Raw genomic sequence first — 136998 nt, 5'->3', positions numbered from 1 at the left:
GAAAATCTGATTTAAGGTCCGTAGAAAAACTGGCAAACACCTCAGTTTTTGAAAACCCTGCCTATCTCATTTTAAGAGCTGGATTTCTGGTGTAAAATGCAATCTTTAAAGAAATGGATTCATCCTCCTGGCCAAACGATCTTAGATGAACCAATTACGGTGTTTCATCGTTTTCTTGCCCAAGGATCAAGAGAGAATCTCGCTGAGCCTTTGGAAATGGAACGTATGGAAATGAAACCGAATGATAAAACTACAATATCCAACTCTTCCCATTCTATGTGTGTCTCTCTCTCTACTCTTATTTTTACTCCCAGTCCCAATCCAGTTCCTCTCCCACTTCCTACTCAGGCTTTTCTTCCACTTTAAAATACAAATCATGCTCTTTCGCATCGTTGGAAACCTATGATGAAAAAGGACAAAGAAGACGAGGATAAACTTTTTTTTGGAAACGGTTTGGTGCTATGGGGTGGACTATTAGATCACCAATCCCTAAGAAGCTCATCCCTTATTTTGAGTTCCTGTATGGTTGATAAAATACAATCAGCAGTCTGTTATATTAAAACTGGTTTATCCCTTAAAGTATAATCTTTTGAATAAAAAGAATTAAGTTGAATTGGATTAGAGCTGTAAGTTGTCTTTAATTTACTTTTATGGCCCTCGTGAAGAAATTCCCTTTATGGCCCTCGAGAAGAAGTTCCCTTTACTTTACTTTTATGGCCCTCGTGAAGAAATTCCCTTTATGGCCCTCGAGAAGAAATTCCCTTTACTTTACTTTTATGGCCCTCGAGAAGAAATTCCCTTTATGGCCCTCGAGAAGAAATTCCCTTTATGGCCCTCGAGAAGAAATTCCCTTTATGACCCTCGAGAAGAAATTCCCTTTACTCTACTTTTATGGCCCTCGTGAAGAAATTCCCTTTATGGCCCTCGAGAAGAAATTCCCTTTATGGCCCTCGAGAAGAAATTCCCTTTACTTTACTTTTATGGCCCTCGTGAAGAAATTCCCTTATCTTGAAGTTATCTAAGGAGGGTTACAATTTGCTAAGTGAAAACGCGTTCTTAAGTGGTTTTCGTTAATTTTTTCTTCAGGCTAGAAGTTATATCGCACAAGGCTTTCTGGAGAAGAACTTGCCAAACTCGTCTAACAGATACGTTGAGATTGAGAGATGTTTTAAATTTTTTGGCCGTCATAAATACGTTTTCTTTTGACTAAGTGACATGTCTTCTGTTGTGATATTGCGAAACTCTAGGTCTTCTTGCTCATGCACTATATTCACCGCCTAGGAAATCACGGATACTGTGACGATTTATCTGTCTTGGGACTGTTGCTTTTCATACAACTAAACGATTAGCAATTGTTCTAGCTGACAGTTCGTCAACGTGTAAATGTATTATATTTTGGCTAAAAGCTTGACGATTGAGTTTGGAACAAGTAGGTAGTAAGGAGCGGTTCAAATTCACTCTGTATCTATAGTATCGACGCCATTTTTTTTCTCGGCGGTATTTCGATGATATCAGCGCCATTTTTTAAACGGAAATTTTGTGGGAAATTTCAATTAGATAAGCGATATACCTTCCAAAGTCCATTGAGACATGACATTTAGTAATCCCGGGCTTGAAATATTTGATTATAAGAAATCTACCATCCAAACTTTAGAAAGATAGGCCACTTTTGTAATATTTTTGAAATCAAGGGTTTTATATACTATGTATTTATGGGATGGCGACAGACGGCTTACGCTCGGATTGAAATCTTAATATTAATTAAGGTGTACTTATAATATTTAAAGAGGTTAGTGGAAATTTTGGAAGAGTTTAAAGTAACTCTCAGGTGGACACTTTATCTGATCCTTAAACTTGTCCAGTAATTCTAAAGGGCAACAAGAAATCAGATGATGAGGTGTAGAAAGCAATTTAATCTCTCTTGGCAATGAACGGCTGAAGTTTTGGGAATTAGTGTAAGGACATTGTTTAGACGCCGCCAAATCATGGATAACCTTCAAAGGGAAGAAATATCTAACGACAAACTAGATCAAAACGTATTGTGGTTTTTAAGTGATACATACAACGTGGATGAAACTAATTACTTCTCCTAGTGACGTATGTCACGGTGAGGTTCTAATTTCGACGTGTCTGTCTGTTGTTACACCCCAGGTAACCTCGTTCGCTGTTTGTAAATCGGAGCAAACGTGTTGTCAATTTCCGCACCGCATTCACAGTTCCCGAAAATGTCGAAAATTGTATTTCACTGGCCATTATTCCATTGTCTAACAACACAGACAGATCCTCTGTTTTGACTGGCTTCTAAACTATACCATCTCATGGTCTTTCTTCATCCCTCCTGGCTGGGCTGACCGTGTCCCGCTTCCATCACCTGCACAAGGGGCGTTGTCGGGCCCGCTGGCCGAACCCTTGTGCCTTGACGTCCGTTTCGCAGATAAAATTGGAAAAATGATGGACGACAACTGGGGGGGGGGGTTGGTAAGCCCCCCAGCTAGGTGCAGTGTCTAATCAAATATTCTGACATCCCTCTTGGAAACCAGTCCTTACTGGCTTCAAAACACATTCATCTTCTAGTCTTTGTCCATCCCACTTGGACACCAAGTGAGCAATTACTGGCTTCTAGACACCACCATCATCTGTTCTTCGGCCACTACACATGCGCACTAGTCTGTTCATACTGCCTTCTTCTCAATCATCGTCGTTAAGGTCTAGATATACGTGGCAATCGGCTAGGGTTATAAAAAACATACAGCCTCCCAATGGAGGGGCATCCATCAAGGTTCACGCAATTGCACTGTTCTTATCCATAGTTGCGATTCGAAACCTTTATTTACTACCGATTTAAGAAAGGTAAAACAACAGGCGTATGCTTTATTTCAAAGTTCATTTTTAGTCTAGTCTCTTGAAGGTTGTACTATTACTTTTTAAAACGATCTAAGGACCAACAAGGTGATTAACCGTTGCCTACGTTAATTAAGGCCTGTGCGCGGTGGCTTCGAAGGGGGGACTTTCAAGAAACGCGACTTCTTATTTTCTCCCTATTTTAGCGCGAGATTTCATTGATAGCTGGGCCGAAACGCGCGAAAATGAGTATTTAAAATTCTAAGCGCGAGAAAATGAACATTTCAAATTCCAAGCGCGAGAAATTGAACATTTCAAATCATTTAGGTCCAGATATTAACGCCTCCGGTCCAGCTAATAGCGCCTCAGGTGAGAGAATTTGGCAACTTAAATTGCCAAAATAAAAATAAAAATTGGCGCCGCGCACAGGCCTTGATTAACGTAGGCAACGGATTAACTAACGAAGAAAATATATAATATTAATTATATTAACTCAAAATTAATGAAGAAAGGGTAACATAGTCGTCTAGGGGGTGCTTGGGTGTGTGCGTCCGTTGTTACACTAGTAGTAGCCTAATCTTCCTATATATATTTACATGCCTAGACCTTCTAGAGGACGTGAAGTATATATTATTCATTAAAGAGCAGACACTAGTTACATAATTCTGTTTGTCCCAATAGATCGAACTGGTTGTTGGTATTATTTTCCGAAAAACATAAAATATAATATTAAAGCTCGCAGCACGACAGCTGACGCTGGTATACGCGCAATTCTGGATTCACGTTATACTGAAAAGGAGTTAAGTGAACGATCAGCGGAAGGTAGCAATAATGCCAAGACATAATTATTATCGACGCTATTACTGGTAGGCTATTGAATAGTCGTAAGCAGCATGTTTATGACCGTTTCATTACCTACTTAGAGACACATGCGAAGAGGGACACGCCGGTCATTAGAGGTTTCGTGGGTTTTGCATGAGACAAATATACATGTATTATGACGTTACATTACATCCTGTTGGGCTAGGGCTCGGCGATATTGAGCAATTAACCAATAAATCTGCGATTCTTTGTGGATAATCCGAATAATTAATTAACTTTAGTCGTGTTTTGTTCGTTTAATTTCTCTCACAAATTACAATTATTTACGAATAATTATATAACGCAAAGGCTTTGATGAATAACCAAAAGATTCTTATCCAAACAGCAGGTTAACGATTTCAATAGCTGTTTTCATGTTTTCTAGTTAATTATGTGGAAGATGCGTCGTCTTGCAATTAAATATTATTGCAAGCCAAGTATGAAATAATATTTTATGAAATTATTAGACCTCTAGAAAGAATTGGCACTATTTAGATCATCGGTTTGAAAACTTTATTCAAACTTGAATAATATATGTTTAGAAAGGTTCAACTTCAAGATGTTTTTGATTTCATTGTATTTGTATCCTGATCTCTCCACCAACATTTTAGACACATCATAGCGGATATAGTTTCAGCTTGTAGACTTACTCTCTTTGGTGTAGTTAAATCTGACCCCGCAGAAAATATTCTCTCTGCAGGGACGGAAGTTGCCGGTATCGCAAGATAATCTCTAGCCATTTTTGAGACAGACGGGTAATTTAATTCAATTGCCTGCAAATGAATTGAGAATAATATAGCGAATGGTACGCAACTTTATTTATATTAGGTCTCTCGCAAATTTGGGACCCATAGTTGCAAAACTGGTTTTCAATTAAGAATCCACAGACACGACCAGCTTAATTCAGACAGCTTTGCATACTGACCTTCCACCATTGTAGAATATCTGTTTTTGGGTGGCAGTAGATCATCTTTAAAATATTTAAGAAGTTCCGAGCCACGAGCCAATCTAGCTGGTCGTTTAGGGTAGAATGCGTAAATCCCCTCATTATCAGAAGCATGTGAAGCAACAATTTGACTGCTTTCGTAAAATGTATTGAATACGTTTAATATCATAGACTTAATGGATTTGCCCATGGCTTTGCTGTAGTTCTTTTGAATGAAATCCATTTTCAAAGTTGGGTCCAGAGCTGAGCACAAATTAAAAATAAATGAATGGCTGTTAACCAAAATATAAACAACACTTGAGGCCATGTATGTTTATAGGCATATTTATGATGAGCTTGATTATTAGTACCATTGCCTCTTTAAAGGTCTGGTGCAAGTAGATGAGTCCCCTTTACAATTTTAATTGAAACCTACTAATCTAGCCTTCAGATAAAGATAATTATAAGGCTATCACTAAAGTGTTCTTACCTATTGCTATCCAAAATGCGTCGATATTCGAAGCCGCCTGGTAACTTTGCAACTTGTCTCTTGCAACTCCACAAGCATCATGAAAAACCGAGTCTTGGGACTCTTTATTCAACTTATCTAAGAGCCAGTGATACGCAGGCATAACCATTGATATGGTTGGATATTTTGCGGATGAAATTAGATTTGTGGCCACATCAAACTCCTGAAATGTTTAACAATGTTAACAACGTAATGGAATTATAATGAACTGAAACTTAAAAGTAAAACGGATGATAGGTAAAGGAATCAAGCAAAGAAACTATGTCCATAAGTAAAAAGTGAGAAGGCGCACGTTCTATATTTGAGTGCTTTCAAACCAGTAAAATAGGTGTATACCTAGAGGTTTTGTAAGGTTAACTGTTTTCGTCGGATATAAACACCTTTAGAACGTTTAATAATCCTGTCAAAGTTTCCCATTCAGCTTCAGTAAGGGCAATTTTCCGCAAATCTTTGTCAGTCTGTACCATAGCTTCTAACGACTTCAAATGACATTGGATATAATAAACGTTACAAGGAGGCTGCTCCAAGATATGTCTCTTTTGCCGAACCTGTTTCAAATATAATGCTCGGGAAAGCATAGCGTACGTCGAATTCCAATGAGTTTTGACGTCCAGGATCGCTTTGCAATCCGCGAGGCCGAATGAGACATTAAGTTCAGAGAGTTGATGTTCTCGAATGACTGATTGACGTATTTTCGTGACTATCGTCCTGATCTGACATAAGAAATGCAACAAATTAAACCAATCGTCTATAGACATACAAGTACCTTCAAACAAACCTAAGACACATCTTACGGCAAACCAAAGAAGCACCTTAAGGCAAGGGAAAAATTATGTTTATTAACAACAACCTTGGCAACTGCATTGCCGACATGGCTATCACCACTGGTATATGTCTCTTCGTCGATGTCTATGTCTCCTCGGCGTCATGTTTTGGTTGGGACTGTAACCATTTCAGTAAGTCTTGTACTGCTAGATTTAATACATTAGCAAAACATAGGATTCGCGTTTGCGAACTATATCGTACTCCAATATCTTGACTACATTTTTCTAGTTTTTGGCTAAAGGTTTCGTTGTTTTATGCATTGTCCATGGTTATTGCCAGAACCTCAATTGAATTAGTTCTACATTAAACGCAATATTTTAACAAAGGTAGACATGGTATAGAACACCAATAAATAAACATTAACCGAACATCCAACAATAATGGACTCGACGATGGACATACAATGGGAAATTCAGACCTTTAAATCAAACTTCTTTGCAAGAGTAGTAAACGCTTCACATATATGTTTTCCAGAGTGCCGTACGGGGAAATGAATAAATCCCAACAGACACGATCTTAATGTCTAGTTGTGATCAATCCAGTGTCCCGTAATGCCCAAGAATGGTATGCGATTATTTGAAGTCAATGGTAAATGACACTTGCCCCAGGATCGTCTAAACATTTATCACAGATTACGAATGGATATTATACATTATATTTCTAAAGCCGTTTGTAACGTTCGTACCATACATAATTCGACTATCTTTTGGGTCTCATTTTCGAAAGATGCCATTAGGTTTGATTTTAGCACTTTGGCAGACTGTGGTAAATTTTCAGCTATTACAGTGTTATATGGATTCATGGACTTTAAAAGTTCTTTGAATTTAGGATGTTCCACAACCGTAAAGGGTTGATCGGTTTCCGCGACCCATCGCGAAAGACAATCATTTGCATGGTCTACGGCCGATTTACTTTCCTAATGGCCTAGTCTATTTGCTATATAGGCGCGAATAGGATGAAATTGGTAAAATCAGAAACATTCCTTCGACGTAACTACACGAGTAAGCTGCACTTCTGGATGTATCTTATCGAGATGATACTTAAGGTGACTACTTCCCTGAAGTTTAGGGTTCTCCACTAAATACCAGTGAATTTTATAATGTCTGACATAAATTAAGGGGCATGTTCTTTAGACCCAACTGAAAACTGAGTAAAAACCATTCTATGATCCATGGTCCTACGTTGCTTCGTTATACAGTTACAGGCCCAAAACTAGGAAATAATCTTAAATGGAAAACAATTCTTGTGTCTTCGAACACATTTTTTTCCGATTGCATTATCAACTGCGTAAGACACGAAACAATAATAAATAGGCTTTATAAACAAGCATAAGCTCATAACTGAACATCGATAACGGACAATTAGTTTAAAATGTAAGCATAATAGTTAGAAATGTAAGTTTGCCCTGAAGTACTGGATATCAAGGTGTCTTTAGTGACGTGGAATCTTGGGTCAGTCTAATAAATGACTGCCCTACCCGTTCAATGATTCGTAGATTTTCGTGAATGGTTTCTTCATATCTCGTCCACATCTCGCACTTCATTTTGGAGAACTTCGTCTTTAAGGTGTCCCTATAGAGAACGAAATCGCAAGTATTTAAGTCCGGAAATCGTGCTGGCCATACAACCGGATCGCCTCAACCTATCCACCTCAAAGTGTACGTTAAAATCAGATGGGTTCTGACCGGGAGAGTAAAATGCGGTTGCGCACCATATTGCACACAGTACATCACTTGTCTCAATATCCATCTGGATTAACGTGTCCCTTGAGGCGGATAGGTCGTGACGGTCCGCTTGCACGGCCAGCGAGATTCCCGAACGTAACATAGAGTCCAACGCCGCCGATAGTACGCCGGCACGCCGCCACATTTCTAGTTTTTACCTCTCCGAGTGACGTATGTCACGGAGAGGTATTACACCGGCCGTGTCTGTGTGTCTGTCTGTGTATCTGTCTGTCAGACCCCACGTGACCGCGTTCGCAGTTTGCGTATCGGAGCAAACAAATACCAGATTTCCGGAACGCGTTCGCGGTTCACGGAAATTTGGCCATTCATCTACCAACACCAGTCTTTACTAACTGGCTTCTAAGGACCACAATCTGCTAGTCTTTGTCCATCCCACATGGACACTAGTCTGTACTTAAAGGCTCCCAAGTACAACCATCTTCTGTTCTTCGTCAATTTCACCTTGACACCAGATTCTATGCACCAGCATCTTCTGTTCTTCGTCAATTCCACATTGACACCAGCTTCTATGCACCACCATCTTCAGGTCTTTGTCCATTCCACATGGACGCCAGTCAGTCCCTTCTGGCTTCTTTTCTTTCGTCATCGTTTGGTTTCAAGATATACGCGGCGATCGGCTAGGGTTACGAGAAACGTCTAGCCTCCCAATGGCAGGGCTTCCACCATCGGTTCACGCGAATGCGTTTTTATCTATTACTGGTTTCAAGATATACGCGGCGATCGGCTAGGGTTACGAGAAACGTCTAGCCTCCCAATGGCAGGGCTTCCACCATCGGTTCACGCGAATGCGTTTTTATCTATTATTATAATGGAAACGAATCGTATATATACCCCAAAATTTGAAGAAAGCGGGCAAGAAGGGTACCCTTCACTTTAAACGTCAATATTAGGAAAGTTTCGAAAGATAATAGGAACAACTTTATTTTAAACGATTTAACTATTTTTAAAGTTATTTACTGGCGATTAAAATAATTAATATCATTTATATTTAATTAATTATTTAAGATAAACTTATTTCTTTGAAGTGACACAAGTGAGAGTTTATATAGAACGAGTAATGAAGATTGCATCTGAATCGAAACACTACACGCATATCAAAGTTAATATAAAAACGATAATATACAAAACGATAACATTTCCTTTTTGCAGAATATTAAATAGAAATATTTTAAATAATTTTCGGCATTACGATTCTTATAGTAGTTGTGTGGCTATAGAGCTCTGTTTCATCTCAGTATTCCAAGAACAGCCTTTACAAATGGTCTTCGCGATATCCCGCCAATTTGAGCTACGTATTTCCGGTTTTCTCATTGGCTGGTGGACCCATGGGCGAAGTAATACTGATTAACCAATGGCAGCCCATTACTGCCCCCAATACTAAGCGACAAAACAACCAATGTAAAGCTTACAGCTCCAAAATGGAGGGGGTTATGATAATGCGGAGTCAAATTTCGGAAAACGCTAGCGCCATCTAGACAAAATAAGAGGTTAGCTGCTTCCCTCGTTAGAACGTTGATTCCCCCACTATCCGGTTTGCTACTATCTGCCGCTAGAAGGCGAATCAACAAGTATTTTTCAACTTTCTCCATCTGCCATCCGTCCTTCAGTATTAGTTCGTCCATGGTGGACCTGTGTTTCGAAAGTAAATTCGTGTCGACTCGGAGAGGTTTATTTTGGTTTCCCAACTTGTTACCTCTCCGAGTGACGATGACGTCACGGGGGGGGGGGTATTGCACTGGACGTGTATGTGTGTCTGTCTGTCACACCCCACGTGACCGCGTTCGCAGTTTGCGTATCGGAGCAAACGTGTTCCCAATTTCCGGACTGCATTGACAGTTCACGGAAATTTGGAAAATTGTGATTCTCTCCGCTGGCTATTCTACTTGAGTTCCCACACCACCAGTTTTGGTTTTCGTCCACTCCACATGGACGCTAGTTTGTGTATACCACATACACACTAATCTATCCTCATTGGCGTCTAACAACCACCATCTACTGGTCTTTCGTCTATACCACATAGACACCAATCTGCAACATTGGCTTCTAACACCACCATCTACTGGTCTTTCGTCTATACCACATAGACACCAATCTGTAACATTGGCTTCTACTCCATCGTCGTCGTTAGGCTTAAGATGTACGCGGCGATCGGCTAGGGTTACGAGAAACGTCGAGCCTCCCAATGGCAGGACTTCCACCATCGGTTCACGCGAATGCGTTTTTATCTATTATTATAGCCCGTCCACACCAAAAATTCGCGTTAGCGCTGTTCGCTTCGCAAGGTTTGCAATGGTCGCAAGCGCCTACGCGTCTCGGCCACACATGCAAAAACCGCCTATTTTACCTCTTGCCGAGAGATGCTTGCACTAGTATGCGAAGAGGCGCGAACCACGCGTTCGTATTGTTCAGCCAATCAAGGCGCGATAAAGTACCACGTGATTCTTCCTTTTTTTACGTTTCAACAGACGACACACAGGATATGGAGAGATTGACCATGTTGATGCCAAGGCCTAAATAGATTAGATTGATTTATTTGTGAAACATTTGGAATATGGGGGATACAAATAATGTAAATGAAATAAATGACGAGGCTTTGATAAATGAAGTAAGGGAATTTCCAGAACTTTGGAACAAAACTTGTAAAGGTTACCGGAACAACAGAAAAAAAGATGCCGCATTATTATTGAAACTTAAAATATTCTTCTGTTTGGAACACACAGGTGCCATGTTTAATTCCTACAGGAAAGTAGCAACCTCGATGACGAAATCATTTATGACGTCAAAATATAAGCGTATGTTATTGGTTGATACTTTGCGAACAACGCAAAACTTGCAAAAATCTTTGGCACGCCAAAGAATTTTGCTCTCTTCGCAAGCCTAGCTTAGTAGACGTTTTTTCTGGTGTGAACGAAATGCGACGGATGAAAGCGAACAATGCGAATGCGGCGAACGTGGCGAAAGACGCGAAAACGGTTGGTGTGGACGGGCTATCATAATGGAAACGAATCGCATATATACCCCAAAATTTGAAAAAAGCGGGCAGGAGGGGTACTCTTCACTTTAAACGTCAATATTAGCAAAGTTTCGAAGGATAATAGGAACAACTTTATTTTAAACGATTTAACTATTTTTAAAGTTATTTACTGGCGATTAAAATATCATTTATATTTAATTAATTATTTAAGATAAATTTATTTCTATGTACTGACACAAGTGAGAGTTAATATAGAACGAGTAATGAAGATTGCACCTGAATCGAAACACTACACGCATATCAAAGTTAATATAAAGCGACTAGGATGAAAAGATCTCTTACAAAATGATAACATTTTCTTTATGCAGAATATTAAATGGAAATACTTAAATATTTTTCGGCATTACGATACTTTTAGTAGTTGTGTAGCTATAAAGCTCTGTTTCATCTCAATATTCCAAGAATATCTTTTGATATTAACATTTAAAATTTGATTTTTACTTTTTTAGTCATCTTTACTACATTTATATATAGTGTTAACGTAACTTTTAGCTTCAATAAATAATAAGGATGTTAATACTTCATCTCTCCATACGTGTTGAAACGACTGGGTCTAGATTTTAACCAGAATTGACCTTGTTTCATGTCCTCTTATAGGAGGTCTTAACGGTTCAGAGTGAGCCGAAAGTTAAATACACATTTAAGTGTTAGATATTAGGTCCTCATTAGAATTATTGGGGATACGCAGGAAATTATTAAACGCTTTACACTTTACAAATGATCATGGCAATATCTCGCCGATTAGAACTATGTATTTCCGGTTTGTATCATTGGCTGGCGGACCTGTGTTTGGAAAGTAAATTCGTCTCGGCTCGGAGAGGTTTATTTTGGTTTCCCAACTTGTTAACCCCGCTACCACCGTTCGTACTTTTAAACAGCGCGCCGCCCCGCCGCGACGCCGAAATATCACCGGCGTACGCCGGCGTGCCAACCCCTTCTTGCCGACAGCCGACTTGTTAACTCTCAAGCCTAGGTCTTCTCCTCTCGTCTATCTACAATCACATGCTCCATGGTTTAAACTGCGATTGCTTTCAGGCTTTGAGCCTGGAATAAAACTATACTTTTGTTCCGTACTGAGCACTCCAGGAGTTTCGTCTTCCGCCCAACGCGCTGGATCAGACTATGAAGCAGACGATTCTAGTTACTAGTTTTAGTTTGTGTGTACACTGTACAGACGCGTTGACCAGCGTTGAATGGAAATTAGGAAATCATAATACGGATTGTTTTGTTAAAGAACTTGAAAATGGACATAAATTTAGAATTTCCCTTAATAGCAAAAGGAACACCTCGAATTGTAGTCAGGCGTGGTTTTATTTTGGTGAACTTCAACGTGACAATAACAATGTTTTTGAAAGTGTTGATGCCAATAACGTGTACTGTATGAAGTGTCTCAGCGAAAGCAAGATTACAAAGTTTTAACTTTATTTTTGATATGAGTTTTAATGTATACTGTGAAAAGCACGAAATGTTTAATCTAAACATTGAAAAAATTTCTGTACTTTTTAATTATCTTAGATATGGAAATAGCAGTACTGGAAATCTTATAAGGCACCTCAAGGACAATCACAATATTGAAATAGCCATGGTTAACGAAAATAAGAAATTCGATAAAATAACTGCCTTTTTCGGGGAGTCCACACAGTCATCTCAATTTCAGTGCAAGTCTAAGTCGAACAAAAAATTTGAATTAATTCGACAGATCACCACATGGTTTTCAAGGGATTTAATTCCCTTCAATAAAGTATCAACTGACGCGATGCAGGAGTTCTGTAGATTTTAGGGCATTATACAACAGGATGAAAGCATGCCAAGTGACAGAACTTTGGCCCAATCTGGTTGGAATGACATGTACGAGTATACTATGAACATTGTAAAGAATATCCTTAAGCATACTGCAGACGTCCTGGCAATTACATTTGATTGCTGGACAGACAATTACAAAAGGATCTCCTATATTACCTATACACTTCATTGGATTGATTAGCAAACTTGGAAAAACAAGTCTATCTCTTTAGGGACCTCGCATTTTCGCCATCCTTACACAGGAGAGGAGATTAAGAAAAACGTTCAGTGACTTGTAAAGTTTTATGATCTTGATAACAAGACATTGATTGCAGTAACAGATTGCGGAAGCAACGTTGTTAAAGCGGTTCGACTTCTACAACTAACGAGGCTCCCCTGTTTGGCTCACGGGCTCCATAACTTAGTCACGGTGGATTTACTGCAGTCGAGGGACCCAAAAAAAGAAAAAGGTCCTGAATTTGCTCAATTAAGAAACAAAATAAATTATCTTTTGAAGAAAATGAGAGATACTCATGAATGAATGAATATTTATTGTCTTTTCACATACAGTGAATCCCTTTTGGAACAGGGAGGAGCAGTTAGGCTGCTCGCAAGTTTAGTTTTGTAATTATTAGAACAGTTTATTAATTAATTTATTAAATGGTTTAAGGCTTAAGGCGCGGTTATTGTTGTTGTGATGGTGGCAGGAATTAGTCTAGTATTGTTCCAAGCTTTTAGGAGGGCTTTTGTTAATTGCACATCCTTGGCTTTGTCTTTACCCGTAAAACCTAGTCTACGGAGCAAGGTGTTTTCAGCATTTGATGGTCCTGCCTCAGTTTCGCGATATTGACTAAATGAGGGACACTCCAGAACCGCATCTCGGGCACACTGGGTCTTCCCCAAAAATTTCTGCTCTTCGAGCCGCTGTTGGTAATGCTCCAGTTCTTGCCAAAAAGAGGAGCTCGCTATCCTTTCCATTGGAGTAAAACAATTCCACCGATGGAGACGTTTTGGTGCTGTAAACTGACAGGCTTTGGTGGCGTTCTATTTCGGCCCTCCACTTCTGTTCGGCGAGATCTTGAACAGACTTATCTACGATCTTGTTCCAGTCTGTAGTGTTAGTGGCTCCTACTCTGCTCGAACCGCATCCATACGTTCCATCGAGGAAAGAGAGCCGATTAATCCAACGGGTTCTAAGTCCCGTAGCTCGTAGGTAGCGGTAAATTTTTTTGGCGATCCGGGTTTCCTCCATGAATATAAGGCGACCAAGGTACCTTAATTTACTTTTAGCCTCTCGGGAAACAAAGGTAGACCATGCCATTTCGCCACTTATAGCTGTCATAAAATTTCCGCCAACAGCGGCTTTGCCAGCAGCGAATTGGGCACGTTCACACGCTTTCGTAGTATAGTCCCTAAAGCATAGCACTTCATTGCCATAGGTTAGGGCCGGTACAGCTACACTCTTCCACAGTGAACGAATGACACGGTATTTGTTGTAAGAGTGGCAACCTTTGTGTTTATTAGCTCCGAGAAGTCGATTTGCTTTACTAGCGAGATGTTTTTCGAAGGTTGCCAGGTACTCGTCACGCGGGGTAAATGATATTCCCAGGTAATTCGCCTCTTCTACGATCCGTAGTTCGCTTCCTTGGAGAGTTATGGTGATATCCGGTAACTTGTTGCTTCCAAAGTGCAAGACTTGACATTTATTCGGGCAAAATAGTAAACCGAAGTCATTCGCGTAGTCGCCACAAATTTTTAAGAGATCATTTAGTGTGACTTCGGTTTCAGCCATGACGCAAATATCGTCCGCGAAAAAAACGCCGGGTATCATAAAATCGAGTGTCGCGTACGATGGGTGTTTAAAATGGTAACCTTTGTGAGATGCCAGTAAGTTCTTTCCCAACGGTTCTAGGTACAGCGCGAAGAGAATAGGAGATAACGGACAACCTTGCTTAAGACCAACTGTACTCTCTATAAAGTCCGTCTTCGTATCTCCAAGCCAATAGCGATAGTGGGTATCGTTGTAAAGTTGGGATATATGGTTAACAAGTGTTGCTGGTATACCCAGTTCGGCCATAGTGCTCCATAGTTTTTGACGGTTAACACTGTCATAGGCTTTCTTGAGGTCCAAAAACCCCAAGTATACCTCTCTATTTTCTAATTTAGCCATTTCAATCGTCTGGGTTACGATGAACAGATTGTCTGAGCCACGTCTATCTCGTCTAAAGCCATTTTGTAGTTCTCCAATAATCTTATTATTCTCAACAAATTTTTCGAGGCGGTCCTTCAGGATAGACAGGTACAACTTTGAAATGCATTGCGATAGAGCTATAGGTCTGTAGGACGAGAGGTCTTCTTCGTCTTTATTGCCTTCTTTGTATATCAGCCTTATTTCTGTGCGGCTCCACGAGGTCAAACAAGACCACCTTAAGGCTGAATCTCAAGCTGCCATCAGTGTCAAAATCCTTGATCTGCTTGAAAAACATGAAAACATAGGTGATCTCTATTTAATAAATAATAAATAAATCTACATTTAATTTAACAAAATTAAACGAACTGGGTTTTTAACTGAACAAAAGAGGAGCTGAATGCGGAGTTAATGACATTTTCTAGTGGAAATGGAAACAATACCGAAAATGAGTTAGTTCAACTTCAACGCCTCCGGCTGCTGAGTGTAATTCTACGGAATTTCACTCTTTAAAACGAGATGTCAGTACGCGATGGAATTCAATATTAACTATGGTAGCTAGTTTTATGGAAAATGCTTGTGCAAATTTGACATATCCAAAATGTTTGCTATTTCAATTAATATATTAAAATTATAATGTTTCTCTTAAGACATTTTCAAAAGATTTCTTGAAAAAGAAGAAAGATACGACTTGATAATGAATGGCGAAAATTTGCAAATGGCGAAAGAATTGCTAAAGTTGTTAGAACTTTTTCGAAAGGCTACAGAGATTTTGAGTGGTAGTAAATACCCTACCCTAAATATGGTACTGCTTTTCAAAAGTGAAATTAAAACCAAGTAAAATGCCTCAATATTTGATATTCTCTCATTCTGAAAAACCGAAAAGGCACATTTATTTCAGGTTAATTCAATACGAGGAAGACATGGCCTCCTCACCTTTGGTCATACAAGCTAGCAAAAACTTTACTTAAATGTTTAGAAAAGAGAATTCCATTGAGTGATGAGAATATTTGCGCTCGTTTGTTGGACCCAGGATTGATAAACTTGTCACAGATTTCTAAAAATACTAGAAGACAATGAAGAAACGAAAGCTCAATTTTTAAAAAGATTGCTGTTGAAGTACAAGTGCATATGTAGCACTTCAGAATTAGAACCAGATACATCGAGGGAAAGAGGACTAATGCTAAACACACCGCTCATCAGTTTAACAGAAGTAATTTTTGTTTTAATTCATTAAAACGTATTTATATTCTTGAATTGTTTTAAATAAACTTAAAGGGTCAAGCTGGCGCTTCTTTCACCGCAAAGAAAGAGCAAGACGTTTCATGGAAAAGAACTCGAAGTGGCCTCATTAAAAAACACATCCAGCTTAGAGCAGTTAACAATATTGACAATGAAATTAAAAAATATTTGGACGTTGAAGACCCAAACGAATGGTGGAAAGAACATATGGTTATATTTCCCACCTTGGCAAAACTAGCTCGGTATTTACTTTGCATTCCAGCTACCAGTGCACCCTCAGAGAGAGATTTTTCTCAGGCAGGGTGTTTAGTCAATGCCAAAAGGAGCAATATTAATCCATCAAAAGCTCATAAAATTCTTTTTATCCACGATAACTACAATGAGATTAAAGAGTTTTCAAAAGAGCAATGAGCACTACCACGAAGATTGTGATAATTTGCGATAATAATTTTGGCAAGTCATTTTTGGAAAGAGCGGAAATTACTGGTTAATAAAGTTATTTTTTTTAAAAATATTATATATATTCGGAAATATTTAAAATTTTGTATATGGGGCTAAAAGACACTAATATGAAATTCTTATAGGCCGAAAACTTACAGACTTAAGCTTGAAATCTAAATATCGAACACGGTTGTGAACATGGACTGATCTTGTGAACACCACCACTTCACAATTGAGAAGTACATACGACATTAATCACTTGTTCTGAACTTACACGCCTCTAACGCCGCCGCCAATAAAATTGTATTCAACGCCGCCGCCGGTTAATAGAACGGCGCGCCGCCGCCAAAATGTCTAAACTGTACAAACGCCGCCGCCGACAACTTTTTCGCGGCGTCGGACTCTAACGTAACACCCTTGCGAAGTTTTTCTCTGAGGAGACCTTAAAGACGTAGTTTATCGAAGAGAACTGCGCGACTTGGGCACGTATATACTTCAAATATACATTTCTTACTGGTGTGATTACAGTATTAGTGTTCAGTTATGAGCTTATGCTTGTTGGTAAAGTTTACCTTTTTTTCAAGTCCTGTCTTATGCAATTAATCATACAATCGAAAAACAATTTGGTCAAAAACCGAATAACAGTTACCCATTTACGATTACTTCCTTGCTTTGGGACTGGTACTTTTTGAGGACATGTAAATATGAGACTAAGCAATTCAAGACAATGGATCATACGACGGTTTTTACTCAATGTTTTATAACTATCCCACTGTCTACTAACCGTGATATAGAACACGTATCTGAAACAAAAAGTACGATAAATTTCGAAAAATTAGGCGCTGATGTGCAACTAGAAAAATGGACTGACGTACTATTTGAAAATGACTGTAATCGTGCATCTGAAAATTTCCTTACAACCTTACAAAAGTATCTTAAAGCTGCCACAAACAGAATATCGAGTACGCCATTCTCACAAAAATCAAAAATTAAAGCCTTGGATTACAACATCGTTAATTGTTTCAATAAGGAAAAGAGACGCCTTGGCCAAACGAGTAAAGAGTGAGCCATTTAATGGGAATCTGAAGAATTTTGCTAAATTATACAGAAATAAGCTACATTCAATAATTAGAACGGCGAAATATAGTTATTTCAAAAATATGGTGTCTGAAGCTGCTAGCGATCCAAAGTCTATTTGGCGAATAATAAGTGAAACAACTAAAAAGACAAAAAAACTAGACCTGATCAAGGAAATAATACACGACGATGAAATTTTAACTCTAAAAAATAACTCTAAAGAAATGGTGAATGTGTTTAATAAGTTTTTTGCTTCGGTAAGCCCAAATCTGGCCAGAAATATACTGACTAATTCTGACAGAAAACCTAGTGACAATACACCAAATAATGATAAAAGCCTGTTTTTTCCCCAATCTCACCGAATGACGTCGAAGTTGTAATTAGCGAATTAAAAAACTTGAGCTCGAGTGGACACGATAAAATCAGCGTAAAAACTTTAAAGATACTTCGAAAAGACATTTCCTTGCCATTAGCGCATATAATTAACCAATCACTATCCACAGGAACTTTTCCCACAATCTTTAAAAGATCTATAATCATACCTATCTATAAATCCGGAGATAAAAAACCCAGGAAATTATAGACCTATATCACTTTTAAGTAATATTTCCAAAATAATTGAGAAAATAGTAAAAATTCAATTGGTAGGGTTTTTAGAGAAATGTAATTTCTTTTCACCAAATCAATACGGCTTTAGAATGGGAATACAAATGATGCCATATTGGAATTAACGAAAGAATTATATACTACTCTTAATAAAAACAAAAGGGCTTTGGCGGTCTTCTTAGATCTTAAAAAGGCATTTGACACAGTATCACATGAAAAATTAACTATTAAACTAGAAAGAGCGGGAGTTAGAGGAACACCACTTAATTGGTTCAAAAGCTATTTAATGGATCGATACACCCTCGTTAAAATCAATAATATATATAGTGACCCAGAGATGATAACGTTTGGTATCCCCCAAGGTACTGTACTCGGACCAGTGTTGTTCCTAATTTACATCAATGAATTATGTGAATTGGATATAAATGGTAAAGTGGTGTCGTTTGCTGATGACACTACTTTACTTTTTTGTGGAAACACTTGGGAAGAAACTTACAGGACAGCGCAGGATAGTCTGACGAGGGTGTGTGAAACATTGAATAGTATTCTTCTGACGCTAAACATATCAAAAACAAAATATTTGTGCTTCTCGGTTAGAGATACGCCTGAGATTAATCTTAACTTAATAATCCATAAAACTGGAGACTGTCGGAATTGTAATACAAATTGTATAGCACTTGAAAGAGTATATGAAATTAAACATTTAGGGATTATTGTGGATGATAAACTTAAATGGAATAACCATATACAGAGCTTAGTAAAAAAATTAAGAATATGTCTCCCTAGATTTTATGAACTAAGAAATTTTTTAACAACGCAGTGGTTGAGGAATGTATATTTTGCCATTGTGCAATCTGTGATTACTTACGCTTATATCCCATTGGATAGAATCCGTTGGGCAGAATTTCATTCGACAGAAATCCCATTCGGCCGAAAATCCCATTCGACAGAAATCCCATTCGGCCGAAAATCCCATTCGACAGAACTCCCATTCGACAGAAATCCCATTCGACAGAAATCCCATTCGGTCGGAAATCCCATTCGACAGAAATCCCATTCGGTCGGAAATCCCATTCGACAGAAATCCCATTCGGTCGAAAGTCCCATTCGACAGTAATCCCATTCGGTCGGAAATCCCATTCGACAGAATGGTCATGTGAATGAATTCATTAAGTACAAGAAGAGAATCCAACCGTACATGGGGCAAGCAGCCATTCTCGTTCTGCCAAGAGCCAACGCTAGAGGTAAAGAACGATGACTAGCGTCGCTTTTTGGCCCAAGCTTGAAGCTGCTGTTAACGACAATTCCGGCTTATTTATGGAATAAATGAATTCGTCTATATCCGATTCCACACACCGAACCTAACCAAACCAAACCTAACCAAACCTAACCAAACCAAACCAAACCAAACCTAACCAAACCAAACCAAACCAAACCAAACCTAACCAAACATAACCTAACCTAACCTAACCTAACCTAACCTAACCTAACCTAACCTAACCTAACCTAACCTAACCTAACCTAACCAAACATAACCAAACCTAACCTAACATAACCAAACCTAACCTAACCTAACCTAACCTAACCTAACCTAACCTAACCTAACCAAACATAACCTAACCTAACCTAACCTAACCTAACCTAACCTAACCTAACCAAACCTACCCTAACCTAACCTAACGTAACCTAACCTAACCTAACCTAACCAAACCTAACCTAACCTAACCTAGCCTAACCTAGCCTAGCCTAGCCTAACCTAACCTAACCAAACCTAACCTAACCTAACCTAACCTAACCTAACCTAACCTAACCTAACCAAACATAACCAAACCTAACCTAACATAACCAAACCTAACCTAACCTAACCTAACCTAACCTAACCTAACCTAACCTAACCTAACCTAACCTAACCAAACCTAACCAAACCTAACCTAACCTAACCTAACCAAACCTAACCTAACCTAACCAAACCTAACCTAACCTAACCTAACCTAACCTAACCAAACCTAACCTAACCTAACCTAACGTAACCTAACGTAACCTAACCTAACCTAACCTAACCTAACCTAACCTAACCTAACCTAACCTAACCTAACCTAACCTAACCTAGCCTAACCTAGCCTAACCTAGCCTAGCCTAGCCTAACCTAACCTAACCTAACCTAACGTAACCTAACCTAACGTAACGTAAAGTAACGTAACCTAACCTAAACAAACCTAACCAAACCTAACCTAACGTAACCTAACCTAACCTAACGTAACCTAACCTAACCTAACCTAACCTAAGCTAACCTAACCTAACCTAAACTAACCAAACCTAACCAAACCAAACCTAACCAAACCTAACCTAACCCTAGGCCAACCTAGAAAATAAGAATATTTTGGAAAAGGCCCATGTTTATTTTTCAACGACCTTAATAAATATAGCATTATAAAATGCGAAATCGCACCAATGGGAAATTCGCTCCAACGAGACTTCTGTCCAACAGGAATGGGAAGTCTGCTCAATGGGAATACGATAAAATGTGAAATCGCGCCAATGGGAAATTCGCTCCAACGAGACTTCTGTCCAACAGGAATGGGAAGTCTGCTCAATGGGAATTAGGTCCATTGGGAACAGCCGACTAGCTTCGATCAATTAGAACAACTTATTTTTTATTTCGGTCCAATGGAATTTCGTTCCAATGGAATTCTGTTCAATGGTTATATACCATTACTTACGGCATAATAGGATGGGGTGGAACCTATAATACGTACATTAATAAATTGGAAATAATGCAAAGAAACATTTTAAGAATATGCCTTAAAAGAGATCGTATGGAGTCACGGATTGTACTATATAAGGATTTTAAAGTATTCTCAGTAACGCAAATATATGCAAAAGCAATTCTATTATATACTTATTCAATAAAAAGTTCTATCCTACCCCCAAATACCATGTACAATACCAGACACGTTGAAAACTCGAATGTATTAGGAGATAGAGCACTGAAAACCATAGGCCAAAAGCATGCCACATACTTAGGACCAAAACTATTTAATAAAATAGACATTAATATAAAAAAATCCACAACTTATAAAATGTTCAAGCAACTAATAACTAAGTGGTTAATTAATACGGAACTAGTAACTTTGCGAAATTTAATGTAAAATAAAACACTAATTATAATTATAACTTAACACAAAAAACAGCATTTATAAAAAAAAAAAATATATATATATATATCTATATATATATATATATATATATATATATATATATATATATATATATTTTGTATGTATATTGATTAATAGAAGCAAATTGAAAAACTCCCAGCCACGCACGAGCAGCATTGCTCATGTGGCTTTTATGGGAGGGTGATTATTTTTGTGTAAACTTGCTAAACCATCAATAAACCATCAATAAATTTAAAAAAAAAAAAAAAAAACAGACAAGCCGTTTCTGTTGGTAACTTCATTGTTACGTTTTTTATTTATTTTTTTGAGATTAATAGTAGCAGTTTTTACAGTTATAATATATTACTAGTTTTACAAGAACTGGTAGTAAAATGATATGAGTAGATGCACTTAAAACCGAGAGATTGAAGATTGGCCTATACTTTCAGACAACGCCCCTTATAAATATTGGAGTCACAAAATTTAACCAAATAGTTGGTCATTTGATTTTGCCTTTGTAGTTTTTACATGTTATGCAACGTTGCATAACGTACTAAAAGTTATCTTACATATTTTTTGAGTTTGAAACCATATCTCGAGCTATCTTTAAGAAAAATTCCACTTAAATTCATCAAAATTGAAGATTTTAGTGATGGGTTTTATAAGCACAATAAAACACGTGGTGTTTTGGTGTCTAACCCTAAGAACAGTTAAAATTTTGTTCAAGAGGCAACAACCATAAAAAATAGCTATGTGGCAACATTCTATTGCTAAATAATAATTTATTTTTAGCCTTGTATTACAGACACCATTCTCATTGTTATTTTAATCCTTAACAATGACAAATGCAACATTTTTTGGCAAATATTACTTAGAAAAATTAAGTGTACTACTGTAATAATTACTTGCCCGAGACTGAACAATTACAAGGATTAACGTTAGTATTTGTTTCAATGTGTATCATTGTATTCACGAACATCAAGTAGGAAATAGCAGCCATTATAACGCTTCCAAGAAAAGAACTATTTATCGAGAAACATTTCAAAAACTTCCATTCCAAAGGGGTGCTATTAATCTTCATTAACAAGTGCAATTCGTTCGCTTGTGTATTGCCAGAAGACTGGGATATTTTAGAAGCTTTGACGTGATAAGATGCAATTAGTGTGTCACGACTATTGCTTAGTGAGGAAATGGAAGAGAATAGCAAAAAACAACTAATCAAGTCACTCAACTTACTTAACTAATCAATGGTTCAAGAAAAATTAAGTCAAAAGTTTTGTCACTTTTCATGTCAGAACTCAGGACCAAAGTGTTAAATCTACATCAGAAATGAAGTGAAACGTCGATTATGCAAAAGCAAATCATTTCTTTGAATTTTCTATCGATTTCGTACACTTTTTCGAGTAACTTCGTGTGCTGAAGCCATATCATTTTAGTATTACACTCCGAGTTGAATATTTCATTTGCTAACTCATGCACATCAGCGCGTAAATTCTCAACCACGAAAGCTAAGGCAAATTGAGTTAGCGAGTAGAGTATCATGGTAAACTGAACCCTAATTATAACTGCTATTAACAATGCAATCATGAAAGGGGCGTGATCATTAAAATATTCAGAGTTGAATAGCATAAACGATGCTTGTTTTTAGGCAGTAAAAATCGTTTCCAGCACATTACAATCGAAGATATAATATTAAACGGTACGATGGTCGATGCCAACATTGTGAATATTTTACAAGGTTTACCATGAATAACTAATAAAGATTCAAGGGATCGTAAGAGAACGTTGGTTAAATCTTTAGAGAATAGCGTGTAGCTTACTGCGTATGATATTGTAAAATACCGGAAGATAAAATATGAAAACAGCAAAATTCTTTCGGTAAGTGGCCAGTTTTTAAGTAATTTGAAAGTACTTGCTCACAGGGCTAAATTATAGATGGAATACGTGTAAACGAAAATGGCGGTGATGTATTTGCCAACGTGGTTTATGTTACCGTGAAATAGTCCAAATATGTTCATTAATTTAAACATAAAGTTGAAAGATCGGCTGTAATTTACTTTTATGCTCCTGAAATTGTTCGTTTGTCTTTGAGATGAACGTGGTCTACGAAACATGCGAATTGATCTTCGCAACATATTTGAATACGACAAGAGCAAGATTGTAAGAAAAATATTTTAAAACCACAGGTTCATAAAACAAATGTTCCAAAACACAAATTTATAAGGAAAATATTTCAAAATCAAAGTTTTCCAAGGAAAATATTTTAAAACTAAACCAAAATTTTGGAAAAAAAATATTTACAAGTCAAAAATTGAAAGCAAAGATTTCAAGGAAAATATTTTTAAAGCAAATATTCGATGGAAAATATTTAAAATACAAAGTTTTTTAAGAAAAGTATTTCAAAAACAAAGATTTCATGGAAATTTATTTCAAAACCAAAGTTTTTTAAGGAAAAAATTTAAAACCAAGATTTCAAGGAAAAATTTTTAAAACCGAAATTTTCTTGGGAAAATATTTTCAAACCAAAGTTTTCTATAAATACTAATGTTCTTAATTATTTTTATTCGTTTCCTTACTATTATTAATATATTATTCTATCTGTTTATTTAGAATTCTTGATGAAATATAATTCACATAATATACAATTTTCCAAAGAAGAGAACACCAGTTTTCCCGTCACGATGAATTTCTACATCGTGAAAATACCGAGTTAATTTTTAATTATCTGGAAACAAAATACTTGAGAAAAATCTATATTTAATTCCAAACTGTTCTTCTTAACATGTATTATTGAAGATAGTAAAACAATTTCAAATGCTGATAAACCGATACCACACTGTTGAGCGAATTTAATACAAGCCAAACATACGGATCAACTTGATATGAGCGCACCGCAATTGGTTTTTTTAAGGGCATCGATTACGTTCTAGAACTTCGGAAAAACAATAATGACTTTACACGGTGCTAGATCTAGCAGAAAAAGCGGATAGACACGCAAGTTCTCGTGTTATATGTAATTGGAATAATGGTGCATAACGGGCTGAACAGTTCGAAGTCAACCAGTCAATTGTACTTCGCAGTAAGACGGTGCTTGGTCCTTGGCTCTAACGTTACTTATATTTTATTAATCACACACATGTTCAGCCGCAGTTTATTAACACCACTTACTTTCCAATGACATTTAACATTCCATATTCGTCCGCCTCAGCTTTTCGTATATTATCAAGTGTGCTTGAACCAAACGATAGCTTTTACTTATCCAAATGAACTATGTACAGGGAGAGGTTTTGCACTTGCCGTATCTATCTGTTGTTCACCGAGTGTGCAAAAATGGCTCAAAATTTGTGAGGAATATAATTAATATTAATTACATCATAAGTTCATATGATATGTTCCATAAGTATGACACTTCCTAGGCTTCGTAATACTAGAGACTTACAGCTAGAGCTCGAGATCGACGCAAGAATTGACAACACTCGGTTTTGCAGTCCATCTTCATATTAAGTCTGTACTAAGCCATTTATAGCGCCTCACCAAGCGTCGATTTACGGGAATCTATGACGTTTCACTTACATCACTTCTTGACAAGCTTTCAGTAACCATTGACAAATTTATGGAACATTCCTTATCGTTTTCCATCTCAAAGATAATATGGATCGAGTAATAAAGGTGTTGCTTTCTATCAAAATCAATGTAACCTAAACCAGGAAACCACGAATAAATAAAGCCGAGTTGGAAAAATTATTTAACTTTTTTGGAGTTTGAAAGATATCACAAAATATTTATTCTAAATAGAAACCGTAACCCACGTGACAAAGAGGAACCAACGTAACCTTTTTCAGCGCCCCCTTACTACCACAGTGAGAGGTTAGGCTCGAGGTGTAGGATATTAGTTCACCCCACAATATATCTCCTTTCCTACTGCTCCCTGATATGGTATGGGCACTTTAATGGTAAATTTAAGAATCCAACTTTGGGAAAATTTAAATTACCGTTCATTCAAAACTATAGTAATTCAAGTTGAGTGAAAATAGAAGCTTGAAGTCTCAATAGCAAAAAGGAAAATATATTTATGGCTAGTACAGTAACAGTTTAAGGCCTTTTCAAACGAAACAAATTTTAAATCAACTATATGGGTCAAAAAATTGAGTCCGCTAAAATTGGTAAACGATCCATTTCTAATTTGGTGATTCAACTTTGTTGATTCATTTAAATCAGTTCAAAAAAGTTGAATAGTCTAAAAAGGCCTTTACTCCTATAGCTTTTGAATCTAAGAACCAAAAAATAGGGTTATTCACCGGCAAGTTAAAATGGTAAAATTAAGGTAAAGGATATCTTATAGCAGTGATTGATAACTTACCGTTAATTTCAGGATTCACATCTCTGGGCGTTACGGCAAACATGACCTATATTTCTGATCACTTAGGGTCCGATTATGTCAGGTCAGGTTACGCTAGATTAGGCTTAGGTTCTGTTTACGGTCATCTTGCCTGCAGGATTTCAAATAGGTATAGCACAAGAAGAGGTATAATAATTGTTTTCCCAACTATTTGTTACAGGCATTATTAATGATATTTTGATATGAGGCGACTTATTTTATTCTATATATTTGCTTACTTATCCGAGTGACGTATGTCACGGAGAGGTTCTAATATCGACGTGTCTTTCTGTCTGTATTAACACCCCAGGATTTTTTAAAAATTTAAGTATGTTGTTAAGCTTAGTCAGCTGTTCAAAAGTGTCCGTGGGCGTTTTTCTCTAGCTACCATAGTTTGATCAGTAATTGAAGTTGAAGTTGGACAATTACTTAGTGTAGTCTTTTACAGGCTATAACATTATTTTCGCTAACCTTTATTTTGCTAAGATGAACAACATTCTCTGTGTGAGTATAGGTGTGTAGATAGAACGTTTGCCTGGTGATATTTTTACCTCGGTTCGAATCCAGACCATCCCACGATTTTTTTTCACGATACTATCTGCAATGACAGTGACAACTCAAGTAGATAGCATAACAGTATTTATTTATTAAACTATGATTAATTCATTACTAGAGGACTAAGACATAGAGAGTCTGAAAGTTGAACAAGATAAAATTAATCAAAAATGTCTTGATTAGAATCAAGACCTTAAAAGTATCGATAAGACTGAGGTTATCAATTGTCTGAAGGATCAGATATTATTTTTTCTTTTTAATTGAAACTTAAATGCATGCTTAAGAAAAAACAACGTTCCATTACCGTTTTCCGTTGAAATAAATTATTTTACTGGTAATCAATTTCAAAAATTTACTTATCTCGGCTTTTCGACCACAATTCCATTCCCCGAAAACATTTTATCATTACATTAATTACTTTTGGGAGAGTACGTGTATGGTTTTCGTTTTAAAAGGTTCCTAAAGACGTTACATCCCCATTCGTGACCGGCACGCTTCGCAGTGGAACATTTTAATTATTCTAAAACCAATGGCGCCAAATTCAATAGGGACAGTAACATTTTTACTCGCGGTTTTGCAAAATGATGTAATATCAAGTGTACTTTAGTGAACCGTCGTATTGTTCTTTTTCATAGTTCAGGGCATGATCAGTGTTACTGACCAATTTCTCTATCTAGTTTCTAACAATGGTTAGAGCCTATTTGATAGGGCACGGCACAACGTTATATACATTTGTAAATTCTAAGTAGCACAAAAGGAAAAAGAATCCATTTTTTTATATTTTGGTTTCAAATAAATAAACTCATGATAGTAGTTATAACGAACAGAAAGTCAAGGGAATGGCACCGGTAATGAGCAGCAAAAAGAGAGGAAAGTTTGCTTCAAGGTAGCAGAGGGACATGGTAGTGAAAAAAGTAATCTAGAATTTTGTTCGTTCAAACCTTAATATATCATGAAAAATTCAAGTGAGGAGGCGGCAATACCTAGAAAGATTGATTTTGGCAGATAACAGCGAAAAAATTATGTTCTACACACACTAGGACTATGGGAGAGTTTCTGGGCCGCAGGTCGCACATGATGAAATTTCAACTCCAGTTTACATCAATTCTCCCTGGTCGTACTAGTAGCTGGTTAAGCTATAGTTTGCTCAGGTTCTGTTAGTCTCGAAAGGGTTATATAGTCCTTGTAACTCTTAAAAGGTTGTTGTCATGGCTAAACAGACCGCTATTACAGTTTTTATTGTTTTATGGGTTATTTTGACACGTTATCTCCCAAAAGTAATTAATGTAATGATAAAATGTTTTCGGGGAATGGAATTGTGGTCGAAAAGCCGAGATAAGTAAATTTTTGAAATTGATTACCAGTAAAATAATTTATTTCAACGGAAAACGGTAATGGAACGTTGTTTTTTCTTAAGCATGCATTTAAGTTTCAATTAAAAAGAAAAAATAATATCTGATCCTTCAGACAATTGATAACCTCAGTTTTATCGATACTTTTAAGGTCTTGATTCTAATCAAGACATTTTTGATTAATATCTGTTCCTTCAGTCTTCATTTTAATTAAGAATGTTAAGAAACTGTTTTACATTTTCAAAATCTGCACTAAGCAGAAACATATATAAAGGGGACCATAACTTTAGCTCAAACAGACGTTTATTTATAATGATACTTCAAAAAAAACTTAAATCAATAAAAGTTTGTATTCTTATTGTAATTAACCTAATTCAATTTCGTATATCCTAAAAACTTCACAAAGACGATCCGAAATTGTCAATTTCAACTTTTTTGTAGCATAAACTAACGTCTGTTTGATATTAAGCTTAAAACCTTAAACAAAAATGGTCGGGGCTACCCTAAAAGTTCACAAAGATGATCCAAGATTGTTAATATGCCTAAAAAGTGCCATCTTCAAAATATGTAGTCGGGGAAAAGAGAGCGCGATCGAGTGGGCTATGCAAGTGGTTGGAAGTCGCGGGGTTTGGGACAGGGATAAGGGAGTTGAAATGGATTGGAAATGATGATGGGCGACCTGCGGCACCGTATCTCTCCCAATGTACCTCGCGCACGCCCCTACCCTTCGGTAGGCGATTGCTAAGTGCTGCCGCGTACCGCCATTTTATATGTATGAGAACTAGCTTCTATTTTGAAGAAAGAGGGAGCGCCCTTTACAATTTCGTCCAGTACGACCCTACCTAACCGCTGAGGATGCTGGGAGGACTAGGTTGCCGTAGGTGGGGGTACACAGACAACGCTATAGGTTTCCACTCCATTCCTCTCTCCTTCAAGGTTGGGACTCCAGGCATAGCCAACTCCATCACGCACTCGACAACGCAAAGCAACTCGCACCAGCGTATGAAATAAGGCGGTGACGCAGGGCAAATGACCAGTTTAAAAATTGCCTGGTCCAGTTCAAAAATTAAATCGGAGGGGGGGGGTCAGTGGTCCACGAGAAAACTAAGAAAGTTCAAGGGTAATCAGACTCCACACATTAAAATTCTAATATTTTAATTATCCACTTCTTTAGTTTAGCAGACGACGTGCTCTGGTCAATGGTCACGGACCAGTTTATTTATACCAAGTCAGGAAATTCGCTGGCCTAATGTCCAGTTTAAAAAATGCTTATTTGGTCACGGACCAGAAAACTTACGTAAACGCGACGCGAATGACGAAAACTACGTATTTTCCGACTGAGGAGAGGCGAAATAGCCCGGCCTCCTTTTACGTCCCCCCTTGTACTTTGAAAGTAGGACTGGGACTATGGCGCGCGAATACTTAGGCATCTTATACCTTCTCCCTAGTAAACTAGATATCGCTTCTTGGTAAAACTTTATATAACTAAAACCATGAGTTTAAAACATATGTTCCATAAAAAGCTTCATACAACTTTTGGAAAACAAATTTCAGCACCCACAAGTATCTACAAGCACCCACAAGTACCTACAAGTACCTACAAGTACCCACAAGTACCAACAAGCAACCACAAGTACCCACAAGAACCCACAAGTACCCACAAGAACCCACAAGTACCTACAAGCACCCACAAGCAACCACAAGTACCCACAAGAACTCACAAGTACCCACAAGAACCCACAAGTACCCACAAGAACCCACAAGTACCTACAAGCACCCACAAGTACCCGGGACAAGCACCCGGGGCAAGTACCCACAAGTACCCACAAGCACCCACAAGCACCTACAAGTACCCGGGACAAGAAACGGGGGCAAGTACCCAAAAGCACCCACAAGCACCCAAAAGCACCCACAAGTACCCACAAGCACCCACAAGCACCTACAAGTACCCACAAGTACCCACAAGTACCTAAAAGCACCCACAAGTACCTACAAGTACCCACAAGTACCTAAAAGTACCCACAAGTACCTAAAAGCACCCACAAGTACCTAAAAGCACCCACAAGTACCTACAAGCACCCACAAGTACCTACAAGCACCCACAAGTACCTACAAGCACCCACAAGTACCTACAAGCACCCACAAGTACCTACAAGCACCCACAAGTACCTACAAGCACCCACAAGTACCTAAAAGTACCCACAAGTACCTACAAGCACCCACAAGTACCTAAAAGTACCCACAAGTACCCACAAGTACCTACAAGCACCCACAAGTACCTACAAGTACCCATAAGTACCTATACCTACAAGTACCCATAAGTACCTACAAGCACCCACAAGTACCTACAAGCACCCACAAGTACCTACAAGCACCCACAAGTACCTACAAGCACCCACAAGTACCTACAAGCACCCACAAGTACCTACAAGTACCTAAAAGTACCCATAAGTACCTACAAGCACCCACAAGTACCTACAAGCACCCACAAGTACCTACAAGCACCCACAAGCACCCACAAGCACCCACAAGTACCTAAAAGTACCCACAAGTACCTACAAGCAACCACAAGTACCTACAAGCACCCACAAGTACCCACAAGTACCTACAAGCACCCACAAGTACCCACAAGTACCTACAAGCACCCACAAGCACCTACAAGTATCCACAAGCACCTACAAGCACCCACAAGTACCCACAGGCACCCACAAGTACCCACAAGAACCCACAAGTACCTACAAGCACCCACAAGTACCTACAAGCACCCACAAGTACCCACAAGTACCTACAAGCACCCACAAGTACCCACAAGTACCTACAAGCACCCACAAGCACCTACAAGTATCCACAAGCACCACAAGTATCCACAAGCACCTACAAGCACCCACAAGTACCCACAAGAACCCACAAGTACCTACAAGCTCTCACAAGTACCCACAAGAACCCACAAGTACCCACAAGAACCCACAAGAGCCCACAAGTACCTACAAGTACCTAAAAGTACCCACAAGTACCTACAAGTACCCACAAGAACTCACAAGTACCCACAAGAACCCACAAGTACCCACAAAAGCCCACAAGTACCTACAAGCACCCACAAGTACCTACAAGCACCCACAAGTACCTACAAGCACCCACAAGTACCCACAAGCACCCACAAGTACCCACAAGAACCCACAAGTACCCACAAGAACCCACAAGTACCCACAAGTACCCACAAGTACCCACAAGAACCCTGGCAAAGCACCTACAAGCACCCAGGCAAAGCACCTACATGAGCTCAAACGCCATGTTTTTCTTGCTTAATATCCCTCTAACGGCGTGAATCACGACAAAAACGCCGTAAGTCCAATATAAAATTAGGGCTAAAATGCGTGTCTCTAACAGTGGTAAAACGCCGTAATTCCAATACCCAAAACAACGTAAGTCAAAGTATGTGTTAATAATGATAAAAATCAATACTTAAATTTAATTGATCTTAATGAAACTAAGAAAAGGCACATCTATGGACTGTTATCTTTCATTTAAGATGGTTCCCAAACGTAACGAATGAATAGTTTTCTTTATACACGATCCCAATTAAGGTCATTTTTCAAAAAAATCTCATGTTATCTCTATGGAAGAATATTGTATCTTTCACCAAATGTCGGATTAATTTTATGGATTCTAAAACCACCCTTAACAACATTTTTCTTTATAGAATTAACTATTAGTTGGATCTCTATGAAATTTCAACCACATAATTAGGGCCCAAATTTTAGTTCACTGGCAAAATTTCAAAGCTGCAAACACAATACGAAAAAAGTTACGGCCAATCAAAGAACCCTCCTTTAGCATTAGAGGCAGTATCACAAAATATTTATTCTAAATAGAAACCGTAACCCACGTGACAAAGAGGAACCAACGTAACCTTTTTCAGCGCCCCCTTACTACCACAGTGAGAGGTTAGGCTCGAGGTGTAGGATATTAGTTCACCCCACAATATATCTCCTTTCCTACTGCTCCCTGATATGGTATGGGCACTTTAATGGTAAATTTAAGAATCCAACTTTGGGAAAATTTAAATTACCGTTCATTCAAAACTATAGTAATTCAAGTTGAGTGAAAATAGAAGCTTGAAGTCTCAATAGCAAAAAGGAAAATATATTTATGGCTAGTACAGTAACAGTTTAAGGCCTTTTCAAACGAAACAAATTTTAAATCAACTATATGGGTCAAAAAATTGAGTCCGCTAAAATTGGTAAACGATCCATTTCTAATTTGGTGATTCAACTTTGTTGATTCATTTAAATCAGTTCAAAAAAGTTGAATAGTCTAAAAAGGCCTTTACTCCTATAGCTTTTGAATCTAAGAACCAAAAAATAGGGTTATTCACCGGCAAGTTAAAATGGTAAAATTAAGGTAAAGGATATCTTATAGCAGTGATTGATAACTTACCGTTAATTTCAGGATTCACATCTCTAGGCGTTACGGCAAACATGACCTATATTTCTGATCACTTAGGGTCCGATTATGTCAGGTCAGGTTACGCTAGATTAGGCTTAGGTTCTGTTTACGGTCATCTTGCCTGCAGGATTTCAAATAGGTATAGCACAAGAAGAGGTATAATAATTGTTTTCCCAACTATTTGTTACACTGTTAAAAAAAAAGGTATTTTGAAGGTACTAGAAAATACCCCCGGGACCTTTTTAGTACCCATGAACGTATTTTATTAGTTGTCTCACAGTGCGGGTATTAAATGATTTCGAAAAAGGTATTTCGGGAAAATAAGGTATGTAATGAAACCTTTTAGAGTTTCAGCGCTTCTGGCGGTATTTTATCGTACCGTGGATGTAGAAAAGGACTTAACAGATCCCTTTAGAGGGATTTTTTAGCTCCGGTCTGCTGATTATTTCTAACACTACTAGAGTAAAGTATAATACATGATATAATACTTCTAGTCCAAATTCTCTAACACTGCTCACTTCACCATTAGCACTAGTAATGACAGCGCAGAAGGAATCGCTGTTGGAATATTATATATAAGCATAAAGAAAAGTTTCGGTTAGGTTTAGTTTTAGGTCTTCCACCTAATAGGGTAGTGGTTTTCTACCCGAGATTTAAATTTCAATCGCAAGCATCCTTGCTAGTGGTTTTTCTTAAATATTTAAATAGATATAATTAATATTAATTATTTTCTTCTACAGTTATGTACATTAGCATACGTTACATCATTTAAATTTCGTACAATTAAAATATAAGGTATACATAATTAATATGAAGATTTGAATCCGAGCGTACGCCTTCAGTCGCCATTCAGAAAATATCCATGTATATGTGACCCTCAATTACTATTTTGATGTAACAGTGCCACACCTTCCTTAACAAGGGGTAAGCAAAACTTGGGCAAATCTATAGCGGTTGATCCCTTGCTTACTTTCATGATCCTGTAAGCCTACAGCACAGACACTAAAAGGCGAGATGGATGACAAAAATTTACACTCGTGCTGCGAGCCTACAGACACTAAAAGGCGAGAAGGAAGGGAAAATTTTACCCTCGCGTCTTTCCGTCTCAGTAACATAGAAGTGGTCTATTGCTTACCTTGTCTAAGAATGATTCAAGCCCGTGGTAATTAAGGAAAAGCTTACCAGTTTCAAATGTGCCGCCTATATTTCTGATGGCGCGAAAATATAATTTAGTTCTGTTTGTGGGTTTTATTTGACACCTAATTCGGTATCTCAAAATACCTTTAAAAGTATATTTTCGAACCTTTCTGAGTATTAACAGGTACCCCTTTCGGTAATAAGGAGTACCTTTCAAAATTTTAAAGTATTATTCTGACCTTTGTTGCCTTGTTCGGGTTTAAATGATACCTATTTCGGTATCACAAAATACCTTGATAAAGAGGTATTTTAGAGTACCTTTACACAACGGTATTTTGTAGTACCTTAATAGGTACGTCTGGAGATGCATCGAAAAATTCCTTTAAAGGTTCTAGACAGTACGGTTATTTTTTACAGTGTACAGGCATTATTAATGATATTTTGATATGAGGCGACTTATTTTATTCTATATATTTGCTTACTTATCCGAGTGACGTATGTCACGGAGAGGTTCTAATATCGACGTGTCTTTCTGTCTGTATTAACACCCCAGGATTTTTTAAAAATTTAAGTATGTTGTTAAGCTTAGTCAGCTGATCAAAAGTGTCCGTGGGCGTTTTTCTCTAGCTACCATAGTTTGATCAGTAATTGAAGTTGAAGTTGGACAATTACTTAGTGTAGTCTTTTACAGGCTATAACATTATTTTCGCTAACCTTTATTTTGCTAAGATGAACAACATTCTCTGTGTGAGTATAGGTGTGTAGATAGAACGTTTGCCTGGTGATATTTTTACCTCGGTTCGAATCCAGACCATCCCACGATTTTTTTTCACGATACTATCTGCAATGACAGTGACAACTCAAGTAGATAGCATAACAGTATTTATTTATTAAACTATGATTAATTCATTACTAGAGGACTAAGACATAGAGAGTCTGAAAGTTGAACAAGATAAAATTAATCAAAAATGTCTTGATTAGAATCAAGACCTTAAAAGTATCGATAAGACTGAGGTTATCAATTGTCTGAAGGATCAGATATTATTTTTTCTTTTTAATTGAAACTTAAATGCATGCTTAAGAAAAAACAACGTTCCATTACCGTTTTCCGTTGAAATAAATTATTTTACTGGTAATCAATTTCAAAAATTTACTTATCTCGGCTTTTCGACCACAATTCCATTCCCCGAAAACATTTTATCATTACATTAATTACTTTTGGGAGAGTACGTGTATGGTTTTCGTTTTAAAAGGTTCCTAAAGACGTTACATCCCCATTCGTGACCGGCACGCTTCGCAGTGGAACATTTTAATTATTCTAAAACCAATGGCGCCAAATTCAATAGGGACAGTAACATTTTTACTCGCGGTTTTGCAAAATGATGTAATATCAAGTGTACTTTAGTGAACCGTCGTATTGTTCTTTTTCATAGTTCAGGGCATGATCAGTGTTACTGACCAATTTCTCTATCTAGTTTCTAACAATGGTTAGAGCCTATTTGATAGGGCACGGCACAACGTTATATACATTTGTAAATTCTAAGTAGCACAAAAGGAAAAAGAATCCATTTTTTTATATTTTGGTTTCAAATAAATAAACTCATGATAGTAGTTATAACGAACAGAAAGTCAAGGGAATGGCACCGGTAATGAGCAGCAAAAAGAGAGGAAAGTTTGCTTCAAGGTAGCAGAGGGACATGGTAGTGAAAAAAGTAATCTAGAATTTTGTTCGTTCAAACCTTAATATATCATGAAAAATTCAAGTGAGGAGGCGGCAATACCTAGAAAGATTGATTTTGGCAGATAACAGCGAAAAAATTATGTTCTACACACACTAGGACTATGGGAGAGTTTCTGGGCCGCAGGTCGCACATGATGAAATTTCAACTCCAGTTTACATCAATTCTCCCTGGTCGTACTAGTAGCTGGTTAAGCTATAGTTTGCTCAGGTTCTGTTAGTCTCGAAAGGGTTATATAGTCCTTGTAACTCTTAAAAGGTTGTTGTCATGGCTAAACAGACCGCTATTACAGTTTTTATTGTTTTATGGGTTATTTTGACACGTTATCTCCCAAAAGTAATTAATGTAATGATAAAATGTTTTCGGGGAATGGAATTGTGGTCGAAAAGCCGAGATAAGTAAATTTTTGAAATTGATTACCAGTAAAATAATTTATTTCAACGGAAAACGGTAATGGAACGTTGTTTTTTCTTAAGCATGCATTTAAGTTTCAATTAAAAAGAAAAAATAATATCTGATCCTTCAGACAATTGATAACCTCAGTCTTATCGATACTTTTAAGGTCTTGATTCTAATCAAGACATTTTTGATTAATATCTGTTCCTTCAGTCTTCATTTTAATTAAGAATGTTAAGAAACTGTTTTACATTTTCAAAATCTGCACTAAGCAGAAACATATATAAAGGGGACCATAACTTTAGCTCAAACAGACGTTTATTTATAATGATACTTCAAAAAAAACTTAAATCAATAAAAGTTTGTATTCTTATTGTAATTAACCTAATTCAATTTCGTATATCCTAAAAACTTCACAAAGACGATCCGAAATTGTCAATTTCAACTTTTTTGTAGCATAAACTAACGTCTGTTTGATATTAAGCTTAAAACCTTAAACAAAAATGGTCGGGGCTACCCTAAAAGTTCACAAAGATGATCCAAGATTGTTAATATGCCTAAAAAGTGCCATCTTCAAAATATGTAGTCGGGGAAAAGAGAGCGCGATCGAGTGGGCTATGCAAGTGGTTGGAAGTCGCGGGGTTTGGGACAGGGATAAGGGAGTTGAAATGGATTGGAAATGATGATGGGCGACCTGCGGCACCGTATCTCTCCCAATGTACCTCGCGCACGCCCCTACCCTTCGGTAGGCGATTGCTAAGTGCTGCCGCGTACCGCCATTTTATATGTATGAGAACTAGCTTCTATTTTGAAGAAAGAGGGAGCGCCCTTTACAATTTCGTCCAGTACGACCCTACCTAACCGCTGAGGATGCTGGGAGGACTAGGTTGCCGTAGGTGGGGGTACACAGACAACGCTATAGGTTTCCACTCCATTCCTCTCTCCTTCAAGGTTGGGACTCCAGGCATAGCCAACTCCATCACGCACTCGACAACGCAAAGCAACTCGCATTAGCGTATGAAATAAGGCGGTGACGCAGGGCAAATGACCAGTTTAAAAATTGCCTGGTCCAGTTCAAAAATTAAATCGGAGGGGGGGGGGTCAGTGGTCCACGAGAAAACTAAGAAAGTTCAAGGGTAATCAGACTCCACACATTAAAATTCTAATATTTTAATTATCCACTTCTTTAGTTTAGCAGACGACGTGCTCTGGTCAATGGTCACGGACCAGTTTATTTATACCAAGTCAGGAAATTCGCTGGCCTAATGTCCAGTTTAAAAAATGCTTATTTGGTCACGGACCAGAAAACTTACGTAAACGCGACGCGAATGACGAAAACTACGTATTTTCCGACTGAGGAGAGGCGAAATAGCCCGGCCTCCTTTTACGTCCCCCCTTGTACTTTGAAAGTAGGACTGGGACTATGGCGCGCGAATACTTAGGCATCTTATACCTTCTCCCTAGTAAACTAGATATCGCTTCTTGGTAAAACTTTATATAACTAAAACCATGAGTTTAAAACATATGTTCCATAAAAAGCTTCATACAACTTTTGGAAAACAAATTTCAGCACCCACAAGTATCTACAAGCACCCACAAGTACCTACAAGTACCTACAAGTACCCACAAGTACCAACAAGCAACCACAAGTACCCACAAGAACCCACAAGTACCCACAAGAACCCACAAGTACCTACAAGCACCCACAAGCAACCACAAGTACCCACAAGAACCCACAAGTACCCACAAGAACCCACAAGTACCCACAAGAACCCACAAGTACCTACAAGCACCCACAAGTACCCGGGACAAGCACCCGGGGCAAGTACCCACAAGTACCCACAAGTACCCACAAGCACCCACAAGCACCTACAAGTACCCGGGACAAGAAACGGGGGCAAGTACCCAAAAGCACCCACAAGTACCCACAAGCACCCAAAAGCACCCACAAGTACCCACAAGCACCCACAAGCACCTACAAGTACCCACAAGTACCCACAAGTACCTAAAAGCACCCACAAGTACCTACAAGTACCCACAAGTACCTAAAAGCACCCACAAGTACCTAAAAGTACCCACAAGTACCTAAAAGCACCCACAAGTACCTACAAGCACCCACAAGTACCTACAAGCACCCACAAGTACCTACAAGCACCCACAAGTACCTACAAGCACCCACAAGTACCTACAAGCACCCACAAGTACCTACAAGCACCCACAAGTACCTACAAGCACCCACAAGTACCTACAAGCACCCACAAGTACCTAAAAGTACCCACAAGTACCTACAAGCACCCACAAGTACCTAAAAGTACCCACAAGTACCCACAAGTACCTACAAGCACCCACAAGTACCTACAAGTACCCATAAGTACCTATACCTACAAGTACCCATAAGTACCTACAAGCACCCACAAGTACCTACAAGCACCCACAAGTACCTACAAGCACCCACAAGTACCTACAAGCACCCACAAGTACCTACAAGTACCTAAAAGTACCCATAAGTACCTACAAGCACCCACAAGTACCTACAAGCACCCACAAGTACCTACAAGCACCCACAAGCACCCACAAGCACCCACAAGTACCTAAAAGTACCCACAAGTACCTACAAGCAACCACAAGTACCTACAAGCACCCACAAGTACCCACAAGTACCTACAAGCACCCACAAGTACCCACAAGTACCTACAAGCACCCACAAGCACCTACAAGTATCCACAAGCACCTACAAGCACCCACAAGTACCCACAGGCACCCACAAGTACCCACAAGAACCCACAAGTACCTACAAGCACCCACAAGTACCTACAAGCACCCACAAGTACCCACAAGTACCTACAAGCACCCACAAGTACCCACAAGTACCTACAAGCACCCACAAGCACCTACAAGTATCCACAAGCACCACAAGTATCCACAAGCACCTACAAGCACCCACAAGTACCCACAAGAACCCACAAGTACCTACAAGCTCTCACAAGTACCCACAAGAACCCACAAGTACCCACAAGAACCCACAAGAGCCCACAAGTACCTACAAGTACCTAAAAGTACCCACAAGTACCTACAAGTACCCACAAGAACTCACAAGTACCCACAAGAACCCACAAGTACCCACAAAAGCCCACAAGTACCTACAAGCACCCACAAGTACCTACAAGCACCCACAAGTACCTACAAGCACCCACAAGTACCCACAAGCACCCACAAGTACCCACAAGAACCCACAAGTACCCACAAGAACCCACAAGTACCCACAAGTACCTACAAGCACCCACAAGTACCCACAAGAACCCTGGCAAAGCACCTACAAGCACCCAGGCAAAGCACCTACATGAGCTCAAACGCCATGTTTTTCTTGCTTAATATCCCTCTAACGGCGTGAATCACGACAAAAACGCCGTAAGTCCAATATAAAATTAGGGCTAAAATGCGTGTCTCTAACAGTGGTAAAACGCCGTAATTCCAATACCCAAAACAACGTAAGTCAAAGTATGTGTTAATAATGATAAAAATCAATACTTAAATTTAATTGATCTTAATGAAACTAAGAAAAGGCACATCTATGGACTGTTATCTTTCATTTAAGATGGTTCCCAAACGTAACGAATGAATAGTTTTCTTTATACACGATCCCAATTAAGGTCATTTTTCAAAAAAATCTCATGTTATCTCTATGGAAGAATATTGTATCTTTCACCAAATGTCGGATTAATTTTATGGATTCTAAAACCACCCTTAACAACATTTTTCTTTATAGAATTAACTATTAGTTGGATCTCTATGAAATTTTAACCACATAATTAGGGCCCAAATTTTAGTTCACTGGCAAAATTTCAAAGCTGCAAACACAATACGAAAAAAGTTACGGCCAATCAAAGAACCCTCCTTTAGCATTAGAGGCAGTATCAAGTCTTATCTAAGAGAGCGACCGCTCTCCTAGAATATACATAATGCGAGTAGGCCAAAAAACTATACCACTTAAAGTTCTTTGTTTGTAACATGCAGTTTAACCCGGTTAGATCTATTAGGCTATTGGCGAATACAGCAGTAATGGTGAACTTGCTCATGCTTACACTATGCCTGAATGGAATTGTCGCGCTAAACCGCTATCGCTCCGTGTTCATCCCTATTGGCAGCGTCAAGCACTGCTCTTAATAGATTGTCCGTGGGATATTTCACAGTTTCTTGGTGGCGGGCATATCCAAAATACCATAGAACACTTGCAACGTGGGCGCAGACTCCCAGTGTGCGAGCACCTGCTTTGCAAGTGCAATAAGTTTGGAGGATTGGTTCTGGTTGCGGACCTTCTATTAGTTGCGGCTGTTGTTGTTCAGTGTAGGATATATATAATGTATGCTTCACAGCTTGTGTGAAACGTGAATATATTTTTCCGCGTATCAATCCAGCTTCAAACTCTTGTGTTTCTAAATGAAACTCGTTGGCGATATCTCGCTGAGTACGATCCTGAATATATGAAGGAGCTAGTTTTACCTGGTATGTGCCAAATGTTTTATCTCGAATGTATTCCAAGGGTAAAACCGGAAATCCCTCTAACTGATTTTCATCCATTGGAATCCAACGACCGTTCCCCTGTCGCAAATGGAGTCTTTCGTTTATCACCCGTTCTTGTAACGTATTTGGTCGCTGTGCTAGTTCAAGCATTCTACGCGCTAGGTCGTCATCGGCACCTTGCATGAGTATTGGTGGATGAAATCTGTTAATTATAGCGCAAGCAATCCTTAAGAAATCACCAAGACGTTCGCAGTGCTGCATTGGAATCATGTCCCGAAACATTTTGAAAATGCTCTTTAGGTGTCCGTTCCGACTCTCCACAATCCAACGGGTTTTGGTAATTTTTCTCGATTGATTTGCCTCTAATGTCGTTAACTGCCGTTGACCCCTTGGCAACAAAGCTGGCATTTCATGGTTTAATCCCAACTCATCCAGGAAATGGAGAGCATCTCTATACCCTCTGTCAACAACAAAAATGTCGTTTTCACGGAGCCATTCACGAATAGCACCCCTATCCCTTTCTATATCAGGGTTCATGTCATGCATTAGGATCGCTGCATCGTTGTGTCTGGCGTCTGAAAAATATGGACCATGTACATCCAAGATGTAGCCATCGGGGGCTACAACGAGTCCGCCCTTGAGCAACGTGTATTTTTTATGCATAGAGTATGATTGCCTTGCTACTCGGAAATGGGAACTCTTCGGAGCTTTAAGGTAGGTACAATCAGGGTACAGAATTGCCACCCGTTCTTCGGGGTTTGGATTGTACAAGCGGTTAGCAAAATCGGTGACATGTGCTTGAATAAATGCGTCACGGTTTCTAGCTTCCATAGAATCGACACCAAGGTTCTGCGGCACAAATATTTCCATCAAGCTCGTCCGAATAATTGACACAGCTAAACTTACTGCCTGACGAGACGAATAAGTCATTTCGGCTTTTAGAAAATCATCAGAAAGCCCTTGCCGTAGTTTCATGAAAAACATCAAGTCTTTTATGGTTGGCAAACGTCTGTTACCATACATTTCAACCGGTCCGCAAGATCTGAATACTACCCCGAACTGATCTTTGGTTAATGATGTTAATGCCTTAAAATAGTTTTCTGAGAAGTTATCTTCGTCGTTGTATTTGTCCCTCTGAGAACGCATTGTCGCTTCTCTGAGTGCTTCAAACCAATCAGAAACCTCCCTGCCCAACAGTTTAACGCCACGTTTCACATAATTATGATTTTCCACAAACTGTAGCTGCAGGCAACCTAGATTCGTTAAATGCTGAGCACAGCATCTAGAACCAGTAGGAATAAATATGTCGGTCTTTACGTAAAAATCGCACCTCATCAGCAGAGAGGATCTAGTGCCACAGATTTCATGGCATACAAAACATAGGCGTATAGACCTTTGAACTAAACTTTAAGTATTATTGCCGAAGGGTCATTTTCATCAGCCATAATTGTGACAATTCTCCTATCACAGTTAATACAAAGGCGGTCATCGTCATTGGGATCTCGTACGTTGTGCAAACGTGCATCACGACGATCTCTGGCCAGCTCGAATCGACGCTGAACAATATTTTCGTCGGCGTTTATACCATTAACTCGGCGGTTAGCGTTTCTGAGATTGCATACAAAGCAATTAACCATTTTGTCTGTTGCCATGTAGAAACTTAAACAAAAGTTATGAATAAAGGTACTTCGTTACTGCAATATAAGATTTTGAAAGGGAATGATATATTTTGCTACAACATAAAAAACTAACTTTATGGCGATAAAATTATTGACCTATTCCATACCTATAAACTAACGCGTAAATAAAAAATAATGTTCTTTAGCATACAATAACTAAATATAAATAGATGTATGTAGTAAACTATAAGCACTCTCGTTCCGCTAATCCTACAGACAAGTAATGGTCATATTTCTTTAACTGTATAAAATATCACGTCCAATGTAAACGCGAAGCACTACTTCTAGAACTTATAAAGTAATAATAAAGTTAATTGTTAGAGTATACAAACTTTAATTCTTTAACCTCTACGTGAACACATCAGGCCTAAAAATCTAGATTAACAAGTCTTAGATCTCAAAATCGGGTATTCAAGGCATAAATCGGAATTCTTTATATATTTAAAATGACAGAGCAAACAATTCATGTGTATATAATTATGAAATCTAAATCTAAGCTCTGACCTCTGCTTGCTCATGTTAATGAAGATGACATTATCATTATCCGAATAGTTAACTATATACACATGAATTGTTTGCTCTGTCATTTTAAATATATAAAGAATTCCGATTTATGCCTTGAATACCTTATTTTGAGATCTAAGACTTGTTAATCTAGATTTTTAGGCCCTTTCAACATCTTATATTGCAGTAACGAAGCACCTTTATTCATAACTTTTGTTTAAGTTTCTACTTGGCAACAGACAAAATGGTTAATTGCTTTGTATGCAATCTCAGAAACGCTAACCGCCGAGTTAATGGTATAAACGCCGACGAAAATATTGTTCAGCGTCGATTCGAGCTGGCCAGAGATCATCGTGATGCACGTTTGCACAACGTACGAGATCCCAATGACGATGACCGCCTTTGTATTAACTGTGATAGGAGAATTGTCACAATTATGGCTGATGAAAATGACCCTTCGGCAATAATACTTAAAGTGTTAGTTCAAAGGTCTACACGCCTATGTTTTGTATGCCATGAAATCTGTGGCACTAGATCCTCTCTGCTGATGAGGTGCGATTTTTACAAAAGACCGACATATTTATTCCTACTGGTTCTAGATGCTGTGCTCAGCATTTAACGAATCTAGGTTGCCTGCAGCTACAGTTTGTGGAAAATCATAATTATGTGAAACGTGGCGTTAAACTGTTGGGCAGGGAGGTTTCTGATTGGTTTGAAGCACTCAGAGAAGCGACAATGCGTTCTCAGAGGGACAAATACAACGACGAAGATAACTTCTCAGAAAATTATTTTAAGGCATTAACATCATTAACCAAAGATCAGTTCGGGGTAGTATTCAGATCTTGCGGACCGGTTGAAATGTATGGTAACAGACGTTTGCCAACCATAAAAGACTTGATGATGTTTTTCATGAAACTACGGCAAGGGCTTTCTGATGATTTTCTAAAAGCCGAAATGACTTATTCGTTTCGTCAGGCAGTAAGTTTAGCTGTGTCAATTATTCGGACGAGCTTGATGGAAATATTTGTGCCGCAGAACCTTGGTGTCGATTCTATGGAAGCTAGAAACCGTGACGCATTTATTCAAGCACATGTCACCGATTTTGCTAACCGCTTGTACAATCCAAACCCCGAAGACCGGGTGGCAATTCTGTACCCTGATTGTACCTACCTTAAAGCTCCGAAGAGTTCCCATTTCCGAGTAGCAAGGCAATCATACTCTATGCATAAAAAATACACGTTGCTCAAGGGCGGACTCGTTGTAGCCCCCGATGGCTACATCTTGGATGTACATGGTCCATATTTTTCAGACGCCAGACACAACGATGCAGCGATCCTAATGCATGACATGAACCCTGATATAGAAAGGGATAGGGGTGCTATTCGTGAATGGCTCCGTGAAAACGACATTTTTGTTGTTGACAGAGGGTATAGAGATGCTCTCCATTTCCTGGATGAGTTGGGATTAAACCATGAAATGCCAGCTTTGTTGCCAAGGGGTCAACGGCAGTTAACGACATTAGAGGCAAATCAATCGAGAAAAATTACCAAAACCCGTTGGATTGTGGAGAGTCGGAACGGACACCTAAAGAGCATTTTCAAAATGTTTCGGGACATGATTCCAATGCAGCACTGCGAACGTCTTGGTGATTTCTTAAGGATTGCTTGCGCTATAATTAACAGATTTCATCCACCAATACTCATGCAAGGTGCCGATGACGACCTAGCGCGTAGAATGCTTGAACTAGCACAGCGACCAAATACGTTACAAGAACGGGTGATAAACGAAAGACTCCATTTGCGACAGGGGAACGGTCGTTGGATTCCAATGGATGAAAATCAGTTAGAGGGATTTCCGGTTTTACCCTTGGAATACATTCGAGATAAAACATTTGGCACATACCAGGTAAAACTAGCTCCTTCATATATTCAGGATCGTACTCAGCGAGATATCGCCAACGAGTTTCATTTAGAAACACAAGAGTTTGAAGCTGGATTGATACGCGGAAAAATATATTCACGTTTCACACAAGCTGTGAAGCATACATTATATATATCCTACACTGAACAACAACAGCCGCAACTAATAGAAGGTCCGCAACCAGAACCAATCCTCCAAACTTATTGCACTTGCAAAGCAGGTACTCGCACACTGGGAGTCTGCGCCCACGTTGCAAGTGTTCTATGGTATTTTGGATATGCCCGCCACCAAGAAACTGTGAAATATCCCACGGACAATCTATTAAGAGCAGTGCTTGACGCTGCCAATAGGGATGAACACGGAGCGATAGCGGTTTAGCGCGACAATTCCATTCAGGCATAGTGTAAGCATGAGCAAGTTCACCATTACTGCTGTATTCGCCAATAGCCTAATAGATCTAACCGGGTTAAACTGCATGTTACAAACAAAGAACTTTAAGTGGTATAGTTTTTTGGCCTACTCGCATTATGTATATTTTATCTTGTTCAACTTTCAGACTCTCTATGTCTTAGTCCTCTAGTAATGAATTAATCATAGTTTAATAAATAAATACTGTTATGCTATCTACTTGAGTTGTCACTGTCATTGCAGATAGTATCGTGAAAAAAATCGTGGGATGATCTGGATTCGAACCGAGGTAAAAATATCACCAGGCAAACGTTCTATCTACACACCTATACTCACACAGAGAATGTTGTTCATCTTAGCAAAATAAAGGTTAGCGAAAATAATGTTATAGCCTGTAAAAGACTACACTAAGTAATTGTCCAACTTCAACTTCAATTACTGATCAAACTATGGTAGCTAGAGAAAAACGCCCACGGACACTTTTGATCAGCTGACTAAGCTTAACAACATACTTAAATTTTTAAAAAATCCTGGGGTGTTAATACAGACAGAAAGACACGTCGATATTAGAAGAGCAGTGCTTGACGCTGCCAATAGGGATGAACACGGAGCGATAGCGGTTTAGCGCGACAATTCCATTCAGGCATAGTGTAAGCATGAGCAAGTTCACCATTACTGCTGTATTCGCCAATAGCCTAATACTATGGTAGCTAGGGAAAAACGCCCACGGACACTTTTGATCAGCTGACTAAGCTTAACAACATACTTAAATTTTAAAAAAATCCGTAGAAAGCCATTTTCCATAGAAAAAGTGCGATGTCCTTTAGATTCTTCTCACACTAGCTACTACTACTCCATTGTCTCTCTATTACCACCATCATCTGGCCTTTTGTCTATCAAACATGGACACAAGTCTGTACTTACTGGCTTCTCAACACCATCATCCGTTCTTTTGTCCATCCCACATGGACACCAGTCTATACTTACTGGCTTTTAAACACCACCATTAACTGGTCTTTTGTCCTACCCACACGGACATCAGTCTGAACTAAGTGGCGTCTATAGACCACCATCATCTGGTCTTTTGTCCATCCCACATGGACACCAGTCTGTACCTACTAGCTTCTATCTCCTACTTCACCGTTAATGTTAAGATTTACGCGGAGATTGGTTAGGGTTACGAGAATCGTCTAGCCTCCCAATTGCGGGGCTTCCACCAATGGTTCACGCAATTTCACTGTTCTTATTCATAGCTAAGATTTGAAACCTTTATATACTACCGATTTGAGTAGGACGATACAACAGGTGTATTCTTCATTTCAAACGTCAATATTAGTCAAGTCTTCAGCAATTGCTCATCAAAAAAAGGGAGAAATAACTCCATATCTGGGTAAATAAGTTTGTTAGTAGATCTCTTGACTCGAAGAGGTAATATTTTGGTTTTCCAAACTTGTTTTAGCTGTAGAATAGCGAGGTTGCAGTGATTCATAATTAGTTGTTACGCATGTACATAGGCGCCTTCCCAAGAGCATTTCAGCGGGAGATGGTAATGAGCCGCGAGGTGTTGAATTCTAGGAGAGCGATAGCTCTCTTAGATAAGACTTCATACTGCTCTTAATGTAGAAGGAGGGTTTTTTGTTTGGATGTAACGTTTTTCGTATTGTATTAATTGATTCGAAAAATTTCCACAGAACTACAATTCGGGCCCTCAATATGTGGTTAAAATTTCAAAAAGATCCATCCATTAGTTTATTTTATAAAGATAAAGTTGCTAAGGGTGGTTTTCATTTTCATAAAATTAATCAGCCCTTTTTGTGAAAAAGTTAAATTTTCCCATAGAAATAACATGCAGTTTTTCTCAAATTTAGCCATTTTGTGGCCACCCTTTTGAAATGAAATATTCGTTTGTTACGTTTGGGAACGGTTTTATATCAAAATATAAACCTTTTTCTAAGACCATTTTTAAGGTTTTTGCGAAAAATTAAGTTTAAATGCTAAATTTCATGTTTTTTAATCATGCTTTGACTTACGTTGTTGCACCCTATATGTCATACTGTTGGACTTACGGCGTTTAACCGTGGATAAAGCCGAGGAGAAAGCCACTCTTGCACATACGCTGTTTTACCGCGGACTTTTATTTGATTTTACTCTCGTTGCAAAAACTGAATGATTTTAGGTAATTTAGCTAGACTAACGATTACAGGTAATTAAGCTAGATTAACGATTACAAGTAATTAAGCTAGATTAACGATTACAGGTAATTAAGCTAGACTAGCGATTACAGCTAATTAAGCTAGATTAGCGATTACAGCTAATTAAGCTAGATTAGCGATTACAGCTAATTAAGCTAGATTAACGATTACAGCTAATTAAGCAAGATTAACGATTACAGCTAATTAAGCTAGATTAACGATTACAGCTAATTAAGCTAGATTAACGATTACAGCTAATTAAGCTAGATTAGCGATTACAGCTAGCTAGATTAGCAATTACAGCTAATTAAGCTAGATTAGCGATAGTACTAAGGACTATACAAATACGCATGGATCCAAGATGGCCGCCACCCCAAACCGCGTGGGCACCCGCTCCTAGGTTTTTATTATATAGACTCGCTTATTTTTAGTACAAAGGGAATACCAGGTATGATATGTGTCCGAGGGCATTAAAAATGAGTCATTCCTCCCTTAAGTGCCTGCTGGAAGGCTGGATAAGGTAAGATTTTTTATATAGGGTGTCAAACATATCTGGGGTGGATGATGTAGTGGCGGCCATCTTGGATCCATGCGTATTTTTGGGGTGGCGGCCATCTTGGATCCATGCGTATTTGTATAGTCCTTACTACTAGCGATTACAGCTAATTAAGCCAGATTAGCGATTACAACTAATTAAGCTAGATTAGCGATTACAGCTAATTATGCTAGATTAGCGATTACAGCTAATTAAGCTAGATTAGCGGTTACAGCTAATTAAGCTAGATTAGCTATTACAGCTAATTAAGCTAGATTAGCGATGGCGGGTAATTAAGCTAGATTAGCTATTACAGCTAATTAAGCTAGATTAGCGATGGCGGGTAATTAAGCTAGATTACCGGTGGCGGGTAATTAAGCTAGATTACCGGTGGCGGGTAATTAAGCTAGATTACCGGTGGCGGTTAATTAAGCTAGATTACCTGTGGCGGGTAATTAAGCTAGATTACCGATGGTGGGTAATTAAGCTAGATTACCGATGGTGGGTAATTAAGCTAGATTACCGATGGCGGGTAATTAAGCTAGATTACCGATGGCGGGTAATTAAGCTAGATTACCGGTGGCGGGTAATTAAGCTAGATTACCGGTGGCGGGTAATTAAGCTAGATTACCGATGGCGGGTAATTAAGCTAGCTTACCGATGGCGGGTAATTAAGCTAGCTTACCGATGGCGGGTAATTAAGCTACCTTACCGATGGCGGGTAATTAGGCTAGCTTACCGATGGCGGGTAATTAGGCTAGCTTACCGGTGGCGGTTAATTAAGCTAGATTACCGATGTCTGGTAATTAGGCTAGATTACCGATGGCGGGTAATTAGGCTAGATAACCGATGTCGGGTAATTAAGCTAGATTACCGATGTCTGGTAATTAGGCTAGATTACCGATGTCTGGTAATTAAGCTAGATTACCTGTGGCGGGTAATTAAGCTAGATTACCGATGGCGGGTAATTAAGCTAGATTAACGATGGCGGGTAATTAAGCTTGATTAACGATGGCGGGTAATTAAGCTAGATTACCGATGGCGGGTAATTAAGCTAGCTTACCGATGGCGGGTAATTAGGCTAGCTTACCGGTGGCGGTTAATTAAGCTAGATTACCGATGTCTGGTAATTAGGCTAGATTACCGATGTCGGGTAATTAAGCTAGATTACCGATGTCTGGTAATTAAGCTAGATTACCTGTGGCGGGTAATTAAGCTAGATTACCTGTGGCGGGTAATTAAGCTAGATTACCGGTGGCGGGTAACTAAGCTAGATTGCCGATAAGCATATGACTTGGTGCACAATTCTATGTCTTGTGTTGTTGCACAATTCTATGGCATCTGTTGGTGCTCAGATCTATGGAATCTTTTTATGCTAAGGCCTACTTAATTTTTTGTGGTATAACTACCGCTTGCTCTGTAATTTGCTTGTGCAAATGAAGGGAAAGCAATTTGAGTTTGACTGGACGTTGATTGTCAAGTCAAGTAGTGAGGATTGAAGTTACGTAATAGATGCTTGGTCAGTTCAAAAGCTTTAACTAATAAAAGTGCAACGCCCTAAAACGTTTTCTCTCCTAAGGTTTCTAAACTATTTTAATTAATATAAAGACTGAAGTAACAGATATTAATAAAAACTGTCTTTGTAGATAAAGTCGGGAAAAAGTAAGAGATAAGTGTAGAAAATTAAATGCCTGAAGTTACAGATATTCAATTTTCACTTTTGAACACATGATTATAAAACATCAATTGTTTTAAAAAATTCTTATCTTAGTTTTTTTTCACCAAAATTTCATATGCGAAAAGTATTTATCAACATTATTTCCCCTTGTATTTGGTATCGTTCCTTTCAACCGAATTCCCAATGGACCGAAATCCCATTCGACCGAATATCCCGAAATCCCATTCGACCGAATATCCCGCAATGATTTTAGATTTCCAGCCCAATGGCTATATTCCCGATGGACCGAAATCCCAATCGTCCGAATATGCCCCTAAAAAATACATGAATATAACTTGAAACACTGTAGCCGTCAGCGATTCGGTGGTTTAGTGGATACGATGTTGGACTGCGAAGCGATAGGTTGTTGGTTCGAATCTCCGAAAGGTATGTTAATAATATTAAAAGTAAATGTTTCGTGATACTAATAAAAACGCTCACTTTCATTCCATTCAAGGCAAGAGATATATAGAACTAATAATCAAATTGTGCTTAAAATGAAGTACAGTCTTAATGGTAGTTCCATCAATGTCTTTAAATTAAAATTTTAATATTTTGGTTTCGGGTGGGTTAGGTTAGGTTTGCTTAGGTTAGGTTAGCTTAGGTTAGGTTAGGTTAGCTTAGGTTAGGTTAGGTTAGGTTAGGTTAGGTTAGCTTAGGTTAGGTTAGGTTAGGTTAGGTTAGGTTAGCTTAGGTTAGCTTAGGTTAGCTTAGGTTAGGTTAGGTTAGCTTAGGTTAGGTTAGCTTAGCTTAGCTTAGGTTAGGTTAGGTTAGCTTAGGTTAGTTTAGCTTAGGTTAGGTTAGGTTAGCTTAGGTTAGGTTAGGTTAGGTTAGGTTAGGTTTGGTTTGGTTCCAATAATTCGTTGACCCCTTTTCCAAAATATGCTCCTTTTAATTAGCTACCACCTTTTCCAAAATATTCTCCCTTTAAATAGCTACCACCTTTTCCAAAACATTCTCCTATTAATTAGCTCCCACCTTTTCCAAAAGATTTTCCTATTAATTAGCTGCCACCTTTTTCAAAATATTCTCATATTAATTTGCTGCAACCTTTTCCAAAACATTCTCCTACTAATTAGCTACCACCTTTTCCAAAACATTCTCCCATTAATTAGCTGCAACCTTTTCCAAAACATTCTCCTACTAATAAGCTGCCACATTTTCCAAAATATTCTCCTTTTAATAAGCTACCACCTTTTCTAAAATATTCTCCTATTAATTAGCTGCCACCTTTTCCAAAAGATTTTCCTATTAATTAGCTGCCACCTTTTCCAAAATATTCTCCTATTAATTAGCTGCAACCTTTTCCAAAATATTCTCCAATTAATTATTTGACATCTTTTCCAAAAGATTTTCCTATTAATTAGCTGCCACCTTTTCCAAAATATTCTCCAATTAATTAGCTGCAACCTTTTCCAAAATATTCTCCAATTAATTATTTGACATCTTTTCCAAAATATTTCTATTATTGCTGATAAATTGTTCGTGGTAAGAGGCGGGCTTTTAATACTCATATATATAATCTTTTTACCTCCAAACAAGGTTGGGTTGGGTTAGGTTAGGTTAGGTTACGTTGGGTTAGGTTAGGTTAGGTTAGGTTAGGTGAGGTGAGGTTCGCCGTAATTAAAACATAGTTAAAATAAGTGCAGTAATACATTTTCAACTCACATTTATTTTAACAATAATAAGTTGTGAAATTAAAAATATATTTAATGCAAAACCACACAGTATGTCTTCTTCCAGTTCAATAGAATTTCGGTCCAATGGGACTATAATAAAATCGCACCTTTGGCTACGTTCGGTCGAATGGGACCCCAAAAAAAACCCCTTCTGTCGAATGGGAATTCGGTTCAATGGGACCAAAGCTTGTATTTAGCTTCCAATATTAGCTCTAGAAAAAGGCTTCTTCAAGAATTTTTTAAGGGATACTAGCTTGACACTACGTTTTACCAGGGAGGAGAGACTTGAGACTGAAGTCTCTCCTCCCTGGTTTTACTTTCGACTGACATGGCTTTTAAGAAGGTTCAAATACTTGCATATCTGAAAAATTGAGATTTATGAGTTTAATTTTTATATTTTTAAATGAGAAATATTGCGATGCGGAAAGTAACAAAGGCAGTTTGATTTTGATGTTGATATTAGTGTCGAAAAGATCTGTAGATTGACCGTGATCTTTAGAGAGCTATACATTAGGTCAATTTTTGAAACTTCGAATTAACGAACACTTCTTGTTTTGATACGGTTTATACTTTATCATAGGTTTTTCTGTCCATTTTATTCCCCTTGTAGGGCTCAACCTAATTGTAAATATTTGAGAGAAAAAATGGAAAACGCGTATTATTTTTAAAATGATATATAAGTGTCATATTAAAATATTTTTACTAAAGTAATTTTTGTGAAAAAACTAAGATAAGAATTTTTTCAAATAATTGATGTTTTATAATCATGTGTTCAAAAGTGAAAATTGAATATCTGTTATTTCAGGCAATTAATATTCTACACTTATCTCTTACTTTTTCCCGTCTTTGTCTACAAAGACAGTTTTTATTAATTATGAGTCAGGATAACATATTGCAAGTCCTTATTAGCCGGTTTTGTCTTGATTTTTGAATTTTTTATTGTTTGAACCATTCTCTCAGCAAACCCATTTGATTGAGGATAGCGTGGTGATGAAGTTATGTGAATGGTTCCCCATTGCTCCAAAAAGTGTTTAAATTGAGCCGAATTATAAGATGGACCGTTATCGGACACAAGCCGTTGGGGTGCACCATGTCGTACGAATACTTGATTTAGAAAGTTGATAACGTGGTTGGATGTACTTTGAGTTCATTCCTTTACCTCCACAAATTTAGAATAATAATCGGCGAGTAGGATGTATGTACTGAAATTGACATGAAATAAGTCTGTTGCAACCATTTCCCAGGGTAGTGACGGAATAGGGTACGGTGTCATAGGCATGGCGCGATTGGTTGCACTTTTAGTACCGCAAACATCGCAAGCTTGTATATAAAGGGTGTATCTGAAATGGACGTAGGAGAGAAAGTATTTGGGTTCCTGGGGCCAATATAAGGCGAAACTGTGGTATGACATTTTTTCGTACGCCAACCCATTTGGAAGTTACTTGAACCTAACACTTGCTAGTTTGCATAAATCAAACATGTTGACAATTATCTCAAACAGTAGGAATTAAGTTCAAGATAGGATGGTTATTGCAAATTAGTGGTTGCCAGCTAAAACAAAAATGCCTCATAGCCATAGAGTCAATTTTTAAGGAGTAGAAAGTTGTACAGTTGGTGACTCATAACGAACATCATTGTAAAACAACATGTTACGATTAGTTTGTTGAAACAACTGACCGATACTAACGGGAAACTGACAGCGATAAGAAGCGGAAACTAATAAGGAACACCGACATTTTGCATCATTCGTCAAACAAGAAAGGTTGCAAAAGCGTTCATTTTGGTTTGTGTACAAGACTACATACCGGCGACGTCTTGTTTCCATTAAATTAGGAAATTTTTTACATGCTTTAAAACACTTTGAACCTTTAAAAGAAGTACCTTTTTTACCATTTTTATTGGCAATTTTCATAGAATAATTCTAAGGAGTAAGAATGTACATTTCCTTATGGGTACATTACATTGCATCTCGCATTGCACGTAGGTCTCCTGTCGTTCTCAACGCTGGCAGATTGCTACCAGTTAGTAAACGTCATAAGTCTAAAGTTTTAGGGTGGTCTGCAAATTTACTAAGGTTTAATCGTTTATTAATTTATTTCCGAAGTTTTTTCTTAGTTTTAAGTTAACCCTCCACTTTTGGTTTTTTCTCAAATTTACTTTAGTTTTATTTGCGGTCATCGGTTCGGTTCCGAGGTGAAGAACGAAAATTTCTTCTTAAAATTTTTTCTCTGCTATTACTACTGGTGGTACCTCGTAATCAGTGTAGGCCAATCACGAGCCTTTCAACCCTTTCTTGAACAAGTTAGTAGTGTGTGACCTTGAGAAGGAATGCTAGGTTTCATGAAGCCCACTCCTAAGTACGCTATTCAACATAGCGTACCTAATTTGTTACGGGTGAAGTTTCGGGCGAGGCCCCAAGAAAAACGCCATTACTCCCTCACTGCAATTTTTTGGAGAAAGGAATGTTCCCTTTTTTGGTCACTTTGAACCATAACAAATTTTATTCCATTTTCAACATTTAGGTTTTCTTGATTTTTATAAGGACTAAATTTTACTAATTAATTTGTAAAATTTAATCCTTAACAGGCGTTGCCCAACATCCCTTCGCAAACATTCGCCCACTAACATTTATTCACGAATACTGATTTCGATAAGTTGCAACATTAAACTAATCTTTAAGGTAAATGCAACCATTCGATTGTTTGAAGAACGAAGCAGAATGTCGGTGTTCCTTTTTAGTTTGCGCTACTTATCACTGTCCGTTTCCCGTTAGTATCGGTCATTGTTTCAACACACTAAATCGTAACATGTTGTTTTACATTGATGTTCTTTATGAGTCACCAACTGTACAACTTTCTACTCCTTAAAAATTGACTATAAACTCTAAGGCTTTTTTTGTTTTAGCTGGCAACCACTAATTTGCAATAATCATCCTATCTTGAACTTAATTCCTACTGTTTTAGAAAAAGTCAACATGCTGTGATTTATGCAAACTAGCAAGTTTTAGGTTCAAGTAACATTCCAAATGGGTTGGCGTACGACAAAATGTCATACCACAGTTTCGCCTTATATTGGCCCCGGGAACCCAAACACTCCCGCTCCTACGTCCATTTCAGATACACCCTGTATATATAGAGCCCACATTATATATTGTTCTTGTTCTGAATTTTAAGAATTTAGGCTAGAATTTTTAATAAAAGTATTATAATGACTTGACAATTAATTTACAAAAAAATTTGTTTAGTTTTTTAAACAGTATGATGAAAAGACATTTCAATATATTGTGTACAACAACAAAACGGTTTCCCGTTATTCACAATATTGGCTCACGCAATATTCGTACATTTTGTCAAATATTCCAAACGTGACGTGAGTTGAATTTCTAAATAAAATCATGGTTCTTAAGTGTTAGTTTATAGTACGAGATGAGGTACAGAAATATGTGGAAATGTACAGTGATCTCAATAATCAAGCTACATTTCATACAAAGCTATTAAAATTTAACAAGGAAAAATTGTGATTATGTAATGAACACTTAACTTCAAGCAAAGGGATTTAGAACAGTTCCAAAATTAAGCCTGAGAAATAAAGTGGCTGATATTTTACTTTATTTAGCCCAATTTTTGTCATGTAATTCTATTCAAAGTACCATCGAAAAGTCAAACAAATAAAATAATTTTTGACTGATAGCGCCCGTAAAAGTGGTTAATATTTGTTATAAGTGCGTTTCATCAAGAATACTTAAGAGGAAGTTGGAGACCGTCCATAAAGTACGTCACACTCTTGTGGGGGACGGGTCTCTAAGTTTGTGACGGTCCGTGGCAAGGCGGAGGGAGGGGTTCTTCGATGCGTGACGTTACATTTAACATTAATTTTGTTATGAAGTTAGTAAAAGGACAATTGGTTCTCTTTTGTTATAGAAGAAAAAACACAACATACCAAAGTCCACCGTGGAAACGACCTTAACAATAATTTACCAAAATGTTTATTCCATCATCGCTTAATTAATAGAAAAATTTAGCAATGATCTCCTACTTACGCGTACGTGTATCAAATTTGAACAGCGAATTTAAAATAAACAGACTGCAGAACTTAGGTACCTAGACGTACGCCTTTAAGGATTGCTAAATACAGAGTACGCGTAGTGTCAGCTTAAACTCTGTAATTTCACCTTTTATTCGCCACTAGCATTAGCGAAGATAAATCGGATCCCTTTGATTAAAATGGTTTCGTTTCTCTCGCACATTTTTGAAATCGGAATCCCACGCTTCATTAGACTTTTCGAGTAACCATATCGATATCTTGAGTGTCAATTTAACTAAGCTATATGGAATTTTTAAAGCTTACAAAAAAGTTCATCCAGGCATTAAAGTTCTAAAGCTCAATCAGAGGCTAACGATATTTGAAAAAACTTAAAACGGAAAACAACTTTTAATTTCAAGCCGAGCAAAATATTTCTAAGAGGAAAGCTATATCACTCAAGAAACAAGTTGGGAAACCAAAATAAACCTCTCCGAGCCGAGACGAATTTACTTTCTAAACACAGGTCTACCAGCCAACGAGAAAAACCGGAAATACATAGCTCAAATTGGCGAAATATTGCCAAGGTCTTTAGCAAAGGCTTAAGCGTTTAACAATTTCCTTTGTATCCTCAATAATTCTAATGAGGACCTAAAATGTATCACTGAAGGGTGTATTTAACTTTCGGCTCACTCTGAACCGTTAACACCTCCTATAAGAGGAGACGAAGAAGAATTAACATCTATATTATCTAATGAATATGAAAAAATGCGTTTACACTATATATAAATGTAGGGTCATTCCATGTGATATGAGTCAAGTCGTTAACCATGGGTCGACGGATTTTGATGAAATTTGGCACAAATGATCCTGTGGCTATTAGAAAAGAGAAACCGGAATAGTTTTATTTATTTAGCGGTTTAATTTTTACGTCAAAATTTGTATCACCCCAGAAAAACGGTGTTTCTCAAAAGTCATTTTGGCACCTTTTAGAAAATCTGCAATAACTTTCTAGTTTTCTGCGCGAATTCAATCAAATTTGCATACAATACGTAATATAACCCAGGAAAGTGATTAAGCGACTAAAGATTAGCGCATCTAATTTCGTTCACGAGTTACAGAAGCATTTTTGAGAAAAAATAAATTTTTGGGGGTCTCGTTTTTGGGCCTATGGAGAAAAACGTCCAACTCGAAAAATCTTATAAGATATCCTGAATTATAGAGCTCGAAGAGACCTTTCTAACGGTGTATTCATATATTAGAGTATTTTGTTCCTTATAGCCTAAATATTTAATTTAAATAAACACAAATTTTTCTTCAAAATATAAAATATTTATTTGCTTTAATGGTAAATTACGTTTTGATAAGAGCATGAAACATTTTTTGAACTTGCTTAGGGCAATCATCATCTAGTTTATAGTATCTTCTAGAATTGCTAGAAGCCTGTGGCTCGAGTAATTCGCGTATAACATTATTAAGTGGGACAAGTTAAAGCGCTCGTCAGTTTTCTTAGGCCATGTCGACAAATTCGTCTGTGAGTCCCTCACCATAAATTTCAGCATGAAATCGCTTTCATCCTTAAAGGAGGCCAGCACAAGGGCAACGTACAACTCTTAATCGTAAATAGCAGCAACATATTGTCCCACTGATATATCCAAATAAGCAATAGTGTTTTTATCGTCATTTATCCCAATAAAAACTTTTGTGCTGCAAGTATCTGATGATACGCGGTACATTTCAATTTGAAGTTGAATTTCTTCTTTAGAAACCCAAAAAAAATCTAATCCGTTTTATATTTTCTTTCGACCACCCAAAACATTTATTCGACGTGGCTATTTGTTCTGTAATGGCAATTGCAGAGAAGCTCTGGCCACAATGCGTTTTGCCGTACCTCCTATGCCGTCGCAAGCACTCTTGCCATGGCTGGTAGCTAAAAAGTTCCATTCTGCTGTTATTCCGAAATCAATTTCGTGGTGACATAAATTAATATAATTTATCCGATTTTTATACTGTGAGCTTGCATCGTCGCTAAGGTAATTAACACCATTGCTTATTTGGATATATCAGTGGGACAATATGTTGCTGCTATTTACGATTAAGAGTTGTACGTTGCCCTTGTGCTGGCCTCCTTTAAGGATGAAAGCGATTTCATGCTGAAATTTATGGTGAGGGACTCACAGACGAATTTGCTCACATGGCCTAAGAAAACTGACGAGCGCTTTAAATTGTCCCACTTAATAATGTTATACGCGAATTACCCGAGCCACAGGCTTCTAGCAATTCTAGAAGATACTATAAACTAGATGATGATTGCCCTAAGCAAGTTCAAAAAATGTTTCATGCTCTTATCAAAACGTAATTTACCATTAAAGCAAATAAATATTTTATATTTTGAAGAAAAATTTGTGTTTATTTAAATTAAATATTTAGGCTATAAGGAACAAAATACTCTAATATATGAATACACCGTTAGAAAGGTCTCTTCGAGCTCTATAATTCAGGATATCTTATAAGATTTTCGAGTTGGACGTTTTTCTCCATAGGCCCAAAAACGAGACCCCCGAAAATTAATTTTTTCTCAAAAATGCTTCTGCAACTCGTGAACGAAACTAGATACGCTAAGTTTTAGTCGCTTAATCAATTTTCTGGGTTATATTACGTATTGTATGCAAATTTGATTGAATTCGCACAGAAAACTAGAAAGTTATTGCAGATTTTCTAAAAGGTGCCAAAATGACTTTTGAGAAACACCGTTTTTCTGGGGTGATACAAATTTTGACGTAAAAATTAAACCGCTAAATATTTTTAAAATCTATTCCGGTTTCTCTTTTCTAATAGCCACAGGATCATTTGTGCCAAATTTCATCAAAATCCGCCGACCCATGGTTAACGACTTGACTCATATCACATGGAATGACCCTGTAGTAAAGCTGAATTAAAAACATAAACACCAAATTTGAAATGATAATATCAAAAGATGTTCTTGGAATATTAAGATGAAACAGAGCTTTATAGCTACACAACTACTTAAAGAATCGTAATGCCGAAAAATATTTAAAATATTTCCATTTAATATTCTGCAAAAAGGAAATGTTATCGTTTTGTAAGAGATCTTATCATCCTACTCGCTTTATATTAACTTTGATGTGCGTGTAGTGCTTCGATTCGGATGCAATCTTCATTACTCGTTCTATATAAACTCACTTGTGTCATTACATAGAAATAAGTTTATCTTAAATAATTAATTAAATATAAATGATATTAATTATTTTAATCGCCAGTAAATAACTTTAAAAATAAATAAATCGTTTAAAATAAAGTTGTTCCTATTATCTTTCGAAACTTTGCTAATATTGACGTTTTAAGTGAAGGGTAGCCCTCTTGCCCGCTTTCTTCAAATTTTAGGGTTCGTTTCCATTATAATAACAGATAAAAACGCATTCGCGTGAACCGATGGTGGAAGCCCTGCCATTGGGAGGCTAGACGTTTTTCGTAACCCTAGCCGATCGCCGCGTATATCTTAAAACCAAACGATAACGACGGAGAAGAAGCCGGAATGGACAAAGACCTAAAGATGGTGGTGCATAGAAACTGGTGTCAATGTGGGATTGACGAAGAACAGAAGATGGTGGTGCATAGAAGCTGGAGTCAATGTGGGATTGACGAAGAACAGAATAAGGTGGTGCTTACGAGCCAGCAAGTACAGGCTAGTGTCCATGTGGGATGGACAAAGACTAGCAGATTGTGGTCCTTAGAAGCCAGTCAGTAAAGACTGGTGTTGGCAGATGAATGTCCAAATTTCTGTGAACCGCGAACGCGTTCCGGAAATCGGGTGGGTATTTGTTTGCTCCGATTTGTAAACTGCGAACGCGGTCACGTGGGGTCTGACAGACACACAGACAGACAGACAGACACGGCCGGTGTAATACCTCTCCGTGACATACGTCACTCGGAAAGGTAAAAAGGTGTCTTTCCAAATTAATAAAATAATTTTTTTTTAATTAAAACAAATCATAGTGCGACTTGGTTTTTAGGGGAAGGGTCTGAGAAAACGTGACAAAGTGTAATCTGGAGGACGGGGGGTCAGAAAATAATTATTATTATTTTGAGTGACGTAGTTTATGGACGGTTTACTTAAGGGGATCATTTACTAATTGGTGGAATTCAGAATTTTCCATGGTGTAGATTACGGATGCAGAGGCCTCTCAAGTGCATTGAAACAGGCCATACATATTTTATTACAAGTTTTGATTGTGAATCCGACTAGTATAGACCAAATGACCAATATACCAATTAATATTCTTTCGGGCTTATCTTGTAGTATTTAAACGCCTTTGGTTCCCTGATTGAAACAGTGATAATTCATTTGTATTAGAAAAGTTATTCAGAGCTGATAAATTATTATAAAGTCCTTTATTTAATGGCGAACCGTTTTCTTAAAATTTCGTCCATTAACGTAATGAGTTTCACACTTACTGTAGTTGGGGTATTTACACAAATAATTAATTTCCTGTTTCAGCCTAGAACTATTGAGGTTTAGCAAGGTGAAATCGATTCTCTCCAAAGACTATGGAATAGAAAGAAGGAATCCCGTAGACATTTTAAGAAATGCCGTACGATATGGGGTAAGATTTTTCTATTCTTATATGGCTGTATCAAGTATAAATACAAATTTTCAATAATACATGAGGAAGTGGTATTGAAATCAGCTACCATATACAAAAATGAGACTTTTAAACTTAAATAAATATGCCCAACATTGCCGTTTTATATTTAATATTTTGCTTAAATATAAAAATCTGAATTTCCCAGTATAACTCGCTTGGCCCATCTCGAAAAATTAATTCGAAGGACCACTTCGATATCAAAACATATTTAGTGTCAGAAATATACCAAATGGTCGCCCCTGCCGTACTGGTATTTGGAGGAATCACATCCTCAACAGTAGTGGGATAAGACCACTGGATCATCTAGGTTTCCGTTTGCGGAAAGTGGGATAAGATCATAGTTGTCCACCCCTTGTCGTTCTTAAAGGATCTCTTTACAGAAATAGTTACTCGAATAAATTTTGCCGCTGAGTAAGTTTTATTTTTGTGCTGAATTTATGCTGCTGGCCCATTGGACCGAATACCGTTGGACAAATTAAAGGCAAAATGAGTTCTTTTATGGTCATAAAATTTTCAACGCTATTTAACGATAGATATATATTTTAAAATCGTTTTTACAAACGGAATTAAAAAATGCGCCTTTTGTTTTATGGCTAACGTCTATCAATACACTTCGCTATATAAATACTGATACTGCAATTGTCGCAAGTTTAATAACAAGACTCTATTATAACCGATTCGAGAATGACCTGTGTAACCATCAATATTTTGGAAAAGGCAGATATTTATTCTTCATGGACCTTTATAAATAAAGCATTTGTTGAAAAAGGTCCGCATTTATTATGCTAGAACCGTAATGAAAATAAAAATATTTTGGAACAACAGAACCTACCTATAACCAAAACCCTAACCATAACCAAACCTAACGAACCTAACCTAAGCTAACCTAGCCAAACCTAACCTAACTTAAGTTAACCTAGCCTCACCTGAGCTAACCTAACCCTTACATAAATAAAACTTGTCTAACCTTACCAAACGTAACATAACTAAACTCAAATTGACCTAACCTCATTCCACTACAGTAATTTAAAAAAATTCAGTCAAAATGTTTCAAATACTTAAAGGTCTTCATTGCAAATAGGTGTATATTTTCATTACTTTGTAGTTCCCCACACTGTCCAACGTAGCTGCAATTAAGTTAAAATGAATTTAATAATCAATCTCATGACACTAACAGTAAACAATTTACTATTCCTTTCGAGGATTGTATCCGTTTACCGTCACACAATAGTCCGATACTCTTCCACGAGACGAAAGCACCTATAGCTAAATTAATTTTTGACGAAGTAATATATAGCATTTTAAGTAATATTAAGAAACCGCTCAAACGGAGGGATTTAAAATCATATTCAGATAAATTGGTTCGAATGGGATTCTATCTAATAATACCCGCCACGTTAATTAGGGATAAACCCAATCACACAACTACCTACCTTTACTTACGAGACAAGTGGTGGAGGCGGAGTGCGACGACTTTTCTGTATACCACTTATAACTGATCCAGATACCAATTACCGCCCGGTATTATTTTTCCCGTCTGGTCACCTTTCAAACACAGCCCCGCCGTTGAATCTGAGCTTCGGAAAATGGAAGATTATCCCGTCGGCACCATAATCTTATAAGCAGGAATTTTCGAGTCTTCGTCATGTTGCAGAGAGAGCTATTTCCGCTCCTAGATCTGAAATCACTACCTATGAAGCTAATATGGCTGCTACTATTGAGCAAATTGCGCTTTTATGCAAGGTCCTTAATGGCAAGTCTATCAATTGATTTTCATCGAAAATTCGACTTGGTTGAAATGAGAAGACGAGCTGGTAGTGTAATTTGGCCCAAATTTTGTGCTACCGAGTCCACCATTTTTAAGGGCCTACGCTTCCTGCAACAAAAAACAACTACAGAGACAGTAGCGATTTTTAACTCGATGGACGTCTTTTTTGGGTCACCTGATATGTGTCCATAGACCGTACTCCACAGAACTAAATGTTTGCATGATAAGAAACGACCATTTACCACGCCTAACCATCAAATTTACTTAACCCAGACGGCCAGTTCACCACCCGGTATCATTGTAGTCGAACGACCAAAATCTAAATCATTAGCCTCGGTAACGCCAAATTTGAGTCATCTGGAAATAAACCCGGCTGACAAACAGTGAAAAAGAGAAAGGTTAAAACTTAAAAGCAAGCGACTTGAACTATTTCCTAATCATTAAACTATTTCATTATCTTTAATGATGCCTCATTATTCGACCTGAAAACAATGTTTACAGAAGTCAAAAGCAATAGGCAATCTCCTGATAACTTGACTCGAACAAGTGCAAAGAGGAACTCAATGTGATGGCTAACGCTCAAAAAAGATGATGGCTGTCCACGAGATGTTCTACAATGAAATAATCAAAAATGTCTTGATTAGAATCAAGACCTAAAAAGTATCGATAAGACTGAGGTTATCACTTGTCTGAAGGATCAGATATTAATTTTTCTTTTTAATTGAAACTTAAATGCATGCTTAAGAAAAAACAACGTTCCATTACCGTTTTCCGTTGAAATAAATTATTTACTGGTAATCAATTTCAAAAATTTACTTATCTCGGCTTTTCGGCCACAATTCCATTCCCCGAAAACATTTTATCATTACATTAATTACTTTTGTGTGAGCACGTGTATGGTTTTGCGTTTTAAAAGGTTCCTAAAGACGTTACATTCACATTCGTGACCGGCACGCTTCGCAGTGGAACATTTTAATTATTCTAAAACCAATGGCACCAAATTCAATAGGGACAGCAAGATTTTTACTCGCGGTTTTGCAAAATGATGTACGGGGCACGTACCAACAAGCACCCAAAAGTACCCACAAGTACCTACAAGCACCCACAATTACCTACAAGCATCCACAAGTACCTAAAAACACCCACAAGCACCCACAAGTACCCACAAGAACCCTCAAGTACTCACAAAAACCTACAAGCACCCACAAGTACCTAAAAACACCCACAAGAACCCACAAGTACCTACAAGCACCCACAAGTACCTACAAGCACCCACAAGTACCCACAAGCACCTACAAGTACCCACAAGCACCTACAAGTACCCACAAGCAGTTACAAGCACCCACAAGCACCTACAAGTTTTCGAATCACGTCCGGGTCAAACAAATAATAAAACTTAGTTTTTACGTTGTTTATAGAAATTCTACCAATTTAACCTTCGTTCAGGGGGCTCGGTGGCGCAATGGTAGCGCGTCTGACTCCAGATCAGAGGGCTGCGTGTTCGAATCACGTCTGGGTCAAAGAAATAATAAAACTTCGTTTTTAAGTTGTTTATAGAATTCTACCAATTAAACTTCGTAAAGGGGGCTCGGTGTCGCAATGGTAGTGCGTCTGACTCCAGATCAGAAGGCTGCGTGTTGGAATCACGTCCGGGTCAAAAAATTAATAAAAATTAGGTTTTAAATTGTTTATAAAATTCTACCAATTAAACCTTCGTTCAGGGGGCTTGGTGGCGCAATGGTAGCGCGTCTGACTCCAGATCAGGAGGCTGTGTTTTCGAATCACGTCCGGGTCAAACAAATAATAAAATTTAGTTTTTACGTTGTTTATAGAAATTCTACCAATTTAACCTTCGTTCAGGGGGCTCGGTGGCACAATGGTAGCGCGTCTGACTCCAGATCAGGAGGCTGCGTTTTCGAATCACGTCCGGGTCAATTAAATAATAAAATTTAGTTTTTACGTTGTTTATAGAAATTCTACCAATTTAACTTGCGTTCAGGGGGCTCGGTGGCGCAACGGTAGCGCGTCTGACTCCAGATCAGAAGGCTGCGTGTTCGAATCACGTCCGGGTCATAGAAATAATAAAGATTAGGTTTTAAATTGTTTATAAAATTCTACCAATTAAACCTTCGTAACGGGAGCGGTGGAGCAATGGTAGCGCGTTTGACTCCAGATCAGAAGGCTGCGTGTTCGAATCACGTCCGGCTCAAAGAAATAATAAAAATCAGTATTTAAGTGGTTTTTAGAATTCTACCAATTAAACCTTCGTTCAGGGGGCTCGGTGGCGCAATGGTAGCGCGTCTGACTCCAGATCAGGAGGCTGCGTTTTCGAATCACGTCCGGGTCAAACAAATAATAAAATTTAGTTTTTACGTTGTTTATAGAAATTCTACCAATTTAACCTTCGTTCAGGGGGCTCGGTGGCACAATGGTAGCGCGTCTGACTCTAGATCAGGAGGCTGCGTGTTCGAATCACGTCCGGGTCAATTAAATAATAGAATTTAGTTTTTACGTTGTTTATAGAAATTCTACCAATTTAACTTGCGTTCAGGGGGCTCGGTGGCGCAATAGTAGCGCGTCTGACTCCTGATCAGAAGGCTGCGTGTTCGAATCACGTCCGGGTCATAGAAATAATAAAAATTAGGTTTTAAATTGTTTATAAAATTCTACCAATTAAACCTTCGTAAAAGGAGCGGGGGAGCAATGGTAGCGCGTCTGACTCCAGATCAGAAGGCTGCGTGTTCGAATCACGTACGGGTCAAAGAATTAATAAAAATCAGTTTTTAAGTTGTTTTTAGAATTCTACCAATTAAATCTTCGTAAAGGGGGCTCGGTGGCGCAATGGTAGCGCGTCTGACTCCAGATCAGGAGGCTGCGTTTTCGAATCACGTCCGGGTCAAACAAATAATAAAATTTAGTTTTTACGTTGTTTATAGAAATTCTACCAATTTAACCTTCGTTCAGGGGGCTCGGTGGCGCAATGGTAGCGCGTCTGACTCCAGATCAGAAAGCTGCGTGTTCGAATCACGTCCGGGTCAAAGAAATAATAAAAATTAGGTTTTAAATTGTTTATAGAAATTCTACCAATTTAACTTGCGTTCAAGGGGCTCGGTGGCGCAACGGTAGCGCGTCTGACTCCAGATCAGAAGGCTGCGTGTTCGAATCACGTCCGGGTCATAGAAATAATAAAGATTAGGTTTTAAATTGTTTATAAAATTCAACCAATTAAACCTTCGTAACGGGAGAGGTGGAGCAATGGTAGCGCGTCTGACTCCAGATCAGAAGGCTGCGTGTTCGAATCACGTCCGGGTCATAGAAATAATAAAGATTAGGTTTTAAATTGTTTATAAAATTCTACCAATTAAACCTTCGTAACGGGAGCGGTGGAGCAATGGTAGCGCGTCTGACTCCAGATCAGAAGGCTGCGTCTTCGAATCACGTCCGGCTCAAAGAAATAATAAAAATTAGGTTTTAAATTGTTTATAGAAATTCTACCAATTTAACTTGCGTTCAGGGGGCTCGGTGGCGCAACGGTAGCGCGTCTGACTCCAGGTTAGAAGGCTGGGTGTTCGAATCACGTCCGGGTCACAGAAATAATAAAAATTGGGTTTTAAATTGTTTATAAAATTCTACCAATTAAACCTTCGTAAAGCGAGCGGTGGTGCAATGGTAGCGCGTCTGACTCCAGATCAGAAGGCTGCGTGTTCGAATCACGTCCGGGTCAAAGAAATAATAAAAATCAGTATTTAAGTGGTTTTTAGAATTCTACCAATTAAACCTTCGTTCAGGGGGCTCGGTGGCGCAATGGTAGCGCGTCTGACTCCAGATCAGGAGGCTGCGTTTTCGAATCACGTCCGGGTCAAACAAATAATAAAATTTAGTTTTTACGTTGTTTATAGAAATTCTACCAATTTAACCTTCGTTCAGGGGGCTCGGTGGCACAATGGTAGCGCGTCTGACTCCAGATCAGGAGGCTGCGTGTTCGAATCACGTCCGGGTCAATTAAATAATAGAATTTAGTTTTTACGTTGTTCATAGAAATTCTACCAATTTAACTTGCGTTCAGGGGGCTCGGTGGCGCAATAGTAGCGCGTCTGACTCCTGATCAGAAGGCTGCGTTTTCGAATCACGTCCGGGTCAAACAAATAATAAAATTTAGTTTTTACGTTGTTTATAGAAATTCTACCAATTTAACCTTCGTTCAGGGGGCTCGGTGGCACAATGGTAGCGCGTCTGACTCCAGATCAGGAGGCTGCGTGTTCGAATCACGTCCGGGTCAATTAAATAATAGAATTTAGTTTTTACGTTGTTCATAGAAATTCTACCAATTTAACTTGCGTTCAGGGGAATCGGTGACGCAATGGTAGCGCTTCTGACTCCAGAACAGAAAGCTGCGTGTTCGAATCACGTCCGGGTCATAGAAATAATAAAACTTCATTTTTAAGTTGTTTATAGAATTCTACCAATTAAACTTCGTAAAGGGGGCTCGGTGGCGCAATGGTAGTGCGTCTGACTCCATATCAGAAGGCTGCGTGTTCGAATCACGTCCGGGTCAAAGAATTAATTAAAATCAGTTTTTAAGTTGTTTTTAGAATTCTACCAATTAAATCTTCGTAAAGGGGGCTCGGTGGCGCAATGGTAGCGCGTCTGACTCCAGATCAGGAAGCTGCGTGTTCGAATCACGTCCGGGTCAATTAAATAATAGAATTTAGTTTTTACGTTGTTTATAGAAATTCTACCAATTTAACTTGCGCTCAGGGGGCTTGGTGGCGCAATAGTAGCGCGTCTGACTCCAGATCAGAAGGCTGCGTGTTCGAATCACGTCCGGGTCAAAGAAATAATAAAAATTAGGTTTTAAATTGTTATAAAATTCTACCAATTAAACCTTCGTAAAGGGAGCGGTGGAGCAATGGTAGCGCGTCTGACTCCAGATCAGAAGGCTGCGTGTTCGAATCACGTCCGGGTCAAAGAAATAATAAAAATCAGTTTTTAAGTTGTTTTTAGAATTCTACCAATTAAATCTTCGTAAAGGGGGCTCGGTGGCGCAATGGTAGCGCGTCTGACTCCAGATCAGGAGGCTGCGTGTTCGAATCACGTCCGGGTCAATTAAATAATAGAATTTAGTTTTTACGTTGTTTATAGAAATTCTACCAATTTAACTTGCGCTCAGGGGGCTTGGTGGCGCAATAGTAGCGCGTCTGACTCCAGATCAGAAGGCTGCGTGTTCGAATCACGTCCGGGTCAAAGAAATAATAAAAATTAGGTTTTAAATTGTTATAAAATTCTACCAATTAAACCTTCGTAAAGGGAGCGGTGGAGCAATGGTAGCGCGTCTGACTCCAGATCAGAAGGCTGCGTGTTCGAATCACGTCCGGGTCAAAGAATTAATAAAAATCAGTTTTTAAGTTGTTTTTAGAATTCTACCAATTAAATCTTCGTAAAGGGGGCTCGGTGGCGCAATGGTAGCGCGTCTGACTCCAGATCAGGAGGCTGGGTGTTCGAATCACGTCCGGGTCAATTAGATAATAGAATTTAGTTTTTACGTTGTTCATAGAAATTCTACCTATTTAACTTGCGTTCAGGGGGCTCGGTGGCGCAATAGTAGCGCGTCTGACTCCTGATCAGAAGGCTGCGTGTTCGAATCACGTTCGGGTCATAGAAATAATAAAAATTAGGTTTTAAATTGTTTATAAAATTCTACCGATTAAACTTCGTAAAGGGGGCTCGGTGGCGCAATGGTAGCGCGTCTGACTCCAGATCAGAAAGCTGCGTGTTCGAATCACGTCCGGGTCAATTAGATAATAGAATTTAGTTTTTACGTTGTTCATAGAAATTCTACCAATTTAACTTGCGTTCAGGGGGCTGGGTGGCGCAATAGTAGCGCGTCTGACTCCTGATCAGAAGGCTGCGTGTTCGAATCACGTTCGGGTCATAGAAATAATAAAAATTAGGTTTTAAATTGTTTATAAAATTCTACCGATTAAACTTCGTAAAGGGGGCTCGGTGGCGCAATGGTAGCGCGTCTGACTCCAGATCAGAAGGCTGCGTGTTCGAATCACGTCCGGGTCATAGAAATAATAAAGATTAGGTTTTAAATTGTTTATAAAATTCTACCAATTAAACCTTCGTAACGGGAGAGGTGGAGCAATGGTAGCGCGTCTGACTCCAGATCAGAAGGCTGCGTGTTCGAATCACGTCCGGGTCATAGAAATTATAAAGATTAGGTTTTAAATTGTTTATAAAATTCTACCAATTAAACCTTCGTAACGGGAGCGGTGGAGCAATGGTAGCGCGTCTGACTCCAGATCAGAAGGCTGCGTCTTCGAATCACGTCCGGCTCAAAGAAATAATAAAAATTAGGTTTTAAATTGTTTATAGAAATTCTACCAATTTAACTTGCGTTCAGGGGGCTCGGTGGCGCAACGGTAGCGCGTCTGACTCCAGGTTAGAAGGCTGGGTGTTCGAATCACGTCCGGGTCATAGAAATAATAAAAATTGGGTTTTAAATTGTTTATAAAATTCTACCAATTAAACCTTCGTAAAGCGAGCGGTGGAGCAATGGTAGCGCGTCTGACTCCAGATCAGAAGGCTGCGTGTTCGAATCACGTCCGGGTCAAAGAAATAATAAAAATCAGTATTTAAGTGGTTTTTAGAATTCTACCAATTAAACCTTCGTTCAGGGGGCTCGGTGGCGCAATGGTAGCGCGTCTGACTCCAGATCAGGAGGCTGCGTTTTCGAATCACGTCCGGGTCAAACAAATAATAAAATTTAGTTTTTACGTTGTTTATAGAAATTCTACCAATTTAACCTTCGTTCAGGGGGCTCGGTGGCACAATGGTAGCACGTCTGACTACAGATCAGGAGGCTGCGTGTTCGAATCACGTCCGGGTCAATTAAATAATAGAATTTAGTTTTTACGTTGTTCATAGAAATTCTACCAATTTAACTTGCGTTCAGGGGGCTCGGTGGCGCAATAGTAGCGCGTCTGACTCCTGATCAGAAGGCTGCGTTTTCGAATCACGTCCGGGTCAAACAAATAATAAAATTTAGTTTTTACGTTGTTTATAGAAATTCTACCAATTTAACCTTCGTTCAGGGGGCTCTGTGGCACAATGGTAGCGCGTCTGACTCCAGATCAGGAGGCTGCGTGTTCGAATCACGTCCGGGTCAATTAAATAATAGAATTTAGTTTTTACGTTGTTCATAGAAATTCTACCAATTTAACTTGCGTTAAGGGGAATCGGTGACGCAATGGTAGCGCGTCTGACTCCAGAACAGAAAGCTGCGTGTTCGAATCACGTCCGGGTCATAGAAATAATAAAACTTCGTTTTTAAGTTGTTTATAGAATTCTACCAATTAAACTTCGTAAAGGGGGCTCGGTGGCGCAATGGTAGTGCGTCTGACTCCATATCAGAAGGCTGCGTGTTCGAATCCGTCCGGGTCAAAGAATTAATTAAAATCAGTTTTTAAGTTGTTTTTAGAATTCTACCAATTAAATCTACGTAAAGGGGGCTCGGTGGCGCAATGGTAGCGCGTCTGACTCCAGATCAGGAAGCTGCGTGTTCGAATCACGTCCGGGTCAATTAAATAATAGAATTTAGTTTTTACGTTGTTTATAGAAATTCTACCAATTTAACTTGCGTTCAGGGGGCTTGGTGGCGCAATAGTAGCGCGTCTGACTCCAGATCAGAAGGCTGCGTGTTCGAATCACGTCCGGGTCAAAGAAATAATAAAAATTAGGTTTTAAATTGTTATAAAATTCTACCAATTAAACCTTCGTAAAGGGAGCGGTGGAGCAATGGTAGCGCGTCTGACTCCAGATCAGAAGGCTGCGTGTTCGAATCACGTCCGGGTCAAAGAATTAATAAAAATCAGTTTTTAAGTTGTTTTTAGAATTCTACCAATTAAATCTTCGTAAAGGGGGCTCGGTGGCGCAATGGTAGCGCGTCTGACTCCAGATCAGGAGGCTGCGTGTTCGAATCACGTCCGGGTCAATTAGATAATAGAATTTAGTTTTTACGTTGTTCATAGAAATTCTACCTATTTAACTTGCGTTCAGGGGGCTCGGTGGCGCAATAGTAGCGCGTCTGACTCCTGATCAGAAGGCTGCGTGTTCGAATCACGTTCGGGTCATAGAAATAATAAAAATTAGGTTTTAAATTGTTTATAAAATTCTACCGATTAAACTTCGTAAAGGGGGCTCGGTGGCGCAATGGTAGCGCGTCTGACTCCAGATCAGAAAGCTGCGTGTTCGAATCACGTCCGGGTCAAAGAAATAATAAAACTTCGTTTTTAAGTTGTTTATAGAAACTCTACCAATTTAACCTTCGTTCAGGGGGCTCGGTGGCACAATGGTAGCGCGTCTGACTCCAGATCAGGAGGCTGCGTTTTCGAATCACGTCCGGGTCAAAGAATTAATTAAAATCAGTTTTTAAGTTGTTTTTAGAATTCTACCAATTAAATCTTCGTAAAGGGGGCTCGGTGGCGCAATGGTAGCGCGTCTGACTCCAGATCAGGAAGCTGCGTGTTCGAATCACGTCCGGGTCAATTAAATAATAGAATTTAGTTTTTACGTTGTTTATAGAAATTCTACCAATTTAACTTGCGTTCAGGGGGCTTGGTGGCGCAATAGTAGCGCGTCTGACTCTAGATCAGAAGGCTGCGTGTTCGAATCACGTCCGGGTCAAAGAAATAATAAAAATTAGGTTTTAAATTGTTATAAAATTCTACCAATTAAACCTTCGTAAAGGGAGCGGTGGAGCAATGGTAGCGCGTCTGACTCCAGATCAGAAGGCTGCGTGTTCGAATCACGTCCGGGTCAAAGAAATAATAAAAATCAGTTTTTAAGTTGTTTTTAGAATTCTACCAATTAAATCTTCGTAAAGGGGGCCCGGTGGCGCAATGGTAGCGCGTCTGACTCCAGATCAGGAGGCTGCGTGTTCGAATCACGTCCGGGTCAATTAAATAATAGAATTTAGTTTTTACGTTGTTTATAGAAATTCTACCAATTTAACTTGCGTTCAGGGGGCTTGGTGGCGCAATAGTAGCGCGTCTGACTCCAGATCAGAAGGCTGCGTGTTCGAATCACGTCCGGGTCAAAGAAATAATAAAAATTAGGTTTTAAATTGTTATAAAATTCTACCAATTAAACCTTCGTAAAGGGAGCGGTGGAGCAATGGTAGCGCGTCTGACTCCAGATCAGAAGGCTGCGTGTTCGAATCACGTCCGGGTCAAAGAATTAATAAAAATCAGTTTTTAAGTTGTTTTTAGAATTCTACCAATTAAATCTTCGTAAAGGGGGCTCGGTGGCGCAATGGTAGCGCGTCTGACTCCAGATCAGGAGGCTGCGTGTTCGAATCACGTCCGGGTCAATTAGATAATAGAATTTAGTTTTTACGTTGTTCATAGAAATTCTACCAATTTAACTTGCGTTCAGGGGGCTCGGTGGCGCAATAATAGCGCGTCTGACTCCTGATCAGAAGGCTGCGTGTTCGAATCACGTTCGGGTCATAGAAATAATAAAAATTAGGTTTTAAATTGTTTATAAAATTCTACCGATTAAACTTCTTAAAGGGGGCTCGGTGGCGCAATGGTAGCGCGTCTGACTCCAGATCAGAAGGCTGCGTGTTCGAATCACGTCCGGGTCAAAGAAATAATAAAAATCAGTATTTAAGTGGTTTTTAGAATTCTACCAATTAAACCTTCGTTCAGGGGGCTCGGTGGCGCAATGGTAGCGCGTCTGACTCCAGATCAGGAGGCTGCGTTTTCGAATCACGTCCGGGTCAAACAAATAATAAAATTTAGTTTTTACGTTGTTTATAGAAATTCTACCAATTTAACCTTCGTTCAGGGGGCTCGGTGGCACAATGGTAGCACGTCTGACTACAGATCAGGAGGCTGCGTGTTCGAATCACGTCCGGGTCAATTAAATAATAGAATTTAGTTTTTACGTTGTTCATAGAAATTCTACCAATTTAACTTGCGTTCAGGGGGCTCGGTGGCGCAATAGTAGCGCGTCTGACTCCTGATCAGAAGGCTGCGTTTTCGAATCACGTCCGGGTCAAACAAATAATAAAATTTAGTTTTTACGTTGTTTATAGAAATTCTACCAATTTAACCTTCGTTCAGGGGGCTCTGTGGCACAATGGTAGCGCGTCTGACTCCAGATCAGGAGGCTGCGTGTTCGAATCACGTCCGGGTCAATTAAATAATAGAATTTAGTTTTTACGTTGTTCATAGAAATTCTACCAATTTAACTTGCGTTAAGGGGAATCGGTGACGCAATGGTAGCGCGTCTGACTCCAGAACAGAAAGCTGCGTGTTCGAATCACGTCCGGGTCATAGAAATAATAAAACTTCGTTTTTAAGTTGTTTATAGAATTCTACCAATTAAACTTCGTAAAGGGGGCTCGGTGGCGCAATGGTAGTGCGTCTGACTCCATATCAGAAGGCTGCGTGTTCGAATCCGTCCGGGTCAAAGAATTAATTAAAATCAGTTTTTAAGTTGTTTTTAGAATTCTACCAATTAAATCTACGTAAAGGGGGCTCGGTGGCGCAATGGTAGCGCGTCTGACTCCAGATCAGGAAGCTGCGTGTTCGAATCACGTCCGGGTCAATTAAATAATAGAATTTAGTTTTTACGTTGTTTATAGAAATTCTACCAATTTAACTTGCGTTCAGGGGGCTTGGTGGCGCAATAGTAGCGCGTCTGACTCCAGATCAGAAGGCTGCGTGTTCGAATCACGTCCGGGTCAAAGAAATAATAAAAATTAGGTTTTAAATTGTTATAAAATTCTACCAATTAAACCTTCGTAAAGGGAGCGGTGGAGCAATGGTAGCGCGTCTGACTCCAGATCAGAAGGCTGCGTGTTCGAATCACGTCCGGGTCAAAGAATTAATAAAAATCAGTTTTTAAGTTGTTTTTAGAATTCTACCAATTAAATCTTCGTAAAGGGGGCTCGGTGGCGCAATGGTAGCGCGTCTGACTCCAGATCAGGAGGCTGCGTGTTCGAATCACGTCCGGGTCAATTAGATAATAGAATTTAGTTTTTACGTTGTTCATAGAAATTCTACCTATTTAACTTGCGTTCAGGGGGCTCGGTGGCGCAATAGTAGCGCGTCTGACTCCTGATCAGAAGGCTGCGTGTTCGAATCACGTTCGGGTCATAGAAATAATAAAAATTAGGTTTTAAATTGTTTATAAAATTCTACCGATTAAACTTCGTAAAGGGGGCTCGGTGGCGCAATGGTAGCGCGTCTGACTCCAGATCAGAAAGCTGCGTGTTCGAATCACGTCCGGGTCAAAGAAATAATAAAACTTCGTTTTTAAGTTGTTTATAGAAACTCTACCAATTTAACCTTCGTTCAGGGGGCTCGGTGGCACAATGGTAGCGCGTCTGACTCCAGATCAGGAGGCTGCGTTTTCGAATCACGTCCGGGTCAAAGAATTAATTAAAATCAGTTTTTAAGTTGTTTTTAGAATTCTACCAATTAAATCTTCGTAAAGGGGGCTCGGTGGCGCAATGGTAGCGCGTCTGACTCCAGATCAGGAAGCTGCGTGTTCGAATCACGTCCGGGTCAATTAAATAATAGAATTTAGTTTTTACGTTGTTTATAGAAATTCTACCAATTTAACTTGCGTTCAGGGGGCTTGGTGGCGCAATAGTAGCGCGTCTGACTCTAGATCAGAAGGCTGCGTGTTCGAATCACGTCCGGGTCAAAGAAATAATAAAAATTAGGTTTTAAATTGTTATAAAATTCTACCAATTAAACCTTCGTAAAGGGAGCGGTGGAGCAATGGTAGCGCGTCTGACTCCAGATCAGAAGGCTGCGTGTTCGAATCACGTCCGGGTCAAAGAAATAATAAAAATCAGTTTTTAAGTTGTTTTTAGAATTCTACCAATTAAATCTTCGTAAAGGGGGCCCGGTGGCGCAATGGTAGCGCGTCTGACTCCAGATCAGGAGGCTGCGTGTTCGAATCACGTCCGGGTCAATTAAATAATAGAATTTAGTTTTTACGTTGTTTATAGAAATTCTACCAATTTAACTTGCGTTCAGGGGGCTTGGTGGCGCAATAGTAGCGCGTCTGACTCCAGATCAGAAGGCTGCGTGTTCGAATCACGTCCGGGTCAAAGAAATAATAAAAATTAGGTTTTAAATTGTTATAAAATTCTACCAATTAAACCTTCGTAAAGGGAGCGGTGGAGCAATGGTAGCGCGTCTGACTCCAGATCAGAAGGCTGCGTGTTCGAATCACGTCCGGGTCAAAGAATTAATAAAAATCAGTTTTTAAGTTGTTTTTAGAATTCTACCAATTAAATCTTCGTAAAGGGGGCTCGGTGGCGCAATGGTAGCGCGTCTGACTCCAGATCAGGAGGCTGCGTGTTCGAATCACGTCCGGGTCAATTAGATAATAGAATTTAGTTTTTACGTTGTTCATAGAAATTCTACCAATTTAACTTGCGTTCAGGGGGCTCGGTGGCGCAATAATAGCGCGTCTGACTCCTGATCAGAAGGCTGCGTGTTCGAATCACGTTCGGGTCATAGAAATAATAAAAATTAGGTTTTAAATTGTTTATAAAATTCTACCGATTAAACTTCTTAAAGGGGGCTCGGTGGCGCAATGGTAGCGCGTCTGACTCCAGATCAGAAAGCTGCGTGTTCGAATCACGTCCGGGTCAAAGAAATAATAAAACTTCGTTTTTAAGTTGTTTATAGAAACTCTACCAATTTAACCTTCGTTCAGGGGGCTCGGTGGCACAATGGTAGCGCGTCTGACTCCAGATCAGGAGGCTGCGTTTTCGAATCACGTCCGGGTCAATTAAATAATAAAATTTAGTTTTTACGTTGTTTATAGAAATTCTACCAATTTAACTTGCGTTCAGGGGGCTCGGTGGCGCAATAGTAGCGCGTCTGACTCCTGATCAGAAGGCTGCGTGTTCGAATCACGTACGGGTCAAAGAATTAATAAAAATCAGTTTTTAAGTTGTTTTTAGAATTCTACCAATTAAATCTTCGTAAAGGGGCTCAGTGGCGCAATGGTAGCGCGTCTGACTCCAGATCAGGAGGCTGCGTTTTCGAATCACGTCCGGGTCAAACAAATAATAAAATTTAGTTTTTACGTTGTTTATAGAAATTCTACCAATTTAACCTTCGTTCAGGGGGCTCGGTGGCGCAATGGTAGCGCGTCTGACTCCAGATCAGAAAGCTGCGTGTTCGAATCACGTCCGGGTCAAAGAAATAATAAAAATTAGGTTTTAAATTGTTTATAGAAATTCTACCAATTTAACTTGCGTTCAAGGGGCTCGGTGGCGCAACGGTAGCGCGTCTGACTCCAGATCAGAAGGCTGCGTGTTCGAATCACGTCCGGGTCATAGAAATAATAAAAATTGGGTTTTAAATTGTTTATAAAATTCTACCAATTAAACCTTCGTAAAGCGAGCGGTGGAGCAATGGTAGCGCGTCTGACTCCAGATCAGAAGGCTGCGTGTTCGAATCACGTCCGCGTCAAAGAAATAATAAAAATCAGTATTTAAGTGGTTTTTAGAATTCTACCAATTAAACCTTCGTTCAGGGGGCTCGGTGGTGCAATGGTAGCGCGTCTGACTCCAGATCAGGAGGCTGCGTTTTCGAATCACGTCCGGGTCAAATAAATAATAAAATTTAGTTTTTACGTTGTTTATAGAAATTCTACCAATTTAACCTTCGTTCAGGGGGCTCGGTGGCACAATGGTAGCGCGTCTGACTCCAGATCAGGAGGCTGCGTGTTCGAATCACGTCCGGGTCAATTAAATAATAGAATTTAGTTTTTACGTTGTTCATAGAAATTCTACCAATTTAACTTGCGTTCAGGGGAATCGGTGACGCAATGGTAGCGCGTCTGACTCCAGAACAGAAAGCTGCGTGTTCGAATCACGTCCGGGTCATAGAAATAATTAAACTTCGTTTTTAAGTTGTTTATAGAATTCTACCAATTAAACTTCGTAAAGGGGGCTCGGTGGCGCAATGGTAGTGCGTCTGACTCCATATCAGAAGGCTGCGTGTTCGAATCACGTCCGGGTCAAAGAATTAATTAAAATCAGTTTTTAAGTTGTTTTTAGAATTCTACCAATTAAATCTTCGTAAAGGGGGCTCGGTGGCGCAATGGTAGCGCGTCTGACTCCAGATCAGGAAGCTGCGTGTTCGAATCACGTCCGGGTCAATTAAATAATAGAATTTAGTTTTTACGTTGTTTATAGAAATTCTACCAATTTAACTTGCGTTCAGGGGGCTTGGTGGCGCAATAGTAGCGCGTCTGACTCCAGATCAGAAGGCTGCGTGTTCGAATCACGTCCGGGTCAAAGAAATAATAAAAATTAGGTTTTAAATTGTTATAAAATTCTACCAATTAAACCTTCGTAAAGGGAGCGGTGGAGCAATGGTAGCGCGTCTGACTCCAGATCAGAAGGCTGCGTGTTCGAATCACGTCCGGGTCAAAGAAATAATAAAAATCAGTTTTTAAGTTGTTTTTAGAATTCTACCAATTAAATCTTCGTAAAGGGGGCTCGGTGGCGCAATGGTAGCGCGTCTGACTCCAGATCAGGAGGCTGCGTGTTCGAATCACGTCCGGGTCAATTAAATAATAGAATTTAGTTTTTACGTTGTTTATAGAAATTCTACCAATTTAACTTGCGTTCAGGGGGCTTGGTGGCGCAATAGTAGCGCGTCTGACTCCAGATCAGAAGGCTGCGTGTTCGAATCACGTCCTGAGGAATCCAGATCAGACCTACGGACGAAACTTCACATGGGACATCGTGGAATCGTCGCAACTAAAAGCAAAGCCCGTGAATATTTGTACTTGCCAAACAAGGGTAAAGACATAGAGACCTACATTTCCCGATGTCAACCGTGTCAAGAATACCAACGAGCTAATCAATACGAACCACTCCTCGATCGCGCACTACCATCTCGCCCATGGCAAAAAGTCGCTTGCGATTTCTTCGAACTTAACAGTAAACATTACATGATTATCATTGATTACTTTTCAAAGTATGTAGAATTGCAACTCATGCATGGTACAACGGCGCCCGCCGTTATAAATGCGATGAAAACCATATTTGCGCGATACGGAATTCCCGAAGAATTGGTTTCAGATCAAGGACCCCCATTCACGTCCGAACTAATGACCAACTTTTTTACGGAATGGAATATTGTTGAGGAAAAAGACGGTCCTTTAGTTTAACGCGGGCAGTTTAGCCTTTTCTCGGTCGTTCCCGTACTCTAAGGGGTCCCCTACTAAATCTAGGCAAGACTTAGGCCTCGTCTCTAGCTTTTCGTGGGTCCTTGGTGGTGGTTCGCCCGAGAAGGAGCTGCCAAGACTGGCCTTTCTACCTCGGGGTCCCCCTTTTATATCCTGTGGACCCTCTTTGTTTGGTCATCGCTAGAGCGTCGGCCTATAGAGTACGGGGAAAACCCAAGCTAGCCACGACTGACCCGTGTTTATTTACAAGAATATATAGTATGGTTACAAGAATGTGCTACAAGAATATATAGTATGATTACAAGAATGCGCTACAAGAATATATAGTATGATTACAAGAATGTATTTAGTTATTAGCATGAGTGAAATATTATTTCATAACACATCCCCCCAACTAAGACAAATCGTCCCGATTTTTTTTTGTTTGTTTCGCTCGATGATAACTGATGTGAGTCTTTGTCTTACTCTAAACACGAGAAGAATGTCTTAAGTTGACGCGTCGTAGCGTTGAACCGGCCGCCTGTCACGTGTACTTCGTCGGAGGCTTGGCGGGGGAGGTGGGATACGTATATCAGATGGCCAGGAAGAGTTATTCGGTATTGTCCAGGTTTCGACGTGGTCCGAAAAGGTAACGTTCTTTTTCGGCTGTAGAGCTTCGGGAGGTTTCGGTGCGCGGGGTGGGTCTCGTGTAGTAGGGGTGCCCACGTTGCAATTGTTATCCTCGGAATTCCACTCTTCGTCGCTAGAATGGGGATCTTCCTCAGTGTCGATGTCGGCTCGGGGGATATAACTCTTCATCCGGGATACGTGCACTATGTCTCTTTTGCCACGTCTGTTTTCGATCACGTAGTTAACCGGAGGGATTACATCAAGTACCCGAAATGGTCCGTGGAACTGATGCAATAGTTTCTCTGATCGACCAACCTTCCTGGTTGGTGTTTTCACGTAGACTAGATCGTCCTTTTGATATCGTTGGTCACCCCGTCCTTCGTCGTACTGCTCTTTACTTTTTTGTTTAGTATGGATTTCACGTTGCATCACGATGTCGCGGACTAACGTTAAGTTCTTTTGTAAAGTCTTACTGTCCTCCAGGTTGGTGTCGAGGATGACATCTATTGGTAGAGTGGCTTCGCGGCCGTAAACAAGGACGAAGGGTGAATAGCCGGTCGTGGCGTGTTTTGAAGTGTTGTACGCGAATGTTACAAAAGGTAAGCTCGTATCCCAATCTTTCTGGTCTGTGGAGACATACTGGCTGATCATTTCCGCTAGGGTCCTGTTGAAACGTTCGCAGAGACCGTTTGTTTGCGGATGGTACGCAGTTGTACGGATGTGTTTTGTGGAGACCAGTTTGAGTGTTTCTTCGGTTAGCTGTGCCAAAAAGTGGCTTCCTCTGTCACTAACTATTTCTTTCGGTGCGCCATGACGTAATACCACATTTTCTACAAAGGCGTTAGCTGCTGACTTGGCAGATGCGTCTTTTGTTGCTATGCACTCTACCCATTTGCTATGATAGTCCGTAATTACGAGAATATAGCGATTTTCGTTATACGACACCCGGAAGGGGCCGAGATAATCGATTCCGACGCGTTGAAATGGTGCGGCTGCCGTGGTCAAAGGCTGTAGCGGTCCGTTTGGTTTCGTACATGCACAGAAAAAACAGCGTTTAGAATCTAAACATTTTCCTAAACGGGAAAATGCAACGCGTTTTGAAACACGTTTCCTACCTATACACGTTACCAAATAAAATATTTAGATGAAAGACATGTTCAGAGAAAAACCATTTAGGTTGTAGGCATGCCTACCCGAAATGTGTTTAGGATGTAGTCGTGTCTACTCGAGATGTGTTTAGCTGGTAGTCGTGCCTTCTCGAACTGTGTTGAGGTTGTAGTCATGTTTACTCAAAATGTGTTTAGGTGGTAGTCATGCCTAATTGAGCTGTGTTTAGGTGGTTGTCATGTCTACTCGAGATGTGTTTAGGTTGTAGTCATGTCTACTCGAGATGTGTTTAGGTTGTAGTCATGTCTACTAGAGATGTGTTTAGGTTGTAGTCATGTCTACTAGAGATGTGTTGAGGTGGTAGTCATGTCTACTAGAGATGTGTTTAGGTGGTAGTCATGTCTACTCGCGATGTGTGTAGGTGGTAGTCATGCCTACTTAAACTGTGTTTAGGTTGTAGTCATGTCTACTCGAGATGTGTGTAGGTGGTAGTCATGTCTACTCGAGATGTGTTTAGGTTGTAGTCATGTCTACTCGAGATGTGTTTAGGTGGTAGTCATGTCTGCTAGAGATGTGTTTAGGTGGTAGTCATGTCTGCTAGAGATGTGTTTAGGTGGTAGTCATGCCTAACCGAGTTGTGTTTAGGTTGTAGTCATGCCTAACCGAGTTGTGTTTAGGTTGTAGTCATGCCTAACCGAGTTGTGTTTAGGTTGTAATCATGTCTACTGGAGATGTGTTTAGGTGGTAGTCATGCCTACTTAAACTGTGTTTAGGTGGTAACAACAAGTTCATTTAAGATTAGCTTTTAAAAGCTCGTAGCTAGTTTTATTCTTGATTCAAAAATTTTTGATTAATTTCTTTCTCTTCTACAAATTTTAAGTATTTGGTTGATTTTACGAAATAGCTTTTTGGCCCGTTATCTTGTAAAATATACTCTTGCAAAAATCCAAGGACTTGCCCTAGTACAGCTGGATAACTTAAGTCGAACGCGTAGTAAAACGCGAGTAGGTAAAAAACGCATTCGGCAAGCGGTTCCTGGATTTTGATATTGCAACTCTTATACACCAGAAACACTTCTTTTTCTCCCTCACAATCATCTCTTGCAATCAATTGCGGTGCATCCTTTAAATTACTGGCAACCTCTAAAGTCTGATAATGAAAATGTATATAAATATATATATGTTGAATGACTACTGAAATCAAAATAGTAAAAATTCATACATCTGACATATTTATTATTGAAAAGGGGGCTGTTTTTTTAGCTTTCCTTTTATCTTTTTTTCCACCCTTTGGCTTTGCTCCTTTAACTCTGGCAGGTACATTAAGGTTCAATTCCAAATACTTAATTAAGGCGCAGGTTTTTTCAAATTCAGAACTCTCATCCTGAAAGCAAAAGCGATATTATAAGTAACAGTTTCAAAAAACAAAACATTTTTAAGCGTCTTAGAGACTGATTACTTGTGACGCTCAACAACTCTCGGAATTATTAATTAATAAGAAATTAGCTTTGTCAAAGATATTTAAAAAAAAATGTAATGTTTTTTGGGTTTAATTATAATATACTGTTCTTTATTTTTTAGTTATCAGATTTTCAGCCCCGTCTTAAAAGTCATTTGATGACAGCCCCGCGCCACTTAACTGAAAAATTATTTAATAATGAAATAAAAATTTGAATATAGTACCATTTCAAATTCTTCATCAAGTAGACGAGCAATTCTCTCAAAATTTCCAATAAAGCGCATCTTCGTATTTGGAAAATGGAGGATTAAATCCAGTTCAGCTTCAAGCTAGAAAACAATTTATTTCAGTCACATAACATAATAACATGCATCAACAACTTAATCTTCTTACATAGCTTGGATCACTCAAATGTGGAAATTGAGTGTACATCTCTTCAAATTTAGTACTATTTTTTGCTATTTGCTTTCTTCTGTTGGCAAACGTCTGTCTTATTAGTTTTAATAGCTTTGGTTTATCTTTCTCGCGTTCACTAAATGTAACTTTTAGTTCAAGTACTGCATCTTCGTGTGACGTATCATCTGTCATATCAATTTCCACGCTGCACAAAGCCTCTTCGTTGAGCTGGGTTTTTTTTTTGCGTTTTTTGGATACTTCACCTGAAAATGACTGTTCTTTGCGGTTTTCGAGCCACCTTATATGCCGAATTTTAGACGACAACTTGTTAATAAGAAATTGCTGAAAAAAAGAAAACAATCTTTACTTTATTACAATAAATAAAATGAATATTTCTAATTCACACTTACCCAAGGTGAATAGGCTGTCTTATCAACATGAATACACGGGTATTTAGCAAAAAGCATTTTCCCCACAGTTTGGTATTCGCCTTGTGTTTTCATGTCGTACTTAGCTAATAATCCATACGCGAGTTCCTTTACTATGGTAGATATTATTCCCATGGGTTTTCCTTCTTGTAATCGTTTTTCGGTGTAATCCGAAAATTTTGGGAGACTTAACTTTGCATTCTGTATTATAAAGATCTGTTAAATATTCACAGTTATGCCAATGTGAAAAACAAATGCTTACAAATTCAGTCGTTTGGGGATTAAATGCTGCAGTTTGCGAAGTAACTTCGTTATTTTGACAAACGATTTTACTTTGAGTTTCGTCAGTAAACACTGACTCCTGATGTCCACCACTTGAAATCACGAGTTCCGGTACTTCCACATTTGAGATTGTGCACGGATCCGTTGTTTGAGCATCTTTGAAGGAAACAGCCTAAAGTAATTTAACTCGGATTTAAAAAACCTATGGATCAAAAATAGCTGAAAGAAAAGGTCTTTCAAACACAAATGTCTTTCTCTCATTACAAGATGATTTAAACAAAGATATCAATGTACAAACACCCATGCAATAAAAACCTGATAATCCCTCTGGTTGGAATGGACTGCTGATGTCCGCGAATCCTTGAATTCATCATTCGGTCCAAGTATCATGATTGTCTGTTTCGCAAATGGCAGCAGCAAATCCCATTCATCAAGTTCCGTTCCATCAACTTCTAAAACTGCTCTAGCTCCGTCCGATGAAGGAAACGATAATTTTGAACAGGCTAAATATAAAAAAAAGTTTTGCAATCATACATATTTAGGGATTATGGCAACATTTCCATACCAGAATTCATGAAACCTAGAAAATTCTCGGCGATCACGGCTTTTTTTTTTCACGGTCGTGTGAAATTATTTTGAATACAGTTGACATTTTTCAACTCTATCAAATAAAAATCATTTCATCAGAATATCACGCTTTAGTTTTTAAAAATATTAATAGTGTGCCCATATTTATTCACATACCATTTAGGTCAAATGTTTCCCAAATGTACTTTAAGAGCACATTGAAAGGTATATTCATAAATACAATTAGCAATTAGGTCACCGTATCTCTATTGATACGCTCAACTATTTTTGTAAACCGTTTTTGCCTTCAATTAACAGAACTCTAAATTGGGGCTGTTATATAGCATAACGTAAAATTTTCCTCTGGTAAAATGACTTATCTGTGGCCATTTGAATTTTAAATTTTTAATTGGAATTAAATACTTTCGTCCGCCTAAAGGTCTTTGAAACACGTATCTGTTCAAATGGCTATCAAAATATTCTATTTTGGTTTGGTGGCAAATGGCATAACAGTTAAGATTTATAGTAACAACTTCATACACAATCATGAAAGTGGGACCATGCTCTTCAGTGTAGTCTTGCAGTAAAATAGTGTCTTTCTCATAGCGGTGACCGTAAATAGTGATATAAGAGCTTACGTGCATAGATGCAGTATCAATTGCGTTTTCATCGAAAAAATGCAACAAAGCCTTAATTTCATCAGTAATTTCACATTCATATCCCTCTTTAACGTCATCCAGATCCCCAAGGAAGTTCTGATTTTTTCCTCCACTACCATTGGTTTGTTGTAAACACAACCAACGTTGGTGCTTTAAAGCCATAGTTTTTGGTACATCTTTAAAACATCTCCATTTTTTCCCTTTAAAATACGAGTGTTTACTCTCCAGTCGCATGCACGAATGAAATCTTAAAGGGCCATATCGTCTCATTTGGTCAGGGAAATGTAACAAATAGTGAATTTTGGGTGTTACATTGGAATTTGGATAAAGAATTAGGAAGTTTTCATTGTGTTCCGAAATTAGACATTCAAGTGTGTTAGCTGTGTTGTTATTAGCAAGAGAAGAAAGACAAATCTGCGTTATTTGAATTAAACGCAAAAAATTCGTCCAGTGTGGATTACGTTTTGGTACATTTAAACCAATATACAACGGCATTAGAAAAAGCAGCGTTTTCATAGCAGATGCTGTTTGCTTCAGGTCTCCCTTTTTCTTTAAGTGTTTTTTTTCTATTATGGAAGGTTTCACGTCCAACTCATTCTTCTGATACGAGAATGACTGAATAGCATAATTCAACTTGTCAAGCGTAAATAGCTTCAATTCATAAATGAACAAATCAAGCATGAGTTTGGTTTCATATTTAACAACTCCTTCAAGGAGCACATGCATTGGATCATGCAAGAGATCTTTTGTGACTTCGAAGTTTGGAATTTCAGCAAATGGGCTTTTTTTATTTACACCCCATTGCTTTGACCAGTAGATTTTTGCTTTTTTGGAGCAAGTTGCCAAAGAGTGCAGTCTGTCGGAGTGTTCAATACTATCTCTCAAAGGAAAAGTATCTGCTTGTATACATTCTCTTATTCTGGGTCTATTAATCTCGCAGGTTCTACAGAATTTGAAAGCGCTACCCACGCCTTCCTTAAAGCCACCAATTTCCTGAGCCGCTAGTGTATCACCCAGCACAAATGCTAACTTCCCTTTCACTACTCTTTCTACGCCATTGAACATGCACTTAATACCTTTTTCAAAATTTTGCATCTCTCTTTTAAAATCATGCAGTAAAGTATCTAATCCAAATTCCTTTATGTCTTTTTGTTTGCCAACCGCGAGTAATTGGATGGAACTCAATTTTGATCTCATATATGGAGGTGTATTTAAAAGTTGCCAATAGAAAACTGTAACCTTATGCCTTTTTGCATGTGCCCCAATAGGATTTGCTATTTCCAAATCATCTAAATAGAATGAAAACAATAAATTTATGCTATTGTCTAGATTTGTATCTGCCCACTTCCGTTTCATTTCTTCGCCACTAAATATATCATCCATTACATCACAATTACGGTTAGCTGGGGCAATTAATAGATTTTCCTCAAGTTCGGGCATTTTTAGGAGATTTTTGACTGATGTTACAAATGGGATGTAATAAGCAATTGCTGCTTTCGTTTTAGCAGTATTTGCAGTGGGTTGGGTAAGACTCGGCTTATTGTAGTGACCAATTATTAAAGGAACTGGGGCAACATAATTCATTTCAGCTTTAAAAAACAAATCTCTTCTGTATGCAGTTTCAAGTCCACCAAATAACTGCCTATCATTTAAGCTAATACTCCCTGCACTATAAGTTTTAACTAGATCCGAAGTAGTGGTCATAATATCCTCAATAACTTCGTCTGACAGGCCATGTTTTTCTTTAAGCTTCAAAACGTAAGAGGCTTCAATAAACTTTTGAACTGGTACATTACCCCTTGCACCAGGGTCAAATTCAATAGCTGCCTCAAAATTATCTGGAACTCTTTCATCAATTTGATTAATATTTTGGTGTTTTCTAAATTTGTGACTACGGAAAGAGTTTGGATTTTTGAATAATGCCCCACATATATTGCAACGAAAAGATAATTTATCTGAATGCTTGTGACTACGAACAATATGTTGTAATAGCTCTTTATCATCTTTCGTATAATAGCTACAGAAGTTACACACTTTGACATTTTCCATTTAGACTTAGGAAAAAAAACAGTGTTGTAGTAAAGGCCTAATAGTTTTTTGATTTCTCTAAAGGGGCTGGAGATTATTTGTCCCCCCGTCTCATTTTTAACTCACATGCAGTATTTTTAGGCCCTTTGTGATCACAGTTAGTCAATTTCAAAATCAACTTCTAGTTTTTCTCAAAGGCCTGGTAACACTGGGGGAGCTGCAAAACCCCCTTTAACGAGAGCTCTGTTTTAAGTTCACGAGAAATGTTGCAAAGGACTTTTGTCTTAACAATCAAGTTTAACCTAGAGTTGGTTAAAAACATTTTGCTTAGCGTGTATATTGTCGATATATCCGGGGTCATTCTCAAAATTTAATTGTAAATCTAACTTAAGAATTAAAATTTCAACTCACCCTATAAAATCGAAAGAGAAGAAATAAAAATAAAAATGGCGTTCTTGAATCTTCAATGATGGCGTGGTAGTGGGAAAGACGGTAACGTGGCCGTCCACCCAAATTCACTCTAAATTGAGGTTTAGCTTCAGGGAACCTTCGGATTTAGTAAAATATGTTTTGTTGTTTATCGTTACAACATAATATAAAGCATGCATTATCAAACCAGCCAAAAGATAAAAATAGCTTACTTGACCGTCGCAACAACTTCTTGTCTAGCTGAGGACGCAAATAATTATGAAATGGGTAATGGCGTCGTTTTTGCGTCGCTGCCTTCTTGCTCCAGCGAAAGCGAGGGACCTATCCCTATTCCTTAACCCGCGAAAAAAAACCCGATGGCCCGAGCCAAGCACGGAAACGCAAGAAAAACCGCGCGGTGTCTTATCTTTAGACCGATTCGGATAGCATTCCCCTTCCCTACGGTTTGCGGCATTCAGCAACACCACACTACGAGACGTTTTACAAGAAACCGGTCTCCCCGGTACCTGTAATTGAACGCAATTTGAGTGTTTATAAAGCGCCGCAAGCGGTGAGCTTCTGCGTAACTTGGTTATTTTGACTGTGACATCTATGGGGTAAAAATTTTTATGAATATGGCCGCACCCAGTGAAAGCTGACTTTATTATTATAATGTCTTGCTCTGTTTTAAAATGTAAAAACTACTTTGCCAAGTGTCCCAAAGGAACAAAATTTTACAGATTTCCCTGTGAAAGAGTTCATATACTTAAAAGAAACCAGTGGATAAAGGCACTTAAGCGAAAAAAGTAAATTTGAAAGACTACAAACTATTACAGCATGATTGTAAACAAGCTAAGGCTTAAGGTTAATTTGATGATTAGTGTTGATGCATCGGAATGGAAGCCATCAAGAAATGCCAGAATATGTAGCCATCACTTCATAGGAGAACAGGCAAGCAATAATCCTTTAAGTCCTTCCTATCTCCCAACGCTTAATTTGGGATATGAATGCTCTGAAGTTACTTCAAATGAAGAGGTTAAAGCCAAAACATTCACGGAAGATATATCAAATTTGAATAGGTACTGTGATAAATCTAACCAAACGGATCCTTCTTTTGCGGAAGAACATATAACGCTCACGAATGTATCTGTTGCCACTCAAACTCACTTGGTTTTAACAATTGATTGTAGTACACAAACTGATTCAATATTTGATTGACAAATGACCAGTTTGGCTTCGACTTGTGAATGGTTATGTTATTCGCCTATTCAGTTTTATGCCACAGCTAACCGACAGCACCCTATACTAGATATTACCGTTAACTTCAGCAAGTTTAATGTATATGAGTAACAGGGAAACACCGCCGAGGAAAACACTTTCAACATAGGGAGAGATCATGCAATCACTACGCAGAAAGATTCATTCTGAGTGGCAAGTCACTCCCTTGGTTGAGTTTGCACCCTGCTCGATTAAATCGAAATTAAACAGATTTAATCAAAATTAAAAAGATTAAATAGAAACTAAACCGATGAAATCAAAATTAAACAGATTAAATTGAAATTAAATAGTAATTAAATTGAAATTAAATAGTAATTAAATTGAAATTAAATAGTAATTAAATTGATGAAATTGTAATTAAACAGTTTAAATCGAAATTAAACCTTTGAAATAGTAAATAAACCTTTGAAATAGTAAATAAACCTTTGAAATAGTAAATAAACCTTTGAAATAGTAAATAAACCCTTGAAATAGTAATTAAACCTTTGAAATAGTAATTAAACCTTTGAAATAGTAATTAAACCTTTGAAATAGTAATTAAACCGATGAAATAGTAAATAATCCGATGAAATAGTAATTAAACTGATGAAATAGTAATTAAACAGATTAAACAGTAATAAAACCGATGAAATAGTAATTAAACAGATTAAACAGTAATAAAACCGATGAAATCGTAATTAAACCGATGAAATAGTAATTAAACAGATTAAATAGCGGTCGCAAGATTCAAAAATGTATGGCGATTAAATCGTGTTTCTAAATATGCACCCAAAGGAGAAGTTTTTCTGCCAAGATAGCCACTCGTTACAGATCTAGGCCTGAAATTCACCCAAACTAATCAAGGTTAATGACAGTTAATTATACAGATTACTTAACTCAATTAAAATATTTTCTCCTATAACCTTAAAATCAATGGGTTAATAATTTCCTTATAAAAATAAAATCCATTCTTAGAAATGTAATCCCAATAAATGTAATAAAAAATTAATTCCAATTATAATTGTTGAAATAGTTTAAAATACAAAACGCTTAAATGGGCAGTTCTAAACGCTTATATGGGCAGTTCTAAACGCTTATATGGGCAGTTCTAAACGCCAAGACATAGTTTCTAAACGGTTATATTAGACTTCTGTTTAGATTGCTAAATGTTTAGGTTTTAAACATGTTTTTAGCACCATTTGAGTCACTAAACCGTTATGTAAATATATGTTTAGGATATCAACACTATCGTGTTTAGAAATTAACGCTTTGGAAAAAAATGTATAGGTTTTAAACATGTTTTTAAAACCGTTTATGATTTAAACATGTTAAACAAAGATGGAAGTGCTGAAAACCTAAACGTTGTTTTTTCTGTGTGGGTTCTTTCTTGTTTGGCAATCCGGACATGATAATACGTAATTGGAGACTGTGGCAAACATTTTTGGCCAGAAAAATCGTAATCGTACCTTCTCCCAAGTGCGTTTTAGCCCGAGGTGACCTGCCGTGGAGTCGTCGTGGCAGGCGTACATAACCTCGTTTCTCAAACCCTTTGGTATGACTAATGCTTCATGGTATTCCTCGGTTTCTTTTGCTCGTCTAAACAGTTTGTTTTCCCTTATTGTGAAGGCCCTGGCAGTCCGTTTTATCTTTCTGTTGGTATTTTGCGAGGGGTCTTCCAGGTAATTTATAATGTCTCTGCAGAATGGGTCCTTTTCTTGTAGCTCTCGAACGTTGATTTTGTCCAGTACGGTTAGCGGTTCTGTATCATCACTTTCCGTTGGAGTGGTCAGAAAACAGTAATGCTCGTTTTCTTCGTATGTTGTCGGATCGGTTTCGTGGGATTGGGTGGAGCCAGGGTTCTTGTTGCGAGATAATGCGTCCGCGTCTTGATTCTTCCGTCCTGGTTTATATTTTATCTCAAGATTGAATTCTTGGAGTAGGAGGGACCACCGCAACAGTCTGCCGTTTGTATGCTTGGCAGTTAACAACCATGTCAAGCTGACGTGATCTGTTATAACTTTTACGGGTGCCCCAAAGATGTATTGGCGAAATTGTTTGCAGGCGTATACAACGGCGAGGCATTCTTTTTCCGGGATAGAATAATTTCGCTCATGTGCGTTCAGGTGGCGACTGACATAGGCTATGGGGTGTTCTTCTTTTCCGATCTTCTGTATCAGGACGGCCCCTATGCCGTACTCGCAGGCATCACTATGAATTTCCGTTTCCAAGGTTGCGTCGAAGTGCCGTAGTACTGGTGTAGTAGTAAGCTTGGTTTTTAGTTCATCGAAGGCAGCTTGGCACGAGTCATCCCATTGAAATTTGGTATACTTCTTGGTTAATTCTGTCAGTGGTTTTGCCGTTGTGGAAAAATTCTTCACGAATCTTCGGTAATAATTACAAAGTCCGAGGAAGCTCTGAACTTCCTTTATTGTCTCTGGGACCTTGAAGTTGCGGACAGACTGTATTTTTTCTGGATCGGGACGTGTAGTTTCGCCGTCAACGATGTGGCCAAGGTAATGGATGGAGGGTTGTGCGATAGAGCATTTACTTGGTTTTAGTTTAAGATTGGCCTTTTGCAAGAGGGAAAACACTTCGCGGAGGTGCTGCATATGTTGGTCGAAGGTTTTGGAGAATACTACGATGTCGTCGAGATACGCGAGACATACCTTCCACAGTAGTTGGGCTAAGACTTTATTGATCATCCGTTGGAATGTGGCAGGGGCGTTACATAATCCGAAAGGGAGTACGTTGAATTCGAAGAGCCCTTCAGAACTAGAAAAAGCAGTTTTTTCTTTGTCTTCTTCCGCAAGTTCGATTTGCCAGTAGCCGGCGGCCAAATCCAAGGTGGTGAAATATTTTGCTCCTCGTAATGTCTCTAGGATATCTTGCACGTGTGGGAGGGGATGTACGTCCTTCTTCGTGATATTGTTTACTTTGCGGAAGTCGATGCAGAACCGCCATCCTTTATCCTTTTTTCTGACAAGTACGATGGGGCTTGACCAGGGTGATTCAGATTCCCGTATAACTCCCTGGCCCAACATTTCATGGATTTGTTCACGTATAATATCTCTCTCGAATGCCGACTGACGGTAGGGGTGTTGGTGAATGGGGGATTCGTCTTCCGTATTGATGCGGTGTTGGATGGTTGAAATGCGACCCAGGTCCCAGGGGGATGACGCGAATATGGACGAGTACTCTTCTAGTAGGTTTCTGACTTGCTGTTTTTTATCGCCATTTAGTTGGTCGTTAATATGGACTTCGGTGGTACACGCAGGGATTTTGCTTGAGGGTGCGGTTGTAGCTAGTTGGACGTTTTGGAGGGGTAAGGCGTGTCCCAGTTTGTGACCCTTGTGTAGGTAAATTGCGCGGTTTGTCGGATTGGCTACCCTTGTCCATCCAATGTTGTCTTTGATGGACGTGAGTGAACGAGCTATTATTATATCTTGTCGTGGGTGGTCGAGAGGTTCGATATAGTTTGTACCATCCCGTTTAATATTGATTTCGATAAGTGCTTCGGATTGAGCGGGTATGGAGGTGCCTTGCGCGCAGTAAACGTTTCGTATGCCTTCGTTTTCCTTGGCAGGGGCCGATTGGTATCTTATCGGGAACTCTTGGTCATCCACGTGTATTTTTTGTTCCAGGAAGTCCAGGATGACTTTGTTTTTTGAACAGAACGGGAGCCCGCAGAGAACGTCGAACGGGAAACCGTCGATAATCAGTGCTTCCAGGGGGTATGCCTTACTCCCGATTTTCACCCATAAGCTCGTAACCCCAGTGGAGTGTGTTAGTTCCCCGCTAATGACCCGGATAGGGGAAGGTGTCGTGGGTGTAATGTCTGCACCAATAAGAGTCGCAAGTTTTCTGGAAATAACGTTTATTTGGGACCCAGTGTCAATCGTTAAGGTTACATGTTCTTTGTCAATAAATGCCGGAATATTTAAGAGTTCGTTATAGAATGAGAAGTTAGCGTGATATCGGGGTCCTCTGGTGTCATCGGGCGGAGCTCCTAAGCCCTCAGAAAAGGGTTTCCCGGACGTGGTGCAGGGGAAGGAGAGCGGCCACGATTTTCGTAAAAACGGTTCGATTGAGCTTCTGGTCGGGAGGCGGGACCATCTGCTGCGGGACTGCGGGCTCGGTAGTCACTCCGACGAGGTCCTCGGTTTGAGAAATTGTAGTCGTTCTGATGATCGCGGGAGCGGCTTTGGTTTCGGCAATTTCTCTGTACGTGGCCTGAGCGACCACATGAGTAGCAAATAGGTGATCCCGTTTCGGTACGGCTAGTTGGTGGGGGTATATATCTTCGGGGTGCTTGAAGCTGGTCTTCTATGCGTTCGAGATTATAGTCATCTTTTTGATGGCGTCAGCGAGGGCGTCGTCGTTAGCTTTCGGTTCCGGTGTTGTTTGAAGAAAGCTTACAGGTGCCGCGAACGGGTTCTGGGCTATAGTGTTAAGAGGATAGCCCATTATCGGTGGGGTGGTGACGTGATTTGTGGCAAACCCGGTGGAGTTGGTGAAGAGGTTGTAGGGATAGTCGGGTCGTAGCGTCATGAGCGAGGCTCGGCTTAGCCTTTGTAGTTTTTCAAGAAAGTCCGATGGGGATGTAGGGTTCATCACAATCATCTTCTCTATCAACTGGGGTTGTAACCCTCGCAAAAGGTGCCGTAATTTGTCGCTGTCGGGCATGTTTGGGTCGACACGGGAGCAGAGTAGAAGAACGTCATAAAAATATTGGTCGTACGATTCTTGGGGTTGTTGTGTCCGCTGCAATAGTCGAATATGGGAGAGCTCGTGAAAGCTCTGGCTACGGAAGGTATTCGTTAATTGGGTTTTCCACTGTTGCCATGTTCTTTGAGTGCCATTTAATTCGGATAACTGGGTCCCAAACCATTTTTTCGCGTCGCCGTCTAGGGTGACGCAGAGTAGTTCGCTCTTCTTATCGTCGTCCCACCCGTTGAGTTTACATACGTGTTCAAACCAAGTCAGCCATTCGTTGATATCTTCGTCTTGTGTCCCTCGGAAAACGGGAGGAGTAAAATTATTATTTCGCCGTAGATTCGTGTTTAATTGCGTGATCGTAGCTTGTAATTCGGCAGCCATTGCGACTTCGGCTTCCAGGCGCAGCTGCACGAGTTGTTTCTTCAGTTCTCGTTCACTAGAGAGTTCGGGGTGTAAGTGATTCGGTTTTTGGCTTCGGGTGATTGGCGCGAACCTCTGAAGTGGTTTATCCAGAATGAGTGTTACTCGAAGAGGGAGAAAATTTTGTTAAAGCCGTCTTCGATTGCTTGCGAATTGGGGTGGGTGGTTTTTTGGCCCTCGGCTCGCGAGTCGCGGTAGGTGACGTTCTCGACCTCGGAACTTGGTTTACGGGTGTCACGGCGTTGATGAGTTTCTGGCTTGGACGGGGGTTTCCACGTTGCGGGCTTAAAAAAGACGCCTCTTTCAACCTGCTGGTAATAGAAAATCCTTTTTTCCTCTCCGGAGACTCGGCTTTCGATATCGCGTAGTTTCGCGTAGTCAGCTGGGGATGGGTGGCTCTTTGTTCTAATTGCTTCGTTTAACGCGGCGGCTTGTTTGGAGTACTTGTTTCTCAGTTTTTTGTGTTTTCGTAGGAGCTGGTTTGCTTTACGGGCGGCTTTAGGATCTCTGCTTCCGGCAGCGTCGGTTAGGATGGGGGCGTACAAGTTCCTTTTTTGCCGGCGGTTACTGCGTCTGGCTCGCTGGTTTATACGTTTCGCGGGAAGTTCGTCTCTTGAAACACTGGTCCTACGAGAGTCCGCGTTCATTGGTCCGGCGTTTAGTACGGTATACTCCGGCGTCTAGGTTTCGGTACAGTTCGGTAGCGGTCCGGCGTTTAGTACGGTATACTCCGGCGTCTAGGTTTCGGTACAGTTCGGTAGCGGGCTTTTTCCGTTGCCCGGCGCCTCCACCACGTGTTGAGGAAAAAGACGGTCCTTTAGTTTAACGCGGGCAGTTTAGCCTTTTCTCGGTCGTTCCCGTACTCTAAGGGGTCCCCTACTAAATCTAGGCAAGACTTAGGCCTCGTCTCTAGCTTTTCGTGGGTCCTTGGTGGTGGTTCGCCCGAGAAGGAGCTGCCAAGACTGGCCTTTCTACCTCGGGGTCCCCCTTTTATATCCTGTGGACCCTCTTTGTTTGGTCATCGCTAGAGCGTCGGCCTATAGAGTACGGGGAAAACCCAAGCTAGCCACGACTGACCCGTGTTTATTTACAAGAATATATAGTATGGTTACAAGAATGTGCTACAAGAATATATAGTATGATTACAAGAATGCGCTACAAGAATATATAGTATGATTACAAGAATGTATTTAGTTATTAGCATGAGTGAAATATTATTTCATAACAATATTCTTCATAACGCATCATCTCCATACTACCCCCGTTCGAATGGCCAAGTCGAGCGTGCAGTTCAAACGCTAAAGAACTCACTAAGGAAAGCGTTCGAAGATGGGAAAGACGTACATTTGGTGCTGCTGGACTACAGAATAACTCCCACCAATGGACTCCCATCACCAGCCGAACTTCTAATGGGACGGAAAATTCGATCTCTTATACCAACACATCCCAAAAATTTGCAACCCAATTTCGACATCACATCAGCAACGCACGAACTAGAACAACGACAGGAACGCCAAAAGAAGCATGGCAATATTGGAACTAAACAATTATTTCCACTAACTGAAAACACCCGCGTCTGGTTTCGCAAAACCCCTCAAGATAAATGGAAGAAAGGTGTAATCAAATCTATAGGCCCAGGCCCAAGATCCTATGGCATTCAATCCGACGATGGACACATTTACACCAGAAACCGCTTCCATATTCGTCTGGATAAATCAATCCCGAAAGACGAAGACCAAACACCAGTCGTCAAGAAAAGAGAAGAGAAACGAACCGATAATAGAAGAGAACGGAATGTAGAAGATTTTTATCCGTCTTATAATCAAGTCTATGGAAGAGCTCTAACACCAACCCAAAATCAAAACATCACTACTCCTTCACAACACTTACCTATCCCTACAACCTCATTAACCTTTACCCGATCTAGAAGTCAATCAATGGAACCTGATCGTGAAACAAGAAATGACACATCAACTCCAGAGACCATGAATCCCGCAACTGAAGACGTAAACCGAACTCGTCTGGGAAGGGTCATTAAGAAGCCTGCTCGTTACCAAGCTGAATAATATTTTTCATTTGATAATTTAATTGTTTTCTTATAAAGAACGGCATGTGATATATTGTATTAGTTATCTTTATAACATATCCCTTGTAAAGTTGTATGTTCTTTATAGACTGTCCCCTTAATATTACTAAACCCTATGGTTGTAAGCAGCGCCCTCTAAAATAAAGTTGCAGTTTATTACTAGAACTCGAGCGTGAGAGTCGATTCATTTTTGCCCTCTCAGATATGCGGCATAAATATAACAGATGACATCTTAGGTTTTAAGTGGATTCATAGAGTAGCAGAAGGTGCTAGAAACCACTTGATTTTTTTTTTTTTGGTTTCCAAATGAAGTGTTGCCACACATCATTTTTGGGAATTGAGATAACCGATACTGAAAAAGTACAGCCAGGGATAGATTTAATTTTAGAAGTTGGAATAGAGAACAGAGTAATCTGGGCACGCGTCAAAGTCCCGGACCCCCTCACGGGACAGGGGGCGGGTATGAAAGAAGAGGCGGGTCATAGCGACAGAGGTAATAAAGAATTACGTATTTTTCGCCGTCCCCGTCAGCAACGTCTTCAAAACGTAGTTTAAGTGAACCAATAAGATAATTTAAAGTTTTGGTTACGTGTTGGAAGGAAGGGGCTTTTTACTGGGCTATGAGTCGGACTGAAGTAAATACTAACCGTTCCCCATTCCTACTTCTAAAATTAAATCTATCCCTGATCGAAACAAGTGTGTGATTTTTTGAATAAAGCTGGTAATTTTGGCAAGAAAGATGGCCTAAATAGGAACTGTTTCTCTGGACCCTGAGTGTTATCTCGTTCATATAAATTAACGAACGCAACCTGAGGAATATGATTTTCAAATCAAGAGATATTGATTGCTTAAGACTTTATTTTTATTGCATCAACAATTTGTTTCTTAGTATGACTTCAAAGCATAATCCCCAAATTCTGCTTACTAACTTCAGCAGGGTTGTGCTCAGAGTTCACATTCTTTGAAGGTTGCACGCTTGGGCTCTTTCGAACCCTCTTTCATCGATATATCGCAAAAAAATCGAAGAATTCTGTGGCACTGCGTATCAGTCAAGTCGTGCGAATTAGGGTCATGTTGTTCCAATCGTTCCAATTTTTTTTTTCGTCACCACGCATCGCGCCGAAATCTTGAAATTCGTTATATCTTGTCGAATTCTCCTACCGTATTTCTACACCACATTTCTTGGAATTGCTCTTTAGTAACCCTGGTTCCGTCCAAGTATCGCCAGTCGCCTTCCCTATTTATATCGCTTGACGCGATATAAACATGGCCTTGTATCTCCAATTAGAACCTGGAGTTTGTCTTTAATCTCCTTCGTGTTAACTTTAGCCAAGTGAGCGTTAGGATTCAATCTGTTGCATTTGCCTTCGGCTTTGACCCAACTCGTTCTATCACCTTCGAGCCAGTAACATTTGCCTTTAACTATCACACCCTTTCTCTTTTTGCAATACAAAAACACTTAATACACAGATATAAATATACAAAAGATGAAATGAATGGAAGTTAATTAATTTGAAGGAAAATCATAGACCCAGGCATCTAGCAAAAATTTCGAAATTAAAGTCCGAAACTGTAAAATCGATGAATGAGTAGCGTCTGATCTGAGGTTTTCAGGTAACGCGTTCCAGGCACTAGCGCTTCTGTAGAAGAATGAGTTCTTCAAGGCAAGGCATCGCGCATATTTTATTGAGAACGTCGGAACAGCGTGTCTCTGATTCAAGGTCATAAATTCGTGTAGGCGGAAGGTAGGTGTAGTGGCCAGGCGGACAAGTGGAACCATATCGCAAACATCACGACGAACGGACAGTGGCAAAAGATGTAAGGTGCGCAGCCTGTCTACATATGGTATATGATTGATTTTATGCGATTTGGGAGACCTCAGAATGAAGCTTGTGAAACGCCGTTGAACACCTTCTAAGGTAGAAATATCTTTCTTCAGGTAAGGATTCCAAACCGGGGATGCAAACTCCAAAACAGGTAGACACATCGAGCGGTAGAGGGTTAGGGACGCCCTGGAGTAGCCAGTCGTTCTACGAATTAATCCACACAAACGTTTGGCACGGTTAGCAGAAAAGGCGACATGAGAAGCCCAGCATAGGTCGTAGCTGACCCTGACTCCAAGTAGCCGCATGAAGACAACACGTGTCATTGGAGTGTCGTTGATCCGATAGGAAACGTCATTTAGATATTTTCTTCTTGTCAGAACCATGAAATTACATTTCCGGATATTAAGCGAAATGTTGTTGGCAACACCCCATTGATAAACTCGATCGATATTTTCCTGCAAATCAGACCGGTTAGATGCCTCGCGTATGTCCTGAGAAATGTAGCTGTCATCCGCATATTGATAGATGGAACATCGTTCAGATAAAACGGATGGTAGGTCGGCCACAAACACGCTGAAAAGCAATGGTGCGAGAACCGAGCCTTGTGGAACTCCAGATAGAACATGGCGGTAGGAAATAAACTCTCCTCGATAAATCACGCGTTGAAAGCGGTTGGACAGGAAGTTCCGAAACCAGAAAAGAACAGCTCCCGAAACTCCAATACGTTCGAGCTGGTACAAGAGTCTCTTGTGGCACACCGAGTCAAAAGCCTTCGACCAGTCGAAGGAGACAACATGTACATCTGGAGGACCCCTCTCATCAAGGAAAGACGACCATTGGTGAAATGATTGTAAGAGTTTCTGCATGCACAAGCGACCAGTCCTGAATCCAAACTGTGATGAAGGCAGCAGAGAGTTATCTTCGAGGAATAAATTTAGTTTCTCGGCTATGATCGATTCAAGGACCTTCCCAACTACGGATGTAAGAGAAATAGGGCGGTAGTTTGTTATATCATTCCGTTTTCCAGAACCCTTAAAAACCGGGACCACATTGGCCAATATCCATCCTGAGGGCAGGGACGATGTCTCCAGTGAGTAGTTGAAAAGTTTAGTCAGTGGACCAATAATCGCAGGAGCCATCAACTGTAATAGACGTGGTGTTATACCATCCGGACCGCAGGCGGAACCAGGTTTTAAGCGAGTCAAGGCACAGGCAACATCAGAGGAATCAACGCGATCGAAGGTGAATTGAAGTTCAGGCTGACGAAGGAGTGGTAAGGTCAGCTCCTGATCCGGAGGACGGAAGTTGTCATAAAAATAATTTCCGAAAGCAGCGGCGATGGTGCAAGGGCAAGACAGCACCCCATTAGGTACCTCAAAGGACGAAGGCGGTGGTGAAAGAGATCTTGACCTCACAAAGCTCCAAAAGCGTTTAGGATACGTTGCCAGGGTATCGTGCAAGGTCCCAACGAACTTGTCATAAGCCTCACGTGTCGTCGAACGTAGAACATTACTGAACTGTCTATATTTATTCCAGTCTGAATCCTTATTGGACTTCCGGGCCTTATTATAAAGCGAAATCTTTTCATGACTTAGATGGACGAGTTCTTTAGAGATCCAAGGCGAACGCTTTCTGCCCCGTATGGCAGTTGATGTTATCCCTTACAGTGGCCCAAAAAATATCTAACCAAAGTTCCCAGGTCTCATCAATGTTATAGCTGGGAGAGAAGGCCAAGTCAAAAGGGGCGTGAAGAATCGTATTAAGTAGGTCCTCCAAGACCAAATCTTTGTAGTTCAGGACCGAACGGTTAACGCGTTGGGTAAAGCGATGCGGCATCTTGAGAGCGCCAGTGACCGCAGAATGGTCGCAATCTGGCAGATTGGCAGTAGTGCAAGTCTCGTGCAGGAATCTTTCGTCGTTAATAAAAACCAGGTCCAAAAAATTGTTGCCACGGGTGGGAGTGAGTACAATTTGTTGAAGCCCAAGGCCAAGGACAGTGTCGCAAAACAACTGTTCATCCGCAGTTCTCGGAGACGGATCCAACCATGATATGTGTACGTTAAAGTCTCCCATCAAAAGAAAAACGTCATGCGGTGGAAGTGTTTCATGTAGGTGTCCAAAAAGTTCGCAAAGCGTAACCATATAAGCCAGTGAAGAATTCGACGGACGATAGACGCAACCAAGCACAGCTGAGCGAGAGCCACAGGTGAAGGTCGCAAACACCGCTTCAATAGGAATCCCATCTTCAGAGGTCTGGAGTTCAGCAGGAAGCTCAATGCGAACCGGATGCAGAGTTTCGTGCAAGGCCAGTAATACACCACCGCCGCGTGTAGGACGATCCTTCCGGATAGTGACATATTCAGGGGGTAGTATCTCGGAACAGAAGGGTCAAGCCATGTTTTCGTTAGAGCGATGACATCATATTGAGAGGAGTTCAGGAGAGACAGATCCTTAATCTTTGAGCACAGGCTGCGAACATTGGCATGGAGGTAAGAAACATGTCTCGAGCGTTCATTGAGCCTTGTAAAGTATGCAGAATTATCCAGGGACGGTGCATCTTGCGCAGCAAAAAATGAGTCAGTGAGAGCCGATAGAGAACAGGTGGGACATAAATAGGGCTCGTCGGATGATCCGAGATGATCGTATTCCGCACGGCGCATGGACACACATTTCATGTGAAACCATCGTTGACAAGGTCGCCCTCGCAGAAAAGAGCCAATTGATTGTCAGTAACAGGTTTCTGGCAATGCCCACAAGGCCACCTCATAGTCAAGATCGGACCAGGATTCAGTTCCACGTCACCGCAAGATATCAAATGGTTAAAGCGCAGTGCCATTAGTGGCGAAACTTCAGAAACCACATCCAGTAGGGCAAGTGTTGACGGAAGCGAACGAAAACGATGGGGCGAGCGTACGTGACCAAAAGAGTCCGCAGTGGAGTACGCAACAAAGGGTGCGTAGAAGTAGCTTAGTCCAAACACTGAACAGAGAAACTGAAGTACACGTCACCATATAAATGAGCGTATAGTAGAGAGAGCGTGACCAACCCAAGAATCCGAACACAGTAACCCGTCCGTGTACCAGTAAAATACGCCTTGAAGACCTCAGGGAAGATTGGAGGCAGCATTTCCAAAAGCCACTTGTGCACTCAGCAAATTTAGTAACAACAAGAAGTTCGAAAACGGTAGTAAAATAAGAATTTGGAAAAAAAACTGTCGAAAAGCGCTAAGCCTAAAACAAGAGTCTAAAAACTGAAATTTACAAGAATTTAAGAATAGCGCGAGCGAAAAAACACGCGACCACGCGCCACGACAATCACGCGAAGGAAAGACCCTTGATGGAGTAGAAGCCAGTCTGGTGTCCATGTGGGATAGAAAAAAAACCAGATGATGGTGTTTAGAAGCCAGTAAGTACAGACTGGTGACCATGTGCGATGGACAAAAGACCAGATGAAGGTGGTGATTAGAAGCCAGTAAGTACAGACTGGTGTCTATGTGGGATGAATAAAAGGTGGTGGTTATAGAGCGACAATGGAGTAATAGGCAGTGTAAGTGGAAAACAAATTTCCGGGAACTATAAATGCGGTCCGGGAATTGAGAACACATTTGCTCCGATTTGCAAACTGCCAACGCGGTTCCCTGGGGTGTAACAACAGACAGACAGACACGTCGAAATTAAAGCCTCTCCGTGACATACGTCACTCGGAGAGGTAAAAAAGAAACTGCTGAGAGTGAATCTTCGTTGCCATCATGGAGAAAACTACGGTAAATAGAGCGGAGTGTTTTTCGTTCATAATTAGCGTGATTCGAACTTTTGACAGACAGACACTCGAGTGTTGACAAGTCTGTCAATCGTCCCTTGGAAGGATGACTTTATGTCTCTTGACGCGTCTCGAGTTACGCGTATCGTTAATAATGGTTTTATTGTTCATTGTTCTTCGCTTTTGCAAATTGCCTATTCAATCGTATTAAAACGACATTAGTAAAATGACATGATAAGAAACATTACGTGCGTCACAATCGTATTATTTTTCCCAATTTTTATTTAACTATTGGTGAGTCAAGTAATTTCACCTTGATCGAATAACACGATCGTAACCATTACCATCGTCTTTTTCATTTTTATCAAATATTTGCAATTAAATTTAACAATAGAGTCGAATATTTCGGCATTTCATCTTGATAGAATGACACGATCGTAACCATTATAAGCGCAATATAGTGATCGTACGGGGAACCCGAACCCGACCCGGGAAGTCGGGGATCCCCGGTTTTTTCCAACCCGACCCGACCCGACCCGGCCAGTCAGTTTTGAAGTCGGGTTTAAAAAAAATCGGGGTGGGGCCGTAGTAGAGGGTAAGCTATTATTGACGGTCGCGCTTTGTGATGCAGTAGATAGGAACTCGAATCTGATTAAGGCGAGCTTGAATATTTAACCTTTTTTTGTCTCGAGGCTTCGAAAGCCAGTAGAAAACTAATATATGTCGGCAATTTCATGGTCGTCCGTCAAACGCCAATGTATACATTGTGTGTTAAGTTGCGAGCAATTGATTTCGAAATTGAAAAAGTGGTAGAAGAGTTTCACGAGTAGCAGAAACCCCTTTCAGCCACTGCCAAAGACATAGGACAAGGACAATTTGGAAACTTTTCAAATGGAAGACGCGCCTGTTCTGGGACAATTAGTTACCCCAATCCCTTCCACGTTATATCAGATAGCAATGATATGGCAGAATCGCCTACTATTGGATTCACAAAAGCAATGATATGGCAGATTAGCCTACTATTGGATTCACTAAAGCAGTGATAACTTGGAACTAAATTACAGAAAATAAATTCCTTACATTACATAGTAATGATAGTACATAGCTACTATGTATAATTTTTTATAATATGTTAATTACATTTATATTATTAAAAAGGAAAACCCCGACCCGACCCGACCCGATTTTCCGGGTTTTTTTTCGCAACCCGACCCGGAACCCGACCCGACAAAAATCTCACCCTGTACGATCACTAGCGCAATACTAATCGAATTATTAATTTATTCGAGTTCATTAATTCCCACATTAATTAACAAAGAGCGTAAATACAGAAATATGATAATTTAAGGTATTTTATGCGGTGCTATGACTATTATTATTTATTACTAATCAACAACAATTATTACATTACTTTATGAAATTTTAGGTAAAAGATTGATGCAAAATTGTGGAAGTTTATAGCAATTATCATAAGTTCATACGATATGTTCCATAAGTTTGTCACTGGTTACTGAGAGATTGACATGAAGTGACGTAGGTAAAGCGTAGGTGTTGTAAGTCTAGCATTTCGAAGTATAGGTAGTGTCATACTTATGTAACATATCTTATAAACTTATGCAATTAGATGATCACTGTGCCTTTTGATAACGTGGTAAAACGAGATACATTCTTCAGGTCTGGTCATTTAAGCATCTTTAAGCACCTGGAGAAGAGGTTAGAGAGTCTCTCTGCCAGAAAGACGAGTAAAGCCAGAGCGTGTCCGATGGTCAAGATGGCGAACGCGCCTTGCAAGTCCACTATGACCAAAGGTCTTGTCCCACTCTTTTCCTGGAGGTGGTCCGTGTCAAACATGCCCTTAATCCTTTCCCACTCAATCGTGTCCTTTCGGAACTTTTCCAGGATACCGCAATCCTGCAGACGAAGTACTCTAAATCATAAATAATAAGAATTAAGTTTTCTATTTAATGTAATTGTTGGCCTTTTAAAACCGTAGTAGAGAACGCGGGTGGTCGCTTGTTTCCGCACAGTTTTTTTCACATCTTAAAAACCCATAGCCCGTTTCCGCAGTTTTTCATAATCCATTTCCGCACAGTTTGCAAAACATTTTAAAAACCTTAAACTTATGATGCTGGCTCATTGGACCGAAAATAGCCAAAATGTGAGGTTTTATGATTATAAATTTTTTGATGCATTTTAACGACAGATTAATTTTTAATGCAGGTTTAACAAACAGAATTTTTTTACTTCTATTTTTAACAAAAACACACTTGGTTTACGTCTATCAATACACTTTTTTTTATTTCGATAGTGATATTGCAGTGGTCAAATCACAAGTTTGCATGCCCCTATTGTAACATAGCCTAACCTAACCAAAATCTAACCGAACCAAACCTAACCGAACCCGAACAAAACCTAATCAACAAAAAAAAGTTTTATTTGCAAACTGTGCGGAAATGGGTTATCGTTAAATATGGTGAACTAACTTTTCAATGTAAAAACTGTGCGGAAATGGGCCATAAATAGTGTGCGGAAATGGGCCATAAAAAGTATGCGGAAATGGGCCATAAAAAGTGTGCGGAATTGGGCTATGATTCTCGAAAATTGTGCGGAAATGGGCATCCCCGAGAACGCGAATCAATTAGCAAGCTGACAGCGTGCGAGTTTATACTCGCTGTAGCAAATTCTTAGGTTCATTAATTAAAAGTGTCTTTGAAAACAATGTGATAGGAAAAAGATCAAAATTAATTATCTAACAGATATTCGTTTGAAGTGACAGATATTTTAAAATTAAAATTGCCTACAGCCTACTACACGTATTTGAAACTCAAGCCGTGCACTCGAGCTTAAAAACTAGCGGATATTTTAAATCCTGAAAATCCTGAAGTTTTTCGTCTCTTGACAGCACGCACAAAGCTAGGTTACATAGAGACCTAGCTTTGTGCGTGCTGACAATCGATATTGCAACAAGATATATACAGAATAAGCTGTCGTCCTATAGCTTGAAAACAAATTTTCTCACGCGCATTCTTTATCCCTGATGAAACAATATTTCAATGCTAATTTTAACTTAAGGTTTTTAGCAAGCATATGGTGTATTTTTAGGATTAAAAATTAAAATAACAATGCGCATTAATTAAGCAGAGTGGATGAATTTTTAAAGAGCTTACACCATATTGAGGGGATCTCGAAGCGGAGAGCCTTTTGGCACTTTGAAGATTGAAACAAAAGTATTACTTTACTATTAACCAATCACAGCTCTAAAAGGGAAGTTTTCATGTTTTTCACCACCAATTGACAGCAAGAATTGATCACTCCATTCAAGCAGAAGTTTATGACTTTTCCAAGGAAAATGGAAGACTCGCGGAGTTTATATTCGAAACCGTCAAGCTCTGGTACCGATCAACTTTCTACCTAATATTAGCTCGCCAGATACGGTTAAGCGTGGTCTGTAATTGTGTTTGAAAATAGAGACGATCCAAGAACTGTTTCAATAGATCTTCCTAGATATTTTGATAATAAGGATATTGTGGGGGGGGGGAGGATGGTGAGTGAGATTGGTCAAGGCCCACTTGATCACGCACCCACGGACGCTAGCTTTTCGAGATATAGAACCCCTTCAAAGACTAACCATGTATAAGCGCGAGTTACTTGATGTTAATTTCGTATTCCTTTGAATTCAAAGGAACCCAAAATTAACATTAAGTTTTATGGGAGATTGTACGTTTTTGGGATAAATCCTCTGCCCTAAAGATCAAAATGATCTTAGTCTTATACTTTCCAGGATAAGAAGAGTGATCAACTCACGCGTCAATGAGTGCTATCAGAAGTAAGATAAGGGACCAGAAGTATCGCGGTAACCGAATTCTTCACTTGGCGAAAGTGAATATTCTTGATAACACACCAACGGTTGGCCCTCTGGTAGCGGTTTCTGAATTCCCCCAACCCGTTAGACGCTCGCGGCGGTAGACGGCCGAACTAGATCCAAGCACCCGCGTCCGTGTTCCGCGGCTTTAGGTTGAGGGGAAGGGGGTAGGAAGTTTTTTTGGATCTCGACCAATTTTTTTCTCTCTAGTGGAGGCGCGATGGAAGCGGCATAATATCCTCAAATTTGTGCCAGGATCTATTACCAATGTTAGAGCACTTTACTTCTAGTCCCTTATCTTACTTCTGGTGCTATACAAGGTACTAACGCCAATTTCATCTTTACACGACAGCTTCAATTTAACTACATCGTATTACCAGAAGGGGATAATAGAAGAAGAATGACACTCTGTTTCCTCTTAATACTTTAGTTAACGTCATTCTTCCCAGGCTTACCCATTTTGTTTGCTCTACCGCTCATCAAACTTCAGATGGGCATCGCAGCGCAAGGTGAATTCTATAAGTGTTTGGCACTAAATCCCCAGCAAGCAATCAACCCTCAAACTTTGATTGTCTTGACATGGGACAAAAATCCACAAGCGCATGCGTCTGACCAAATTGTTAAAGGCTAATAGAGTAATGATGAGGGAACTATTTATCGCGTATTTGATTCGGTTTAGTAACCATGCTCCAAATGTTCCAATGTTGGGAAGAATGGCGTTACAATTACCCCGATTTGTGGTGCACTTCTCTCGAAGAGAAGTATTATATACTTCTGGTAATACCAGATCCCCGGAATAGACAATAATAATTTTCTGAAAATTGAAAGTGAAGTTACATGTTTGCTTACCAGCGTGTCCCAAGAAAGTGTTAAAAAGTTGGTCACTAAGAAAGTGAAAATTATGTTCTCCCAAGCGAGCGACCGACCCTTGCATGTTCTCTCGGCCCCAATCGAAGGCATACTTCTCGTGCAAGACTTTCAAGACACCCGAAGGTACCGATGTCGCCCCGGAACTGATCGGGTCTCGTCTGACTCCGTCGCCCAAATGACCCAAACGGCCGGTACTGATCGCCTACAAGTAAACGAAAAGCATTTTAAGCCTGGCGTCGGCTGCTTTCAACAACTCGCAACGGAGTTCAATTTTTTGGTTCAAAGATGTTTTCCGGTTGTCACGTGACGTTTTTAATCGAACCTTCAACGAATCAAATGGCAAGGGAGTACGTTATATCTTAGTGCATCCGTTTCGTAATGGCGACTAAAGCATGGTTTTTACTTGACCGTAAAAACCTACTTTGCAGCTGGACGTCAAATGTCAGATTGGTTTTTTACGTTGTCACCCATCGTTAAAGCGTTTTCACTTAGCGTAGTTCTCGCAAATAATGGAACCAATGCTTACCAGATAAACTGAACATTGCACCAATTGCGGCCCATCTTTCTTTTTTGGTCTTTGTAATCTTTGTGTCTGATATCATAAAGATAAGGATGGCTCCTAACCTGTTCAATAAAACTTTCAGCATTGAACTTCGGCATTCTCAGGGATTTGTAGTAGTAACTGACTCGATTAGGAAGTAAATAAATAAAAACATGGCGGACCGCGGACGTCCTTTTCCGAACACGCGTGGTCGAAAATGACGTCACGACTCGAGCTTATTGCTGATTGGCTCGAGCAGAGCGTTAACATTGAACGCGGCCAAAAAAATTGAAAACTAATATCGCCACACCCAACGTAATTTCGGTCCAGCGTAACTATGTTTTTTTCTTGTTGTCGCTTGACATCGGACGACAAGTTAAAACCAAGCCTTATGTTTTTACGAGAGCTACAAAAACATTGGTTTGGAGAATAATTTTAAAAATATGTATAAAATGCTTTTTGAACCCAAGATTACTATGGAATCATTACTGCTGAGAATAAACTGAATCGTTTTCAAATTTAAAATTGGTTCTTCGCGAGTTGCTCGTAAGTACGCTTTTGTAATTAATTTTTAGCAGCAGACGCCATTTTGAAGAGATCTAGCAACGCTAAAAAATTGCTCTTAGCCACTCATGACGTAGCGTGGCCAAAATAACCGCAAACGGAGAGAGACTGTATTTTTCCAGTTGCTGGTAGTTGAACGCAGCCTTCATGCCCCTTAAAGTATTAAACCTTTCGAAATCGAAACATAACCAACCAGACAGGTTATAACCACACTTGAAAGATAGTTTTAGGTCATGTTAAAAATGGGCGCTTTAGTGATACCAAAATTATACGACTCACGAGAAAGGGAATTCAACTATAGCAAGACAATTCTAAAGTTCAAATAAATTTTGAAAGCTAGAACTTAAATAAGAGCGGTTATATATGATTTTTTTAGTGTACCACAGTCACTGAAAATATAAAAGCACTTGTCAAAGGGAGCGCTGTATTCACCTAAGCTAAACGTGATCACAAAAACTACTTTTAACCATTAATGACTGACCTCTAAGGCTTGATGAAAGAAAGTGCTACGCAAACTGCCCGCAACGATCTTCCCTTGATGGACAGCGGCGGCTAATTGGTCAAGAGTGTCGATCGGATCCTCCAAACCCGGAAAGTTCAAAAATGAAACTGCGCAAAAAAGACACCATAATCAAGGATGATAGGGGGTGGATACGAATTCTGAGAGAAACACGCGCCGTAACTTCGGAGGCGATTGGGTCTGGTGGGACGCTAAAAATGGGGGAGGAATACTCGGGACGAAAGGCAGGTGAGCTACCTCAGAACTAGACCCTATTTAGCGCCTTCGTGTTGGCCTAATTTTACATGCATATTGCCAAAGTTATTTTAAACCTTTTTCTCATAAATAAAATTTGCAATTGAAACATTAAATTTTGTATAGAGTTAATATTTAATAATTATTGTTTCGAAATTGTTGCTAAAATAATAGTGCACATAGATGACGCTGCAATAGGGAAACGCCGGTAGGAATTTCTTTGACGGCGCTAAACGCGTCTGATAGAGTTCTTTGTTCCGCCTTCAAGGCGGATTGAAAGGGTTATAAGATCAAATATTTCATTAAATAATGTTTATAACTTCTAACTATGGTGTAAAATGATAATTTTTATGCGCGAAAGAAGAAAAGGTTTAATAATCAATGTAAGTTTTTCCAAACATAGTAAAATCACGTTTGGTTTCATCACTATGCGTTAGTAGTTAAATTCCATTTTTTTCATCAAATGACTAATCGTTTCAATCGTCTTTGAAATAGGAATTAACAACTCTAGGTGACGCCCAGCGCGTTCAAATAAATACCTACCGGCGTTTCCCTATTGCAGCGTCATCTACGTACACTATTATTTTTGGAACAATTTCGAAGCAATAATTATTAAATATTAAGTCTATATAAAATTTAGTGTATCAATTGCAAATTTTATTTATGAGGAAAAGGTTTAAAATAACTTTGGCAATATGCATGCAAAATTAGGCCAACACGATGGCGCTAAATAGGGTCTAGTTCTGAGGTAGCTCACCTGCCTTTCGTCCCGAGTATTCCTCCCCCATTTTTAGCGTCCCACCAGACCCAATCGCCTCCGAAGTTACGGCGCGTGTTTCTCTCAGAATTCGTATCCACCCCCTATCATCCTTGCCATAATTAACATAAACACAAAGAAATAACCAAAAGTGAGACAGCAAGGAAAGTGTAGGCGACGCGTGATTCTCATTGTCTCTGAGCGAGGGGCTAGTCATTCGCCAAAATTTTGTACACCTGATTTCTGAACTTTTATGTGAATTCCGTTGATTACTGATTAAATTCCTTGATTTCTGTGATTTGGATTATTTTAGGTGATTTTCTTTACACTGATTTCCCGTTATTGCCGCAGATTACTTGTGATTCTTATTTGAATTTCAACGAATACTGTTGATTTTTTTTTGGTGAATGCCGTGATTACCACTGGATTCTTGGTGAATTACGATTATTTCTATCTGAACTGATTACGATTTTTATTTTGGATTTTCGAGTTCCACGACTGTTTATGTGTGGTTATTTCACGAAATGTGTGATTTCCGAGGTGATTACAAAAGATTACAAGTAAATAATGTGCTTATTTCTGAATTTCTCAAGATTTCTCGTGATTTCCAGTGATAATCGAAGATTTCTGATTACCTTTGATTACCCACAAGAATGATTTTGATTACACTCTTATAACTCATGGGTTGAATGAGTAGGGCTATTTGAATTTTTACTACAATTTGGTAATAAAATAACCCAGTAGCAGTTGAATAAATCTTTCCTGGTAGTTTGGAATAGGGTTGTTTCAAAACAAAAAAATGTGGTTATTGCAGTAACCATGGATTAAATTTAATCCATGCAGTAACCCAAATTGGTCATTTGCAATTTTGGGCAAACCAAGCATACAAATTCACGGTATTGAATACTAGATGGATGTTTAGAAAACTTTGCAATACCAGTTATTTAAGTAATATATAAACAATCATTTGAAATAATAATATAACAAGATGACCCCGACCATATAACGTTTTGCCTGGGCTAGCTAAATTTATTGTAAGGTGACCCTGGCCTATATACTTTACGGTTATTTTTTTATTTTAAATATCAAATATCATTCCAATTATGAACCTACCTCGGCACATAGCCGAGAAGTAAGACGTCACGTGATCCTTTGAGAGGGAAATTCAAAAAGTGTAAACCCGAAAATACGGTTAGAGAGAGAGAGAGGCTCACACTACACACTAGACTAGAGATCAGCATTCAGCATGGTTACTGTAGCTTTGTCTACGGTTAGTTTACAATTTTTAACAATTTATAGGACTAATAATGGTTTCGTTTAAGAAATGTTGTTACAAAAACTGTAGCCCCGATATTAAATTCATCCCATTCCGCACACAAAACCAAATTGGACTGTGGACATATGTAAAAGATGGATTATTTCGGGCGGTTGAACTGATTTAACCACGGAAAAGATAAAAAGAACACATTATGTGTGCCCCTTGAACAACAGAGGTATCCAAATGCCTCGAATTATTGCGACAGCCATGGTAACAACAATACTTTATTATAACCATACTTATTATATTTCTGTGAATATTGAGAGGTTAAAAAATAAAACACTGGAAAGGGTCAGTAGATTATAAACAGGAAACAAATTTGATAATTACCATCGCCAAGGCACTGTAAGCACAAACGCGGCACGCATGATTCACGGGGTGGCACGAGTATAGGAGTATCTCCGTAAAACTTAAGCCTCGGCCGTAATAATGTAAACAAACTTCTCTGATTTTTTTCTCTCTCGGTTGCGCCGATTGCGCATGGGCGCCACGCTCTTAGAGAGCCACTGGCACTGGTAACGTTTATGAAAGGGGGGCTGGCGGAGAATTTGGTCTCTCCGGCTCAATTTTTGTGCTCACTGCTTACAGGATAGGTAACTCCCTATCTTCGACGGCAGCTTATTCGATATAAAATGTGTTCCAGCTTTGGTTCTCAGCACGAGCAAACCCTGGTTCTTTGTTGAAGTGATTTTACAGTAATCTATAACGTCGTTTTAAGGGTGCTGACAACATACGAAAGAAATATTTCGAGACAAAAGACGAATTAAATTCTGATATTTAGGATTTAAAATCTCGACGTTTTAAATCCTGTAAATCAGTAATTCCATTGTCTGTTGTCTGTTGTCTGCACGCACAAAGCTACGTTAATGATCCCACTAAGGCGCTTCAACATAGAAATCTGGGTTTGCGCGTGCTGACAACCAAAGCTGGAACAGATTATATATCGAATAAGCTGCCGTCGGAGATAGGGAGTTGCCTATCCTCTAAGCGTGAAAACAAATATCCTCACGCTCCTCTTTTATCCCTGATGAAAACATAACTGAATTTTTAAAAAAATTCTACCGTCTCGTGGAACCCTTAATTACCATCATTAAATTTACTATTTAAATTAAATAAAATTACTTAAATAATAAATACATTAGCAAAATATATAATTATTTAACTTTAAATCATCACGATCAATTAATTTAATTTATAATGCTATAAATAGATAGATGGCTGGCTATATAGCTAGATTTGAAAATTTGATCTTGCTGAGGTTGCATAGTTTACAGACTAGGAGGATTGATACCATTTACGCGAGGAGGCCCAGCTTTAAACTCACCCAGTGAGTCAGGCCTCCTTAATTGTGTAAAAGTATGAATCCTACTAGTCTCTAAACTATGTATTCTCCCTAATTATCTTAATGTTCATTTTTTTGAGGAGCTTAAGTTGTAGATTTTTTATTTGATTTATTCATAGTAACGTTATTTTAACCTTCAATACCCTTTTATTTATAGTTGAGTAACTAAGTTTTTAGAATGATAACTTAATTTAAATGTGATGTCAGTTTGTAAATCTAGCTAATTGAATTCCCCCTTTCCCACAGAGAAGGTCTGAAATTTAAATCACTTGGCAGAGACTAGAGGTCGTTAACGTTCAGTTACAGTATTTTTAAAACTTGGACTCATTAAAATTGAAATTACAAATTATAATTAAATACTTTTTGTTTGATACGTTGTGGGGTTGGCAACCAGTCTTGGGTGAGTATGGGGCTAAACTTTACTTTAGCTCGCGCATTTTAAATACAAATTTTTCAATAAATATAATTTATTCAAGGTTAATTATAGGCTAATTTGGTAATTTGTTAAAATTAAGGTGCGGAAACTAATAAAAATATCTAAACTTTACTTTAGCTCGCGCATTGTAAATAGTTTTTTAAATAAATATCATTTATTCAAGGTTAATTATAGGCTAATTTGTTAAAATTAAGGTGCTAAAACTAATTAAATTATATATTTTCCATGTTTTTTAATATTTTACCCTTTACCTTTTGGTTAGATTATTTTAGTTTTGCAAATAATATCACACCTTTTCCATAATATTGTTGTTTATCTTCATTTACTTCCCAAATAATATTACGCCTTTTCCAATATATTGTTTATCTTCATTTACTTACCAAATAATATTATGCATTTTCCAAAATATTGTATTTTGTTATCTTCATTTAAGTTCCGAAATAATATTGCCCCTTTTCCAAAATTTTGATTAGGTTCAGGTTAGGTTAGGTTAAGGTTTGGTTTGGTTAGGTTCAGGTTTGGCCGTCATTTAAGGGTTATATTTTCAGAAATCCTTCTAATAAACTCTGCCGATATGGACGACAAAAGCTATGAAAATATTGTTTAAAATAGTTTCCGCAACTTAAATGTAATTAATTAACATAAAACTGGGTGCTACGGTCCATTACATTCAATTCTGGCCGTGTCTGGGTACTTTGTCAACAGAAAAATTTGACATGCTAATATCACACACATCCTGTGAACGCTGGCCAACATTTCCTATCACTGGTTCATTTACAGCTTCAGAGCAAATCTCTTCTTCTAACAATACATCATCAGCTTCAGATGTAGAGTCTAGATTACGAAATACCAAAGAGTTTCAAAATAAGCTAATAATATATGACAAAAATCAGTATGGAGTAACTGATCTTACCAATAATATTTATTATGAACCAGTATGGGTGAGTATGGTGAAAAAGTGTTGAATTTTTATTTTAATATGTAACATCATGACCTAAAATATTATTCAAAATAGGTGTTATCATAAAACCATTCTACTTACCCGAGACGAAATGCATTGAACATATTCTAGTATGTTCTCTTAAGGACTCAGGTCCAAGGCCCAACTTTTGTAACCAAAGGTTACGTCGCTTAGCGGATAATTTGTACCATGCTTCTCCTTGGTTTTTTAAAATGCCCGGTATTCGAAAGAAGCGCGTTTTCTGTTTTACTTGAGCAGCTTCTACAACTCTTCAAAGAACAAATTCTAACCGTTTTATTCTTAAAAACTGGGTACACAACACGTTAAACCGACGACCCTATATCTACCAAAATGGCGTCGGCACAAGACGAAGGGAAACTGGAGCTGGTTCAGTGTTAACGCAAAACCGAACTGAAATAAATTTGGGTTGATACTCTGCAGGGCTCTACATAAGGATATTTTTTTTAGTAGTCAGCCTGACTAGTGAGCCCCCTATCACTATTTTTTTAGTAGTCACTGACTAGTGAGACGCATGGTTTACGAATATTTGGGACATTTTTTACTAGTCAAGTTGACTAGTGAACCCCCAGATTTCGATTTATTCTGCCAAGGCATTTTTTTTGTAGTCAAATGCCTTGACTAGTGCCTTATGTAGAGCCCTGGTGACAAGTCGCTGAATATTGTGTATTAAAAATCACGTCGTTTAATGTAATTAAAATTGATCGAGTGTTCGAAATTGGCAACTTGCAAAGGTATTTACAATTACTTGGTTCTTAATTAACTTTTGTGCCGAAACCACTTTATAGATGTTTATTTTGTGCTGGAAAACTTGGCGTTTCGGCGGAAATCGAGTCCTTTCTCAAATTCTCATTCGTTATCTAGAAGGAAATTAGAGCTTGTTTTGGGAGACATCTGGGGCCGCATTTCCTTTAATTTTGGCATTAACTTAAATATTTCAGTTGGTGTACTCGTTTAATTAGTATTTCATCATACTCTTAACGTTTTACTGTGGCTGTTAAATCCATACATGTTTTAAACCATTGTTTGAATCCCTGAAGCTAGACAAATTGAAGATAATTGCAGGTAATTACAATTAACTATGGGTACCATCGTGATGCCTTTTAACCATCTATTTATCTATCTTCTTGCAAAATGCATAGAATTGTATTTCATTTTCAAAATCCTTTTTTTTTTTAATGTTTTATTTTGCTCTGGCTGCATGAATTTGTGTTTTATTTTGCAATGACTGCTTTAATGCATGTTTTTTTGGTTTGGCATGGAAGAAATTCCTAATAACATCTAGTTCTTATTTAGGTTTTAGGTCAGTCGCATTTAAACAAAAGGGAGAATTTCTGATGAACGGATTAGAGATTCAAATCGAAAAGAAAAATTTAGTTACAACTATTACTCGCCATTGGAAATTTTGAAGAATCGATATATCAAGTATTTACACATAGGGAATACGCCCATTTATTAAAAGCCGTATTGAACGATTCAAAATGGAGCTTGCCAAACTGCCTATGATTTCTCTACAACGCCAAGCCCTGACTAATTTCGCCTCGTCAGTATGGATTAGTGCAAATAAACAATACTTGCAACTCCCTTTGGAAATCAACCACAAATCAATGAACGACCGAGCAATTGACGAGCTTAAGCACTCCGTCATAGGAAAACATATAAAAGAAATGACCATGATGATATTGAATGATGTAGGATATGAAATAAATGATTGGCTTTACGAAATTAAAGACGTCGTCACTGACACTTCGCTGGAACACCAACTCGCCAATTTGAGCTGGACTGTTGAAGGCTCATTAAATCGACCCAAGATGGCCAAGTTAATTCTAGAGAAAGAAACTGACCTCGATTTCAGTTTTTACATGGCATGCACGTACTGTTTAGAGGATAAAGTTAGGGAACTGTGGCCACGAATCAATCAGTTAGAACGGCACTTAAGCGATTTCGATGAAGGAAATTTGATGGTACAATACTGGATTTATAAATGTGGCCTCTTTCTGGACACGCGGGATTTTTTCTTTAACAATCTTTTAGATGGCATGTCAGTTGATGTCAAATTTTTCGTCTGCGTTGTTTATGATATAGCATTTAGAAATTCAACAGTAAAATTTCTGTTTAATAATTTAACTGAAGAAGAAAAAATTCAGGCCTTGGATATTATTAAAGAATCGAATTTTGCAAGTGACTACCATATCCAACATTCACGAGTATCAGGTCCGGCATATTTATTGAGTCAATTAAATTACACGCAAATGTGTGAATTATTATCCGAATTTGAACAACCTGAACACTTATTGATGAACATATCAGACTTCGCGTGGCCAAATACACATATTCTAAAGGCATTGGACCATTACATTGGCAAAATGAATGGCGCTATTGAAGCTACAAACGGCAATGATTTGGTAGAGTTTGCTGATGGAGCCTTCGAGTTTGTCAGACGCTACAACCGTAGTATTTTGTTCAGATATTGTTGGACCAGATTCCCAAGAGAACAATTAAATAAAGTTATGGATTCAAACTTCTTTGAGGACATCGTTTCTAATTTGGCTGTAAACAAAGACGCTGTGTCCATTAAGATGGTAATTGACAGCATTGAGCTCGAGAGTTTTGCCAAGAATTTGTTATCTCATTATCATCTTCCCATTATCGAAATGTTGGCTTATTACGATACGAATCTGTTGAAATATTACCTCGCTCGTACTGTTGTCTGTAAGAACTTGGCCAAAAACCTCCTTAACATATTGAAGAACTCTGAATACTTACAATATATTAAAGAAACCATTACTGGTATTTTAATTCAGCTTTTTCCTGAGTTGGATCCCAATTGTGCAGATTAAGTTGTTACGAGTGTAACGTCACACACATTTGTTTATTTTTTCGTTCAAATTTGTGCGTTTGTTTTCTAAACAAAACAAGTTGCCATTGGATTTTGTGCAGTTGTAGTTATATCCTTACATAAATATTGTTTATTGCCAGTGATTACACAGTGACGGAGGTTTTTTTGCTTTTTTTTTTCAGAGCATTATTTTTCATATTAAGCCACATGTTTATCATTTTTGATATCTTCATATTAATTTCGTATTCAATAATTTATTTTCAAATGCTACACAATTTTTCATAAGTAAAATAGAATTACATGACAATTTTTTGTCATATGTAGTTTTCTCTTATCATTTAGCGATTATTTTATAAAGTTACTCGTTTTGTTGGGTTTTTGTTCAAAGCTTTATTCCAAATAATCGAACACATTTTTTTTGCCTTTATTGGCCAAACAAAGTTTTCAACTAATTTCGTGTTCAAGAAATGTTTTTCCAAATCTACGCAGATTTAAGTAAGTCGCTTAAAAATTGCGATTGTACTTGTTACATTTTTTTCAATAATTTTCTTTGTACTCTTTAATTGAGACATAAATAAAAGATGACAATCTTGCGTTTTGAATTTTAATTTCGTGAAATCGAAACGCTGTTACTGATAATGCAACTATCTCTTTACAAGTAGCCACATCATATGATGTATATCTACAATGTGGCGATTAGCCCTTTAATCATGGCTTATTTTCGTTCTAATTATTTTACAATAAAACTATAAAAGAGAAACTTTTGATACTTTGCACAAAAATAACAATTAAGCCTTATTTTGCACATCTCATTAAAATTTCAAGATATTGGGCCAGTATTTGCAAAATTAGGGTAAAAAAACGGCGGTGTTCCTCGGACGAGCATTCGCCATAGCTCGTGCAGCCAAAAGCGTGATCGAGTCGGATATGACCAAACAAAGCCGTCTTAGCTCGTCTGCTTCAAAACCGCGGGGAAACGTGACATGTGACGTGACCAGGGCTCTACATATGGATATTTTTTTTTAGTAATCAGCCTGACTAGTGAGCCCCCCTATCCCAATTTTTTTTAGTAGTCACTGACTAGTGAGACGCATGGTTTACGAACATTTGGGACATTTAAGTCAAGTTGACTAGCGAACCCCCAGATTTCGATTTATTTTAGTAGTCAAGGCATTTTTTTAGTAGTCAAATGCCTTGACTAGTGCGTGCCTTATGTAGAGCCCTGATACTCTGTATTTATGACATCTCATGTTGCCCTCTATTGAATCTCTCAACAACTATCGTTAAATTTATTACTTAAATTATATAATTTTTTTTAATTATAATAATCATATTAGCTAATTATAATTATTTAACTTTAAATGAGTATGTTTCATTGATTTAAATTACATTGCTAAAAATTATTTCACGCGCGCTACGCAGTCTACGGAAAATTCTCTCTACACTCTCTCTCCTCTCCCACTGCACTTACAAAATCCAGTTGCAGCTGGTTTTCGCGCGTCGGGAAGATGGTGGATCCACATTCTTCTACCTCTCTCTTCTCTAGACTCTAACTTAACTCGCTGTATATTCTAAGCGGGCGTGGGTCGATTGGTAGATTGTCTGGCGTCTTCACTGGCGTCATAGTATGGATCGGGACGTCGCAGGTTCGCCTTCCGGCACCGACAGGAAAATAATTTCAATTTAAATAAAATACGTTACGCCACCTATGAGGTGTAACGTGAACTACGGGTGAATTTCGAGTTGAAAATTCGTGGGAAAGTTAAAATTCGAAATATTCATTTATGACAAAATTCATCAGGTCACAACATTTCCAGTCACAACATATCCAGCCAGCCGTCCAGCCAACAGAGGTCGGAACAATATGTTTTTCAGCTCTAAAGAGCGGCAAAACTTAATAAACCGTAAGCAAGCTTGCTAAATCTCTTTGTTTTTAATTAATTCCAATCCACGAGAAATTTATTTAAAGTCGCGTCCTTTCTCTTGGCGGCGGTGCACATTGGACAAGAGGTTGCGAGACTTGTGGATCGGGCAAGTAGAAGCACAGTTATTGAAATTTTTCTTCATTTTTGGCACCATTTTCCAACATGGCGAAAATTTCTCCAACGCCAGAATGAGGAAGCCCAGAAGCTTCGCTTACAAGAGTGCGCCACACCCCAAAAATCTTTACCCATTTTCTGCGTAGAGCTTTTTACTCTCCTCAATATCCTCCCTATCATCTCGTGGATAATTTCAAACAGGGTCGCTGTTAATTTAGAAATGACCAAAGCGTTGCTTTTGGTTAGAGCGTAAGTTTATAAGATATTTTCCAGAAGTATGACACTATACGTATGCTTCGTAATGCTAGAGACTTACAGCTCGAGCTAGTTCGAGAACGACAAGCGAGAATTGACTACACTCGCTTTTGCCGTTCATCATCCTATTTACTCTTTACTTAGCCTTTGACAGCGCCTCACCAATCGTCGCTTTAGGAGAATTTATGACGTTTCATCTACTTCACTTCGTAATAAGCTCTCAGTAACCAGTGGCAAACTTACGGAACACATTTTTTGAACTTATGCTTCGAGAAAATGATTTCTTGTATGTATACTGTATTATTATTAAAATTTTATTTTGCCTTTAATTGACTTAATTTCGATTTTATGATATAGGACGCGCTCCAACCTTGATTACTTATCTTAATACTGGGTCCCCATTTGCCTCGAAGCTCTCAACAGTACAAACTAAATGCGAAAATATGTTCAATTTCATCGATGTTATTGATATCGGTGTATTTTTCTCGGAGATTTAATTGGTAAGATAATTATTCACGTATTGACTTTTGCTGCTATTTTTTCTAGTAAATTTCAGTTGGACCCTAATTTTTTTTTTCGCAGTGGGAATTGACCATGTGCTTTTATTGTCGACTGCAGTCAACGTGCATTCTCAAATACATTTAGCCATGTTGTTTAACCTGGTGTGTAGAAGAAGATCAAGACGACCCATGGGATGGGCTAGTAATAGTAGCTATATCGTACCGTACTAAAAAGGCTTACAGAAAATTAGAGTGAATAGCCCCTCTACCGTTAACTGTTCTAAAATAATTTTTTTTACGGCCGTGTAGGGCCGCCACTTTTTTACAGAATTACAGAAAGTGCCTACAAGTGCCCTCGGTAGGAAAACTACTATAGCAGTAGTTTTATAGAAAAAGACTTATAATTAAGTTAATTAACGGTGAAACTGGTTCAAAATAGCATATATATAATAAGTAAGCTATGATCTATATTATAAACCATTTTAAAACTTAATTCCGAACTAATTTACTTAAATTTAAGGGTGCTAAAACTATTATCTCACTTAAATTCAGGGTGTCTACAACACACTATTTTACAGAAAATGCTTATATATAAGTTAATTACCGATAAAATTAATTCAAATTACCTACATCTACTAAGAATATTACGCTCTATAATATAAACGCGTTTAAAAATTAATTTCTATCAAATATACGTAAATTTAAAGGTGCATACAGATTTTGTACTCGGGAAAAGATGACTTACAGGAGGCACTATTTTACAGAAAATGCGATTATTGAAGTTAATTACGGGTCAAATTAATTCAAATTTACTATACATAATCAGAAACGTGCTGGGTGTCTACAGCTTTTGAATTTTACATAACCTGCGTGCCTACAAGACACTATTTTACCAAAACGCTTTCATTTCACTTAATTTGGATGGAATTCAATCTAAGTTGGTACATATACATTTATGATTGCGCTGATTAATGTAAACGCGATTTAAAGTTAATTCTGAGCAATTATTCTCAAATATAAGGTGCCTACAAGTTTTGAATTTTACATAACCTGGGTGTCTACAACTTTTGAATTTTACATAACCTGGGTGTCTACAACTTTTGAATTTTACATAACCTGGGTGTCTACAACTTTTGAATTTTACATAACCTGGGTGTCTACAAGTTTTGAATTTTACATAACCTGGGTGTCTACAACTTTTGAATTTTACATAACCTGGGTGTCTACAACTTTTGAATTTTACATAACCTGGGTGTCTACAACTTTTGAATTTTACATAACCTGGGTGTCTACAACTTTTGAATTTTACATAACCTGGGTGTCTACAACTTTTGAATTTTACATAACCTGGGTGTCTACAACTTTTGAATTTTACATAACCTGGGTGTCTACAACTTTTGAATTTTACATAACCTGGGTGTCTACAACTTTTGAATTTTACATAACCTGGGTGCCTACAAGACACTATTTTATCAGAACGCTTTCATTTAACTTAATTTTGGATGGAATTCAATCTAAGTTGGTACATATACATTTATGATTGCGCTGATTAATGTAAACGCGATTTAAAGTTAATTCTGAGCAATTATTCTCAAATATAAGGTGCCTACAACTTTTGAATTTTACATAACCTGGGTGCCTACAACTTTTGAATTTTACATAACCTGGGTGCCTACAAGACACTATTTTACCAAAACGCTTTCATTTAACTTCATTTTGGATGGAATTCAATCTTAGTTGGTACATATACTTTTACGTAATAATTTTTCTGAGTTTGTTAATGGTTTTGATGTTATTTTATCAATTTAAAAGAACAGCACTCTTCCGTTTTGAACCATTAAATTATTAAATAACAAAAGAATTAACACAACTATTATCTCACTATTTAAGTAGTGAATATTAAACCAAACACGTTTCTGATTATGTATAGTAAATTTGAATTAATTTGACCCGTAATTAACTTAAATAATCGCATTTTCTGTAAAATAGTGTGTTGTAGGCAACCTGAATTTAAGTGAGATAATAGCTAGTTATTCACTATTTAAGTAGTGTATATTAAACCAAACACGTTTCTGATTATTTATAGCAAATTTGAATTAATTTGACCCGTAATTAACTTAAATAATCGCACTTTCTGTAAGATAGTGCCTCCTGTAAGTCGTCTTTTCCCGAGTACAAAATCTGTATGCACCCTTAAATCCAAGTATATTTGATAGGAATTAATTTTTAAACTTGTTTATATTATAGAGCGTAATATTCTTAGTAGATGTAGGTAGTTTGAATTAATTTGATCGGTAATTAACTTAAATATAAGCATTTTCTGTAAAATAGTGTGTTGTAGGCGCCTCTACCAATTTTGTAGCGCGGAATTTGGGGCTTTGGAGTTTGGGGACGGTTAAGCCGGTCGCGCACAAAATAACTTCAACTTTAGTTAGCATTAGAAAAAGTATAACTTTATTTACATCATGAAGTTTAATAATGCGAGAAACATCTTTTCACAGAACCTCCTGGTTCCGCGGGTAAAGAGAATCTGCCCTTTCTGGGCTCTTTCTTTTGGGGGCTCAAAAGGGTTTTTATCTTTGAAAGGGGAATCATCCCTTTCATTATGGAAAGTTTTTAGGAGAGGACCGTAGGTATTTTTAACGGGGGGGGGCTAAAGCTAGAAGCCTCGACCTTTGTCCTCTCTCGTGGCAGGGCGATGTCAGCGATCTTTTACGATAGGAATTTCGTACTATCAAAAGTAAATCATTGAACCATGAAGTACGAAACTTGGGCGTCACAACTGTTATATTTATAATAGTGTGACACGAACGGAAAACGTGAGTGAGTAGCCCCACTACTTCAACAGTGCGGTGAAACGAAATACACGTAAATACCCCTTATAAGAAGTACAGAAAATGCCTCTATGCCCTAACAAAAAAAATATAACCCTAAATCTTTACTTCAATAAATTTACTTACGTTATAATTCTAATATCTGGGGCCCCAAGCTAGAACCATCTTTTAAAACTCTTCTCGATTTATGGAGAAATAGACGTAACTTCTAATAATAAACACTACCTTAAAACCATTCCAAATATAACGTCTGTATATACTTGCTTTTGCTTTTCAAAATATCCCTCGATTTCTTTGAATTTTGAAATAGGGGAGCGGGATTGAAAGCGTGAAACCCTTATTTACTGTCGACGGGTGACAGGAGTCTTAATGGGAGTATTAAACCTTCCATTTAAACTAAGGCACTACCATAATCCACTCTCTCGCTTTAAAGCAAAGCGCGGGTCCGGTGGATCCCCTACAAGTTGACTTTCCTTACGAACTCCAGTTTTGGCTTGGCGAAGGCAGGAGGCATTTGTGGGCGGGATTTATAAGTGCCCATATAAATCCCGCCCACTAGGCTTTGCCAAGCCAAAACGGGAGTACAGGAGGAAAGTCGCCTTGTAGGGGATCCACTGGACCCGCGCTTTGCTTTAAATGTATCGAGCCAACGTAAAAAACAAGCCCTATTTCTTAACCTTACTAGTACAATTAAATGCAATGCTTAAACTTACTATTATAATCCCCGTCCTTTTAAAATAAACGAACGGAAAATATCATCTCACCACAATTTTCTTCCTTCAATGACGAACGAAAAATTTTATACAGCAAAATGCGGTGCTTTTTCACTACTACTACGACGCCGCCGCCAACAACAACAACAAGAGCCACAGGGCAGGCTAAACTAAGACCCACATCGTAGATGTTCATCGTAGAGTAATAACAAGCGGTCCATGCTGAGCTGAGTGGGCTCTAGATTATTTGAGGCTCCGAGCGGGTGAGGATTGTTTTGACGCGTTCTATGACGACTATGTCCATAGGTCTATTGGTATCTTTTTAGCTACATTGTATCGATGTGACTAGTCACTTTACCGGAACAGTGGTACCAGAAAGGTTAACAAAACGACCCAAGGGCTCGAAATAGTAGCCACATCGTACGAGTGAATAGCCCCTCTATACCCTACCCTAATGAGTGGATAACCCCTCTATACCTTACCCTAATGAGTGAATAGCGCTATCTTTTGCAATTCTTAAATGATTTACCGTGCATAAAATCAGAGTGAATAGCCCCTCGATGCCCTACCCTAAACAGTGGTAAAATTTTTACCCGTATAAATTTACTTATGCTGAAATTGTAATATTCCGGCGAATCGAAGAATAGATAGTTTTAGTGATTATCCCCTCGATGAGTTTACAACATAGACTTATGCCGATGCACACTTATCGCTTCTTATAAATTTCTAACATTACGTACTTAACGCTCAATTAATACACGTACAAAAAGTTTTAGTTTATGACATAGACCAAAAACGGATTTATGTAAGGAGAACGTTGAAGGTAGCAAATTCACTACCCATCCTCGCATACTTTATTAAGAAACTTCGTCTGCTTATATTTTGACTCCACCCACAAATTCTGTACATAGCTACTTCTAGAGATCGAATTTGTGGGTGGAGTCAAAATATAAGCAGACGAAGTTTCTCAATAAAGTATGCGAGGATGGTACTAGAGGCTAAAGCTACGATCCGACGTTCTTAGTACATAAATCCGTTTTTGCATAGACTTATGCCGACGCATAATTTTCGCATGTTATAAGTTGCTAACATGAACTTATGGCCAGAAGCGTTTGAAAGAGAAAGAATTCGGTAAAACACAAAATAATTGTAATATCCCTGTGCCTTAAGACCATTAACGTCTAGGTTGTTCTCCGATTTTACCTCTCGCGTATTGTTATTATCCATGGCGGCAGATAGACGACCACTTTTAGACGTTTTAGTTCGTCTCTTTGAAGAACGAAGCAGTAAATTTCCCAAACGACTTTGTTGATAGCTTGATTCACTGCCATTACATTCTAAAATGTTGAAAATAATATATTATTAAATATTGTACATTTTAGGATGAACTTAACTGACCAGAAACCTTGTTTTTCCTCTTTGATCCGGCTGATCTAGTAAGTGTACATGGTTATTAGTTGAAAACAATTATCAGGCAATCGAAATGGCTGAGGTTCAGATATTCTATCATCTTTATATGTTTTCTTCATAACTGGAATGCTCTCTAATGACGCAATTGTTTCTTGATCACGTAAAGTTAATCCCAAAATGGGAAAGTTTAAATTAGCGTGAAATGTCAGTTGATTGGCCGGAATATTTGGATCTCCCTTAAAGTATTTCAAAATCAATCATTTTCAATAAATTTATTTTTATGTTAGTTAAATGATCACTGTTATTTTGGTTGCTGTAGCTCTAGCTCGACTATCTTCGTAGTTAAGCATTATTAATTCAAGTCCGTGAGCGCCATATTCCCCTTTAAATATCCCTGGTTTGATAGGATAGTTTTTTTCACTCATTGGCCAAATAATTCGTTGAAATTCATATGAGAGACTGTCCAAAAATTTGAATTGCAGACCATTGAAATTCAAGCAAAGGCTTAAAGGGACTGGCAAGGCCCTGGGTGCAAAACAAGGCAAACCCAGTGGCGCCATCTGTTAAGACTTACCCATATTTGTAAATTACGTCAAATTTCAATTTGAGTTGACTTTTCAAAGAAGCGTAAATAAAATTTTCAACAGAAAATTCTTGAAATTCGTCAACTAAAAATTGTGCTAAAAGCTAAAATTTTAAGAGCAAAAATTATAAACTATTCTACCATGATCCTACTTTATGTAAATTACATTTTCTTTTGAAATTCCTTCTCTGTGCTTCATTAAATCAGTGCATTCAAAATTAAATCCGTTTTTGTCTTTCTAAATGTATAACATTAAATTAATTATGAAAAAGTAACTAATTAATAAGTGTGATTACAATTGTAATTAGAGCTTTGTGAAATGGGCAATCACAGTCCAAGCATGTCTTATTTGTTTTGGACTCATTAAAACCAATTTTAAATAAATTTTTGACTCTAAGATTTTTGGAAATGTTTAAAGGGTGTGGTGCATGAAGTTCATCACCATGAAGTGCTCCATTTTCATACTAAAATTAATTAACACATAATTTAAATGAAATCATTTTAATTTACAATTTTATTTTTATAATTAACCTTAACTTGTAGAAGGCCTCCATAAGGCGTGATTCTATTTTGCCATAAACGTGAAGTGAAGAAATGGCTGCGCTCATTTTGGATTTTCGGGACGTTGTTGCTGGCGTTTGCGTGGTCAGGAAATTTAACTGATACACTTATGACTGGCAAGTCTGAAAAATTTAACACTATCGAAGATTTGATTGCAAATCCAAAAGTTTTGACTCTCATGTCCAAGGATTGTAAAATATACAATTTAATAACGGTATGTAAAGCCCATTTAGTTTCTTCTAGACTATGTTAATCGCTCAGTTTGTAGTTTTTATCATGGATAGATTTAATTTTAGAAGTAGGAATGGAGAACGGTTAGTATTTACTTCAGTCCGACTCATAGCCCAGTATAGAGCCCCTCCCTCCAACACGTAACGAAGATTTTAAATTATCTTATTGGCTCACTTAAACTACGTATTGATGACGTTTCTCATTTGCTGACGGGGACGGGAAAAAACACGTAATTCCTTTTTACCCGCCTCTTCTTCCATACCCCCATCCCGGGGAAGGGGGTCAGGGACTTTGATCGGTAATTTTTTGGTAATTTACCCGATAAATTACCATTTTTAAAAATTACGGTAATTTCACATCTCTAAGGAATGCATACAGCTTATTGGAATCATTGTGCTCCCCATATATCCCTTATTAATTTCTATGCGGGTTTTGTGGGCTGGACTTCAACACTTTCCGTCATGACTCGTAATTCTGACGTCTTTCTAACTGTCATTTCAATGGCCGGTAGCGACGCGAGTTCTTAGGCTCGCAAGGTGCAACCTCAGACCACCTAACCCATGGACAGGCAAAGCCACGTTAAACCCGCGTTAACAAAAGGCAATGCGTAGAACCTGGTAGCACGCGCCCTCACGCGTCTACCGACCGCAATTTATCGCCAAATGTCTCGTAAAGAAAAATTCCTCTGTAATGGTTCGGGAGATTTTTTAGCCAAGGCTTAATGTTAAACAGACTTTATAAACAATACCAGAGTGATATTTACAAACACTAAGTTGATAGATCGTTTATGAATCTTTAGTGAAGCTAAAATTAATAATGAAATTTAACTCACTTTTATAATTTAGTCAGATTTTCTCCCCATATCGGTAACTGGAGACCTCTACTCCTCAAAAAACAAAATGGCGTGAATTTTACTAGGGTTTGGTGAAAAACTTCAGAGAGTAATACGCCAGCAATACCCCCACCCCTTTAGTTACTTCCCCCTTTTCGTTCTTCTCCCTAGGTGGTGGCGTGTCAGAGGGGGGCAGCATGGCGGGGGGGTTGATGCCGTCACATATCACATGACGGTGATGGCGCGAAATTTGAATTTATATTTTAGTGTATTGGTATGACGTCACGCCACTTATTGGTGTTGAAGGCATTCAATGTCCTTTTACTCTAGTGGTGTTATTTTGGTATATCTTTAGGATATTGTGTACAATTAGGGTTCTGTAGACTCTTTCTATACCCGCCCTTCCAGTAATGCTATACTGTATATGATTTTGAGGTCTCTCTATATATGTTTATGTTATTTTTATACTGAAGACACAGTGTGGTCATTTAATTGAGATAAGGTTTAGGTAGTTTATTGAAAAAGGTACAAATTAAGCTACGATGCGGTTCTACAGTAAGGTCTACGCAAATATTGCATTGGTTAGTAAACGAGTTACTGGGTTAGAACAATAGTACATTTTGGTATCATAAAAGTAAATTACGGCAGTTTTTACACAATTTTGTAGCAGATCAATAAGCTATAATTGGTTAAAATGAACAAATATTATTATAAAACATCATTAGAAAATTTGATTTACACTAGCTTTGATACGATTTGAAGTACAATAATTTAAGTTAAAATACAAAATATATACAGAAAAGCGTACTTTTATAAGTGCAATAATAACTGCAACTGTCTGCGAGATGATTAAGCATGATTATTATGCATGTACGTTGATAGAAAGTAAAGCAATATTACATTACTTTTAATATGACTTAAAAGTTACAGTGGTTACGATACGTTTCGGTACAAATATAAGGCTAGTTACTAAACTAAAGATTTGTATAGGATTGACTGAAAAAGATAGTTTTTCGTACTTGCAAAAATACTGATATACAATAACAGTTGAAATACGCAATCATTATTAGAAAATCATTAGAAAATAGGAATAACACTGGTTTTGATAGCAAACTATTTGACTAAAAATGCAAGATTAATACAAATTCAAAAAAGCTTACTTTTATAGGTATATTACAAGATGATTAAGCACCTATATTAACATGTACCATCATAGGAAATATAGCCATTTTCATAAGTTTATCATGCCTCTAAGTAGAGAAATGGCTGCTACTCCTATGGTAATAGTGTTTGTCTGGCTCCCTTCAATAAAACCCTATACTCTCTCCATATCATCAGAAGAAAATAGGGGAAGTACGTATTCTTAGCTATTTCGCGAGACGTCACTTTATCGGTTTTTTCGCGCCACTGATTATCCGCTTTTTTGGCGGGAAACCGCGGATGAATACAAGAAACTATTTTCTTCGAAGGTTCGTCTGCTATCCAGCTGAATGCTGATTTTGTTTGGTACCTGACTTCTTGAGTTTACTATGGCCGAGGCTTAACGAGTCACTCGAATTTGGCGAAAATTCTACTTGAATACCATGAAGTGCTCCATTTTCATACTAAAATTAATTAATACATAATTTAAATGAAATCATTTTAATTTACAATTTTCTTTTTAAAATTAACCTTAACTTGTAGAAGGCCTCCATAAGGCGTGATTCTATTTTGCCATAAACGTGAAGTGAAGAAATGGCTGCGCTCATTTTGGATTTTCGGGACGTTGTTGCTGGCGTTTGCGTGGTCAGGAAATTTAACTGATACACTTATGACTGGCAAGTCTGAAAAATTTAACACTATCGAAGATTTGATTGCAAATCCAAAAGTTTTGACTCTCATGTCCAAGGATTGTAAAATATACAATTTAATAACGGTATGTAAAGCCCATTTAGTTTCTTCTAGACTATGTTAATCGCTCAGTTTGTAGTTTTTATCATGGATAGATTTAATTTTAGAAGTAGGAATGGAGAACGGTTAGTATTTACTTCAGTCCGACTCATAGCCCAGTATAGAGCCCCTCCCTCCAACACGTAACGAAGATTTTAAATTATCTTATTGGCTCACTTAAACTACGTATTGATGACGTTTCTCATTTGCTGACGGGGACGGGAAAAAACACGTAATTCCTTTTTACCCGCCTCTTCTTCCATACCCCCATCCCGGGGAAGGGGGTCAGGGACTTTGATCGGTAATTTTTTGGTAATTTACCCTATAAATTACCATTTTTAAAAATTACGGTAATTTCACATCTCTAAGGAATGCATACAGCTAATTGGAATCATTGTGCTCCCCATATATCCCTTATTAATTTCTATGCGGGTTTTGTGGGCTGGACTTCAACACTTTCCGTCAAGACTCGTAATTCTGACGTCTTTCTAACTGTCATTTCAATGGCCGGTAGCGACGCGAGTTCTTAGGCTCGCAAGGTGCAACCTCAGACCACCTAACCCATGGACAGGCAAAGCCACGTTAAACCCGCGTTAACAAAAGGCAAAGCACCATGAAGTGCTCCATTTTCATACTAAAATTAATTAACACATAATTTAAATGAAATCATTTTAATTTACAATTTTCTTTTTATAATTAACCTTAACTTGTAGAAGGCCTCCATAAGGCGTGATTCTATTTTGCCATAAACAAATTAAATTTCCATAAGGATGAAATACTACATGTGAAATTAGGTGAAATTTTAAATAGTATATAACTAATGTGTCATTAATTATATACCCTACATTTAAGATACAATTCTTTTGTAGTGAAGCTATTTTCACTTGAAACGTTAATTTTGAAATCTAAAATGATGTTAAGTGTTTTTTTTTGTTTCAAAGCAAGTCTACTATAAGCATGATAGCTGAATACAGTACCATTTTTACATTTGGACTTCCAAACATCTGGTAAATCACAAATGGTTCTAATTCGCTGACAAGTCAACGACAAATTAATAATATTGTCGGCCGATAAATTGTGCATAATTTTAAGAATGATTTCATTTGGAAGGTCTAATAACCACTTCAGTAACTGACGAACTACAGAAGCGGTATTTATCGAATTTTACGAACAAAGCTGTTTACAAATGTTACGTAACAATAAACTAACTTACTTTGGTCCAATGCTAATGGCGAAACCTTTATCTACCATTACACTATTTAAACACTGAAAGAAATCGTGTTTTGAGTCGATGTAGAGAGAAACAACGTAACCGTAATCGGTAACCGCTCCTGAGGAAAAAAAACCAATTAAACCTAATGAACAATTTAAATAAATAAAAATTATGTAATTACTGTGAATTTTCATTTGAAATAATTGGGTTGTTTCGATAATATTTCTGAAGTATTCAATAGCCTAAAAAAATGTTTTAATTACGAGTTATCGTTTAATTACTTTTATTTAACAGTAACCTTACTTCATCACTCCACTCCCCATGCTCCAATGGAGTAACATCGGCTAAACTACAAGTGTAAGCTTGCATGGGCAATGTTAGGAATTCTCCAGGAATTTTCCTCAATTTGTCATAAACAATGGCGAATTCTTCACCGAAATCGACGTCTTTGACGTAAACCGCGCGATTACCACGAATCTCCTTAACAAGTACACGATGATATTCACCATCATTCAATAAGGCGGCGTAAGGGTGATCTGAAAAGTAATTGATTCATGGAAAATTCCACGAATTTCATTACTGAAAGAACAAAAAAAAATTCGACAACGGACACGTGACTTACTGACAAGAGGAATGTTAAAATTTTGCTCAATGTCTTCAAAATTCGAGTCAAAAAATGTTTTCATTTCATTTTGAAGTTTCTTTAACTTATAACAACCAACCTGAAATTATCATTTAAACGTTAAATACATTTAGTGAAAACTTTCCCGATTATAATTAAATCTAACAACTTGAATAAAAAATCGATTCGGACTCTCGGCAAACGAGACTTTTACTGGAATCAACGAATCAACTTTAAGAACATCACCCGGAATATAATCGTAAGCGCTTGAACGAAGCTTCGTTAGTTCTGTCGAATCAAATTAATATTACGCATCACTTTAAGATACTTAAAACGCTAAGAAACTATGATTTTAACCTTTGAAGCTTTTAAGGGGTTGATTTATCGGAAAACATGCCAAGTCCAGGAAGATCAAAGATTCCCGAATCGACACTGGACCCTCGTTTGATAGTAAATCAACTTCTAACTTATCCCCCACTTTTTCCAAAACCTGAAACAACACTCATTTCAGAAAATTCTTGAAATTCGTCAACTAAAAATTGTGCTAAAAGCTAAAACTTTAATTTAAGAGCAAAAATTATAAACTATTCTACCATGATCCTACTTTATGTAAATTACATTTTCTTTTGAAATTCCTTCTCTGTGTGTACAAAAATGAGCAGAAAACCCAACCTTTTAAATTAACAATAAGGTCAAGGGTCAGATTATAAAACCAACCATGACAACAAACACGAGAAAAAACTCAAATAATGTTTGTTAAAATCGGGCCTTCACGGGTCAACTTTAGAAATTTAGCAGGTCATGGCTCCATGAAAAATAAATCCTTTCAATAGTAAATAATCTGGCCCTGCCCCATCCTTTGAATTCAAACTGGTACAACCTTTCCCAAAACGTTCCATCCAAGCCCCAGAAAACCCACAGCGTCACTGACCGCTATAAAGAGCATGGCCTTTGAAGGGGCATGAAAATAACCTCTCGAACATGGGGGAATGAACTAAAATTTCTCTCCGAAAAACTCTTTTTTTTCTGTGTACAAATAATCACAATCTTGTAGCAACCTTTAGAGAGAGGACCAAACTTCTCAAAATAAAAATTAGTTAAACCAAGAAAACTTGTACTTTTATATTTTCATAAACACGTTTAACCTCATTCAGGTACAAGAAAAATTGTTCGTACTGTTCCACCAGAGCTTTCCAAATATAACTATAGAGCGATTTAACGCGTCCAATAAAACGGCATCCAAATGGTACTTGTGCATTTCTTCAGTCCGGATTTACAGGTCATTTTCATCGAAACAGTTTCTTATTTTTTCCTTTTTAATCATACAGTGAATCCTAAGCTGGCTTATTTCCTTATATTATCATACTAGGATTGCTTTTATTAAAATGGGATTGTTTTATATATTGACAGTGTTTTATCGAAGTTTTTAGAATGGACGATTATGAGCCCGATTTGTTTTGCGAGGCTGCGAAATATGTGCTTTCTTGGGATGGGTATTTGAAATTTCACGTCGTTTTCAAAGGGCTAGTTCGTGAGGTAAGTGTTCTGAGAGGTGAAGAACTGGATTCAGATGTGGTGTCGCAACTACTGTTTGAGTTTTCTTCGAAATATTTCGTACTTTGTTAGGGGCTTGGAAAAGAATCTATTGAAACTATACCGAAACTAGTTAAACCCCCCAAGAAGCTTGTGAATCATTTATACCCAAAGGAGCATTTAATTACGTTGGATTGTCCAGATTGGTTTAAAAAACCAGGAAACGCTAATGGGCCACATCAAAACGTCTGCACTGCGTGCAAAAATCTTATGACCTACGTGAGACTGTCTCTAAAGAGAAGGATAGAGTCCAACAAATCACCCAGCCGGAAAAGAAATATGAGCCCTTCATCCACAATTCCTGAGAAATTCCTATCACCTCAAAGTTTGAATAAGAAGCTTAGAAAATGTTTTCGATTTCAAAATCTAAAGGCAACAAGATGGCCCAGGCCAGATTATGCTTTCGCGGCGCCCTCTAGCGTCTAATACTGATACGACCCCGGAAATCTTATTTTGCGTTATTATTTTCTTATTTATTAAATATCCTTTCGACTATGAATGAAATTAATTTAGTCTGGTTTTTTTTTCACATAAACATTAATGATAAATTTGTTTTTAAAACAAATGTTTAAGAAAACCAATTAAGTACAGTTATTTGTTTTTATATTCGCATTATATTTCATTGCCGTTTGAAAACTTAATGATAATTTTGACCAAACACTTTCCAAAATTATTTTCAGTTGCAATTTTGAATAAACAAAAAGATAATTATAAGTATACGCTATAAAATATTTCTATTATCGTTTAATTACTCAAATAACCCATGATGACAAATTTTACCTAGCACTTTTTAAGGTTGTTTTCAGTTACAATTTTTGACAAAGAAAAATTATCATTGTTAGTTTAAATTTGCCTCTTTACGATAAAAATAATTGGATTACCTCTTAATTTTAACTAATAATAAGAGTAATCAATTACTAATCATCACTAATCTTAATAGTTTCTTAAATAACTAAAATAAAGTGTAGGTTGCAAAGTCACCTAGGTATGGTTCTAGATACTATTTATAAAATTTCAATGCGATTCCGCACGCGAATAAAAAGGAAAAAAGGCACTTAGCCAGCAACGGTCAGACAAGTGCTTTTGCAACTCGAAGCGCAAAAGCAAAAAAAAATTTGAAGCTTAAATTAACACTTTTGTTCCACAAAAAATATTTGTCTTGGACATTTTAAGTAACTAACAACGAGATCGATCTTCGTTATCATTAGCAAAAAACCCCGTGGTGTTGTCAATTTTATATAAAAACAATTTTTATCGGCCAAACTATGATTTTGTGGCGGCCTATAGCGGGTAGAACTGGTATGGCTCCGGCTTATTTATTTGGTTTTTTAACAATTAGTCTTCCGATTATGAATAAAATCAATCTAGTATGAGATTTGTTTTCAGTTTAATGAAATAAGTAACAAATTTCTGTCCTATGAACTGGAACAATTAACTTAAGCTTTTTATTGCATACCTAGCAAAAGGAGGCTGCTAATATACATAACTCGGCTCTATTACATGTATTATGTGTTGTTGATCAGGTAGTTTCACTTACTGTTTATATTGTACTTCCTGAACAGTACTGATTTCGTATTTTTACCTGGATTAATGTTGATGTTGCAGCATATGTGGGGCTGTGGGCCTCTTTTTTTCTATAATCTGAAAATTATAAGTGTGTCTTTATCAAGGATTCCAAGGCTTATATGGGTTTCTTATTCTAGGTTCCCAAGCCCACTGTTGAATTTGACAGTTGTAGGTGGCTCAATCTGGATGTTGTAGATCAAGTAGTTCGATTTGGGTTACCGTTCATCTTGTAACATATATGTGGGCTTCATTATTTAGGATCCTAAACCTAATATGGGTGTCTTTCTCAAGGATCCCAAGCCTTATTTGGGTTTCTTACTCTAGGTTCCCAGTCAACAATTTTTAACGGTTACACCTAAGTTACGCTATAGCGCGAGCGGCTTGCGTCGTGATGCTTGTGATCGAGTGGGCTATGGTTACACGCAAGGCTAGCAGGCTTGGAAATAAGGTATTTTTCGAAACTAGTCCTCCGTATCAGTGACCCCAGGTGTCTTAAATATTAAACTGGTCCCGGGAAAAGTCGCTTTTCCCTATATATTTTTCTACTGGTTCCAAGACTCGGCTAATAAGGATAAAAATCAAGTTTCAATGTTAAAAATAGTTACCTATATAGCTTTAAGCATAAGTGACCTAATATTGCTAGATAGTTACTAATGCTCTTAGGTGCCAGTTAATCAGTTATCACTAATGAGATTAAATCACCTTGCGTCGTGGAGCGAGTGATCTAGTGGGCTATGCTGTCAGTCATTCATGTGTGTGACGTCTCCCGAGTACCATAAACTCCTAGTTTATGGTAAAACTAGACCTAGGCCTTGCCGAGTAGCCGCCGTGGCCGGTCTCTATTCCAGTGATGTCAGGTGGGAAAAATGGAATTTCTCTTTCCAACCCTTAAAATTTCCATTTTTGGACCAAAATTTCCCTAGTTTAGGGGTGCCAGATTCCGTTCATAGAAAATGATATAATTATAGCATGACAACTGTTCTTAGCGATGTATTTTCGTATTGACCAAAAATTGGGTCAGTTATTTAGCAGGCGACTTTCAATAATTCAATGTTTGGAAATTACTAAATACAGTAGCAGGGCTGCCATCTATTGTGAATCCAACGTAATTAATAAGTCAATTTGATGAAGTTATTTAATTTTTTATGTTGTGATGGTTGGCTTTCAATAAAATATTTCGTACCATGGAATTTCCCTAGATTTATCAAATTTTTGGTGGAATTTCCCTTTTTGCCGTTTTTAGGAGTCAAAATTTCCTAGATATGGGAAACTTTCCTCAATCTGGCATCACTGCTCTATTCTAAGTAAAATCTCTCTGGACTCTCTTCAGTCTCAACCTAGGAGTGAATACAAAAATGCACAACTGGAGTCCAAATTTATGTTAAAATTAAAATAATTATAGTGGTCCCTATATCAACTTTTAATAAAAGTAGGAATTAATAAAGTAGTCATTGGGACCAGTGAGTCTCACGTTATGAATCAAAAATAACTGGTCCAAGCTATTAATAAACTGGCTTTTAACCAGTATAGCAGTCTAATTTCCTAGCCTGAAGGCACGGATGTGTATTGTAGAAGGAGTAGAGACTCGTAGCTTCTCCTCTACTAAAAAAAGCAAGACCTTATTTGTCCATAAAAAGGGGGTATGAATTTTGAGCCTCCCTCCAAACCTAGACGAGGACGAGCCCATATAAACAAGAAAGATGGCCGCGAGCTACGTTAAGCCTCGGTCTTTTGTGTATCGAATCCGAGTAGATGATGATGTGATTAAATTGAATTTTATATTAATTAAAACAAAGTGGTAGGCGTCAGGTAGCCAAGGGTCGATTTCGTTTTGGTAAGTTAGTGAACTTGTAGTTGTTAGTTTTAATATTTTATTTCTGTGCAGATATTAAGTGAATTTGAAGATTGTATCATTTTTGTTACGTGTGGCATTTAAGAATGGGATGATGATATTGATAAGTTAATTTTATCATGGTTTAATTGATTTCTAGCCTTCTAGGAAATTGTTTATCCTTCTGGTGATAGAAATCAAGGAAATTTAATTTTGAACTAGGGTTTGTAATTATTATATTACCAGTACTTAAATTATTTTGATTGAGATAAGTATTTCAATTTTAAAAATAATGATGAACTTTTTTTCTTAAGATAAGTGATGATTAGTAATTGATTACTCTTATAAGTTAAAATTAAATTAATAAAAGTTAATTAAATAAATTATAATTTGATTTTAAAGGCAAATCTAAACTTCAAATGATAATTTTTGTAAAACAAAAATTGTAACTGAAAATAACCTTAGAATGTGAATGGTCAAAATCATTATTAAGGGTTATTTTTTTGAAATAAAATTGTTTAATACCTTTTGATATAAAGCTTAATTATTGCTAAAACTGTCCACTTATGTATTACTCAGAAGAGTTTAAATTTTAGGCAGATATGAATTAATCTGCAATCGCTTAACCTTATGATTACGTTAACGTAAATAGCTCCGTCCTAGTTCTAATTGGATTTAAGTAATCGTTAAACTAATCTGCAGTCGCGTAACTTAAAAAGTATGTTAACTTGAATACCAATCGCGTAATTTAAAGAATACCTTAACGTAATTATCTCATTAGTTTTTTGTTCAAGTGAGTGTGATCAACTTACGTCTTTTTTTTCGTTCGAGTACTTTAACTTATAGGGGCTGTTCGGAACGTGGGAGAGGGGTCGTAAAGCCCCTTTAAGCGATCTAATTGAAATCATAATAGTGAAGGTAATTATTTCAGTTGTAGTTTGAATACGTTTACCAACGTGAGCGTGATAAACTTACTGATACGTTAATAATTGTGAACGTAATTACATCAATAGTTGTTGTTGGAGTTCGTTAATATAAATCTAATTAAAACCATAATAATGAACGCAATTATATCGTTAGTTGTTGTTTCAGTACGTTAACTTAATCTAAGCCGAAATTCAACATTAACGCCTCATACAACCGTTCTAGCAACACCGAAAACAGCCTAACCCTAAACCGAAATTAAATATTAACGCCTCATACAGCCTTCCAGTCGTCGACCGTTCTAAACTTTAGTAACGAGAGTCAAGTGGTCCCCCTCCCCCCCTCTCTCTCTCTCTCTCTCTCTCTTTCTCTCTGGAAAAAAATAGCTAACACGTCGAGAGAAGAGTGAGATACTGTTGGTGAAAATCGCTGATAGGTACTAAGCCTCAATAGCTCAGTCTGTAAGGCGTACTCTAGTGTCTGTGTGGATACAGACGTCACTAGATCAATTCTCGGTCGCGCCAAAAAAATTATTCTTCAATAGTGAAAAATTTACAGAACCTCGAATAGATGTCACTGAATTTCATATTTCTAGCGGGAAGTTTGAAAATGAAAGTAGTTTTATTTATGATAGATTCTCCCAGGTCACATAAAAAATTGGGGGCAGGAAGGGGGAGAAGACGCCCAGCCGTAAGAGAAAATTAGAATGCTTCTGCAGTCTATAGACCGCGAAAGCAAAAACGTCCAAAATTGAAGCTAAACTTCTGGCGCTTCAAATATCTTTAAAATCGAAGCAACACAAACAGATGAAACAGATAACATCTACCATAAATAACCAGTTCTCTACTGCGCTTGATGATTTTTGGGCTCTGAGACCTTAGAGAATAAACAGAGACGAAAGCAGCTTAGTGAAATCTGGGAAAAAGACTCTGCTATGCATTTGGAAAAAGAAAAAGCAGAATATGAAGCTGACCAAACTAGAAATGGTACGGTTTTTTTCATAACCATTAGAGTTTAAGCCACCAATAAAAATCGTACATTGAACGCTAACGTCTGAGACGATTTCCAGTGTTCCTCTCAAAAATTTGTTAAGGAAATGAACTGTCCAAAGGGAACTAATACCCCTGAACGTCTACCGACGCTGAACGTAGAGTTCTAGCCCATCTAAATTTTTCAAGCCAACCAAACGTGCCATTTCACGTGGGATTGCGACATACGATTTTTATCGGTGGCTTAAACTATTCTGTTATCGTCAATCATTTAAAATCAATAAGCCTTTTACATTGACCAGCTCCTGGTAAAAATGAAATCGTTGGAGCCTAGTAACTTAACGCATTGGTATCTTTTTAACCATTTCTTAGTAGAGGGGGAAAACCTTCACGGATGTTAAATTTTGCAGCTCTAGCAGTTGCTTGCCAAAGAAAAGCAGCCTATGAAGCCCTTCGCAGTTTCAAAATCCTAAACCTCCCTTCCTGGCGTTACATTCAAAGGAAGACGTCTAAAAATCTTGACGATCCCGGAATTAACATGAAATATTTGCAAGAGCAAAAGAAAATTCAAGACATGTTTGTTGAAGAACAGCTTTCTCTTGGGTTGTTAAAACCGCAGAGTGATGGAATTCTTGTTTTTGACGAAGTACGGGTCGCAGCCAAGGATGTATGGAATAGCAAAGTCACAAGCTTGTAGGTTTAGCTATGTCCAGGCAAGATTATTTGTACTTGGATGATCTTTACAAGGAAATGTCTCATGAAAAAGACAGTACGAAAGAGAATTACATGCTTCAATTTATGTGGAGAGATGTGACTTGCGAACTACGATATAATTGGGCCATATGTTTGTACAGCAAACACTGCAGACACTCAATTCAATTTCAATTGTAAGTTCGAGGTAATTAAGTCCTTCCGGTTTTGCGGTTTCAACATATCTGCCATTGTTTGCGATTGAGCGAGTGCCAATCTATCGTTAATCAAATTGACTGCGGGCCTGGAAGGGCAGTTTAGCTACTTTGAATCAATCGATTCCGACAACATCGAAGTAGCGTTTAATAATATAATATACATAAATATTATATTATCAGGCCCGGATCGCCCATAAGGCAGACCGGGCAGCTGCCCAGGGCCCCGCTGTTGGGAGAGGCCCAGCTAAATATCAAAGCCCCCTCCGGGCCGTCTCAGAATTGCAAAATTTTTCCTTTCATTAAATCGAACTGTTCGAGAATTCAGATTATGCAGCCTCAATATTTTCCACAAATTGAAGGGGGCATCTATAAAATTCATCATCTTAAAAATTATTCCCAGGACTTTTTACTAATTGTGCAATGCGAAATCCATCAAGATGTTTAAAGCTCAATATTTAGTAAAAACCTTATAACTTTTTAAATTCAACATGATATATTCAATTGTATTGAATATGTTTTGATCACAATAAAATTGTTGATGTTGAGTCCTTAGACTGGGTACAATTTTATTGTCCAAAAATTATATATAAGGTGTCAAAAACACAGAGTTTAATGTTATTCGAATGCGTCATATCGTTCGATTGTTCAAATAACATTGAGGAATAAAAACTCGTACAATATGTATTTTCAGTTTTTTATGGAAAAATTGTGCAACATTTGTTGCAAATGATGTTCCATTTCCTAAAAAATATTGTGGATTTGAACTTTGCAGAAAAGTTAGTCTGGATAACGTTTATTTATACTTTGTAACTAAAACAATGGGCCCCACGTTTTTTGCGCAAATTATTGAGCGTGTAGGGTGGGCTTTTCATTAACATACCACTGGGAACATCATAGAAAGCCCATGTTGGAATGAAAACTGGACTTAAGGGGACCCTAAACGCTCAATAATAGGCGCAAAAAACGTAGGGCTCGTTGTTTAAGTTACGAAGTATAAATAAAATGTTATCCAGACTAACATTTGTGCAAAGTTTAAATATAATGCGCAATATTTTTTGGAAATTGATCATCATTTGCGGTAAATTTTGGACAATATTTGCGTACAAAATCTGAAAGAGTTTTTATCGCGCAAAATGATATTCAACAATATTTCGTTTTCGAATAACATTTGAGTTTGTGTATTTGACGCTTTATATGTAATGTTTGGACAATTAAATTGTACCCGGTCTATGGACTCAACATCAACAATTTTGTTGTGATCAAAACATATTCAATACAATTTAATATATCATGTTGAATTTAATCAATATATTTGTCCAAAAAAGTTATAAGGTTTTTTCTAAATATTGAGCTTTAAACATCTTGATGGATTTCACATTGCACAATTAGTAAAAAGTCCTGGGAATAATTTTTAAGATGATGAATTTTATAGATGTCCCCCATTTAATTGCGCAAAACATTGAACTTTCCCAAGAACGAGAATTATAAGCTTTCGTGAATGGTTATAACCCATGACCCATGCGGACGATGCGCTAGCAGTTTTGTGAAGCGGGAATGCGTGATCTATTAGGCCGTGCCACAATTATGGAAGGAACCTTTATATAAGCAGACGACATTCTGGCATGAAGTCCTCGAGCCTCGACGATTTTGTCAGTGATTTTGATATTAGTAAATAATTAAAGAATTTTTAACCTATACTTAAAAATCAGGGGCCTCGCGTTAGCAATCTGCCCTGGGCCCCGCATTGGCTTGATCCGGGCCTGTATATTATATATATATCCATGTGGCTAAAAAGTACACTTCATTATAGATTAGAGCTGGCTATGGATGATTTATGAATATAGTAGACCGCAGCTTCCTCCCCGGTATTAATCACGTTCGTAGTCTATGATCACCTGACGTCGTTGGCTTTAAATCAACCCATAAATACCCAAAGTCTCTAGTAATTGCCTAATGGAAGGCGTCGATGACGTATTTAATGTTAGTGGGGCAAATTTGTTTTGCTAAATGAATAATGGCAGATTTATCTCGAAGAGATTTGAATATTATCAAATAGCAGGAGTTCATAATAACACCCCTTCGGGGGGAAGTACGAAACTTGCCACAGAGCTAATGGTAAAAATCGCGAACAACAAGATTCTGTCATTGCGCATAGAAACTACAAGACAGTTGATGGACATACAACTTTACAGTAGATTGTCATAGTATCTATACTCCTTGGTTTTCGTTCCAAATCTTCCGTTGGCTGGGATCTCCGTCGTTAAGAAAAATGGCGAGTATGTAGACGTAGAAACACGATGGAATTCTTATATTAAAGATACTGCGATTAAATTTGTCCAAACCGTTTTAATTTAACCACGGAATTCTCACTCACACATATCACAACAAAACATTAATGACGATCGTTTAAATGTTTTGTAGAAAACTAGGAACCATCGCAAAGACAACTTCTTAGCCAAGGCTTAATGTACACCGTTCCGACAGACGCAACTCGCGAGCCATTTTAGGTCCCAAAACCATAAGATAAAAATAGTGCTAAACCGGAAAATGGGAAATTAATGCGCGTGGGCGCTAAAAATTGGGGTAACTATTTCTTTGGGAGTTAAGCGGTGTATAAATCCGCTGAGCTTTACGGCGAAACTTTGATGTTACGGGCTTTTTAACCAGTTTCGTACTCCCCCCGAAGGGTGGTTATTATGAACTCCTGCAAATCGTGAGTGTTTAAATTTAATGTTCTAATTTCCTTCCCGGGATAATATAAATTTTGCATCAAAATAAATACGGATGTGTTTCGAAGGTTTGAACCCCGTATGAACAAATTAGTTATATCCTTATTATTAGATATTTCACAAAGTAAGTCATCAAGTATAACAAAATTCTTGACGTTGGAATCTAATACACTCACATTTAATATTCCGTCGTGAAATTCCACGGATGGTGTGTGATCTAACACCGAATTAAATAGTTTCGGTTAATATTAGGTACAACACCAAATTATCCTATTAGGATAAGCATACATATGAATTTATGCTTTATAAGGTTAGCTACAAAGAATGATTTCCCCGATTGTGTCGCCACGGCTATGAGACCA

General features: G+C 38.4%; 7 protein-coding genes, 2 long non-coding RNA genes and 56 other non-coding genes across 73 annotated transcripts; 61 read left to right on the top strand and 4 right to left on the bottom strand.

Annotated features, from left to right (window-relative positions):
* Nucleotides 1–62314: 62314 nt before the first annotated feature.
* Nucleotides 62315–62386, top strand: TRNAW-CCA (transfer RNA tryptophan (anticodon CCA)). The gene has a single exon. It is a non-coding gene; the product is annotated as a tRNA-Trp (tRNA).
* Nucleotides 62387–62867: 481 nt separating this feature from the next.
* TRNAW-CCA (transfer RNA tryptophan (anticodon CCA)) lies at nucleotides 62868–62939 on the top strand. The gene has a single exon. It is a non-coding gene; the product is annotated as a tRNA-Trp (tRNA).
* A 202-nt stretch (nucleotides 62940–63141) lies between these two features.
* TRNAW-CCA (transfer RNA tryptophan (anticodon CCA)) lies at nucleotides 63142–63213 on the top strand. Its single transcript has one exon. It is a non-coding gene; the product is annotated as a tRNA-Trp (tRNA).
* Nucleotides 63214–63419: 206 nt separating this feature from the next.
* On the top strand, nucleotides 63420–63491 carry TRNAR-CCU (transfer RNA arginine (anticodon CCU)). The gene has a single exon. It is a non-coding gene; the product is annotated as a tRNA-Arg (tRNA).
* Nucleotides 63492–63693: 202 nt separating this feature from the next.
* TRNAW-CCA (transfer RNA tryptophan (anticodon CCA)) lies at nucleotides 63694–63765 on the top strand. Its single transcript has one exon. It is a non-coding gene; the product is annotated as a tRNA-Trp (tRNA).
* Nucleotides 63766–63832: 67 nt separating this feature from the next.
* On the top strand, nucleotides 63833–63904 carry TRNAW-CCA (transfer RNA tryptophan (anticodon CCA)). The gene has a single exon. It is a non-coding gene; the product is annotated as a tRNA-Trp (tRNA).
* Nucleotides 63905–63971: 67 nt separating this feature from the next.
* TRNAW-CCA (transfer RNA tryptophan (anticodon CCA)) lies at nucleotides 63972–64043 on the top strand. The gene has a single exon. It is a non-coding gene; the product is annotated as a tRNA-Trp (tRNA).
* Nucleotides 64044–64656: 613 nt separating this feature from the next.
* Nucleotides 64657–64728, top strand: TRNAW-CCA (transfer RNA tryptophan (anticodon CCA)). Its single transcript has one exon. It is a non-coding gene; the product is annotated as a tRNA-Trp (tRNA).
* A 67-nt stretch (nucleotides 64729–64795) lies between these two features.
* TRNAW-CCA (transfer RNA tryptophan (anticodon CCA)) lies at nucleotides 64796–64867 on the top strand. The gene has a single exon. It is a non-coding gene; the product is annotated as a tRNA-Trp (tRNA).
* Nucleotides 64868–64934: 67 nt separating this feature from the next.
* On the top strand, nucleotides 64935–65006 carry TRNAR-CCU (transfer RNA arginine (anticodon CCU)). The gene has a single exon. It is a non-coding gene; the product is annotated as a tRNA-Arg (tRNA).
* A 67-nt stretch (nucleotides 65007–65073) lies between these two features.
* On the top strand, nucleotides 65074–65145 carry TRNAW-CCA (transfer RNA tryptophan (anticodon CCA)). Its single transcript has one exon. It is a non-coding gene; the product is annotated as a tRNA-Trp (tRNA).
* A 204-nt stretch (nucleotides 65146–65349) lies between these two features.
* Nucleotides 65350–65421, top strand: TRNAW-CCA (transfer RNA tryptophan (anticodon CCA)). The gene has a single exon. It is a non-coding gene; the product is annotated as a tRNA-Trp (tRNA).
* A 66-nt stretch (nucleotides 65422–65487) lies between these two features.
* Nucleotides 65488–65559, top strand: TRNAW-CCA (transfer RNA tryptophan (anticodon CCA)). The gene has a single exon. It is a non-coding gene; the product is annotated as a tRNA-Trp (tRNA).
* Nucleotides 65560–65626: 67 nt separating this feature from the next.
* TRNAW-CCA (transfer RNA tryptophan (anticodon CCA)) lies at nucleotides 65627–65698 on the top strand. The gene has a single exon. It is a non-coding gene; the product is annotated as a tRNA-Trp (tRNA).
* Nucleotides 65699–65899: 201 nt separating this feature from the next.
* TRNAW-CCA (transfer RNA tryptophan (anticodon CCA)) lies at nucleotides 65900–65971 on the top strand. The gene has a single exon. It is a non-coding gene; the product is annotated as a tRNA-Trp (tRNA).
* A 67-nt stretch (nucleotides 65972–66038) lies between these two features.
* Nucleotides 66039–66110, top strand: TRNAW-CCA (transfer RNA tryptophan (anticodon CCA)). Its single transcript has one exon. It is a non-coding gene; the product is annotated as a tRNA-Trp (tRNA).
* A 340-nt stretch (nucleotides 66111–66450) lies between these two features.
* Nucleotides 66451–66522, top strand: TRNAR-CCU (transfer RNA arginine (anticodon CCU)). The gene has a single exon. It is a non-coding gene; the product is annotated as a tRNA-Arg (tRNA).
* Nucleotides 66523–66587: 65 nt separating this feature from the next.
* On the top strand, nucleotides 66588–66659 carry TRNAW-CCA (transfer RNA tryptophan (anticodon CCA)). Its single transcript has one exon. It is a non-coding gene; the product is annotated as a tRNA-Trp (tRNA).
* A 67-nt stretch (nucleotides 66660–66726) lies between these two features.
* TRNAR-CCU (transfer RNA arginine (anticodon CCU)) lies at nucleotides 66727–66798 on the top strand. Its single transcript has one exon. It is a non-coding gene; the product is annotated as a tRNA-Arg (tRNA).
* Nucleotides 66799–66863: 65 nt separating this feature from the next.
* Nucleotides 66864–66935, top strand: TRNAW-CCA (transfer RNA tryptophan (anticodon CCA)). The gene has a single exon. It is a non-coding gene; the product is annotated as a tRNA-Trp (tRNA).
* Nucleotides 66936–67548: 613 nt separating this feature from the next.
* Nucleotides 67549–67620, top strand: TRNAW-CCA (transfer RNA tryptophan (anticodon CCA)). Its single transcript has one exon. It is a non-coding gene; the product is annotated as a tRNA-Trp (tRNA).
* Nucleotides 67621–67687: 67 nt separating this feature from the next.
* On the top strand, nucleotides 67688–67759 carry TRNAC-ACA (transfer RNA cysteine (anticodon ACA)). The gene has a single exon. It is a non-coding gene; the product is annotated as a tRNA-Cys (tRNA).
* Nucleotides 67760–67826: 67 nt separating this feature from the next.
* TRNAR-CCU (transfer RNA arginine (anticodon CCU)) lies at nucleotides 67827–67898 on the top strand. The gene has a single exon. It is a non-coding gene; the product is annotated as a tRNA-Arg (tRNA).
* Nucleotides 67899–68378: 480 nt separating this feature from the next.
* TRNAW-CCA (transfer RNA tryptophan (anticodon CCA)) lies at nucleotides 68379–68450 on the top strand. Its single transcript has one exon. It is a non-coding gene; the product is annotated as a tRNA-Trp (tRNA).
* Nucleotides 68451–68517: 67 nt separating this feature from the next.
* On the top strand, nucleotides 68518–68589 carry TRNAW-CCA (transfer RNA tryptophan (anticodon CCA)). The gene has a single exon. It is a non-coding gene; the product is annotated as a tRNA-Trp (tRNA).
* Nucleotides 68590–68790: 201 nt separating this feature from the next.
* TRNAW-CCA (transfer RNA tryptophan (anticodon CCA)) lies at nucleotides 68791–68862 on the top strand. The gene has a single exon. It is a non-coding gene; the product is annotated as a tRNA-Trp (tRNA).
* Nucleotides 68863–68929: 67 nt separating this feature from the next.
* Nucleotides 68930–69001, top strand: TRNAR-CCU (transfer RNA arginine (anticodon CCU)). The gene has a single exon. It is a non-coding gene; the product is annotated as a tRNA-Arg (tRNA).
* A 65-nt stretch (nucleotides 69002–69066) lies between these two features.
* Nucleotides 69067–69138, top strand: TRNAW-CCA (transfer RNA tryptophan (anticodon CCA)). Its single transcript has one exon. It is a non-coding gene; the product is annotated as a tRNA-Trp (tRNA).
* A 205-nt stretch (nucleotides 69139–69343) lies between these two features.
* Nucleotides 69344–69415, top strand: TRNAW-CCA (transfer RNA tryptophan (anticodon CCA)). Its single transcript has one exon. It is a non-coding gene; the product is annotated as a tRNA-Trp (tRNA).
* Nucleotides 69416–69755: 340 nt separating this feature from the next.
* On the top strand, nucleotides 69756–69827 carry TRNAW-CCA (transfer RNA tryptophan (anticodon CCA)). Its single transcript has one exon. It is a non-coding gene; the product is annotated as a tRNA-Trp (tRNA).
* Nucleotides 69828–69894: 67 nt separating this feature from the next.
* On the top strand, nucleotides 69895–69966 carry TRNAW-CCA (transfer RNA tryptophan (anticodon CCA)). The gene has a single exon. It is a non-coding gene; the product is annotated as a tRNA-Trp (tRNA).
* A 201-nt stretch (nucleotides 69967–70167) lies between these two features.
* On the top strand, nucleotides 70168–70239 carry TRNAW-CCA (transfer RNA tryptophan (anticodon CCA)). Its single transcript has one exon. It is a non-coding gene; the product is annotated as a tRNA-Trp (tRNA).
* A 67-nt stretch (nucleotides 70240–70306) lies between these two features.
* On the top strand, nucleotides 70307–70378 carry TRNAR-CCU (transfer RNA arginine (anticodon CCU)). Its single transcript has one exon. It is a non-coding gene; the product is annotated as a tRNA-Arg (tRNA).
* Nucleotides 70379–70443: 65 nt separating this feature from the next.
* Nucleotides 70444–70515, top strand: TRNAW-CCA (transfer RNA tryptophan (anticodon CCA)). The gene has a single exon. It is a non-coding gene; the product is annotated as a tRNA-Trp (tRNA).
* A 66-nt stretch (nucleotides 70516–70581) lies between these two features.
* Nucleotides 70582–70653, top strand: TRNAW-CCA (transfer RNA tryptophan (anticodon CCA)). Its single transcript has one exon. It is a non-coding gene; the product is annotated as a tRNA-Trp (tRNA).
* A 67-nt stretch (nucleotides 70654–70720) lies between these two features.
* TRNAC-ACA (transfer RNA cysteine (anticodon ACA)) lies at nucleotides 70721–70792 on the top strand. The gene has a single exon. It is a non-coding gene; the product is annotated as a tRNA-Cys (tRNA).
* Nucleotides 70793–70859: 67 nt separating this feature from the next.
* Nucleotides 70860–70931, top strand: TRNAR-CCU (transfer RNA arginine (anticodon CCU)). The gene has a single exon. It is a non-coding gene; the product is annotated as a tRNA-Arg (tRNA).
* Nucleotides 70932–71411: 480 nt separating this feature from the next.
* TRNAW-CCA (transfer RNA tryptophan (anticodon CCA)) lies at nucleotides 71412–71483 on the top strand. The gene has a single exon. It is a non-coding gene; the product is annotated as a tRNA-Trp (tRNA).
* A 67-nt stretch (nucleotides 71484–71550) lies between these two features.
* TRNAW-CCA (transfer RNA tryptophan (anticodon CCA)) lies at nucleotides 71551–71622 on the top strand. The gene has a single exon. It is a non-coding gene; the product is annotated as a tRNA-Trp (tRNA).
* Nucleotides 71623–71823: 201 nt separating this feature from the next.
* TRNAW-CCA (transfer RNA tryptophan (anticodon CCA)) lies at nucleotides 71824–71895 on the top strand. Its single transcript has one exon. It is a non-coding gene; the product is annotated as a tRNA-Trp (tRNA).
* Nucleotides 71896–71962: 67 nt separating this feature from the next.
* On the top strand, nucleotides 71963–72034 carry TRNAR-CCU (transfer RNA arginine (anticodon CCU)). The gene has a single exon. It is a non-coding gene; the product is annotated as a tRNA-Arg (tRNA).
* A 65-nt stretch (nucleotides 72035–72099) lies between these two features.
* TRNAW-CCA (transfer RNA tryptophan (anticodon CCA)) lies at nucleotides 72100–72171 on the top strand. The gene has a single exon. It is a non-coding gene; the product is annotated as a tRNA-Trp (tRNA).
* A 205-nt stretch (nucleotides 72172–72376) lies between these two features.
* On the top strand, nucleotides 72377–72448 carry TRNAW-CCA (transfer RNA tryptophan (anticodon CCA)). Its single transcript has one exon. It is a non-coding gene; the product is annotated as a tRNA-Trp (tRNA).
* A 340-nt stretch (nucleotides 72449–72788) lies between these two features.
* TRNAW-CCA (transfer RNA tryptophan (anticodon CCA)) lies at nucleotides 72789–72860 on the top strand. Its single transcript has one exon. It is a non-coding gene; the product is annotated as a tRNA-Trp (tRNA).
* Nucleotides 72861–72927: 67 nt separating this feature from the next.
* TRNAW-CCA (transfer RNA tryptophan (anticodon CCA)) lies at nucleotides 72928–72999 on the top strand. The gene has a single exon. It is a non-coding gene; the product is annotated as a tRNA-Trp (tRNA).
* A 201-nt stretch (nucleotides 73000–73200) lies between these two features.
* On the top strand, nucleotides 73201–73272 carry TRNAW-CCA (transfer RNA tryptophan (anticodon CCA)). The gene has a single exon. It is a non-coding gene; the product is annotated as a tRNA-Trp (tRNA).
* Nucleotides 73273–73339: 67 nt separating this feature from the next.
* Nucleotides 73340–73411, top strand: TRNAR-CCU (transfer RNA arginine (anticodon CCU)). The gene has a single exon. It is a non-coding gene; the product is annotated as a tRNA-Arg (tRNA).
* A 65-nt stretch (nucleotides 73412–73476) lies between these two features.
* On the top strand, nucleotides 73477–73548 carry TRNAW-CCA (transfer RNA tryptophan (anticodon CCA)). The gene has a single exon. It is a non-coding gene; the product is annotated as a tRNA-Trp (tRNA).
* A 206-nt stretch (nucleotides 73549–73754) lies between these two features.
* TRNAR-CCU (transfer RNA arginine (anticodon CCU)) lies at nucleotides 73755–73826 on the top strand. The gene has a single exon. It is a non-coding gene; the product is annotated as a tRNA-Arg (tRNA).
* A 204-nt stretch (nucleotides 73827–74030) lies between these two features.
* TRNAW-CCA (transfer RNA tryptophan (anticodon CCA)) lies at nucleotides 74031–74102 on the top strand. The gene has a single exon. It is a non-coding gene; the product is annotated as a tRNA-Trp (tRNA).
* Nucleotides 74103–74169: 67 nt separating this feature from the next.
* Nucleotides 74170–74241, top strand: TRNAW-CCA (transfer RNA tryptophan (anticodon CCA)). Its single transcript has one exon. It is a non-coding gene; the product is annotated as a tRNA-Trp (tRNA).
* A 341-nt stretch (nucleotides 74242–74582) lies between these two features.
* Nucleotides 74583–74654, top strand: TRNAW-CCA (transfer RNA tryptophan (anticodon CCA)). The gene has a single exon. It is a non-coding gene; the product is annotated as a tRNA-Trp (tRNA).
* A 204-nt stretch (nucleotides 74655–74858) lies between these two features.
* Nucleotides 74859–74930, top strand: TRNAW-CCA (transfer RNA tryptophan (anticodon CCA)). The gene has a single exon. It is a non-coding gene; the product is annotated as a tRNA-Trp (tRNA).
* A 66-nt stretch (nucleotides 74931–74996) lies between these two features.
* TRNAW-CCA (transfer RNA tryptophan (anticodon CCA)) lies at nucleotides 74997–75068 on the top strand. Its single transcript has one exon. It is a non-coding gene; the product is annotated as a tRNA-Trp (tRNA).
* Nucleotides 75069–75135: 67 nt separating this feature from the next.
* Nucleotides 75136–75207, top strand: TRNAW-CCA (transfer RNA tryptophan (anticodon CCA)). Its single transcript has one exon. It is a non-coding gene; the product is annotated as a tRNA-Trp (tRNA).
* Nucleotides 75208–75408: 201 nt separating this feature from the next.
* TRNAW-CCA (transfer RNA tryptophan (anticodon CCA)) lies at nucleotides 75409–75480 on the top strand. The gene has a single exon. It is a non-coding gene; the product is annotated as a tRNA-Trp (tRNA).
* A 2278-nt stretch (nucleotides 75481–77758) lies between these two features.
* Nucleotides 77759–84420, bottom strand: LOC149632615 (uncharacterized). 8 transcript variants are annotated; one of them, XM_089850998.1, is made up of 11 exons: nucleotides 84282–84420; nucleotides 84052–84187; nucleotides 83767–83942; nucleotides 80952–81047; nucleotides 80702–80889; nucleotides 80367–80558; nucleotides 80087–80305; nucleotides 79674–80018; nucleotides 79505–79609; nucleotides 79044–79205; nucleotides 77759–78971 (listed from the first exon to the last, which is right to left on the bottom strand). In XM_089850998.1, exons 4-11 carry the CDS (start codon nucleotides 80959–80961, stop codon nucleotides 78648–78650), a joined length of 1545 nt encoding a protein of 514 aa, XP_089707124.1. In that variant the 5' UTR covers nucleotides 80962–81047; nucleotides 83767–83942; nucleotides 84052–84187; nucleotides 84282–84420; the 3' UTR covers nucleotides 77759–78647. The 8 variants fall into 8 exon arrangements, 3 of the variants coding, with proteins under 3 accessions (XP_089707124.1, XP_089707125.1, XP_089707123.1); XM_089850999.1 differs by lacking the exon at nucleotides 83767–83942 and adding an exon at nucleotides 81131–81158; XM_089850997.1 differs by lacking the exon at nucleotides 83767–83942.
* Nucleotides 84421–84713: 293 nt separating this feature from the next.
* Nucleotides 84714–86654, top strand: LOC149632614 (uncharacterized). 2 transcript variants are annotated; one of them, XR_016373601.1, is made up of 3 exons: nucleotides 84714–84854; nucleotides 84930–84999; nucleotides 85128–86654. XR_016373601.1 is itself a non-coding variant. In XM_089851000.1 (2 exons), exons 1-2 carry the CDS (start codon nucleotides 84721–84723, stop codon nucleotides 85264–85266), a joined length of 471 nt encoding a protein of 156 aa, XP_089707126.1. In that variant the 5' UTR covers nucleotide 84720. The 2 variants fall into 2 exon arrangements, 1 of the variants encoding a protein (XP_089707126.1); XM_089851000.1 differs by having other exon boundaries at nucleotides 84720–84854; nucleotides 84930–85266.
* Nucleotides 86655–89162: 2508 nt separating this feature from the next.
* On the bottom strand, nucleotides 89163–90409 carry LOC149632613 (uncharacterized). Its single transcript, XM_089850996.1, has one exon. It carries the CDS (start codon nucleotides 90400–90402, stop codon nucleotides 89629–89631), a length of 774 nt encoding a protein of 257 aa, XP_089707122.1. The 5' UTR covers nucleotides 90403–90409; the 3' UTR covers nucleotides 89163–89628.
* A 1216-nt stretch (nucleotides 90410–91625) lies between these two features.
* LOC149632612 (uncharacterized) lies at nucleotides 91626–92507 on the top strand. The gene has a single exon (XM_089850982.1). The coding sequence runs from the start codon at nucleotides 91626–91628 to the stop codon at nucleotides 92505–92507; it is 882 nt and encodes a 293-aa protein (XP_089707108.1).
* A 6860-nt stretch (nucleotides 92508–99367) lies between these two features.
* Nucleotides 99368–99874, top strand: LOC149632611 (uncharacterized). The gene is made up of 3 exons (XR_016373595.1): nucleotides 99368–99460; nucleotides 99539–99665; nucleotides 99737–99874. It is a non-coding gene; the product is annotated as an uncharacterized LOC149632611 (long non-coding RNA).
* On the bottom strand, nucleotides 99643–105803 carry LOC149632610 (uncharacterized). Its single transcript, XM_089850995.1, has 4 exons — nucleotides 105607–105803; nucleotides 104431–104558; nucleotides 102824–103046; nucleotides 99643–100039 (listed from the first exon to the last, which is right to left on the bottom strand). Exons 1-4 carry the CDS (start codon nucleotides 105650–105652, stop codon nucleotides 99909–99911), a joined length of 528 nt encoding a protein of 175 aa, XP_089707121.1. The 5' UTR covers nucleotides 105653–105803; the 3' UTR covers nucleotides 99643–99908.
* Nucleotides 105804–113818: 8015 nt separating this feature from the next.
* On the top strand, nucleotides 113819–114812 carry LOC149632609 (uncharacterized). The gene is made up of 3 exons (XM_089850981.1): nucleotides 113819–114278; nucleotides 114344–114662; nucleotides 114722–114812. Exons 1-3 carry the CDS (start codon nucleotides 114239–114241, stop codon nucleotides 114810–114812), a joined length of 450 nt encoding a protein of 149 aa, XP_089707107.1. The 5' UTR covers nucleotides 113819–114238.
* Nucleotides 114813–114817: 5 nt separating this feature from the next.
* LOC149632608 (uncharacterized) lies at nucleotides 114818–115949 on the top strand. The gene is made up of 3 exons (XR_016373564.1): nucleotides 114818–114954; nucleotides 115026–115168; nucleotides 115251–115949. It is a non-coding gene; the product is annotated as an uncharacterized LOC149632608 (long non-coding RNA).
* Nucleotides 115950–120124: 4175 nt separating this feature from the next.
* On the bottom strand, nucleotides 120125–127420 carry LOC149632607 (RING finger protein 17-like). Its single transcript, XM_089850980.1, has 9 exons — nucleotides 127374–127420; nucleotides 127242–127299; nucleotides 126454–126586; nucleotides 126263–126384; nucleotides 126097–126196; nucleotides 125778–126010; nucleotides 125656–125716; nucleotides 125475–125592; nucleotides 120125–120276 (listed from the first exon to the last, which is right to left on the bottom strand). The coding sequence occupies exons 1-9, from the start codon at nucleotides 127418–127420 to the stop codon at nucleotides 120228–120230; spliced, it is 921 nt and encodes a 306-aa protein (XP_089707106.1). The 3' UTR covers nucleotides 120125–120227.
* Nucleotides 127421–136998: the final 9578 nt, after the last annotated feature.

Source organism: Phalangium opilio, unplaced genomic scaffold, assembly GCF_054372755.1.
Source record: "Phalangium opilio isolate 3A_F unplaced genomic scaffold, DU_Popi_V2 ptg000098l_1, whole genome shotgun sequence".
Lineage (NCBI taxonomy): Eukaryota > Metazoa > Arthropoda > Arachnida > Opiliones > Phalangiidae > Phalangium > Phalangium opilio.
The sequence above is the reverse complement of the archived record's forward strand: the minus strand, read 5'-3'. Positions and strand labels throughout refer to the sequence as shown.

What these genes read in the sequence shown, in the direction of transcription:
- LOC149632615 (XM_089850998.1), bottom strand. An exon ending in ATCCCCAAACGACTGAATTT is followed by an intron (nt 80,306 to 80,366) that starts GTAAGCATTTGT and finishes TTTATAATACAG; the next exon opens with AATGCAAAGTTAAGTCTCCC. An exon ending in CAATAATAAATATGTCAGAT is followed by an intron (nt 78,972 to 79,043) that starts GTATGAATTTTT and finishes TTTCATTATCAG; the next exon opens with ACTTTAGAGGTTGCCAGTAA.
- LOC149632614 (XM_089851000.1), top strand. Translation starts at nt 84,721, where the DNA reads ATGTCTTGCTCTGTTTTAAAATGTAAAAACTACTTTGCCAAGTGTCCC. An exon ending in AAGGCACTTAAGCGAAAAAA is followed by an intron (nt 84,855 to 84,929) that starts GTAAATTTGAAA and finishes TTTGATGATTAG; the next exon opens with TGTTGATGCATCGGAATGGA.
- LOC149632613 (XM_089850996.1), bottom strand. Translation starts at nt 90,402, where the DNA reads ATGGCTGCCGAATTACAAGCTACGATCACGCAATTAAACACGAATCTA.
- LOC149632612 (XM_089850982.1), top strand. Translation starts at nt 91,626, where the DNA reads ATGTATTTAGTTATTAGCATGAGTGAAATATTATTTCATAACAATATT.
- LOC149632610 (XM_089850995.1), bottom strand. Translation starts at nt 105,652, where the DNA reads ATGAGAATCACGCGTCGCCTACACTTTCCTTGCTGTCTCACTTTTG. An exon ending in TCTTTCATCAAGCCTTAGAG is followed by an intron (nt 103,047 to 104,430) that starts GTCAGTCATTAA and finishes GTTTACTTGTAG; the next exon opens with GCGATCAGTACCGGCCGTTT. An exon ending in CACTTTCTTGGGACACGCTG is followed by an intron (nt 100,040 to 102,823) that starts GTAAGCAAACAT and finishes TTTATGATTTAG; the next exon opens with AGTACTTCGTCTGCAGGATT.
- LOC149632609 (XM_089850981.1), top strand. Translation starts at nt 114,239, where the DNA reads ATGTTTTTCAGCTCTAAAGAGCGGCAAAACTTAATAAACC. An exon ending in GCGGCAAAACTTAATAAACC is followed by an intron (nt 114,279 to 114,343) that starts GTAAGCAAGCTT and finishes ATTTATTTAAAG; the next exon opens with TCGCGTCCTTTCTCTTGGCG. An exon ending in GCGTTGCTTTTGGTTAGAGC is followed by an intron (nt 114,663 to 114,721) that starts GTAAGTTTATAA and finishes TCGTAATGCTAG; the next exon opens with AGACTTACAGCTCGAGCTAG.
- LOC149632607 (XM_089850980.1), bottom strand. Translation starts at nt 127,420, where the DNA reads ATGATTAAAAAGGAAAAAATAAGAAACTGTTTCGATGAAAATGACCT. An exon ending in ATCGATTTTTTATTCAAGTT is followed by an intron (nt 126,197 to 126,262) that starts GTTAGATTTAAT and finishes TGATAATTTCAG; the next exon opens with GTTGGTTGTTATAAGTTAAA. An exon ending in TTTTAACATTCCTCTTGTCA is followed by an intron (nt 126,011 to 126,096) that starts GTAAGTCACGTG and finishes ATTACTTTTCAG; the next exon opens with ATCACCCTTACGCCGCCTTA.